General features: G+C 41.5%; 1 long non-coding RNA gene across 1 annotated transcript; it reads right to left on the bottom strand.

Moving 5' to 3' along the window:
- Positions 1–63049: 63049 nt before the first annotated feature.
- LOC120535192 lies at positions 63050–115150 on the bottom strand. Its single transcript, XR_005634867.1, has 3 exons — positions 115092–115150; positions 71959–72090; positions 63050–63443 (listed from the first exon to the last, which is right to left on the bottom strand). It is a non-coding gene; the product is annotated as an uncharacterized LOC120535192 (long non-coding RNA).
- Between the last annotated feature and the right edge of the window lie 29029 nt (positions 115151–144179).

Here is a 144179-nt window from a genome sequence, read left to right on the forward strand (position 1 = left end):
TTTTGGATTAACTAGAGGCTGTATAGAGAACAGTTTGAACAGCCAGTGAACACCGCATTGCAGTAGTCAATCCTACTAGAAATAAATGCATGAATTAATTTCTCAGAATCCTGTTTATTTAGAATGCATGCATGTAACTGTAACTCAGTGGTTCTCAACCTGTAGGCGGCCCCTAGGGGCTGGTAACAAAAAGGGGGGCGCGAAGATGTGAAAAAAAGAAAACAAATCAAAAATATGAAAAAAACTTCTGCTGAAACCAAAACAAATTAACTTAAACTACATTCTGATACTAGAACAATAAATATAGAGTTAGATAAATGTCGATAAAAGTTAAGTAGGTATAATAAAATATGCATCTACATTTCAAAAAAATGTTAGAGGGGTGGCGCGATTAAAACTGTTATGAAAACTCGGGTCGCAAATACTTAAAGGTTGAGAAATGCTACTGTAACTAAAGATAAAATCAAACCTGTTTGAATATGTTGAGGCGAGGTGTGAAATGGTTGGACTGAGCCACTGGGTATGTCACACTATGCAACTGACACTCAAGAGAGCCCACTGTGACTGCCTCTGACTCGCTAAGTTTATAAAAAAACAAAGTCTACAATTGAAAATCACTCGAAAATATTGTAGACCTTAAATTATATTGTAGACCTATGTGGCCTTAAAGCATGTTAGAGATAACCCCTGGTGAAACAGAATGAAATGTGTCTTTTTCAGCGCATGCAGAGACACCTTTTAGAATATGGTCCAAAGAGAACGACTCAGGCGGCGTTAGTAACTTTCTTAATGTTAGATGTTTATTGAAGTCTATTTTACATTAAGGCACTTATAATTTTAGGCTTCACTGTCAAAACATTGTAATTTGAAGCAGTTTTAAATCAATGTTCAGTGAACAACTTTGAATCATCTGCGTAACATTATTGAATACCGCCAATGATGCTGCCTCCTGTGATAATATGGAAACCTGAAATGATGTCTGGGAAGCCCAATGCCCTCCAGCCCATTCTATTGTAAATGTTTTCTGCAGTCCATGGATTCAATTATTCAACAAGCCATCGAGTTTATTAATGTGTGATTAAACATCTGTTTGTGAAACTAAGCTAAACCAGGAAATCTAAAGAATTAAGAAGTTTCTGCAATTGTGGAATCCAATCAAACAGAAAAAGAACAAATTCTTCTCTTATGAGAACAGAGAAATTGATAGAGAGGTAGCGTAGATGACGGGGGGGACACTTGTAAAATATTGATATTTAAAAAACCGATAAGTATTTGCTTTCTTACCGTAACACATTATACAAATATACCCAAGCAACTGCGTGTACTTACAGTAGGCTGGTACGTCTGTAAACCTGTACCTTCAGGTTACTTGGTCTTCGATTTTGGATATAGTTTGAATGAATGAATCGTATTCCTGAGGTGGCAATGATAGATTGGCCATCTAGCTCTGTGAACGGGATTACTTGTGTTCTGTTTTGTGCATTGTATTTATCACTTATTTTGACACCTATTGTATGGTCAACCTACCTGGAGGGGGGTCTCTCTCTTTGTCTGGTTTGCTTTTCCTAAGATATCTATCATTTTTTTCCTACAAGGTTTTTAGATTTTTGTTTTTTTGGTTTTTATTTGTCTTCTTAAGGAGATAAGGCTGGGGGTCTGTCAAAAACAAGGCCTGTTAAAGGGGCCTTATGTGATTTTGGGCTATACAAAAAATCAGTTTTTGCTGTTGTTTTTGATTCAGCTTGACAGTGGTAAAGGAGACTAGGCAGAATGGTTCTGAGCTTATGAAATATTTCTCAAACGGATATGGTGTTGTTCACTTGGCAGAAATAGTTAAGGGTTTTTGGCCTGACAAAGTTGTTTTGGAGTCACAGATCATGGATGATATTAACAAAGAAGAACAGAGGAGAATGATAAAGTGTGTGTGTGTGTGGGGGGGCATGATAGATAGATAAATAGACAGACAGACAAACAGATAGATAGAAAGTGAAGGGAACTATATAATAGATAGATAGATACAGTGCATCCGGAAAGTATTCACAGCGCATCACTTTTTCCACATTTTGTTATATTACAGCCTTATTCCAAAATGGATTAAATTCATTTTTTTCCTCAGAATTCTACACACAACACCCCATAATGACAACATGAAAAAAGTTTACTTGAGGTTTTTGCAGATTTATTAAAAATAAAAAAACTGAGAAATCACATGTACATAAGTATTCACAGCCTTTGCCATGAAGCTCCAAATTGAGCTCAGGTGTATCCTGGTTCCCCTGATCATCCTTGAGATGTTTCTGCAGCTTAATTGAAGTCCACCTGTGGTAAATTCAGTTGACTGGACATGATTTGGAAAGGCGCACACCTGTCTATAGAAGGTCCTACAGTTGACAGTTCATGTCGGAGCACAAACCAAGCATGAAGTCAAAGGAATTGTCTGTAGACCTCCGAGACAGGATTGTCTCGAGGCACAAATCTGGGGAAGGTTACAGAAAAATTTCTGCTGCTTTAAAGATCCCAATGAGCACAGTGGCCTCCATCATCCGTAAGTGGAAGAAGTTCGAAACCACCAGGACTTTTCCTAGAGCTGGCCAGTCATCTAAACTGAGCGATTGGGGGAGAAGGGCCTTAGTCAGGGAGGTGACCAAGAACCCAATGGTCACTCTGTCAGAGCTCCAGAGGTCGTCTGTGGAGATAAAAGAACCTTCCAGAAGGACAACCATCTCTGCAGCAATCCACCAATCAGGTCTGTATGGTAGAGTGGCCAGAGGGAAGCCACTCCTTAGTAAAAGGCAAATGGCAGCCCACCTGGAGTTTCTCAAAAGGCACCTGAAGGACTCTCAGACCATGAGAAACAAAATTCTCTGGTCTGATGAGACAAAGATTGAACTCTTTGGTGTGAATGCCAGGCATCACGTTTGGAGGAAACCAGGCACCGCTCATCACCAGGCCAATACCATCCCTACAGTGAAGCATGGTGGTGGCAGCATCATGCTGTGGGGATGTTTTTCAGTGTCAGGAACTTGGAGACTATTCAGGATAAAGGGAAAGATGACTGCAGCAATGTACAGAGACATCCTGGATGAAAACCTGCTCAAGAGCGCTCTTCACCTCAGACTGGGGCGATGGTTCATCTATCAGCAGGACAACGACCCTAAGCACACAGCCAAGATATCAAAGGAGTGGCTTCAGGATAACTCTTTGAATGTCCTTGAGTGGCCCAGCCAGAGCCCAGACTTGAATCCAATTGAACATCTCTGGAGAGATCTTAAAATGGCTGTGCAGCGACGCTTCCCATCCAACCTGATAGAGCTTGAGAGGTGCTGCAAAGAGGAATGGGCAAAACTGGCCAAGGATAGGTGTGCCAAGCTTGTGGCATCATATTCAAAAAGATTTGAGTCTGTAATTGCTACCAAAGGTGCATCGACAAAGTTTGAGCAAAGGCTGTGAATACTTATGTACATGTGATTTCTCAATTTTTTAATTTTTAATAAATTTGCAAAAAAAACTTTTTTCAAGTTGTCATTATGAGGTGTTGTGTGTAGAATTCTGAGGAAAAAAATGAATTTAATCCATTTTGGAATAAGACTGTAGCATAAAATGTGGAAAAAGTGATGTGCTGTGAATTCTTTCTGGATGCACTGTAGATAGATACTATATTCATTCCCTAATATTCTTCAGTTTGGAAAAGGGCAATTGAGAAAGACTGACATGGTAGGTTTTAGTTATAGTATGATTCAGTTTCCAACAGAGTGCTAACTGGGACTAGAGACAATGGTTTTGAGCATCTTTCATACAAACATAACACAATTCAGGTTTGTACAAGCCAACAAAATTAATGGAAAGGAGTTGGTTGATTTCATAATGGAAGAATACCTCTAGATACTTACTAAGTAATTCGGTTTGGCAGAGAGAAGTGGGGACTGGAGAAAGTGACATTAGCAGGGGTTGACCACCTTTTAGATCGACACTGTGTGATCAGCTTGGCACAGGGCACATATAACAGATGTAGGAGATTTCAGCTTGGAAAAATGCCTCTAGTTTAGTTACAGAATGAGTTGTCAGCAGGACAGAGAAAATTTAACATTGAGCACGATTGTTTTTTTGTGATTAAGCAGTTTTTGGACAAACATGGTGTGGCTTAGCGTCACATGGGCAGTAATTATTTAGCACCATGTCTTGGATTTCCACATGTCCCAATACTTCGAGTTGTGTTCCGTAATAGCTTGGCATGTACTGTAGCAGTAAGCATGCACTGGCACAATGATTTTGTTTTTTGGCTGTCACTATGATATAGCTTGATAATTGTGACTAGCATAATGGATCCTGACCTGGTGGTTTATTTTTTTGCCGTTGCTCAGTATTTGTCAGAGTACGGCTTAGAGTGGCTGGGAATGTTTCATGTTCATCTTGGGAGAAGGTGGTTTTGATTGTCACAGTGAGTTTTGAGTCTGGAACAACATGTGCTACACTCATAACAGTCTTGTTCAGCCTTGTACTGGGTTGCTAATTCTATCCCTTGAGTATCCCCTTGGCCACCCAAGTGGGCATAGGTAGCAGGTGATGCCCAGCTCTTATAAAGACAGTGTTTCTGAATTACCACCAATACTTAGATGTCTGACCTTTGAAAAATATATTTTTTAAATCTGCTGGATAATGATTTGCAGTTGAAAGCAGTTTTGCTGGGCAGAACGAAGAATCGAACTGATTATCTCCTTTGCGGAGTGAGCGTCTGCTTCTCTGTTCGCTGTCAAAGGAAATGTCATCGCAAAGAGGATGAAACAGATCCAAGCTGACAGGCTGTCTGCAGTGGGACAGCGCCTGCGCGGCTATTCTGGACGCCTGTACGCGGACCCTCAACTGTCCATCGCAGGCAGCCCAATTAGCGGAAATGTTACGCCATGCTCACTGCAGGCTTGATGGCCTCATTAAACATTAAAAATTCATGACATTTAACTCCTGCACCAGAAAAAAAAGAACAGCAATTCACTTTGGTGCAGCTTTTTATTTTCTTTTTCTTGACAAGAAAAACATTGTGTTCGCTGCTGCAATTAAGAAACCCCAAGCTTTGAACAAGTCGCTGGCCAGGTGGTAACAGTGAGGGAATGCCCAGGCTACTAGAGACACCAGCGTTTAATGCATGGTGTGGTGGGATAGCCTTCTATGTATTCTGGGCAGGCTGTCCGGGCTGCTGGTGAGAAAGCATTTAATAAAGGATATGCTGGTGGCCGGTGTGAAGTCCACTGAGCCTGTCCAGGTTACCTGAAACAAAAGCAGAAAATGCTGTGCACATCAGGGGTGCCCTGTGGGAATAAAGGCCACGTAAGAGACAGACCTGGCATCTACTTGGAGACTGGGTGGGATGGCCGCTGAGTCCTAAGTGTAGACTATTTAGGCACTTAGTAAAAGAATTATTTAATACAGAACATGCAGGAGTTCACAGGGGAAACTGTCCAGGCTACCAGATACACAAGCATTTAATAGAGGACATGGCAATGACAGCCAGATCTCCAATTCAGAGACTGACAAAACTTCTAGCACCATTGCCATTTAATAAAAAAAACATGCAGAAGACATTGATGTGCAAAACATGCAAAATGTAGACATGGAGTACACTGGAACAGATATGGGGTCTAAATGTAGTTTAGGACATGATACGAGTGAAGTTCACAGAGGACATAATCTAAGCTGCAAGAGACACAATCAATGAATGCAGAACATACCGTACACAGACCTGGTGTACACTAAATTAATGGATGCCATTTTAGGGACAAATCTGAGGTCCACTGTGAGATTGTTGAATCTACCAATAGAATAAGACTTTGATTCAAGACATGTACGAGAGTTCTGAAGATCACAAGAGAATCCATCCACACCACTAGAGATACAAGCATTTTATAATACAGAAAACACCACAGATAGGCCATGGGAATTCTCTTCTAATGCCTACCACTTCATTGGCAAACCTAAGGTGTATTGAGAAACATGTACAGGCTGTTAGTGAAACATACATTTAATGCAGAGCATGGGGTCGAGGGGGCTCTGAGGTAAACTGAGGGACCATTCAAGGTGTTAGAGACATAAGCATTTAACAGTAGGAAAAATGTTATAGGTCATTTCCACAGTGAAAGGGAAAGGAGATCATTCAGCTACAGAGCCTTCATCAGGTGTGCAACTGAAAATGAAAGAACAGATAATATAAATCAGAGGGGGAGAAAAGCAGGGGCAGATGAAAGGAGAAAAGGTGAGAGGAGTTGTGAAGAAACTGCCATTAGAGAAGATGTAGAAGTAAGAAACTTAAAAGTTAGTAAGACCTGCAGAAATACTGTATGTGATCCCAGGCTTTAGGTACGAGCTTAGCTTCTTCTATTTGTGTTTGAAAAGTATCTTTGAAGTCCTGTGAGAGAACCCAAACAGAGAGACTGATGTGGTTTTGATCAAGGGATGAGAAGTGTTCTACATTAGGCTTAGTGGGGTCTTTGATCGCATTGACTCAGACGTGCTCCCTGAAACAGCCTGCTGGCCATCTCTTTCTGTTTCCACCATTTACATGACCGGACACTACCTACAAGAAATACAACAGATAAAATTTTTAGATCAAATATCTTATCAATCTGCGGTGGACTGGTGCCCTGCCTGGGGTTTGTTTCCTGCCTTGCGCCCTGTGTTGGCTGGGATTGGCTCCAGCAGACACCCGTGACCCTGTAGTTAAGATATAGCGGGTTGGATAATGTCTTCTTCCTCCTCTGCAGATCACCAGAAGGAAAAACCACGTAAACCCCAGCCAGGTTCCACTTCTGCCTCCAGACCATGCCCCTGTACTGACCTCACTTCCTCCTGATCCCTGTTGGACCCTCTTCTTCTTTCCCACCCCCTATAAAGCCAGCCACTTTGCCTTTCCCAGTCAGTCCCATCTTGGACTCAGTCGTTTGAGACTACTCAGTGTTTCTCTTGTTTTTCAGCCAGTGTTAATAATATACAGGGTGGAACCCCTAACCTTTCCCTTCTCTGTTGTGGTCTTTACAGTGGTTACTTTCCCATGCTTTCTACACACATGTGCTGAAAGATTACAAAAGGCACCAAATATTGCTGCCAGAGTCCTGACAAAAATCAACAAACACATTACTGGGCAAGCCAGAAGTACCCCTGGGGACACTGCCCATGTTATTAGTGTTAGCCTTGCGCAGGAAAGGCTACCAAATTTAAAGGGATGACCAGTACAGAAGATGTAAACAAGCAGAAAGACTAAACCATAAACCAGTCCTATTGAACATCAATTCCCAAATACAAACCTAAAAGTCATAGCAAGAGAAATCAAAACCAAAAACTTTTCATAGCACAATTCACATATGCACTAAGGTAAGGTGACCATCCGTCCCCGTTTTCCGGGGACAGTCCCCTTTTTCGGACAACTGTCCCCACTCAGAAACATGTCCCCGTCTTGTCCCCGGTTTAAGATTTCGTCCCCGGTTTCAACTGGTTCACTTTTTTGAATGTATCTCATCACCACGATAATTTGAATTCGGTGCGCGTGCAGCATGCACGGTGTTTTGACGGAGGTTATGCTTTACCACATCCTGCAACTTTGGCGAGAAATCATGTGATAAGCTTTCGCTTTGTACTCTGTAGTGTTTAGAGTCCCTACTCATGATCTGTAGATTCTACACTCCTCTAAGCGCCATGTCTCCGGATTGTCCCAAAACATTCTGGTCCCCTTAACTAAGGTAGGTTTTTCTTTGATATCTGCAAACTGGAATAGTGATATGTCTAATATGATGGTTCATATAGTAGTGCATTGATAATGTCAAGCATGCAATTTCCATCATGATGGAACCACAACGACGATACATCAATACAACAAGGTGGTGCCCAGGAAAAAAAGCGAAACGGTGATGCAAAATAATTTCTAAGAACAATTTTTAGGATAAAAATAAATGCAAAAATCTGATTCAGCACTTCAAAAAACTAAAATGTGGTGTAACTGTTAATTAAAAATGGCTTAATAAACCATCCATCTTCTAAAGCCATGGCAGGGTTGCGGGGAAGCCACAACACATCCCAACAAGCATCAGCCATAAGGCAGGAACAGTCCCTGGATGAGGCACCAGCCCATCACAAACCCCACCTCACATAACCTGCATGTCTTTGGATTGTGGGAGGAAACCCAAACCTCTGGAGGAAATCAACATAGACAATGTGCAAGCTACATGTAAGGAACACCCAGGACTTGATCCATGGTCTCCTTATAGAGAGGCAGCAGCACTACCACTGCAACACCAAAGACTTAATAAAACACGCAAAAATATGCCAACAACAAAATCTTAACAATCTGAAACACAAGAATTTTATGCGGGGTATATTGTATTCAGACTTGTTTGCACTGGGCTAACAGATTCCATGTAAGAGGCAGTTTTGGGGTTTATTAATGGTCTGCCCAGAACCTTTAAAGAAGCAAGCAGTTTATACAAGCAGGAGAAAAAGAGAGAGAGAGAGAGAGAGAGAAAGAGTGAGAAAGAGTCCAGATGTCCACTGCAGAGACAGTCCTGAGAGTTGCTGGGGATCCTTCTGGGCTTCTGTACATGTAAGTGTTTAATACACAGCAAGACAGAGACAACCCTGAGGTCCACTGGGTAGACCGCCCAGCCTCTTGAAGCACAACTATGATGATGAAGGACAAACCAGAGACTGACTTGTGATCTTAATGCTCTGTGTTGGCACAAAAGGTTTATTAAGGACATGTTGGAAACAGCCCTTGGGTTGACTGAGCTAATTACTGACAATTCACAGACAGTGTGTAGATCTGCTGGGGCCTATCTAGATTATTAGAAGTTTAAGCATTTGATCCTGGACATCTTGGGGGACACTTATGATGTTTGTTGGGGAGGCTTTCTAGCAACAGAAGAGCGTTTAGTACCAACAGACAACCATGAAGTCCAATAAGTAGACTGTTCAGCTTTGTAAAGACTCATGAATTCAGTGAAGAACAAGCTGAAAACTGCCCTAGGAGTCCACTGAACTAAGGTAGGACAAATCATAGATAGATCAGGGATCCAGTGGTGGTTGTCTAGATTGCTAGAAACAGAAGCATTTTAACATATGACATTCTTATGATAGCTATGAAGTCTTCTCAGCAAACTGCCCTGTTTGGTAAAGTCATGAACATTTCATATAAGCAGATTTGGGCAACCTTTAGGTGAACAAAGGCAGAACCTAAAATAGATCATTTTGTGATCAGCCTCAAGGTCAACAGGTGAGATTATCCAGCTTGCTGGTGATGGACATTTTTAATGGAGATCTGTTTGGTGTCCTTGGAAGAACTGGAAAGACGAACATAGAAATGTAGACTGAACAGACTGTTAAAGACATAACAGAGCATACTAGAAAAACACAGACGAGAGTGGCCAAGTTGTGTTGTGCAGGGCATACTGGAAATACTTGTGAGGTCCACTGGTCTGCTGGAGATGCCTACTGTACTTTTTAAATGGGACATAATAAAGACACATTCAATTGGGTGTAATGAACAAGCCGGTACAGAAAATTTACATTTTACAAACTAATGCTTTAACAGATCTTTGGGAAGCAGAAGATCAATCACTACTTGTTTTGGTTCAATTGGCCAGATTCATGAATGGCATAATGAACCAGAATTGTTGAAATAAAATGCAAGAAGCACAAGCGGAATCACCACAGAACTCATCACTCCTGCTGTGGGATGAGCACAGATCAAAACAGCATGCATCAGGGCATCCTTGACAGCTAGCATAACACGTAGGTACCTAGTGTAGACCCACACAAAGCAGATGACCCGTTTGGGTGGCCCTCACCAGCAGAGACACATTAGACGAGCGCCTGCGGGGAGGAATAATCATTAATAACACCCTAGCGCGTGCAACAACTCCAAAGCAATTAGGTGAATGAAAGAAGATCCCTGCTGCTCTTCAGAAAGCAAGTATCTGTTACACTGATGGTAAGAAGCTACTGTCTGAGCAAGACAAATATCGCCATTGGCACCCTCCTGCAGTGCACCATGGGAAGCCAATCATTCACCTTTTAATTAGTGACCTCCACATCCACATGCGAGATGGAATCCCATTTTCACAATGCATGCCACACATCTTTACCAAGGCCTGAAAGAGTGTAAAATGCCCAGTAAGCACATTCCTCTCTTCATGGCTTTCAGTGAACATATTATCCACTTCAATCACTAAGTCGCAACACCTGATGTGCAGATCACCATTTTTAGTCACATGACTTCCGCATCTGGTTAGGGCTGGCTTCAGAGAAGCTATTGTCTTAGTCAGCCCTTCCATTGTAACACTCAATGAGCGTGATTTTTTGACACCATCTTTATCTGCACAAACATCTGTGTTCTGGAGTGCAGATGGGGTGTAGTTGCTTATCCCCCATCCTTATGCTATGTCCAAGGACGTCTAATGCCCCTGACTGTTTTACCTTTTGTGCATCCCCATTACCAAGATGCACTTTAGACATCCACCTTTACTGCCTTTATTATGGACTGGCTGTGCTTTTACTTGGAATATCATCTTGCCTTGTTTCCTGTTCACATCATCAGGTTATCACATTGCCCTTCCCAAATCTTCTACACAATTCATTAGGTATGCTTATGGTCCTCCATTCTGTTTAAAGTGTTCTGTTTACCTGTGAACCACTAGTTCACTACACCCAATGACCAGTTCACACTATTGATTATAATATTACAATGCTCAGTAAGAAGATGACACCCATCTATTTACCTTGCCACGTGGAGCTGCCTACTCATCACCTCCTGCTCATCAAGAGAATAAATCTCTTCACATACCAGACTGGAGCAAATCACTCTTTAGTCAGCATGTAAATCATTATATTCATCTTCAATATTTTTCTACAGATAGTACTTGGGGATCATGGGTCCATTAATATAAAGGGTGTTGGGAGACCTTTCTGGAAAGATCTCTTTGGGATGGAATAAAAATCACATTTTCCTAAAAACTACTTGTACCATGTTGACACAGTTCTGCTACCTCATGCATCCAGAACCTTGGGTTTAAATCCTGTACCTGTTTGTTGTCTGAGTAAAGTTTATATGGTCTCCTTTTCTCCTGTTTAAGTTTTCCTCCCACATCGCCAAAGGTGTGCTTGTCAGGTTGATTGAAGAGTCTAAATTAGCTTCTTGAGGACTGTTTATAAGTCATTTCTGTCATCCCTGTGATGAACATATATCTTTCCAGAGCTGCTAGGATAGACTCCAGCATCCCATGACCCTGAATCGGATTAAGCAAGTCAGACTGTGGATTGTCCTCCCCGATTGGGAGTCTGAATTACTGCCTCAAGATGAAGAATTTAAATGGGGCATAATGAAGACACTTTCGATTGGGTGTAATGAAAAGGCTGGTACAGAAAATATACATTTTACAGACTAATCAGAAAATGTTGGAACAGTAAGGAAAATGCAAGTTAAAAAAATGCAGTGATTCTTAAATTTATTTTGACGTTTATCTAATTACAGTCAGTATGAACCCAAGATATTTAATGTTTTGTCTGGTCAACTTCATTGGAATGCATTTCAGGCCTAGAATGCATTTCAGGCCTAGAATTTTAACAAATGAAATGAAGTTGACCAGACAGAACATGAAATATCTTGGGTTCATGCTGTCTGCAATTTCTGACTTGGGGTTGAACCACAGGGTCTTGTTTACATGTGAGGAGAGAAGGGATGGAGAGATCAACACATGAACAGGGGAGGTGAGCGCTGTGATTGCTATACTGATCCATAGTGGTAAAGAAGGAGATGAGTCAGAAGGCGAAGTTCTCGATTTACCATTCAATGTATGTCCCCACCCTCACCTATAGTCATGAGCTTTGGGTAATGACCACAAGAATAAGATTGTGGGCACAAGAGGCTGCAATGAGCTTTCTCCGTAAGGTGGCTGTAGACATAGGGTGAGAAGCACAGACATCTGGGAGAGGCCACTGACCATCCACTTCAAGAGGAGCCACTTGAGGGGGTTCAGGCACCTGATGGGAGGAGACCCTAGGAAAGAACCCAGTGCTCACTGGGAGGATTATATCTCCTAGATAGCCCAGGAATACCTTGGGACCCCACAGTATGATGTGGCAAGTGTGGCTGAGGAAAGGGACGCACTGCTAGGACTGTTGCCTCCATAACCTGGTTTTGGATAAGCAGAGGAAAATGAATTAAATAAAGTCATAGAATTGTATGTTATGTTTTTTTTTTTTACTTGATTAGTATTAAGTTCCTGTAGGGAAGGGCATCATGTCTTTGTCAGCAGCCTCCATTGATGTATATAGTGGGTCTGTGGGCAGGTGTCATCAACCTTTGATCATTTGTCCATTTGCATCAGAAGGTTAGTCTACAGACTAAATGAACTTTCTCATGACTTGACTGAGGTGTTCTGAGGTTAATCGTTCGGGATCTTCTTTTAGTTAAACGTGATTCTGATTGAACCCCAGCAGCTTTGCTGGCAATTGATTGATTTACTTACTGCTGTAACATCCAGCATGTGGGCTAATTCTCTTGGCCATTTTTGTGGGGCCAAATTTAGTATATGCACATGCAACTAAGAATACGCCTGCAGGTCTCTTCAATGATTTTTTGGACAGATCACCGGTAGTCGTTTTATACATGAAGGAAAAGCTGCCATATTAAGCAAGGGTGTGAGGATTTTTCCATTAATAGTCTGTACTTAGTTCTGTAAACTGGAATGGATTTTGGTCTGTGTTCCATAGTTGGATAGAAAATAGAGGCCTCCATCACAGAGAGAAGCATTACACCTGGCAGCAGCAGCATCGCGGACCACCGAACTGAAATGTGTCTTGAGGTCAAGGGGAGCAGCCAGTTATCTTTTTGTTCTTTTTTCCTATGTGTTCACTCTTTATTATACAAGCCCCAGATGAATAGATGAACAGATACCATTTTAAGACACTTACTGCTTTCTGGATGGACATAAATATTTCTCCCAATGGATGCTCTGGACATTTCTTCCTTTCGCTGCATTTTCTGCGGCGGTTGAAACACAGATATTCAGATTTTAAATAATAAAAAAAAAACAAATATTATTTTCTATTGAAGGTGCTGCTCAGCGCTGTCAGAATCGGGCTGATCGCCATGGTAACATCTCTGTCTATTCAGATTAGAACTAAATAATTCAGACTGGAGTCTCAATGGAGACCGGTGACCATGTGGAAATCCTATTATTTAGACTCTTCCTCAGAACAATAAACAATACAAGGCCGTCGCCGTTCTGTTGCCATGGCAACAAGGCTTCTGTTTTATTTCATCGGCACCTGAAAGTTCCTCGTTCCCTCCCACCCTGCGGGACGCCTCCCACTCATCTTCACCCCACACATGTCGACTCTGTGGTAACAATGGGTGTCACTCTTTAACCTGCATGCCAACAGGAGCCTTGCTTAGTGTTTGTTTCACAGATTTTGGCAACATGGACTGTCACCCCTGAAAGTTGCTGACTCACCTGGCTCATCATGGTGGGTCCTGGACTGTGTTGCCACATGTGGTCTTTTATTTTTTTTATTTTATGTCCTCTGTTAGTCTTTATCCTACGGCAAACATTTGCAAATCCTTTTTTTTTAGATTTCTTCCATTTGCCCTTTCATTTCTCCCATTCTAACATAATTTGTCTCACTGTTCCAGTTTCTTATATTCCATCCATCCATCCATTTTCTAATACAGCTCATCAGTTCCCTGTATTTGATCCTGATCTGTAAATGGGACTAGGACTCCATTTTGTATGCACGCGCACTACCAATCAGTTTGCACTACTGGTTTAATGCTACTGGTAATACTGCAGTTCAGACACTTGTACTGCCTGATATTTACTTGTGAAAAGTGTGTGCCTGTATGTACTGTATGTCTGTCTGATATTTATATTTTAATTTGAAATTATTGCATATTGATACTTATTGCTATTGCTTATTACTTCTGCTTTGTTTAGTGCTAGTATCTGCAGCCCCAAGTCATTGTACTATTGACTGCATTGTCACTTGATGATTCCACACCAGTACTTGAAGATACAGTTGTAAGCACTACTGTCTTATGGATTCCTCTTCCTGGCTTTGAACACTGTATCTATCTAACTGTTGTCTGTGAGGACTCTGTTCCTCCTCTCTCTGTCTGTGTGGGGTTTTTCTCTGGGTACTCTTGCCTTGCTCTGACATCACAAAGGTATGCAAATCCAAAATGGCTCTGTGTGAGTCGGCCAAATGTGATCTGAGTTGAACTGAGGAAATGTAATGTCTGCAGAGATGTAAGATCTGCACTCCCCTCCCTGCAGGTCACGTACACCAAGTGGTGTAGGAACAGAGCAACCAAAGTCATCAAGGCCTTCTCCCATGCCAGTAATGGGCTGCTAGAGAAATCAGACAAAAAGTTCCTCAGTCTTATGGCCAAAACAAAGAGGCTCAAGAGGAGCTTCTATCGTCAAACCATAAGGTCTACTCAGTCAGGTCATGAACCACAGCATCTTTTGAGGATTAGTTACCCACAGGTCTCATTTAATCACACTCCTGACAGACAGACTCAGGATACAAGCAACAATTTCCCCCGTTTCCCACCTGCTCAGCACAGTTTACAAGTACGATAAATAGCACCTTAACAAAGCACACAGCACTCGCTATTCTTCACTCTTCTTCTCTCTCTCTCTCTCTCCCTCTTTCTGCCTCCACTCCTCCTGACAAGCTTCGTCTCCCTTCCTCCTGACTCTGGACCCCAGAATAGTGAGGTGGCTCCTTTATAGAGCACCTGGAAATGCTCCAGTTGTCCCATGATCTTCTTCCAGCAGCAATTCTGGGTGTGGCAGAAGTGCTGCAACAGAGGGCTCAGCAGTTCCAGCAGCACCCCGGTGACACTCACAGAACACAACAGGGCTGTGCCAAACTCCAACTCCAACTGAAGCCCTGTGGGAGTCTGAGGCACCGCTACCACCCAGGGGGGCTGCCATCTGGCATTCATTATCTTGAATATGCTCTTTCCTTGCGTCCCTCCACTAGAGTCACCCTGGCTGGGTAAGAGCCCTGGCCATCGATCACTATATATATATATATATATATATATATATATATATTGTGGACGCTGGCCCGGACACAGACAGATGGACATCTTACGTTCACCCAACACACGTTTATTTATAATATTTACAAGTTTTTGTGCACTCACACACCCCAGTGCCTCCAGCACCGATCCCCCCAATGCCCTCTGCCTTTCTCCTGGCCGCCTGTAGTCCTCCCTCCAGCTCCGTCCTCTTCCACCCGACTTCTGCCGATGACTGGAGAGAGGCGGCCCCTTAAATGGGAACCCGGATGGGCTCCAGCTGCTTCCCGGCATTCCTCCGCCACGCCCTGTGTGGCGGAAGTGCCGGCTGCGCACCCGAAAGCCGTCCGGGTGTCCCCTGTCGTCTTCCCCCCAGCACTTCCTGGTGTGGCGGAAGTGCTGGGCTCCGGATATTCAGGCACTGGGGCGCCGCCTGGCGGTGGCCACGGGTCCTACAGGGCTGGGCTTCCAAGCCCTTCACCCGAGGCCCCCAACATAACCAGGGTGGACTCCCCCTCGCGGTCTGGAGGAGGCACAAGCCCTCCTCCGGTCCCTTGGGCATCCCGGCCGGGGACCACAATATATATATAATTATATATATATATATTCCATAAAATCACTGAAGATTAAGTAACTTTCTTCCCTTCCAGATGACCTCACTTACATCCTACCTTGATGACCTCACCCTACTTCCTGCCGCCTCAATATAAATTCTCAATATCACCATTTATCATTTGTATTTTGTTGTTTTACAACTTACAGACCGGTTTCAGTCTTTTTTTACCACTATCACTTGTCTTTTAACACCATATATATATATATATATATATATATATATATATATATATATATATATATATATATATATATATTTATATAATTCAACTAATGATTTTGCCTTGCACAATGGCTGTATGTATAATATGACATAATATTTTGTCATTTTGTAATTGTGTTTTTTTTCTCTTGCAGGTGCCTTTATCCAAGGTGACTTATAAGATTTGACAGACACAATTGGTTTAATTTGTATGTTTTCCAGTGGGAGCACAGGTGGTTGAAGTGAGTTGCTCAGGGTCACACAGTATTAGCAGCAGGATCTGGACCCAGAACTTCAGTGGTTGACGTCCAAGGCCCAGAGGGGTCTGGGTGGTCTCTTGGTCTGGAATCCCTACAGATTTTATTTTTTTTCTCCAGCCATCTGGAGTTTTTTTTTGTTTTTTCTGTCCACCCTGGCCATCGGACCTTACTTATTCTATGTTAATTAATGTTGACTTATTTTTATTTTCTATTTTGTCTTCTATTTTTCTATTCTTGATTTTGTAAAGCACTTTGAGCTACATTTTTTCTTGTATGAAAATGTGCTATATAAATAAATGTTGTTGTTGTTGTTAACTACTGCACCACACTGCCTGTCTACATAGACTACACCGTGTGTATTGTGTGGTATATTATTAGTTGATTTCCAGAGTTTAAGTTTCTTCTATATACACCATTAGGGGGCTCCGCTCCCTGCCTGCTTCGCTCGCCCACCCTTGTGTTTGGTTTACCGGATAAACAATACAATACAATTTATTTTTGTATAGCTCAAAATCACACAAGAAGTGTCGCAATGAGCTTTAACAGGCCCTGCCTCCTGACAGCCCCCCAGCCTTGACCCTCTAAGAAGACCAGAAAAAACTCCCTTGTAGGAAAAAAAATCGAAGAAACCTTGGGAAAGGCAGTTCAAAGAGAGACCCCTTTCCAGGTAGGTTAGGCGTGCAGTGGGTGTCAAAAAGAAGGGGGTCAATACAATACAGTACAATACAATACAGTATACAGAACAGAACAAATCCTCAATACAGTATAAAAATAAAAATTTTAGAAGTGCGGAGCAGAATTTAACAGTAGATGATATCACATAATATAATTTGGATTTGTTTATAGAGTCCTGGAGAGCTCATTCATCAAGCTGTTTCCCTCATTTGGCCATTCGACTACTGAAATAGCGCTAATCCAATGAAAGGACCCCTTTTTCCCACGATTCCTGCAATCCTCCATCAGGGATGACTTTACCTTAGGCAGGCAATATACAATTTAAAGAGACTGTTATTTTCTTGGGAATTGTTACATATGCATTATTTTCACTTTTATTTTAAAAAATTTTGTAAAAGCAATACTTGTCCTTTATTTCCGGCCCCGTGTGTGGTTAAATCTCTTTCTTGCTAGACGTATAATGCTGCTCGTGTTGTGAAGGGCGGGGTGGGCGCAGCTGAACGCATGCTAAGGATATGCCTTTGGATCATTTGCTGTGTTTTTGCTGCTTGCGAGTTGCCTCTTCTGCTTGTTGCATGTCATTGTTTAAAGAGCTGGGAGCACATGATGCTTGTCTAGCAAAAGTAATCCAACAACTGCTAGGTTAGATGTCTGTGGACTTGTTTTAAATGATGACTCACTGCCTGGTCTCACGTGACGTTGTAAAAACAATACTTGTCCTTTATTTCCGGCCCCGGGTGTGGTTAAATTCTTTCTTGCAGGACGTATAATGCTGTGTGTGTTGTCGGAGGGTGGAGCTGCTGTGGCGCTGCTCTTCGATCTTTTTAAAGCCTGTCCAGCCGCTGTCCTTTTTGCTACTTTGTGTCTCTGCTGCTCACGTTGTGATCGCTTCTCCATGATCATAAATATACACCTGACTGAATTATGTTTTCTTTGAAATTAAACTTGCCGTTGCTTTAAATGTTGTGGGTCCACAGATTGTCATAGCGTATCTTCCATTATTGTGTAAATCTACTTTTTGTGCGAAAATACTTTGTTTTCTGCTCTTTTCCTTTTATTTCTGACCTCGCTTTGACCTGCTATTTTTTCAATTACACCTGGTCCTGATGATTAATTTCCTTTTTTTTGCACTAATGCGATCTTTTATTCGTCGATGTTTCATTTATAACATATTGTCCATTATACACTTTATATGCACTGAGACACCTGTATCTGTGTGCGCTGCTTCCCTTTACATTACAGATTTTTTTTTTGCCCATTCTCTTTCGTCTCGCAGTTCTTTTATTTGTCTTTCGTGATCTTAACATGAAGATCACGTATCGTCTCCTAGTCATTCATTTCACAGGATTTTTTTTTATAATAGAGAGATGTTAGACATTAATTGAGCTTTCCTGTTTTTCTGTTTCTTATATTTTAACTGACTTTTGCATATCTGAGTAGAGAACCAGGTTAATATTGCACTGCACATTGTGCATTTATAACTGTATATATGACAAATAAAGAAATCTTGAGTTTTGAATCTTGGCAAGCGAATGGCCCTTTCTTGAGCTTGCAGTGGTGAGGCATGATGTTTCATTCACTGCCTGAAAAGATGACCCCATGTCTGCTGGCTTCTGAGGCCTAACTAGTGATGGTTAGATTATCCAGCTACTTCTGTATGGCTTCCTGTTTAGTACTATGGGCTTCCCTATGCTGAACTGAAGGCTGCTTATTTGCTCCCATGTCTAACAAGGGTTAAAATCAGAAAACATTGTGAGAAAAAAAAAACTCTTCTGTTATATTAAAGTGTAGAAAAATTTAAATGAAAGTCTGGGCCATCAACATGGAATAATAATAATAATAATAAATAATAATAATAATAATAATAATAATACTTTCCATTTACATAGCACTTCAACCATCACTAATGTGTCGTATCCATCTGGGCGATGCAACGGCAGCCATTTTGCACCAGTACTCTCATCACACATTAGCTGTTAGTTGAAGGGGTGAGAAATGGTTGGTCAATCAGAAAGCAGGGGATGATTAGGCCCATAATGACCAGGTCATGGTGGGAAATTTAGACATATATCAGGATATCAGGATACACCCTACACTTTGCAATGGACGCCCAGGGATCTTTTAAGACCAAGGAGAGTCAGGACCTCGATTTTACATCTTATCTGAAGGACAGAGACATTTTTCCAGCACAGTGTCCCCACCACTGAAATGGGGCATAGAAATTCACATTCAGACCGCAGGGTAAGTCATTGAATGATTGGAAAGATGACAGCCTTCAAAATGTTGTGTCCACCAATGGCCATTCTTGGTTACTTGCAACATTCTCATTCCCATCATCCTCTTTTTAACTTTTTAAACAGTGATCAATAACAAGAGGTCAAAGAAAGCCAGAGATTAAATACTTAAGTAAAACTGGCAAAAAAACAGTGCATTTGAAATGACCCCACAGGATAGTGAGAGACGTACCAAAGATTAGCCTGTCCTCCTGCCAAAGCTCTTCCTATTTTGTGTGGCTCTCTCTCTTGAATTATCCCCTGATGTTTGTCTATTGACTCCCTTGAGTCCAAAAAAGTCAATATCAAACTAAACATTGAGCTCTTCCTCGCCGACTTCTGACTGTGACATTCTGAGACTTCATTTTCTATCTGTGTCTTACCCTTGCTTTCCTGATGCTTTGATTGATTTAACTGTCTATGCCTTCTAATGCCTAGCAGTGATTCACTATTTCATTTGTTACAGTGGGTAAAATGGTGGCACTGTTGCTTTGCTTCTCCAGGGTTCAATTCAAGACTTTCTGTTTTGGGTTTGCTTACATGTTTTGTGTTTATGGTACAGATTGACAAGACTCTGAAATGGCCGGGTATGACAGACTCTTTATGCATGCATGTGTAGGCCTGGCTTCAGAGATGCCAACCCTCCCAATGTGTACCTCATAAAAAAGCTCTGATGTTGGGATGGGTTCCACTCAACATTTCATTACCTAAATGAATGTGGATTTATTATATACCAGTAACGGCGTACTGCACGATGACGTGCAGTGAATACACTTGACTTGAGCATTCCTAATTGTCATCCTCTTTCCCTGTACGTTTAGCATTCATTTGCTCAGAGGTTGATGCGCTTGCTGCTTCCTGAGCAGCTCTTCTTTTCTCCACTCTAGCAGCCCGCTGCTTCTCTTCTTTCGTCTGCATCTTTTTGCGTTAAAACTGATTAAGTTAGTTTTTGTGTTGCAATTACTTAGTACGTTTTCTTTAAATTTTCACTTAAGCTGGCACTTAAGTCTTCAATCTGCCTCAAGAATGATTAGCAAAGGTGGTAGGAAATGAGAACGGTGCCCATATGCATGCGCCGCATGGCCGCCCCTGCTGCGCGCTGTCAAGAGTTGATTCTACAATAAAATAAAAAGAGTAATAAAAATCATCTCCCCAAAAGCGGATAGTAGATGTCACGTAGTACATGTGTACCAAATGCCAAGTCAATAGGTGAAATGGTTTGCGAGCTACAGGTGATTTAAAATCCTGGACAGACAAACGAACAGCCACAGTAGCGTATTATATAAGAAGATTTATTATAATGGATGTGTATTTGCTACCAAACTCACTTGGTACCTTTGTGAGCCCATTCACAGAAACACCCACCCAGTAATAGTTAATGGCTCACTGGTGTCCTTAAATTTTGTCTTCATTGGAGTAATGGCTCTGACATGCCCAATAGTGGCCATATAAAGCTTTCACCAAAACACCGTGGTGACCTTTGAGAGTCAGTTCTTGGTGAGAGTCTTTACGGTTGTTCTTTCTGAGGCAATAGGCAAACTTGACAAATCTAAGCAGTGGGCGTGGAGCCCAGTGGGTATAGTGTGTTGGATCTCAGCTCTTGGTTTCTCTCTGGTTATGAAAGCAGGCAAAAGAATTATCAACTTGCACCCACTTCAGGAGCCTCAGGGAGTCAAAGTTGGAAAACTTTCAAGTCTGGGATAAGCCATGCTTTTAATGGCTGTCTGTGCTCCTCTGTGCCCACTTTCAGTTCATAGTTCTGTTGCGTTGAAGGGTGGACTGAGGCAGCACCGTGTGCAGAATGTCCCCAAGGGCCTGCTGCCACCGTGCCTACAAGTGACTGACAGCATCTGACCTCTGGCTGTCCATGAGGCAGGACTTCCACAGTCAGTGCCAGATCCTAGGGGTCCCTCTGTCACGGTATGTCAATGAGGGCTTGGTGCAGCTGTCAGTACTGCCCCCCCTCTGCTGAACCTTAGGCTGCCTCTCTGGGGCTCCTGCATGTCTGGTATCAGGGCAGAGGAAGAATAACTCCAAAAGACACCCTCTCATGACTCTTTTGCTAGGAGAAAAAATCCTGATCTGGCCTGCTTTTGGTATTGGTGGAGTCGAAAGTGGACAGGAACAGTGTTAACAGAGCCTTTACCCCTGCTGGGCTGCCCACTAGAGTTTTCATTGTAAGGCCCCTTCCAGATTGCAGGAGATCGCTACATCTAGAGTGCTATGCACTGAGCAGGCCAGTGGTAAATCAGAGACCTGTAATGTTCAAACACTGGATGCTGTATCTGTGATGTAGATGCAGTGACCACTCAGCACCATGCCACCCTATAATGTCCATCCATCCATTTTCTAACCCGCTGAATCTGAATACAGGGTCACGGTGGTCTGCTGGAGTCAAACCCAGCCAACACAGGGCACAAGGCAGGAACCAATCCTGGGCAGGGTGCCAACCCACCGCAGACCCTATAATGTACTGTATATAAATTAATAAACCAAAGGCATCCATTCTACCTGCTGTTTTTTTATTAATAGACTTGCATATACCAAAGGACTTGAACATCTTCATTGCCTCTGATGTAGAAGATACTTCTGGCACACCATGAACTTCAGCATATAAAAGGGCCAATTTGTTCTGAACATTGACTCATTAACAGACTGTAACATCTAGCACTTCAGAGTCGCTAATTAACTTGGTGTGACCAGCAAGGGGCACAACTGAGCCCCAAACACCAGACACAACTACACAACATAGTCATGGGTTCAAATAGAAAGGGCTACCTTTTCAGATAATATAGCAAAGTTTTAAGCTCTTTATCCTCCTCCACACCTCCCACATAGTTTCATCAACCTTCTGAGTCTGACCCCTGCATTGCATGACTGAAGCACTTCTGGGACAGGCAGAAGACCTTCAAAGAAGGGATAGTGCTCCCCTGCAGCTTCCCATGGTGGCACCCAAGAACCCCAATGGGGCTGTCCCACAGGACTACAATTCCCATCCATATAGGTGTCCTGAAAGTGAGATTCTGCCATCATGTGTACTTGGGAGTACTATGACACCAGGAAGCAGCCACTATCTGTACTTCAGAACAGACCTGCCTGCTGGGAAAGGTACAAGCACCTATCCCAGTTGTGTCATCCGTTCATCTCCGTCCTTCCATTCTGGTCTCCCTTACTGGTAAGGAACCAACTTCCATCTTATTTGGGATGACCATCCATCTCTGTCCTTCTATTTCAGCCTCCCTTCCATATAATGAAAAAGGTTTCATCCTGATTGGGATGGCGGAGTATCGAGCATGGCACTCACATTGTACAAACCTTATAATCAAACTATTTGGGGGTTTGGACACACAAGTGTATCTGAGTCCACATCTTGTAGTGTTTGTGATTTCAAAATTTGCACAGGGTAGGAAAAGAAACTGCACCTGAGATTGCCATGTGTGCTATTGTCCCCTGTACACACTTGGGGACTCAGGTACACTAGACATCTTGGACACAATAAGGGACTCCACACACTTACTAATATGGGCACTCAAGGGGCTCAATTACATTAAGAAACCTGAACATGTTTAGAGATTCAGATAAAGTAGTTATTTTGGACATACAGTACTTTGGTACACTAAGGGGCTAGGGTGCACAACAAGATTTAGATAGGGTAGGGGACTAGGGAATGCTAGGGCACTCAAACACACTTGGGTAAATATGTCTCATTAGTGGATCTGGACATATCATGGTACACACTCAGACACAATATGAGTAAGTTTAAGTAAGGGGAACACTAAGGAACTCAGAATACTGCTGGGCTAACATGCACCAAAGGACCCCTTGAGCACTCCAAAACACTAGATGGAAAATAACACAAACAGTAGTGGATACACCCAATAGCAGACACAAAAAGACCTGGGGCCTCAAAACCAGTTGGTGTAAAAAGGTAGACTGACAGACTTGAACAAATAGGAGGACATAGTACCAGCTAGTGAACTTGGACTAACAAGGAACTCAAGCAGGCTAAAGGTCTCAGATACACACCATACACACTGCTAAACTTACTGTAACTTAATCACCTCTGACGCTACTGTAGGAGACACAGGCAAGCCAGTAGACTCTGATACATTTTGTTGCATTTGATATGCTAGAGGAATCTGACACACCATGGACACATGCAAAATAATAGACACAGACCTCCTGGAGAACTCAAACAAACATGGTGACATACCAATGGATGGTGGCACAAAAGATAATGCCCACATTATTGAGGACTTAGATACATTTGTGGGTTTTGGCACAATACTGTACTGAAATACATGAGGGCACTATCCCTGTGACTTATGGTTAGAATAAGTCCAACATCATCCTTGCATGTCATTAAACACACCAATGGGGGATGGTGTCAGGAAAGGCATCCAGCTGTAAAAATGTGTGGTCCAATAATCTCTAAATTTGATAGCAATCTGCTGACCTGATTGAACCCAGACAATGGCTGTAAAACTGGCATATAAAGATAATTTGGACTCCATTATTTGGCATTTGGCAGACCAATGACCTTAGGTGAACTGTGGACATGGGTACACTAGAGATAAAGGCATGCTATTCTAGTCAGACTTACCCATGAACACAGGAATGGTTGGAATGCATTTCCTGAACAATTTATACCTGTACACCTGCATATTCATGCAATTAGCTGGTCATCCAATCATGTGTCAGCAGTGCAATGCATACAATTATGCATATACAGGTATGGAGCTTCAGGTAATGTACATCTTAAAGACCAAAATGGGGACAAAATGTAATCTCAGTGATTTCTACTGTGGCATGATTGTTGGTGCCAGAGAGGTCAGTTTGAGTGTTTCTGTAACTGCTGATCTCCTGGGATTTTTATGCACAACAGTTTGTAGAGTTCACTCAGAATAATGGGAAAGGCAAAAAACATCCAAGGAGTGGCAGTTCTGTGGACTGAAGCCTTGTTGATGAGACAGGTCAGAGGAGAATGGCCACAGTTGTTCAACCTGACAGAAAGGCTACAATAATTCAGATAATTATATTTCACAACTGTGCTGAATAGAAAGGCATGTCAGAATGTACAAAATGTCGAACCTTGAGGTGAATGGACTACAACATCAGAAGACCACTATGGGTTCCATTCCTGTCAGTCAAGTACAGAAAGATGAGGCTGCAGTGGCCACAGACTCACCAAAACTGGACAGCTGAGAACTGGAAAACATGTAGCCTGGTCTGATGAATCTCAAATTCCTCAAAGGCACACAGATGGTAGCATCAGAATTTTATGTGAACAATATGAATCCATTCACCCAACCTGCCTTGTGTCAACAGTCCAGACTCATGGTGGTGGTGTTGTAATGGTGTGTTGAATGTTTTCTTGGTAAACTTTGGACCCATCAATACCAATCAGTCATCACTTAAATGCCACGGCCTATTTGAGATTTTTTGCTGACCACATGCACCTGTTCCAGGCCATAATTTACCCATCTTCTAAGCTTCCAGCATGATAATGCACCATGTCACAAAGCAGCCGTTGTCTCAGACTGGCTTCGTGAATATGACAATGAGGTCAGTGTTTTTCAGGCACTAGATCTGAAACCAACAGAACACCTTTGGGATATGGTGGAAGAGGAGATTTGCAGAATTAATGTACAGCTGACAAATCTGAAGGAAGCGAATCAGGTCAACATGGACCATAATCCCTAGGGATTGTGGCCAACATCTTGTGGAATCCATGCCATGAACAACTGAGGCTGCATTGAGATGAAAAGGAAGCCCTACGCAGTATTAGTAGAGTGGTCCTAATAATTTATTTAGTGAGTATAGAACAGGGACATGCGGTCAGGGGAGGCAGGTGAGGCTTTTCATCATGAAAAGTAAAAAAACTAATAATGATAACATAGAATAAATGTGTCCACTGGTCTGTGCTATAAATTTGTTTTCTGTATGATTCCAATAGTTTTGATCATTTTTATAGCTAAAATTGCTGAATTTCCTGTTCAAATACAAAGGAGAAATGCAAGGTGCGGCAGAGACGAGCGCAATTGGCGCGTTCCTGTTGCTGTCTCTCTGTACGTTACCAATATAAAGTTTACAGACACATTTATTATACACTCAGAAAGTGTATAAGATATCAGAAAGTCAAGAGCACTGCAGCGATCCGTTTATTTTTATGTTTTGTTTCAACTGACTGCCAAAATGGAAGATTAAGACTTTTAAAACTAAGGGAAAATAAGAAGGACTTTTACAAGAAAGTGATGGAGAAGGATAGGCGCATGCACGTCATTTACAAATAAAGGTAAGGCCATAAATGGTCTTTATAAGAAAATGGGATCAGACTAAGGAAAAAACAATGAAATATTTAAAAACTAAATTTTTACCTTAAATAATTATTCTTTTTTTTCTTGTTATCCTTCCGTTGAACAGTCTGTATTAAAATTGATTAAAGCATCAGAATTAAAAGCTTTTAAAAGAAACTAAATATTGCAATAAAGGTCAAAATTGAAATCTGTACACCACTCTATACATGTATTTGTATTGAATGAGTATAAATTGTGAAATTGCAACAGCAAATTTAGAACACATGGAGGGTGCAGAGCAAATGCGCTCTCTCCGTTCTTTCTCACCAGTATAAATGTAACGTTCTTTCTTAGCCAAATATGTTCCTTACCTAGGTTTGTGTGTAAAGAATGCTGATGACATATGAAACATAACCAGTAGTCAATGTGCACGCTGCCAACTGAATAGTGAATAAGCTACTCTTTTGGGTTCATATATTTGTAACTCTGACTCTGAAGGAGTCCGTGCCTCACCAGCCATGAACATCACCACACGTCACTGTGGACTAAAAACCCACCAAGACACATGGGATGACTGGTACACACATCGTGTCTGAGACATACAGAGGGGTGCACACCTCACAGGAGGACTTGGATATACTAAAGGACTCAGACATGTTAAGGACTGGATGTACACCATGATCCTCACTTGCTGGCGGGCACAGATGCACTGGGAGACTCAGACAAACATGGGAACTCAAAGGGACAAAGAGTTTTCAGATATTCTAGTAGTCTCCAATACACAAAGGATGTCAGATACATCAGTGACACTTGATACCTCAGGGATAGAGATGAACACAGACACACTGCAGGGCCTCCTAAATAATCTTATAGATTTTGGAAATCACGCTTGTAGTCCTCGGGCATGCTCAATGTCTAACACTCCTCTTGAGAGTTCAGGCACTCTACAGTCTAAGACTATGGCTCAGTATGCGCGCTTGTGGCTACTAGGCTGGCCCCCAGCCACTTTTCTTTCTACATCTCATTATTTTGCTTGGTTTCTTCAGTCGATAAGTAATAATTTTTCACGTTACCAGAGATGCACAGTCCTGCCGAGACATAACAGCAAAGACAGATGTGGACGCATTGATCTGAGAATGTAATAAAAGGTATTAGCATTTCAGAGGGGACTGTCGACTCTCCTCTCCCCTGCAGCCACATCCCGGCGCTAGCACTCGGATACCCGGGGTTTCAAAAGGAGCGGACATTGAATGAAAAATGTAATTGAATTCACAAGAAGCGCACAGGCGGGTTCAGGGGGTCACTATCAGGTGACCTGGAATAAAATCCACAGAAGAACTGAGGCGCTTTGACCTGTGAGGGGAGGGGGGTTGGTTGTGCAGCTGGAGCACTTCTCTGAATGCCAATCAGACTCTTGGCACAGATGGACGAGGTGCCTAATAAATTTAAGGCTTTTAGAAAAAAAACTTCTTATCAATATTATTCTAAGTAAGTCTTCTGAATGGATATATTTTTTTATCCATAGCTCTGCATCCTTGTTATATCGGATACTGATTATGGTTTCTGACATTTGTACAAGAAAAGTTAAACCACCTAGAAAGAGAAAATGGATTTAATATTTGATACCAGGCCTACGTATGTTTTTACTGACCTGATATCACTGACTCATGACATCCATAATGACTGAGCCTGTCATCAAAGCATATCTAACATGACAAGACCTTTCCATTCTTTATCAAACCTGCTTAATTCTGTTCAGGACTGTGGAGTAATATGTCTAAGAGGTCCATCTACATGGCACTAGAATAAGCAGCAATGCTGACTGGATGACCAGTCTTTACCCCTTTGTGTAGAGTAGCTTTTTTATTAAAACATACTCACCCTTCCTATCACATTTTAAGCTCTCTTTTTGGAGAAGGGCTTGTTTTGGCACAAGCGAGGAATTAACTCTGGACAGGATGTTAGGCCATTGCTGGGTACGCATCTGCACTCATTCACCTAGGCCAGTGGAATTTTGTCAATTAATAATGGATGAACACCACATAAATACAGGGAGAACATACAAACCAAATACATCTGAGCTAGAAATTGAACCAGAGTCCAAGATATAACCACACTACTTTAACCACTGTGCTCCCAGGCAAACAATTTCTTCTTTCAGGGTTAATTTCATATTGGCCCTTTCATAGCTGGTTCAGTGTGAAGGTGCACGGCTGATGTGCTACTCCAACTGCATTTGTCCATTTAGTGGTCCACACGATAAGGATTCATTTTAAAATGTGATTGCATTAATAATAATAATAATAATAATAATAATAATAATAATAATAATAATAATAATAATAATAATAATAAAACATTTAATTTATAAAGTGCCTCTCCCATGCTCAAGACAGTTCACAGAGTCTCACAAAGAATAGCAGGGTACACGTAACAATAGATACAAACATATTCTGCATAGAACACTAAACAGATAAATACAGGATATACAGTACAAGTATTAAATGGAATAAAAAACAATAAACCAGAGTAAAATACTAAACTCGACACTAAAAGAAAAGCCTAAACAAATAGGATAACGTGATATAACACACACATAAATTATCCTGAGCATGTGGACAGAGTGGTAGAACTGAAAGAAGGGGCAGAGTGTCCAGTTAAGTTAAAAGACTTTCTGAACAGATTAGTTTTATGTTGCTTTCTAAACAAATGAATAGAGTCAGCTGATCCAATCACACTGAAATCACTTCTGGGTTACTGTCTCCTGGTCCCGCCCCTTTCTGGAGGTCATTCCAAAGTCTGGGCGCTATACAGCTGAAGGCCCTGTCACCCACAGAGTGCAGGTTAGTGTGGGGCACAACAAGATTACCAGAATCAGAGGACCTTAGTGGGTTATCAGGAGCATAGTGATGGAGAAGGTCACTGGTGTAGTCCAGTGCAATGTCATTTAAAGCTTTGTAGGTTATTAATGGAATATTATATTCAATCCTGTAAGACACAGGGAGCCAGTGAAGGTGACGCAGGATGGATGTGATGTGCTCACTGTTGCAGGTTCATGTTAGGACTCTTGCCGCAAAGTTCTGAATCAGCTGGAGATGTGATATAAGATTAGAAGTGGCACCTGCCAGTAAGGAGTTATAATTATCGATGCTGGATGTGATTAAAGTATGGACAAGTTTCTCAGCATTAGAAAAGGAGAGGAATGAGTGAACACGGGATATATTACGGAGGTGGAAGTATGAAAGATCCTTAATGTGGTTTATGTAGGTGGAATAAGAATGGGAGGAATCAAAAATGACACCAAGATTCTTTCCTTCCGTCCATTGAACCAATGTTCTGCTTATAAAAAAATGTTGAATAATAGCCTCTAAATTTCTAAAAGTGACAGGGCAACTGTTAATACTGAATTATTATTTTTTATGTGATTTTGGTTATTATGCAAATTTCTGCTCAGGATGAAACAGGCTTGAAAAATGGATGGATGGATTATTTAGTAGTTAGGTTTTGTGTATTTGTGACTTCAGTCCCCCTTCATTGTATTTTGTGGGTGGAATCCCAAGAGATAGGACCACCATGATGTCCCTGCTGCTGGGACCGGCCTCCACCTTTATCTTCAGATGACGGGGAAGGTCCCAGCAGAGATCACTGAGAAGTGTTATTCATTGTGTAAGTACATCTGGGCATTGCCTTTTTTGAGTATTTTTGGCTTAGTCTTTGAATTTCATTAATGGATATCTTTTTGGACTTTTTAGTATCGGGGTGGTTTTTAAAGTAAACCCTTTTTGCATTATTTTTGCCTCTTTTCCTGTATGGCCTTATTTTTTTTTATTTAAACAAAGTGTTTATTTTATGAAGATTCTTTGTTTACCTTGTCTCTAAAGCCAGAGATTTGATGGTTTATTCGCTTTCTTAAAGGGCATTTTGTGTATTTTGAACAGTTAAAGCATATTTTTGATTTTTAAAAGTATGACTCCCATTTTGGGTCTGTGTAAGCCCAAGCCTGCATTTTGAGTTTTGGGGTCAGGCTGCCAGAGGTGAGACTTATCTCTAGGAATGCGAATGGAGGCGTTGGCCTAGTTTGTGGGACTTTTTGGAGGCTTTTCACCCTGTTCACCATGTTTGCGTCACAACAAATACAAAGTATCAGTCAGGAGATTTGACTGCAGTTTACAGCTGTCCTACATATTTGTTTTAGCATTGTCTTTGATTTCCTTTCATTTATTGTGCTCATGTTTTTCGGCTAAAATATTACATGTTGATGAAAGTCATAAGGCATGATGTGAACTCATCATAGGTAACTTTTTGTGTGAAAGAAAGTGGGAGGCAGAGCTTGTTTGTTCTATTTTTGTGAGAGTGCCAGGAGTCTCCATCATTTTTCTGGCAAAGTAAAACATATGAGAAAAACGCAAATCTTTTCTTTTGATTTGTGGAAACATCCCAGAAGAGTTTATATGTGGTATTCCATTGTTTGAAATACACACAAGGGTTATCAAAACCAAAAGAAAACTTTTGAGACCTTGCTTTATAATTTTTTGTTTTGCTGAAGTCTAAGCCAGATTGAGAAAGTTGTACACCTAAAGACTTTTAACTCTTTTTACAGAGATTTTACCCACTGGGCAGCATGGTGTCAAAGACGTAATGCCTGCTGCCCCTTTTGTGTGACTCAAGCATCTGCTCTGTGTAAACTTTACACACTTGTTCGATATCTGTGAGTTCTAGTTATTAATTAATTAAATAATTGATGGCAAACATTGGTAGATACAGTCTGTATTTTCAAATTTTAAATTAATTTCATTTAATGTTTAACATCTTGATGGTGAGGTTAGCATGACACTATTTTGAGCTTTGCAAAAGTGTTCGTCACTGGTCATGTAATCCTTGGCAGACAAGTCATAATTGCTGTGACTATTTAAGATGGTGTTGCAGTACTTCTGGCATCCAAGTTTTTGGATATAAAATGAAATGTTTTTTGAACACTTCATTTTTTTCTTCTGGTGTTGGTTTATGTGTTGTCATATTTATTTCCCTGTGGGGTTTTGTTGTGCTTTGAATCTGATTCTTTAATTAGTTTTCAGTCTTGGAATTGTTTTAAGGGATGGACATATGTTTTGTCAACAAGCTAAAAAGTAAGCTTAGTGAGCACCAGGAGGGAGAAGTGAGACAGAAAAAGAGTACAAATAGGAAGTTCAAAGATTGTCATGTCAAGATGTGAGACAAAAAAATAATGAAAAGGTAAAGGTCAATACAACAAAATATCAAATGAGAAAAGTTTTAAGCAAAGGATGTAAAAGAGGGTTTTGAATCCACAACTAAGATAAGGAATTAACTGTTAGCTGACCTTTAAGCCTGTCGTGTCAATTATCTAAGGATCACAACACCTGGGGACATGCCCCTGGAAATGCGAGGTGCTGACCTAATGGCAGGTGTCCAAAATGGAGGTCAGCTATAGAATACAGGCAGCCAAAACAAACTAAAAACATTAAACAACTTGTACAGGAAACAATAGAATGAAGTAATGTCAGAAATGAAATCTATAGCTTCATCCATCCATCCATTATCCAATCCGCTATATCCTAACTACAGGGAAACAGGGGTCTGCTGGAGCCAATCCCTGCCAACACAGGGCGCAAGGCAGGAAACCAGCCCACCACAGGACACACACACACACACACACCAATTTAGAATCACCAATGCACCTAACCTGCATGTCTTTGGACTGTGGAAGGAAACTGGAGTACCCAGAGGAAACCCACGCAGACATGGTGAGAACATGCAAACTCAACACAGGAGGACCCGGGAAGCGAACCTGGGTCTCCTAATTGCAAGGCAGCAGTGCTACCCATCACACCACTGTGCCGCCCCACTACAGCTTCAAAAACCCTCAAAAAAATTGTAAGTGTTGTTATTTTTGTATTGTTGAATGATTATTTTTTCTATTTTCACGTAATGTCTGCAAGGGTGGATTTAGGTATGGGAAACCGACACTGAATTTCTGTTATGTCTGCCTATGATTTCATAATTGTGCCCTATGATGTTAAATGTGTAGCAGTTCTGCATACTTTGTGGGTGTGGCCCCAGGAGGCGGGGCCATGCTGACATCACTGCTGCTGGGTCCTCCTTCTGGTTTTACATTCAGTCTGAAAGAGAAGTTAAGCAGCAGAATATTAAGGTGGTTTTGGAGTTTGTGTGAGTATTGCATTTATTATTTTCCTATTGATATTTGTTTTGGGATTACTGTTACTAGATCACATATTGAGACTTTTTAGGCAAGTACTTTTGCCTTTTTTTGCTCCTCTAAGCATTTTTGTTTTCTATTCTATTTTTGGTAATAAACCTTTATTTATAAAGATTCTTCTGAAACCTTGTCTCTTTACAAGTCAGAGTTTAATGGTTGTTCTCTTCATTGTGAGACATTTTGATGTAATGTGGGATTCTTCTGTGTATTTCTGAACTTTCAAAACCAGCTTCCCATTTTGAAATAAGTCTCTTCTAGGCTGACAAGGACGATTCCTGGCCTGCTTTATGGTAACATTTGAGGCTTCAAACCTCTTTTGCCTTCTTTGTGACTTATTTTCACATCAGTAAGATCATACAAATATTTTTAAATAAGTACATAAAAGGTACAAATAGTAGTCCAATCAATTGACTTTTTGCCCTTCTGCTCTCTGGCAAGTGGTACCAAAGTATACAGTGCAGAAATGCCAGATTTCATAAAGTTTTGTCCCACAAGCTATTAGACTCTTGAGCAATGATCAGTTTTGTAATAATCTAGCAACACATTATGATATATAACTCATCTGTACAATATGTTGAGAATTGTCTGTTGTTTAATCTTGTTGGGTGTGGCTGAGTGAAGCCTTTTTGTTCTGCTGTGTATGATTTGGTTTGGTTCTCTGGATGCTCTGAATTTCCATCCACATCCCAAAGATATGTGTTATGTTGATGGCCAATTCCAAACCTGGTCTCCGTGAGTAGTGACTACAATGGACTTATGCCCTGTTCAGGGCTGATTTTTGCCTTGTGCCTGATGCTCCTGTGACCCTAAATAGAATAAAGCAAGTGTAAGAATGGTGTCATGTTGTCTGGCACTCAATTCCTAAATAAAATTGTAGTGACTAAAAATAACTTTTTTTGTTTATTTTCTGGTCTGCAAGATCATGACGGTGTCCAGTGACAAGTAAAAGCTTTCAAAGGTTTGCATAATGAGTAACGTCTTTACTGTCATGGTGTCCATTGAATGCTTGCTCTTGCTAACTTGAAATCTCGGCATTATGTGCATGCACCCTTTTGACAAGGTGTGCTGTATTAACACTGTCTTCATCAGGACAAATCCTGCCAAATTTGCCACTTGAGACTGTAATGTATTCATAGAGACCAGTTGTTCTCAAACGTTTTGGCCTGAGCATCCAGTTTTATCTATTTTGCCCGGGATTTGTTCCTGCCTTGTGCACTGTGCTGGCTGGGATTGGCTCCAGCAGACCCCGTGATCCTGTTTTAGGATATAGCAGATTGGAAAATGACTGACTGACTGTTCAGTGGTGTCTCATTATTTGCAGGAATTTTAATGTAAACTAGACAACACTTTGCTCTGAATTTCACACATTACGAAATAACAGCAAATACATATTCCACACTTAAATGCAGATGAAATATGTGTGGTACTCATTCATAAATAACTTGTCACCAGAGTATTTAATACTGAATCAAGTTTACTGTTCATTTGTTTTTTTAATTGGTAACCTGGGCTTGTCTGAGTTTCACAAGTTTGTCGAAATCAGGGGTAAATGGGGAGAGAGCAGAGAGGAACTAGTTTTAGTTTGCTGCTGGCTGAGTTGTCTAGAATTCTGGTGCACATGTCGATTGCACAAGGCCAGATAAACTGTTGCACAATGGTGTGCGCTTTCTTATACTTGGCAGTTTGATGGAAACAAGATGATACCCTGAGTGCCTGCTGGTCTATTGTCCAAACATGCCATAATTTGTGTTGTGAAGCCTCAATATTTTAATTTTTTCATTTAAAAAAGTTGAATGATTTATTTGTGTAAGTGGCTTGCTTTGTTTCAAAATTTGTCTTTATAGCTGAAGACTTCGTACTTTTGTTTGGTAGTAACACAGATAACAGCTGTGGCCCACTAAACTTCACAGTAAAAGTAAATCTATACCTTAGAAAATCTGTGTTCATGTTCTTTTAATGTTCCCGTTTGGTTCAGGGTTTTGGAGTGAATCTTGTGACTCCGTTGAGCCCTTCAGCAAGGCCCTTAACCTGCAGTTGTCTCGTCCTGAGTATGATGTTAATCTGCATCCTGCATTGCAAGCAGGTCCTCCAAACAGCAGGGAAAACTTGGAGGCTGGTGACAGGATTGGCACTCCAGCCATCATAAAAAAACTCAACTGTCCCAGTATGGTGCTGAGGTATCACCCGCTGCACTCGGGTCTCAATCCAGGTGGTTGTGCCTGTGGTGGGTCCCAACCACTCTCTCTCTCTCTTTTGTGAGGTTCATATGGAACTGGAAGAGCTCAGAGTAGGTGATGCTATGGGTTATTGGAGGAATATGTCCATGTTTGTTGGTTTCTTAGAGAAGCATGTGGACTGCGGTGTATATATGCATGTGGACTGTCATACGGTACCTCAACATTTTCAGTGTGAAGGAGCAAAATGTCCCTTAGACTGGGTGTAAAAATGAAGTCTGCAGTCAGCAGCTCCCAAAAACATTGAGACGATGGCTGATTTAATTTTATTTTTTTGGTTTAACTTAAGCTGAAGACCTATCATGGGCATCCAGTGGCTCACATTTGGGTCACAACTCATTGGTTGACAAACATTGATGTAAATTATGCACATTGCTGAAACATATTCATACCAACCAGACGTGATCTAATTGGTCAGATGTCTCATTTAAAATAAGTAAAACAAAGCAGGTGCCATGCTAGCCTGTGCCCCAGTGAGGCACCTTCACAAAGACTGCACATCTTGTCAAATCATGTGTGTAGACATGGCCATTTGTTTACCCTGCTGACCTCTGGCCATAGCCAGACTCAGGAACTGGCACCTGGGATTGGAGCTGGCAGCATGCCAGCAGAATGACACGCAAGATAAGCTTGAAGTGAAAAAAAAAAAGACGAAAGTCTGTTTTCCTGCTTTGATAGGGTATCGCTGGAAGAAGATAAAGAACGGGGGAGTTTTCAAGTGAGATGCAAGGTGACAAAATTTGCTCTGATGAATGTTGACAGGATGAATAAAATCGCTGCACGACTTGACGCAGGTCAGGAAACTACATTGTGTCCCCGAGCCGTGGTGACAGCCAGGTGACAAAGATTAATAGCCGAGTATTGAGTGAGCAGTGCGCACTTCCTTATCTTTGTCAAGTCAAGGCTCCGTCCGAGAGCAGCGACTGTTATTAGACGTATAATTGCAAAGACATTTAAAGGGTTTCCCCTTAAGGGAGCACAAAATCCAATAAAGCTTTCATAAAAGCACAGACGCTCCAGAGCACAACGGCGGCGCAGCTCCAGAACCTTGGAATAATGAGTGATTTATGAAGCCTCTCCGCGCTCCAGATCAGCTGTTTTATTACAGAAAAAAAATATATATCCAGCAAGCGTTTATATGGAGGAATCTGTAAGAACCCAATACCCCACCTTAACCCACGACAGCCTTCACTCTAGACTGCATGTGGGCAAGATGGTGGGGGTTGTTCTGAAGTGAACTTCACTTGTGTCTCAGTCACAAATCAGGATAATGGTAAAAAATAAAGACTGTGCTCTGGAGCATCACCCCATTCCAGTCAGTGCTTGAAGAATACAGAACCCAACTGGAAAGACAAATGGAGGACAGGACATATGAGGTGAGGGTTCAGAGGACAATTAGGTACAAGAACAAGCTAATAACACTCCCTCAGAGCCTTTCAGATTTGTGGACTTACTCTTGGATCTCCTTCACACAAACACAGCCTGATGCAGACACAGTCTGCACAGATCAAAGTTTTTACACCAACACCTGCTGAAAGTATGACCTCTATGATTCAGACTATGGAGGACAATGTTGTCCACTGACTCTCCATTACCTGCACAGTCTGATAAAGCCATGTCTCACTTGCACTCAGTCTACATGGAGTGTCACAGGAAGTATGTGAAAGAATTAAGTGAACAAAATGGACTGCAGTGGACACAGCTTTAGTGTCATTGTTTGTTCAGCCAAAGATGTTTGATGAGGGACACAATCTCTCTGATTCTTCTAGGAACAAAAATATAAAAAGATACTTGGGCAGGTATCTGTCTATATGTTATTATATAGCGCTTTCCCTATCTATCTATCTATCTATCTATCTATCTATCTATCTATCTATCTATCTATCTATCTATCTATCTATCTATCTATCTATCTATCTATCTATCTATCTATCTCAAGCACTTCCTTCCTGACCATGGTCTCACTGTGCCACAGTCAAAATCACAGGACAGAAGATATATACAGTATGTATGTACTGTATATAAAACAGGGATTGGCTGGCACAACCTGCCCATGACAGTTTTCTTTTAAGACAAATGTGATTTTATATGCTGAGAAAGGATCTGTTTTTCAAATGACACTTTTTTTTTTGTTGGATTCAAGCAGTACAGAGAGACATCTGAGATGGGGTGGCCTTAAGAGGACTGTGCCACACTGATACAGCCGCAGGCATCATAGCCTCATGTACACTGACCACAGAGGTGGCAATTGAACTGATTCACACAGAAGGAGGTAGACGGCCTTCAGTGGATTCTGCAAGAACGTAAGCCTTACCTGTGTAGTTTGTTGAGGACTAACTGCGTAGCAAGGTTCACAGGGGCCCGGGTGCAATCATCATTGAATGGGCCCCCAAACCTGCGTGCTTCGGAGGAGGGGCTCTCGTTGCTGAAATGCTTGAAGACAAGATAGACTGAGAAGGAAACCATTAAAAACGATGTTCGGAGAAAAATATAGTTTTGCTTTGTAAAGCGTGTGTCGGCGACTTGGCGTTATTGCCTAATAGTGTATATACACTGTACTCGTCTGTTGTCTCAGCCGGTACTATAGAACAATAAAAATAAAGGATTATCTATGTTTACATATCAAAATCACGACGGATAAAACTTTCAATACGGAATATAATGAGCATTTCAGCATTCCGTTCAATATTCGTCAGGGGCTCAGGCCTCACGGCAACGGCAAACGGGACAGACAGGGGCGCCGAAATACGAAATTGTCCCAATAATCCCATACAATACGGAAGTACGGAACGTCTATAATTATGTAAAAATCAGACAATTTTAATCTCTCATCTCTTTATATTTCGTCAATAAAAATTGTTATACAAACTTACATACACTGAATACCATTGTTATGATTATTATGATATCATAAATTAAGTACATGTAATACTAATACGTGACTGATAACCTGACAAGTGAGTTACCTGACACTGCACTGTCTGCACACATCAGAATTTTTGTTTTCTTGCTTTCTTTCTTGCAAATTCTGCTACAAGCTCATTGGTGTCCAATTTCATGGCTCGTCGACTTTCAATCGATAGCACGAAATGTAAGAATCCGTTAAGTAGGCTATTAACAGAATTGTACTTTCTGTGCAGAAAACCTGAATCTGACGCTCCAAAATACGTACGTTACGGTTACGCGTGCACTCACCTGCGGAAGTGAAATCTAAGAAGAAACAATAGGCTAAGCCGCCAAGTAGCTAGGCCTAAGAGCCTAAGATTCACTAATTTGGCAGTTGGCACACGGCATACGTGATTGCGCTGTTCGACATACGGCCATTTGATGTTGATCAATTCACTTACCTAACAGAACTGACTGAGAAATAGACGGAAGCAGGAAGCCATTCGTCGACGATTGTGGGAAGCTGCTTGCCTGCTTCATAACTAAGCTATAGCCTTTCAGAGAATGAAGTGAACATGTCGCTTTGTTTTTACCCGCCGCCGTCTGTACACAATGTGCCGCCCCACCCAGCCGAGTCAGACGGCGCTAATGAAAATAATGTAATTGTGAAAAAATGTAAAAATGCTGACTGACGGTGGCTAAAATCACTAAATACGGACATGTGAAAGTCCTTACTACAAAGTTACTTAAATTAATAAGCAATACGATAAGTCTAACTAATTTGACTGTGACTGATGGTCTGATGCCCTGATCACCTGATGAGAGCGCCGCAAAAAAAAAAAAAAAGAGGCCTGATGGGCCCTCCCAAGGCCCGGGGGGCCTGGGTGCATTGCACCCCTTGCCCCATTGTAGCTATGCCACTGTTGAGGACACAGCTGGTTTAATTCATGATGAAGAAAACCTTGAAGGGAAAGAATCACTTAGAGGACACAGCTACACTAAATCAGCCTTGTACATTTCGGGATTAAATCCTCACTCACACAGCCTGCTGAGGGCCTGGCTGAAGCGACTTACACAAAGGAACACCATGAGGAGAAGCACCTGTCGGAGGGCACAGATTCGCTAGTGCAGCCTCCTTAGGGAACACTCCTTGACCCCTCTGATTCATGCAGGAGAAGATACGGTTTAATTGTCTTGGCCTCACTTACACAGAATATGGAGGACACAATTTACCTCTTGTCATGTACGTGCACTTGGGAGGCAGCCTAAGGGCTCTTGAGATGGTAATTACCCGCCGAACCAAAGGTTGGCACTGTGAACTAATGTCTTCTCTCTTCCTCCCTCTTCAGAACGGAATATTGACAGCCATTCCAGTGCTGATGTCACTTCTGCTGTCTGCGCTCCTAGACCCTTCCCTTTCTGCCTGGATCCCATATAACCAGAAGGACTGCCATGTTTGAATTAGTTCTGCATTGAAATCCTTTCTGAAAAGATGTTATTGCAATCTTTGTGAAAAGATGATTTCTTTTTCGATTTATTTTCATTATATTGGATCATGGACATGCTGCAAACCTTTTTGTGTCTTCTTCTTGTTTAACATTCTTTTATACAGGAGAGTAATGTGCAGCATTGGGAGGGCTGATCTCTCTTGAATCCACCATTTCTGATGTCAAATCTTGCACTCAGTTTTTGCCTGTACAGAGTTTGCATATTCTTCCTGTGTCTTTCTCCAGATACTCTGATCTTCCATCTTCAATGGCAGTCTATTTAGGTTGAATGATGACTTCACATTGAACATGTGTGGGTGAGCATAACCGTAGAAGAGAAGTGTAACACTATATTCAGAAACAACCGCTAATATGACTAAACTCACATGTGTGAGTGAACCCTTTGATGGACTGGCACCCTGTCCAGTGCTGTTTACTGTTTTGGGCCCAGTGCTGCCAGAATAAACTATGGAGCCCGCAACCTTCAATTAGATTAAGGGATTTGAGAAAATTATGTTATACTGTGAGGAGACAAATGAGGACAAATGTGAGTAGAGGACACATCTTTATTGTATGAAATACCCTGTGGTAACCAGGGAGTCCCTTTAGTACTTCCCTGTTGACTTAACACTGAAATTTTACTCTGGTACTCTGGAATATACCATAGCACTGTGTGGTGCTTGCCAGCTCTGACCCGATAGAGTTTAGGTAGCTTGCTGTTGTTAGAAGGATGGCTCATTTTAGTCTCACTAGTTATGAAGATTGTGTGACTGTGGTAGATTTGTCCTTTCTATAGGCTCCCCTGCAGCTGGAGGTGAAGCTGCTCATTTGAAAATGGAATGGCAGCTCATACTGCTGACTCAGTGTTGATGTCATCCTGGGCTGACACAAGAATCATCTCCACAATAATTCAATAAATGAACTAGTTAGAATGCTTTCACTTAGGATTTGCAAATGTTAGGTAGACAACACTTCCGTCATACACAGATATGCAATCTGCAAAAGAAAGACACACCACTTTGTACTTCTGACCAAAATCATAGAAAGCAGCCACTTTTCATGAGATACAGTATATGTACTTGGATGTTGTGTGTGCAGAGCTAAATTGGTTTGAGAAAATTGATTTTTTGAAGTGGTGGTGAGTCCAGGGTTCACATCTTAGGAGCTCCCTGCATTAAGTTTGCATATTCCCCCAGTTTCCTCCCACTGTCCAAAGACATGGAGGTTAGGTGAATTGGTGATGCTAAATTGGCCCTAGTGTGTGTTTGTGTGTGTTCACCCTGTAACGGAGTGGCGTACTGTCCAAATGTTGTTCCTGCCTTGCACCTGATGATTGTTGACATAGGCTCCAGATGCCCCATAACCCTGCCCTAGACAAGGGGGGTTAAGAGAGATAGATAGATAGATAGATAGATAGATAGATAGATAGATAGATAGATAGATAGATAGATAGATAGATAGATAGATAGATAGATAGATAGATAGATACTTTATTAATCCCAAGGGGAAATTCATATAATCCAGCAGCATCATACTGATACAAAAAACAAAAAAACAATATTAAATTAAAGAGTAATAAAAATGCATGTAAAAACAGACAATAACTTTGAATAATGTTAGCATTTACTCCTCCGGGTGGAATTGAAGAGTCACATAGTGTGGGGGAGGAACGATCTCCTCAGTCTATCAGTGGAGCAGGACAGTGACAAAAGTCTGTCGCTGAAGCTGCTCCTCTGTCTGGAGATGACACTGTTTAGTGGATGCAGTGGATTCTTCATGATTGACAGGAGTTTGCTCAGCGCCCGTCGCTCTGCTGCAGATGTTAAACTGTCCAGCTTCATTCCTACAATAGAGCCTGCCTTCTTAACAAGTTTGTCCAGGTGTGAGACGTCCTTCTTCTTTATGCGGCCTCCCCAGCACACCACCGTGTAGAAGAGGGCGCTCGCCACAACCATCTGGTAGAACATCTGCAGCATCTTATTGCAGATGTTGAAGGACGCCAACCTTCTAAGAAAGTATAGTCGGCTCGGTCCTCTCTTGCACAGAGCATCAGTATTGGCAGTCCAGTCCAATTTGTCATCCAGCTGCACTCCCAGATATTTATAGGTTATTCTTACAAGGGTTTTGGGGGGTGGGGCACTGGTTTTATTTTAGTTTAGTGTTCTGTAGGTAAAAATATTCAGCGTCTTTTCCTAATGCAATTTTGTTTTCTATGGGCACTGTCATTTTGTCATGAGGTTGCCATAATACAGATGGAATCCCATTGTAACGAAATTCATGCGACCATAAAAATATATTGTTATAACAGAAATTTCATTATAATGAATATGCGTACGAAAATACGTATACTATTGTGACCGGGGTCGCCGGCAGTTCGTCATGTCTAACGGTAGTGGCTCTGTAGCGTTTGGAAAATATTAAACCAAGGGCAAAGCAATCGGTTGTCCTCTGCAGGAACAGGCTTATCACGTAACATTCTTGGCTCATGATCTTTAGAAAATTTAAAATCAGGCTTTGACCTGCTCTTCCTTTCCTGGTCTGCCACAGCTGTGATTCTGAACTGCTGGTGTTCTTCTAATCTGAATATGGGAGCTAAAGCAGGATGATTGGCCCCGTGTCACGGTTCCTATCTCTTGTGCTAGAGTACTTAAGTAACAGCTCATATTTTGAATGAAGTCTTGAGAATGTACCTGTCTTCTCTATACTGTAATAAAGTTCTTTTATTTTCTGTGGAAACCTGGACTCACCTTCCTGTCTCTCGTGCAACTCAGTGACGAAAGCTTGACAATGCCTGTATAAAAACAGCGCTTCTTAAACTACTACATTTTATTTGAAATTGAGACATGAGATGAAACTTTTTTTTCCATCAAAAACTGACAATGTTTCTCACTTGTGTTGTTAATTGCAAGTAAAACTTTAAGAAGCGCTATGAATCCTGAACAGTATGATATGCGCACATGTCACAACTACCTATGCGGATGCTCGGTGGAGCACTGACTCAGAATCCAGCTATACCTATTGTGGAAGATCAGCCTCGACACAGACAGATATGAACTCCAGATGTCGAAAAGCACACACGTTTTATTCCTGGGCACACAACACAACACAATTCTCAGCCCAACACAGCTCACAGTCCTTTAGACTTCCTTTTCTTTTGCTGCCTCTACTCCACCTCCTGTTGCAAGCTCGTCTACTGGAGGGAGGTGGCCTCTTTTATAACAACCCGGATGTGCTCCAGGTGCTCTGTGACAGTCTTCCGGCGGCACTTCCTGGTGTGAAGCACTCCGGGTGTCCCTGGAATTCCTTCCAGCAGCACCTCTAAGTTATGCGGAAGTGCTGCCATCCAGGGTTCTATAATCATCCAAGCGCCCCCTGGTGGTTGCCACGGGCCCAAACAGGGATGAGCTTCCCAGCTTCATTTCCATGGTCCCCATGCAGACCAGCGCGGCTGCCCTCTCGTGACCCAGGAGATCCATTGTCCCTCCCATGGACCTTCCAGGTGTCCTGGCTGAGTAGGGTCCCCAGCCGTCTGCCACATTGTATGATGTCGTGCCTACACTCTCACCGAGACTGCCCAAGAATGGAAATTTTGCAACATGCTCTCTCTTTCTTTGGTCTAACTTCTAAGTAAGAAACAGCCTGTTGCAGGATTTTTGAGACTTGGCGAAAGTATTGGTGAGGCATTAAGTATTTTCTGCATTTCATTATTATCTTCGATGGCCATTTTTGGTTGAAAAAACATTCATTATTCTGAAATTCACATTTTATTAAAATGAAATCCATTAAACAGGATGCATTCATTATTCTGAAAATTTAGTTATTTCGATATTTGCTATAACGGGATGAAGAATCAATTGGAAGAATGCAGTGTGTGACGCTAGCATTGTGCACTTCCTGCTCATCCTTCCTTTGATCATATACAAAGACTTTGCGTGTATGGTTTTTTCTCAGAGATTTCTACGTTAAAGACTCTCTTATGCTCTGCTTTTTAAAATTCATTTCTGATTTAGTGTTTTGGCTACATTGCTGAATTTGTTTCACCCTGCTGGTTATGAACTTTGCTCACTATATCAACTGTGCTTCATTTTCTGACCTCTAGACTCTCTGAAATTTCTATTTATACTCTTAAGCAGAACACTCACTAGTGCTGCCTGCAGAAGACTCAGCCAGGTGGGCACAGGAAACACACCGGCTAGGACTCAGCTGACATGACCCAACCAAGGAGGCACAGTGTCTCAGTTGCACAGCCAACAGAGAACACAATTGTACTAAATTACAGAGCAGAAAACAGCTTTGAGGAGACACTGCCTTCACAGGACTGAGCAGTCTTCATGTGCCTATATGTGGCTCTTACAGGACTCTGTGTAGTTGTGAACACAGCGGATGACAGTGCATAGGCGGTGTAGGCTTCAGAGGACATCAATTTGCTTAAAAATTCACAGAAGTTAAACTTACTGATTTCAAAGATGTTTGCAGATGAAGCCACCTCCTAACTGTCACATCCCATTGGGAACTAACACATCACTTATGTGGCTTTCCAGGAACACAGTTAAACTGACTTAAACACAGGAACCACCTTTAGAGAGCAGAGGTTAACTAAACACACCTGAAGGTGACTTGCTCCAATTAACACAGTCCATTAAGAACACAGACTCACTAAAACAGTCTGAGTGGCACATCATGGCGGTGGTGTAGTCTCTGTAACACAGAGTGCACAGAGGTCACCATTGAAATGATTCCTTAGACAAGACAACAGTGTTGAGAGAACTCGGCCTTCATGGAGTACTCAGAGTCTAACAGAAACATCTCTCTGTTGCCTTAGGCCTACTCCCATCTGGAGAAAAAGGGCAGGTGGGTGCGGATATTGTATTATGACATCTGTAGTGCATTTAACACCATTCACCCCAAGGTGCTGGGGAAGAAGCTCCGGTCAATGAGGGCTGTTGGTACCACTGCGTCCTGGATGATGGACTGCTTAACTGGTACACCACAGTTGGTGTGGCTTAAGAACTGTGTATGGTTGTGAGTAGCACGGTGTTTCCAAAAGGAACTGTACTACGTCCCTTTACTCTGTACATCTCTGACTTTAGATATAATAATGAATCATGTCACCTGCAGAAATTTCCCTCTGACACAGCCAAAGCTTGGTGTATTAGCATTGAGCATGAGAACGAATATAAGACACTAGTGGACTGAAACTGAATCACCTGTAGTATCATCAGCATCAGTAAGACAAAGGGATAATGGCAGACTTCAAGGGGATGAAGTCCTCTCTGGCCCCAGGTCTCATTAATCATAAAGATGTACAGTGGTGAGGACATAAAAGATCCTTGGGTGGCTTCTGAATGACAAGCATGACGGAGTACCAACAAATATCCTCATACAAGAAGTGGGCAGAGTGGTGGCTCTGAGGCTGAGGATCTGCACTGGTATCCCAAAGGTTGCCAGCTCGAATCCCTGTCACTGCCAAAAGAGATCCTACTCTGCTGGGCCCTTGAGCAAGGCCCTTAACCTGTAATTGCTCCAGGGGTGCTGTACAATGGCTGACCCTGCGCTCTAAACCCCAAGGGGTATGCGAAAATGAACAAATTCCTAATACAAGAAATTGTGTAAGGCGAAATGAAGAACAAAAAAAAGAAGGGTCAGAGCTGTCTCTGTGTTTTGCTGAGGCTGTCTGCTGTTTACCACCACTCTTACATGTTTTTTACCAGTCTGTACTGGCCAGTGTTTCCTATATGGTAGTGTGCTCGGGGAATTTCATTAGTGCAGGTGATGCCAACAGACAAAATAAACTGTTTTTAAAGGCTGGTTCAATCTGAAGTGTCAAGGCTGTATTCGCAGGAGGAAGTGCTAGAACAGACATCACTCAGGAAGCTGCTTAAAATCCTGGACCATGACTCTCACCCCCAGTATGAGGTTCTGTCTGAACAGAGGTGCACCTTCAGTAACTAGACTGAGACAACTGTGCTGCTCCAAGGAGTGCTGTGTGAGGTCATTTGTGCCCTCAGCCATCAGGCTTGATAATGAGTCACCCCTTGGCTGAGGTGGTCTTACTACCTGAGTGCTTAATGGTACTGAGCTGGTCTAGCAGACATGTTAACAGACAATGACACTATGTGCACTATACTGTGACAATCTACTGTGACAATGACTGAAATCCTGTTCTGTGAAATTGTAATTGATAAGTATATTAATTCTACACTTATTAAGTACTTTCATATTTACTTATAGATAATTTTTGTTATATATGTATATTTGCCAGCAGTAATAACACAAGCATCTAGGATCTAGGTTGCTGCTGTTTGAGGTGCTGGTGAGGCCATCAGGGTGCGCTTACCCTGTGGTCTGTGTGTGATTCCCAATGCCCCAGTAAAGTGATGGGGTTACTGTGCTGTAAAATGACAGCATCCTTTAGATGAGACGCGAAACTGAAGTCCTGACTCTCTGTGGTCTTTAAAAATCCCAAGGAATCCTTTATAAAGAGCAGGGTGTATTCTGATGTTCTGGCTAAATATCCCCCAGTCATGTAATCATTCTGCCCCCCTAATAATCCTCTTTCTCTCGCACTCCTTAACAAGTTAATAGATAATGTATGGTGAGTGTGCAATGTGGAAGCTGCACATTGGTGGTAATTGAAGTGGCTCCCCTCTAACTATGTAAAGCGCTTTGAGTAGTGTAAATAATGTAAATTATTATTACTATTATATTAATATTTGCACCTTGTTAAGATACCAAAGACCAATATAATTCTTCCATCCATCTATCCATTATTCAACCCGCTATATCCCAACTACAATGTCATGGGGTCTGCTGGAGCCAATCCCAGCCAACACAGGGCACAAGGCAGGAAACAAACCCTGGGCAGGGCGCCAGCCCACCGCAGAATATAATTCTTGCTATATGTATATTTTCACCTTTTTATGTCTGCTACTGTAACACTGAAATTTCCTGCAAGATTAATAAGTTTCTATCTATCTATCTATCTATCTATCTATCTATCTATCTATCTATCTATCTATCTATCTATCTATCTATCTATCTATCTTAAGCACTTCCATCGTGGCCATGGTCTCACTGAGCCACAGTCAAAGTCACAGGACAGAAGATATACAGTATATGTATGTCTCTCTATTATAAAAAACAATCTTGGAAGGAGACGAGACGTGATTTTCTCAGAGAGACACTTTCACGTCCCATGTGATGAGATGTTATGCCAAGAGATTTAACCACGTCCGGGGCCGGAAATAAAAGACAAAGAGTAGATGAGAAAGTAGAACGTTGTAAAGAATTCAAAAACAATACACATACAGAGCAGGTTAGAGATAATGGAAGTACGAAAATTCAAAAGTCTCAAAAAGAGGATAGTAAAAATCGCATTAGCACAAACAAACGGAAATTATTACTCGGTAAAATAACGGAAGAGCGAAAAGAGATTGAATATATTGTTTGGATTTAAACTTTAAGTAGGAGACTTGAAGATCGTCTAGTTCGTGTTGTTATCAGGAAAAAGTAGTGTTTCTTCCCAATGAAGAGGCGTTAATTAAAAGATTTGTTGTTTGGTGAAAGTGAAATCCCATGAGAGAAAATTTCAAGACCCGTGAGACAAGAACTTAAGCAAAGAGATTTGGAAAAGTCCTGCCCATACAACCCCACACATGGTTCAATAATTTCTCATTTGTGTTAATGCTATTGTTAGACACAGGTCATGTAGAGAGAAAGAAACGATATTCACTCACGGACAGTTATACATTGTGTTGTCACGATGTAATTCCAAACATGGAATCAAAATTCAATGCAATATTGACAAAAAGGTAAAAGCGAAAAGAGAGCGAATATATGGACATAGGTGATATGACAGAAGTATGTAGATATTGTTTGTCTTTAAACTTTAAGTCGGAGACTTGTAGATCGTCTAATTCATGTTGCCATCAGGGAAAAGTAGTGTTTCTTCCCAATGAAGAGGTCCATCTGCGAGAATGAAAAGTTTTATTGTTTGGTGAAGGTGAAATCCACATACGTGAGCAACAGAAACGTGAAGTTGCTGTCACGTAGTGCTGCCCATCAAGGGGGGTAGGGGGTTGGTGAGCGAAGCGAGCAGGGGGCGGAGCCCCTAGTACTGTAATTCATTAATCATTAGTTAAGGAGACACAACCTTTGGTGGACACTTAAAAAGGGCAGTAAGGCCTCAAATATGGGGGATAGAGTTTACATGGTTTCTGTGCAGCTTCACAACAACAACCTCTGATCTCAGTGACTAACATAGAAGACATAACCTCACTTGCACAACATACAGAAAGCACAGGTAAAATGGCATAAACTCAAGAAATGATATCAAAAAACTTTCAGAGAATCCGACTTTACTAAAAGAGGTGAAAGATGACCAATGTCACTGACACAGTTCACTGAGGATGCAGGCTTATAAAAGCACCCTGCCCTTGGCACAGCTGGAGTAGCCCAGCCTGCATTTTAAATCATTCCTATACCTTTGTGAAACCATAACCTTCAGAATAGTCACCATAACTGGCATAACCTGAAGCAGAGATAATTTCATTGGCGCCAAGTCGATCAGAAGCAACTTATAAAGGCCACATTTAAATTGATTCCCATACAAGAACGCCACACGGAGAAGACAAAGTGTTCAAAGAGCACAGTTTTGCCAGCTCAATCTGCAGGTGGCATAGATCATTGGCACAGCCTGCAGGGGCTCAGTGCCACAACAGAAGCAGCCTGCGAAGGACACAGACACACAGAGATCTGCCTGTGATGTGTACAGCCACCGCGGTGAGACAGTTGCAGTAGATCCTGGTTGAGGCTGTCAGTCATGAAGCTTCATAATGGCAGGAGGAACCAAATAAGTGACAAGCTCCCCGTGAGATTCCTACCGACTGTGTCTCTTCATTTAAAGTTATAAATAAACGTCAGGTAGTGTGAGTGACAGACTGATATCAGGCAGATGATATTAAACATTCGGGGAGGTGGAGGCCAGTGACAAGAGGCCACCCAGAACAGTTGCATTTGTACCGAGAACTTACAAAACAACAGTGGCTGCTGTATTTATAGAGCCCCTCAGAGTGTGACTTCTGTTTCACTGCCTTGATTATGAATAACACAGAAAGGCACATGAACATGTAGGTACAGGAACATAAGGGCACACACATACCCATTACATGCTATATCGTGAAGACTGGTGCATCCTGAGATTTAACCTCTTTGAGGGTAGCACAGTGACACAGCAGTTAGCTCTGCTGGTGCACAATTCCTTATTGGTGTGCTTTCGGTGTTGAGTTCAGGTCATATGTGCTTCCTCAGTGAAAAGAAGTTGCCTTCAACAGTGTGAATTTATATTGACCTCTTGCTCGGCATCGATCCGGTGATTTGAATATTGATGACAGTGTCTTTTTGCTTTTCCTTGCAGTTTTGTGCCTTGTGTGGACATTTACCCTCTTAAATTATCCCCACTGTGCTCTCTCTGTCACAGCGCACAGTTTCTGGACTTGATAATGCCTGCCTGCAGCTCATCTGGGATTTACTGTGTTAAGTACACCCAGATGGCAATAAAATGACACAGAGTCCTCAGAGTGTCAGTGCCCAGAAGTGTACTCCGAGTCCCTATATACCCTCTGAAGGAAGGAGCTGGCCCTGTGTGCCTATCAGCAGAATTAGGAGACAATTGAATTAGGAGGTATGCAAGTGCAGCAGAGCGACGTACTTAATTGAATTGTCTGTGCCGTGTCTCTTCTGGCCAGCACGAGGTGAGACGCTGCAGCTCATTAAAGTCACTTAATGCTCTCTAATTCTCTGAGCAGAAGGCCTGCACACAAAGGTCGCAAAGCACAAAGCCATGCATCTTCTTTCAGGGTTCACCTTGTGCTTGCTGCTCTTCCAAGGTCACTGCATTTTTGGACGTCCTGCACTCCTTGGTGTACAGCAAACATATTTATGTGTGAAAGAGAAAGGAGGGAGAAGGGAAGAAAGAAAGGCTTTGAGAAACTGTCCAGTCTGTGTAGAGCATGGCTCTGCTGTCCACTAGGAGGACTTTATTATTCAATTTTCCATGTGATGCACTTTCCTCTTCAATCTAGCCTGAGGTTGGGCCTTCATCTATTTGGGTGTATGGAAAAGAGAAAATGAGTGAATGTGTATGAAAAGTAGAGAGCCTGCTCTTAATGTGTGTGAGTTTGTGTGTCACATGAGCGATTGGGCATACATGTAAGTGTGTGTGAGCATGTGCGCCACGTGCGGAATTAAATATCGAGTGTGAGTGTACTACTTGTTTCTATTACATGTAAGTGTGGTTATGACCGTGTGTGAATGTGAGTGGGATGTCTGTGCACATTATGTAGAAATTATGGGAGATCAAGGCGGGCCGTGTCAGAAGTACACTCTTAAAAATTACAGGTGCCAATGTGGTTCTTCAGAGAGATGCCATTTTTGGTTCCCCCAAGAACCATCAATATCATGGTCCCAGAAAGCACCTTTATTTATTTAGATCCCTGACAGGTTCTACTAATAACCTTTAACAGATCTGTGAGATATTCATGTTTTCATGAGTTAAACAGGACTCTTGCTGCATACACTCACACAGGCAAAGAGCTGTTCATATCCTGCTAGGGAGCCTACAACACATTAAAGATTTCTGTTTTGTCCTCATATTAGGAACCTTCTAAAAGGTGCAAAGAACCAATTTAAATTGCTAAGAACCCTTCCTAGAATTAAATGGTTCTTCATGAAGCAGTGGATCTTAAAGGAACCACACAACCTAGTAAAATTCCACTATAGAACTGTTATTTTTAGGAATGTATGAAGCACCATGATCGAGCACCATGCCCTTCAAGCTTGCTTTGCCCCCATTATTTAACAGTACAGTAAGCATTGTGAAGCAGCAGACCTGGATGAGAAAGGCCAAGCCCATTCCTGACATGTGCATACCTCAGAGTGTGACATATGCAAGGAATGGTTATTTGTGCCCATTATGTGTTGTGACAGATAGAGGGCGCTGTCGTCCCCTTGAACCCTCAGACTAGACGCCAGACACCAGATAAAAGTCCAACTATAATTTTTATTTAGACAAGTACGTGCACAAAGTACCCTCCACTCCACAATACTCATATAATACTCCACAGTTACAATTCTCAATAAATCCTCCACTCCCAGACGCGTTGCCACCCTGCCACCCAGCTCAGCTCAGTGTCTGAGATCTCCCACAGTCCTTTTATAGTCCGTTACCCGGAAGTACTTCTGAACCAGCAGTCCACGTGACTTCCTAGCACTTCCGGGTCAAATGAAAACTCCACTTCTTCAACCCGGAAGCACGTCATTCCCTTTGTCCATGTGACTAGGATGCACTTCCTGGGTTGTAGGCAAAATACTCGTTGCTCCTCCCTGTAGCGCCTTCTAGCGGCCCCTGTGGTATCCAGCAGGGCTGTGGATAAAAACTCTATTGCCCATAATTCCCTGCTGGCATTCGGGGCACCTCCATGCTGCAGGGAGGGCTCCACCTGGCGGCCTAGGGGTACTGGCCAGGATGAATGGCTGGCCATAGTCCACAGTGTATCATATGTAGATGTGTGCGCATTTATGCCACGTGTTTCAGTTTGCAACATGTGTGTATATAAATGTGCATTCAGGTGTGCATTTCATGTTGCGTCACATGTACCATAATCATATGTGACATATTCAAGGGTGTTCACATTATGTCTGTGTCGTGCATGTGTGTTTGTGTGTGCATGAATGCCATTTGATAGAATGTGTGTATATCAGCAAATGTCTGCAATGCCGAAGGGCAAATTGAAGGAGTAAGAACAAAGCGGAGGTCATAACCAGGGGCACAAGAGATCAAAGTGACTAAAACAGAGGTGGTGCCCAAATTCATGGTCAAAAATTGAGGAAAGAGAGAGATAAAAAAAAAACAGAAATCATAATCAAATGCTGATCATGAAATAACTTTTTTATTGTTGTTTTTAGAAATCTGCAAACTCGGATAATTAAGTGGCACCAGGAAGCAAACTTTATAGCCCATAATAAATGTTAGCAATCACAAACAACCAGTAAACAAAGTACACAAACTAGCAATTCCAATGTAAAAACAAAATTGCATCAAGGAAGAATGCAAATAAATTACAAATACTTTAAAAGAACTCTAAAACAGAAAACTAATACAAGAAAATGCGTCATTGATATAAAAAATGCACACAGGTAATTAAATCCTAAGCAGAAAAATACGAAGCATGTCTGTATGTATCGTGTCTGTTTGTGCATTAGTGTGTAACCTGTGAAAGCCTGGGTGGTTTAAACACATTATGTGAGTCACATGTAAATGTCTGCTATGTGTTTTAAAATGTGTGTCATGCATGTTGCATGTGTGAGAGTACTTGAATGTTGGATGTGTGTTTCTGAGTGTTTCATTATTGTTAATCATATGTATATGTATATTTGTGTACATGTGAGACTAATTCAGTGTGTGTCATGTGTTGCTTCTGTGTCTGCTTTGTATGCTCATAGCATACATGCAGTGTGATGTAAGCATATGTGTCAATGTTGTCTTTCAGCAACACTAAAATAGCAAAATGGTGAGTAGGCCTCAAAATAAACCAAAGTCAGACAAGGACTACACTAGGCCTAGGTCTCAAGAGCAGGCCTCACTCCAGGCAGCCCATCCCAAACTCAAATGGCAGGGTTTATAGCTAGAAAAGTAGAAAAGGTTTGACTAAGAAAGGCAATTCAATACAAAGAAGCTCAGTCTGCAATCTAGACACAGTATCAAGAAAAAGTGCAAAAAATAAACTTAGACCAGAAGTTCAAACAATATTTACAATAAAGATCCACACTCTACTGCACTCAATGACTCTCTGTGGGACCTAAGCACGTATTTAGTGTGGGGGCCAACCTTCAGCTGTGATGTCATGGTGGACCCACCCCAGGCCACAGAACACAAGGGATATAACTATACAAAATAAATGAATGCTAAATAACATTTAAACAAAACAATGTTGAACACAACAATTATAAAATGACAAAAACACACAAAAAAAATTAAAAATTAAAAAAAGAATTATCCAAAAAAGGAAAACAAACATAAGCCAGGGATCAGAGCCTGGCAAAAGCATAACTGTCTGCCATTTTGTGACATTTGCAAGTGTTTAGCTTGTGTTCAAGTCACATTTACAAGCATGTTCGTGTTATGTATTGGAGTCTTCAGAAAAGATTGGGTGTGTGGCCTCCAAAAATAAGCTAGGAGGCATTGCCAGACCTTAACTAATCTGCCCAGAAGAAGCTCACCTTAAATCAGCCAGTTCCTTACTACTACTTGCTAGCTTCAGTCACAACAGACACCAAAAATGGGGAGCTGTGGAAAGCCAGCTACTGGACACAGACAGATAGACACCATATGTCCAAAACACACATGTTTTATTGCTTGTAATAGCAACACCACAATGCCTTAATCGGCCAACTCAGTCCCTTCATCCTCTTTCTCTTTGAATCCTTCTGCCGCCTCTACTCCTCTCCTCACAAGCTCCGTCTTCCTCCTCCCTACTCCGGCTCATGACTTGAGTGAGGCGGCCCCTTTTATCTATACCCGGACGTGTTCCAAGTGCCCCCGATGAACTTCCTGCGGCACTTCCTGTTGTGGCGGAAGTGCCGCATGAGCATCCGGAAGCACTCCGGGTGTCTCTAGTAATACTTCCGCCAGCACCTCCAGCATCTCCTCACTCTTCTGGGCGCCCCCTGGCAGTGGCCATGGGCCCCTATAGGGTTGAGATTCCAAGCTCCATTCCCATGGCCCCCATACCAACCAGGGCGGCTGCCCTCTTGTGGTCCGGGGGAGGTACAGTCCCTCTCCCGGTCCTTCCAGGTGTCCCGGCTGGGCACAGTCCCCAGCCGCCCGCCACACAAGACAGCTTGAAATGTCCACTAAATTACCAAAATAAATAAAAAGGGCAATAAGGAATCAAAGATTTGTCAAGAACTGAAAAATACAGGAAAATACTCAACAGAGCAGAAAGAGACTAAAGGGCTATCCTACAGTAAACAAGCCCAAAGACACTATCCAGAAATCAGAATCCTTAACTAGAACTGAGGTGGTCGCAAGAAACAGTAAATCCCACAAAAATATTAATACTCACAGAAATTCCACAAAAATGAAATGATCTCCTGCTCCTGAGACTTCTTAGCTGACTTGCAGTAAAGAGCCAGAGGGAAGGGCACGAACGGTGATGTCAGAGTGGCCCCGCCTCCTGGGGCTCAACCCACAAAGAACAGAGGTATATTTAAAAAGATGGTACATAATAATAGACATAATGGAAAATATATAAAAATATGACACACAATAAGTAGAAAACAGGACAAATTACAATAAAATACATAAACATACATTAATACATAACACAGTAGTTCTTGACCTTTTTGACCTGGGGACAGTGTCATTTATTTCTTTTCAGTGTTGACCCTTTATTAATAGTACTTTTAATGGCCCAGAATGGCAAACATTAATAAATAGCAGTAAATACATATTCAACATTTAAACAGTGTACATAAATGATTAAATATGCATGATACTCATCCAAAGTTAATTCAACACACGAGTGTGTAACAATGCGTCCATTTGTCTTTTTAATAGAAAACCTGTACTTCTCTGAAAATTGTCGAAATCAGGGATGAGTGAAGAGGGTACAGTGATGAAATGGTTTAGTTGCTGGCAGCTGACTCATCTAGAATTTTGGTGCACAAGACAAGCTGTCCTGCAGTTTTGTGTGTTGTCTTAAATTTGGCAGCTCCATGTGCCCAGGCTGCCTGCTGGCCTGTTACACAAACACACTAGAAGGCTTTTTGTGAAGTGTCAGGATTTTCTTTTTCAAAAGTGGAATGATTCACTTCTTTAAGTAGCATGCTTTGTTTCCAAATGTCCTTATAGTTGAAGACTTCATGGTTTTGTTTGGTAGTACCTTAATGCAGGTAATGCACAATAACTATTGCTCACCACTCAACATTGTCAAAGTACATCAATACCTCAAAACATAACAATCCTGTTTGGTTCAAATTTTGGTGATAAATCTTCTGAGGTTGATATGGAATTGTAAGAGTTCAGAGTAAGTGAATTTCCCCTTGGGATTAATAAAGTATCTATCTATCTATCTATCTATCTATCTATCTATCTATCTATCTATCTATCTATCTATCTATCTATCTATCTATCTATCTATCTATCTATCTATCTATCTATCTATCTATCTATCTATCTATCTATCTATCTATCTATCTATATATTGCCTTACAGATCTATCTATCTATCTATCTATCTATCTATCTATCTATCTATCTATCTATCCTATCTATCTATCTATCTATCTATCTATCTATCTATCATATAGTGCCTTATCATTATCTATCTATCTATCTATCTATCTATCTATCTATCTATCTATCTATCTATCATATAGTGCCTTACAGATCTATCTATCTATCTATCTATCTATCTATCTATCTATCTATCTATCTATCTATCTATCTATCTATCTATCTATCTATCTATCTATCTATCTATCTATCTATCTATCTATCTATCATATAGTGCCTTATCTATCTATCTATCTATCTATCTATCTATAGTGCCTATCTATCTATCTATCTATCTATCTATCTATCCTTTCTGTCTGTGGAATCTCTGTCTGTCGATTACTCTGGTCTGGGTGGGCGTGGTTGTTGGTCGCAGGTTCGCTCCGTTCGTTTGGGTATCTGTGAGTATTTCTCGTTTTCTTTTTCTAACTTTCTTTACTATTAGTTTTATGTATAAAGATTTTTTTACTGATTTGCCATTTATTTGAAAGTATATAGTTTATTGTCAGTGGTTGTTGTAATAGTCGGACGCTGCGGCTCGCCATGGCGCGTCCCGAGCAAAGCCTCCAGGGCTTAACCCGCGAAATTTTGAAAATCTTTCAAGGAAAAATGGAATTAAAGTGGTTGTGGACCCGATGGTTTCTGTTGAGGCGTGTGTTATTGAGGTAGCGAAAAGAGTTGGCTGTAAGAATGTGAAGTCAGCATCCCGAATGAACAAAACTATTGTAGTTTTCTAAGCGACGAAGCTATGGTGCATACTATAGTGCAGGAAGGCCTGGTGATAAACGGCTCGCTAGTCCCGGTTCTGCCTTTATCGACTCCTGCTAAACGAGTTATTATTTCAAATGTTCCACCATTTTTGAAAAATGAGGCTTTATTAAATGAACTTCGTAGATATGGTGAAGTCATATCTGATGTGGTTATGATACCGCTTGGCTGCCGCTCACCGGATTTAAAGCATGTCGTGTCTTTCCGGAGACAGGTGTACATGATACTAAATAACTCGCGTGAGGAGCTTGATGTGGCCTTGAAATTTAAAGTAGAGGGTTACGAATATATAGTTTTTATCACTACGGAACAAATGAAATGCTTTAAGTGTGGTCAGACAGGGCACAAAGCGAGTCAGTGTAAGCGGGTGAGATGACGGAGAGCTCGGATATGCGGGACCGTCTGGTGTGCACAGAGAGCCCGTGATAGAACTTCGGACAACGAAGAGAATGAGTCGGTGATCAGTGATTCGGAAATGGAGGATCTGAGTTACGATTCAGATGAAGCGGCTGAAGATCAGAGTGAAATTACTGTAGTTCAAAGTATCACAGCTGGCCGGGACATGAAGCAGGGAGCTGGAAGTGTCCAGCGGAGAGCCTGCGTTAGGAAAAAACCTGAGGGCTGAAATGATCACAGGCGCAGCGGCTAATGCCGGGCAGATTAGTAAAAGTAATGGGAACAAGAAGGCTGAAGTCAGCCATGAAGAGGAGGAGATGGTGGCTAAGGTGATACCAGGGGTCGAATATTATAAAGATGACCCTGCAGCGCTTCTCCAAAAAACACCCACCGAGAGTATTGCCGCTCTAGAGACGTGCCCAAGAGATGCGCCTTCTCAAGGGGCGGAGAAGAGCGCTGGCTGTGCAGGCATTGACTGAAGAAACAACGCATGAGACGGGGCCGATGGAGAAATGCTGTTGAAGACAGTAACGATGAACACGGTTATGTTAAGCCGGTAACCAGAAAAGAAAAGAACAAATAACCAGTGGTGGGCGCGCCAAGAAGAGCACTAAGACTGAAAGTGCAGAGGCCGCCGCTAGTGATCAGCAGCAGACAGACGGCACTGAAATCAAAGCGAGAGAGGAAGGAGGGGAGGACGGCAATGAATCTGACCCGTCGATAAGAGTTGATCTGTCATCTCACTCGAGCTTACACGAGGCTTACAGCACAGAAAGCATTTTGCGCTTTTAGAGTTTTAGAAGGGAAGCGGGGGTCAGTATAGTCGAACACTTTCCTGATCTCCATCAGTTTCTGAGCTCGGAAACAAGTGCGGCGCGGGCTGCTGAATTAGGTATGACCTCCAAAGAGAGTCCGATTAAAGAATATCATAAGCAAAGTGAAACGTTCACTAGAAGCACAATCATGATGGCAGTTTTAATGCGATTACCCGTTTCTTTGGTTAATGTAGTGTTGTTGACCGCCACCTTATTTTCTTTTAAAATGCCTGTCTATTCCCTGTGCTCTTTCAATATAAACGGCTGCAGAGATCTAGTAAAAAGAACGGCGCTATTTGAGCACTTAGCGCAAAAAAGAATTAACGTGGTTTTCCTTCAAGAGACCCATACTGACGAGGCTAATCAGTCTGACTGGCACAGAGAGTGGCCAGGGCTGGCACATCTTAGTCATGGCTCAAATCTCAGTGCAGGAGTCGCGATCTTATTTTCTAAGAGTTTTGTACCTGACAGTGTTGTTTGTACTGAGTTAATCCAGGGGAGGCTGCTGAAGGTAGAAGCGCAGCTGGGAGAGAAGAAGTGGGTGTTCATTAACGTATGCCCCCCAAATGTAGGGATTGAGAGAACTCACTGCTTCTCAGTTTTAAATGATGTCCTGGGGACATGTGACAATGATGAGCTGGTGTTTGTTGGGGGCGACTTTAACTGCACAGAAAATGCGCAGCTGGACAGGAATGGGCTAGAACCGCACCCGGGGTCCGTCCAATCACTGAGGTCTGTGGTCACCAATAATAATCTCCTTGATATTTGGAGGGATTTTTATCCGGGGGTCCGGCAGTATACGTGGGTGAAGAGCTCAGCTGGGCTGCTGTCTATGGCTCGACTTGACAGAATTTACATCCAGAAAAATCACAGGAACCTCATAGCTAACTGCTCCATTCTTCCAACTAGTTTATCTGATCACTGTCTTGTTTCCCTTCAAATCTCTTTTCTCTCTGCTCCTTCTGTTAAATCCTACTGGCACTTTAATAATAATCTACTGAAAGACCCCCACTTCATCAACTGTTTCAAATACTTCTGGACACAATGGAGATACAAAAAGAAGACCTTCTCTTCACTGAGGCAATGGTGGGATTGCTCAAAAACTGAGATACGCGTATTGTGCCAACAATACACCGAGCACACCACCAGGGATGTGAATGCGGCCATTTCTGAACTGGAGAAGGATATTGAGGAACTTCATTCAGTTTTATGTAATAACTTTGACGGCATTTTGAGTCCCTCAAAACTAAGAAACAATTATTGATGGACCTTATAGACAAGAGAGTCAACGGCGCCTCGTCCGCTCGAGAATGCAGTCGCTCACCCAGATGGACGCTCCTACGCAATTTTTTTTTAAACTGGAAAAAACAATTGGCCAAAGTAAGACCATCAACTGTTTAAAAAATGACAAAGGTCAAAACCTGCTGGAGCCTGAAGCCCTTCGATCCTGGGCACACCAATTTTACCAGCGACTGTTTTCTGCAGACATTGAAGAGGTACATTTAGAGTCGTCAGTTTTTCTCCAGGACTTACCTCAGGTTCTAGATGGAGAGAAAGACTTCATGGAAACTACGATCTCTCTAGATGAGTTGACCACAGCGTTGAATGGGCTGAACATTGGGAAGTCCCCAGGAATTGACGGTTTGCCTGTTGAGTTTTTAAAGCTTTTGGTGTCACCTTGGCTGATCTGGCAGAGGTTTTCTGTGAAAGTCTGCGAGTGGGTGAACTGCCCCTTTCCTGTCGCAGGGCGGTTATCACACTACTCCCAAAGAAAGGAGACCTCACGGAGCTAAAGAACTGGCGCCCAGTAAGCCTGCTGTGTGCGGATTACAAAATCTTCTCCAAGGCCCTGGCTAACCGGTTAGGAAGAGTCATGGCGAGTATCGTGAACCCCGAGCAGACATACTGTGTCCCCAGCAGGTGTATTCTGGACAACATCTTCCTGGTTCGGGATGTGATTGATGCTGCCAGGCTCTTTGGGTTTGATGCTGGTCTTTTATCACTGGATCAGGAGAAGGCGTTTGACAGGGTGGACCACAATTACCTTTTAGCAGTGCTGAAGGCCTTTGGCTTTGGACCTTCATTCATTAAACACATTGGACTTTTATATCACAACGTTTTTAGTGTCGTGAAACTCAATGGAACACTAACCGCCCCGTTCAAGGTCACCAGAGGGATACGTCAGGGTTGCTCTCTGTCCGGTATGCTCTTCTCGCTCTCCATCGAGCCGCTACTACAACAAATTCGCATCCGCCTTCAAGGTCTGAACATCCCTCAGTGCCCGAATTTACAGCTCAAGGTGGTCGCGTATGCTGATGATTTAACCGTGTTCATCTGTCATCCTGGAGACATCACGGAGCTGAAACATTGCCTGGATGAATTTGAAAAACTGTCATCGGCAAAAATTAACTGGGACAAAAGTACCGCATTTTTAATTGGCAACTGGAGGGATGGAGACCCACCGGGCCTACCTGGTGGCCTTAAGTGGAACAGAAGAGTCTTCAGATACCTGGGGTGTTTTAGGACAAGGAGGAGTAGCTGAAGAAAACTGGGCAGACTGGGCGGAAAAAGTTCAAGCCAGACTGAAGAAATGGAAGTATCTTCAAAAGGAGATCTCCTGTCGAGGCAGGGTCCTCATTATTAATAACTTAATAGCCTCCATGTTCTGGCATAAGTTACAGTGTATAGACCCTCCAATATCGGTCATCAAGAACATCCAGGCAATACTTTTAGATTTCTTTTGGGATGGCCTGCATTGGGTAAAGCGCAGTGTCCTGTATCTGCCTGTAGAAGAGGGCGGTCAGGGACTCATTGACTTGGTGAGCAAGATGGAGGCCTTTAGGTTACAGGCATTACATCGGCTCTTATACGCCCTGAGCACCTACCATGGAGACAGCTGGCCTTTACCTTATTTCGTGGGGTAAGGAATTTAAATTTTGCTGAACATTATTTTTTATTACATTCTGCCAACGTTGTTGGGTCTGACCTGCCGAATTTTATAAATCTGCACTTCAGGTTTGGCACAGAAAGTTCAGAAGGACCAGGCTAAATCTGGAAAGTGTTTTTGGTTCTTGGAAGAACCTTTAGTCTGGAATCCTCTTTTAGATTGTTCGTTATTATTTTCTGACTCATTCGTATCAATTCTTTTAAACAAAAGAATTTTAAAAATAAGACATTTATTTAATACAAATATGAGGTGCTGGCACACCCCTGCCCACCTAGCGACAGTCCTGGGGATCAGATCAGTGCGCTTGGTTGACATTTTTCTTAGTCAAGTACAAACAGCACTGCGGAGGTCAGGAGCGAGTTCACTGTGTGACGAGTACTTCACAGGTGAGGGACACCAGAAGCAGAGATGACATCACCCACCATCATTGTAAGACCACACGTCACTGACCACACTGACAGACCTGGACACCTTCTCAGATTTGGGACTCTGGTCGAGAAAGACTTTGAACTGTTTAACAAAAAAGAACTTTATAAACTGTGTGTCAAAGTGACATTTTATAACCAACTGAAAGGGTTGCCAGATACTTTGTGGAGGAAAGAACTGCAGGTCTCAGAGAACATAACACCTTCATGGAGAGCTTTTATAAACTCCCGTTACAGAAAAGACTTGGGGATCTGCAGTGGAGGATAATGCACTCGGCCTTGGCCACAAACTCATTTCTGAATATAATTAACGCTTCAGAGACTGACCAGTGCCCGTTCTGTGACACAAGGGAGACCATCTTTCATATGTTCATTCACTGTGAACGGCTGAGGCCTTTGTTTATTTTCTTGGATTTAATTCTTAGTGGTTTTGGTTTTGGTCTCTCAAAAATTAACTTTATCTTTGGTATTAACTATAATCAAAAAAATAGGAATAAGTCTGTTCTTGGGAATTTCCTCTTAGGACAGGCCAAGTTGGCAATCCTAAAAACAAGGAGGAATAAAGAGAAAAACCTCATGGGGACCGACGCTCTGCTGCTGTTCAAAGTTTTAATTAAAAGTCGACTAAAACTCAATTCATGTACCATAAACTAACAAACAATTTAGAAATGTTCAGCGACATGTGGGGGACACAACAGGTACTGTGTGCTGTGGAGGGGGGCGAACTGGTGATCAACTGGGAATGAAAAGCATTGGTGGGCTTCAACAATATGCTTTAATTAATGTGCGGAGTAGGAGGAGTGTAAAGGAGGATTAGTGGTGGTCTTTGTATTATAATGAATTGTTAATTTTTGATTATATTATATATGCGGAGTAGGAGGAGTGTAAAGGGGGATCAGTGGTGGTCTTTGTATTATAATGAATTGTTAATTTTTTATTTATGTGCGGAGTAGGAGGAGTGTAAAGGGGGAGTAGTGGTAGTATTTGTATTAAAATGAATTGTTAATTTATTTTTATATTATTTATGTGCGGAGTAGGAGGAGTGTAAAGGGGGGGCAGTGGTGGTCTTTGTATCATAATGAACTGTCAATTGTTTTGATTTTCTTATTAATGTGAGTAGAAGGAGTGTAAAGGGGGAGTAGTGGTAGTTGTCTGATATTTACTTTTTGTTAATCTTGAATATTGGGGCTGTTTATCTTATGACTGTGTATATTGTTAATGTTCATAATAAAGGTCATTTTAAAATTATCTATCTATCTATCTATCTATCTATCTATCTATCTATCTATCTATCTATCTATCTATCTATCTATCTATCTATCTATCTATCTATCTAATAGTGCCTTTCACATCTATCTATCTTTCTATCTATCTATCTATCTGATCCTACTGGGCATTTGAGGAACATGTCCAAAGTGTGTTGTATATAACAGGTTGTCATTTGCTCATAACTGGACATATAGCAGGCGTGTCAATCCCTAAATATAGAGGAGGAAAACATCATTTTGACATACGTACACATGGGAGGCAACTAGAAGAACAAAAAGAAGTAATTCCATGTCAAGCCAGGGGGTGGCGGGATGCAGTAAACCCCACTCTATTATTCCTGCAGACCACACAAAGGAAATTCTGCCTGGACCAGATGACGTCACTTCCTGCTCCGGCCCCGGTGATGTCACTTCTGCCAACCTGCATTAAAGGCCAGATGACTTCTGCTTGTAAACTCCATTCAGTTTTGGACTCAAACTGTACACACTGTACTACCAATTTTCACTTCTTTGCAGCCTTTTTCAAGTATACGCTTGGCTGCCTCAAACCTTTTTCCTGTGTCAAAGAGTTTCCTTTCACACCCCTGAAAACATTTAAGCGATGCCCAATTTAAATTGTATTTTTTAAATTTAAGCTAAGTCCCGTTTAAAACATTCTGTGACCTACATTTGGGCTGTGACTCCCACATTTTGATAAACACTGACATGTCAGTCTTTGTTAACTGTATCTCAGTGTGTCTTGTTTGTTTGTGTGTCATGTTGGCATCATGCTGTCCTTCTTGTCCCTTTCATTGCTGCTGTCTGGTGGCTACCATGGTGGTCACACATGAACTCCTTTTCCATTATCAACTTGCTGCCCTCTATGTTCCTTTTCTTTAGGATATCCATCTTTGGTTTGTTCTGATCGTATTTTTGTTTGTCCCTTGACTGCCAGCTGCCACCTACCTGTGGATCCACTTCAAATCATGCTACTGATGGCTTTTGTCTGATATTTTGTCCATTTTTAGTACAAACTTTCTCAAAGTAACCGAAGGCTCACCTGAAGGCAAAAAGACCACATTTCATAGGGCAGAGCTAAGCGTATACCTGAGCAAGCAGTGAGTGTGTCACCAGTATAAATGTGTGTGAAGCCATTTTATAAAAGTGTCCATTCCAGGCTGTCTCTTCCAGCTTCCACAGGGTTGCTCTCAGCCTTCTAGTTGTGCTATTGTTTTAACATTTTTAATATCGTTCATTTAGCTGGAGTGTGAGCGAGGCTGGATCCTCTGACAGCAATCCCAGCAGCCCATGCTTGTCAGAAAGAGCGACGTCAAGTTAAAATGTTTTCCGAGCGTCAGATTGAAGCAGGCTGTATTTAATTCAAGAAGCAGCAGACAGCCGCACAGAATAACAAAAAGCAAATGCTGACGGAGAAAGGTAAAGGCGGCCGGAGGTCATTGGCTCAAGTAAAGGTGAGCTTTGAGGTCCCTCTTTTATTTCAAGTCGGGGTCAGGGCATCAAAGCTGCAGAAAATGAGGAATCCTTGCAGCTTCACAGTGCTAGAATTGGTTTCCTATACTGCAGTTCAATTAACGTCTAAAGTCATTGGTCATTGGGCTCATTCAGGCACCCAACAGTTGGGTAATGGTGGGCTGGCTGCAGGTGCACTGAGATCCTTTGGCCTTGGCTGCTGGGCCTGGTCTGAGGCTTCAGCTTTTGTAATCCACATCCTGGTAAAAATGGGTAGATAGGGATGTTAGGAAGAACTGCAGGTGATGACACAATACTGTATGTGAAGCAGGTAGTCTGGCCTGGTGGTTGAGACAATGGACTGTGCTGCATACGAATAATGGTTCGGTGTCCACCACTCACCCATTAAGAGAGAAGGAGCATGTCCCTTAATTTTAAAATACAGAAACAAATGTATGTGTGCAAAACAATTTGGTATTGTAATATTCACTGCACAAACATGTTATGGCTTAGTGGCTGCCCATTCCTTTCCTAACATGGGCTGCCATTGAAGACATGTAGAAACAAGGGCTTTGTCTACTGTGTGTGGAGCAGGTGCTGCTGCATAGTGGCAGAGGCTTTGGGCTGTAGCTCACATAAATGAGGCGTTGCACTACTAATTACCCTTAGTCAATCACTTGACCCACCAGAAATTCAATTGTACACTCACAAAAATAATCACACTCTTTATGGAGAGCAGGCAGGATGACCTAGTGGCTGAAGATGTTGTTCAATCTCCACCTTTAATTTGCTGTATGACCCCAAGTGAATCACTTGACCTGCCAGGAATCATTCATACATTCATAAAAGTATTCATTATCTAAACAAAGCATGCAGTGAGGCTAACTCACAAGGGAGATGGTTCAACAACCACCACTAACTCACAAGGTGACTGTAAGGGCCCCACTTAATCTACTTTGGCTTTCATTTGATGCCAATGGTTAATTTCCAAGTTATTTACCTGCCCATGTTGAAGACACCTTAGATACTGGACTCAAAGATTGAAAGATTCTGTTGTCATATTTGACAGCCCAACAGAGACTTATAGTGGAGAATGCCCAGAAGGGGGTGGCAGCAGCCAGTTGTTCTTCAGGACTCTGAATGTGTGTGACTCTGTCTTTGACTTTGTATGTTATAACTCACTGCTGACCCCAGTCCCTGTACAAGGTTTTTTTTTTTGCTTGTGACTGCAGTTTTTGTGTTCCTCTCCTCCATTTTCAACTGGCCTTAGCTCAATGACAATGTTAACAGGCAGATATTATTAGAATCCTTTAATGTTATTCAGTTTCGAACTGCTTTGTGTGACTGTGTGTTTAAATGAATCTGTATGTTTATGCGTATTGTGATATAGAAATAAATCGAAGAATACACAATAAAGGTTTGGGTAATAGCGCAATATAGTATAATGTCCGTGCATTTGGACAAAAAGATAATAATAAGAGGATCAAAATAAGACAATTGACAACAGATTGTGGAATACGTGGCATTTTTATAGAGAAAATGGAGGCAGGAAATGAGATAGGTAGGAAATTACATCAGATGTACAGAAGAGACGTCATCAAAAGAGGACCGGAGATGATGTTATTGTGGTGCATCAGGCTTGATGTCATCTTGGTGCACCGGGGTTGATATCGTCTTGGAGTGCCGAGGTTGACGTCATCACAGGGAAGTTGGAAGCAACATCGTCGATGGGAAGTGGAGACGGGAGTAATGCAGGATAGTTGTTGCGAATAAACGAAAATACAGGAGGTGGGTTATTGTTTGTCTTCTTTGGTTCTGTTGATAGAGAAAGAGAGGCATTAGTAACCACAATCGACCCCCTATCCCTTGTAGTATTGCTCACCTTTAGGCTTGATAGCTTCTTCCTAAGCACTCATGTGTGACAGTATACATTATGTAATTAGGAATTGGTGAAATTTGTAATTGCATTTTACCTGTTATAGCACTGCACTAAGTGAAGAATGCTACACAAAAATAAGCTAAAATTAATTGCATTTTAATTCATATAAACAATTAGAGCAATCTATATGAGAACAGGTGATTCAGGCCAAAAAAGCTTGCCTGTCCTATTCACTTCATTCCTCCAAAATTACATTGTCAAGTTTTGAAGGTTTCTAAAGTCCTTCTGTCAACCACAGTACTTTGTAACAATGGCACTCAGACTCGCAGGTTACAAGTTACACACTCCACTTGTGTTGGAGCGAAGTCCAGACTCGGCCACATCAAACCGTACTTACGACTTACCCCTTCATCCCCTCCACTCAAGCTCCCCAGTCGATGGTAAAAACAAACAAGCTGGACACAGATAAAAGGTTCAGTAGGTAAAAAATGAATATATTGGAAAAACAATGAAATATAACACAGAGAAATCCCTGGATGCAGGGGACTGGGCAGTCTAATGGTCTGGAATCCCTACAGATTTTATTTTTTTCTCCAGCCGTCTGAAGTTTTTTTGTTTTTTCTGTCCACCCTGGCCATTGAACCTTACTCTCATTCTATGTTAATTAATGTTGACTTATTTTTATTTTCTTACTGTGTCTTTTATTTTTCTATTCTTCATTACGTAAAGCACTTTGAGCTACTTTTTGTATGAAAATATGCTATATAAATAAATGTTGTTATTGTTGTTGTTGTATTCCCCAAACCCGATGCGAGTGCAAAAATATACAGAATTAGAGAAAAGAGAAGAAAAAATGACACGGCGACCTCCCTTGTCCTCCTCTTGTCTTAACCAGAAAATGGGCATAATTTACAAAATGACACAAACATTTATATACACAAAAAAAGTCCAATGAAAGCACAGCAACTGTGGAGATAAGAAATGGATGAAAGCGGGCCTAGTCCCAAATAATAAAAATGATAGAAAACCCGAATTCAAACAATGCGATTTCGAAGTATGACTCGACACAGTCTCACTGATGACTCCCCTTTAGCAGTCCGTCAACCCTGGGAAATGGATGATGAAAAAGTCGACCTCACTCCCGTGTATAACCGGGTAAGCAGTGATGACCCGTGGATGCTTTCAATGAAAGAATAGCAGTGCTCGGTATAGTGGATCACAGCTATCTTATGCTTCCTTTCTTCTTCCTCCTTCTTCCTCTTTTGTGAATGTGCGGTCTTTGTTTAGGTCAGACAAACACAACACTTGCAGACATTGAGCAATCATGATTGATATTTTATGTAGTGGCGCTACAACTTCGTAACTTATTCTATGTGTCTGTTGTTCTCTGTGTGAAGAAAAACTTACTAATGTTTGTATGAAATTTACCTTTAATAAATTTCTCTAATAGAGAGTGGAAGATTAGGGTTAGGGTTCCAATGAGGAAATGCATAAGGCACCTTGCTGGGCAGATAGAATGGTTTAAAGTCCTGGAGATAGGCAGGCTCACTGGGCAGCCAGTGTTTTTTATTTGTTTTGTTTTTTCCACTAATCTGATGTGTTCTACTTCCTCTTGTTTTCCCCTTGTAAGTTCCACATGGTATGGACGGGCATTCTGACCAGAACAGGGGATGGTTTCTTACCCAGATGATAGGCTCCTAAAGGACAGATAGACATCCCAGCCAAGGGAGCGAAAAGTGTCAGACCTGTGAAGATCTTCTCAGGGAGCATGGATGGACATCCCGATCAGGAAAAAAGATTCATTACCCAGGCAGGAAGCCCCAGGCAGAGGCACAGGCGTCCTGACCAGAGATATTTCTAGGATGAAAAGTGAAAGACAGGGAAGAACTGCCTCTGGGTGGTGTTTATTCCCCCCAGTTGCTAGATGGCAGTGGCCCTCAATACCGACGCCTATTCGGAAACCAGCAGGGAATGCCGGGAACTGTAGTCCAGCAGCACAACCCTGCTGGGGCTCGTGGGTGCCTCAAGAGGGCACTGCATGGAGATATACTCCCTTCTATATGGTACTTCCATGTGGCCCTGGCACTGGATGTACTCCCACATCCTCAATAAAAGGGACCGCACACCCTTGTCCAGGCGAGTCGGAGCTGGGAGGAAAGAAGACTACACTCGAATGGAGGAGAGCAGTGTGCTGGAGAGAGGAGAGGTGACTTGGAGGAGAGATAACTGTGTTTTTATGCTTTATTTGAGCCCAGGACTATCTTTGTCTATCATGTTTCCCCAATACTGATTTACACAGTGACCATGAGTGACTCACTTAACCTGCCAGAACTTCAAGTGTAAAAATGTACAAACAATTCTGTCATATTGTGAGTGTAAAGAGCCTATGGCTGCTATTCATTATGGTAAGGCACAATTAAATAATGCTAAAAAAAGGAAATTTACTCACAACATGTTGGTGGCAAGACAAAGGATGTTATGTTATCTGTATTTTAGGAGTGGGCCTTCAAAAATGCAACTAGGAAGTGAAGGAAAAGACGAGCAACACCCTGGACAGAGGGCAGAGCAAAATGACTCATTTGATAGAATGGAAAGGTATTTTGTCTTTCTATTCTGAAACCATCTTCTTGCAGGTTTAGGTGCATGAGGGAGGCTGTTTGATTGTTTCAATATTTTTTTCAAATATTTTTTTCAATAAATAAACTGACTGGAACTTATCTGTTAATATTTGTCAGCCTTTTGCTGATTCCCACTCTGCAACTCCTCAAGTCATGTATAGAAAGGAAGAGCAGGGAGTGTGTAGTCGCCACATTGACTGGTCAGCCTGAAGCTCATCACAGTCTATATATGTAGGGGGAGGTAATCTTGAACCCCTGTTTTCAGTCTTACCCCCACACATGCTTTTCTTTCATTGCTGGTTGAGAAGGCTCACTGGACTTTCACTGAAGGGCCCAAGGTCAGAAAGGTAAGTGCTGAATGGTGGTGCTCATTAGAATGCACTTTTCTGGGTGCCGCATCATTATCAGATGAGAACGGAGCGATACGAGAGAGACAGAGGAGCTTAATGAGACTTCAGAGCTGCTCGCTGAGTGTAGGGGGTGGAGAGATTTCATGAAAGAGCCGTCACAGCCGTGCCGGCCTGGGAACAGGGAGAGTGAGAGGATGGGAGGAATGTCAACACCAAACAGTGCTCACTTGCTGCTGTCAGCCGCCAACAAGAACTTTAATTGCACCTCCGCCAGGGTGACATTTGCTGCCAGAGTGAAGGAGGACCTGGAGAGAAGTGAAGCTGGACGGGCATCGATAAGAAGATCACGCAAATACTGGATCAGACTAAGAGCAGGGCTTCTCTGAACTAACCATATATGTTGAACTTAATGTTAGCCCTTTAATGTTAGAGGCAAAATGCAGTAGGGTAAGAGAAACTGAACCATCTCAAAATCAGGGAGCTCTAATACACTTGTGGGTACTAAGAGTGCCTTGTGCCAGCCTTCAACACGTGTTAGTAGTGGTGCTGGGCTTAACAGCAGTAAGATGTAAATGATGGTAGGTGAGTCTATAGTGGGTTTGAGGGAATCACAGTCCTAGGCTTTGTACAGAGATTGATGGCAAGGAAACATCATATATAAACCAGTTCAGGGATGTGGAGAGGTGAATCAGAGCCTATTCCAGCAACACTGGGTGGAAGACAGGAAGCAGTCCTGGACAGGAAACCAATCCATTGCAGTGGTCACTCAAATACACCCACAATAACACTGGGCCAGTTTAAAATGAAAGATTAACCTAAACAGTATGTCCATGAGAAAAAAAAATGTGAATGTGGAAAGAAGGTGCAGACACCAAGAAGACATCAACCAGGTGCAGGATCTGTGAAGAAGGAGCACTTGCCACTGTGCCACTCTCAGGAAACGATTTGGAAAGATGAAATATTTAAGTTGTAGCACAGGGAGTCATTGTGCCAGGTTTGTATGTGAATCAGAGTTCATGCTGAGATTACTAGGAGACAACGTGCTAAACTTCATTTAGAACAACGGCTACTGCTGAGATTACTGGAAGTCATTATACCAAACATTTGTGCATGAATATTGTCCTATAGTGCTGGGGTTAGTGTTCTGTAGTGGGAGTGAATCCATGGGCTTCTGGGTAAGTCATAGTCACTGTTCCAGATTTCAATGAAAACTACAAGGCGTAGGGGAGAGTGGGGTAAGTTGAGCCAGTGGTTCAACTTACCCCAAGGCATCTGGCTCACTTTACCCCACAGCCACCACTTTGGAAAAAAGTTACCTAGCTTAGCAATTCAAGCTAACCTTTAGCTAAATGGTTCACATGGTTAAATATGCTAGTAAATCATCAACATGTATGGTATTAATTTTTAGGTCTGGATAAATTAGCCTTCATGTTACAGTCAAAATAACTGAAATGCAAAAAATTTACTTTGACAAAGGCAAAAACAGGTTTATGTGAATAGAGCATACTTACCACACTACCACAAGCTTCTTTCAATCACAGGGGCAGCAAAATGGAGGGTGCTTTCAAAATTTATGGTCACATGACAACAAATCTGCACTATTGCCTAGATACAGTAGGTGGGTCAACTTACTCACTGGCTCAACTTACCCCACTCTCCCCTACTGGCATCAGTGGCAGACAGTGTCCCAGGCCTCTATGAGAGTCAGTCTATATTGTGATGACTGCCACTCACAATTTCAAATTCTTGAGTGAGGCAAATAAAATGTTAGGGTATATCATAAAAACTGTTGTAATATAAACTACAAGATACATTTAGCCTACATAATGCACTAAAGAGACGACATTTGGAATATTGTGTGCAGTTCTGGTTACCATACACAGAAAAGACATAGCCGCACTGGAAGCTGTGTATGGGAGAGAAACCAGGTGCCTTCTAGGAGTTAAGGACATGTCCTACTGTGACAGATTCCTCCAATTAAACCTGTTTAGTTTCAAGCAGAGGAGACAGTGTGGGGACCTCATCCTGACCTTCCAAACTATCAAAGGCATCGATAAAGAAGATCCAGCAGAATTCATTCAGTTTAATGGCACAATCACATGCTCGAGGACACCAGTGAAGATTAAGGGGGAGTGCAATTAAAACTGAAGCCAGGAAGCACTCCTTTACCCAAAGAGCTTTGGGACCTATACTAAACTAAACGAGTAATGAGGTTGAAGCGAAAAACTGACAACCATTTAGAAGTATCTGGTTGAGAAACCATTAGCTGTACAAGCAGGCCTGATGGACTGAATGGTCCCCTCTTTTCTGTCAATTTTCTTATGTTCTTTTGAGTTGGTGGCCATACTTGTGCTGTTGGGTCTCATAATTTTGGATTTAAAGGTTTGTTTGTAACTTAATTCAATATTTCAAAGACAATGGCGACAATGATATTAATGGTATTTATTAATTCAGGAGACTGGCTGAGCAAGTTACTTTACTTTTATCACTGGGAGTCACTACTAAAGATTTCAGTATGACCTTACATGGATTTTTAAGAGTGATTGTGTGAAGATTTTGTGTGTGCTAGAAGTTGTAATGGAATTTATTGGAAATTCCGCATTTCTTAAAAGTTGAACTGAGATGACTGGGAGTTGCTGTGCAGGGCTTCTGTGTGAATCAGACCTACATTAAATTTATTTCAAGTTAATATACTAATCAATGAAAATTCACAGGTTTCTGTGTGAAGGAATTCTGGGATTTTTGAGTAACTTAGTGGTTATGCAGGGATCATTAAGGATTAATAAGATTTTTGTGCTTTCAGAGTGGGTACTGGGACTAATGATGGTGACTGTTTCAGACCTTTCAGTAAATTGGTGGCAAGAGTGGGATAAACGGAAATGTTTATTTCATATTTGTGGGTGAGTCAATGGCTATTACTGGGGTGTCACAAGAACGAGACATAAACAGATAAAGGTTTGGGGCAGCCACCCATATAATATGGTATCCTGGCTGCAAAGTCGTTTTTTATCCAACTAAGTACAGAACGAGACTGAGGGAAAAGGGAAAAGGGCAGGCTTTTAAAGGGGAAGACAGGAAGTGAGGTCATAAGGATCGGGCACGTGTTCTTCATTCATTGGATCAAGCCCGGACATGACGTCAGAGGGGCCGGAGCTGGTAAGGTCTACTTCCATTGGCTCGGTCCCGGAAGTGATGTCAGGAGAGCCAGGTGGAATCTCCCGGGAATGGCCTACAGGAAAGGGAGAAAAAGAGTCAGTGCACTCCGCCTCATCCCGGCATGCCTCAGAACTGCCTTCACTCAAGCCCTTTAGCTGCCTCCCATGCGCACGTGTGTGACAAGAGTTACTGATAGCTATTATTCCAAAATTCAGAGTTTGCAGTATAGTTATTAGAAGTCCCTATTTGTCAAACATCCACATTGTTGTGGGTGCAAAGGCAAATGTGTCCAGCTCTCAGTAAGTGGTTGTTGAAAATAGTGATATGGTGGTCCCCCACAGAAGTGCATATTTTATTTTATTCTCTTCAGTAATTAGCGCCTTCCTTTGTGCACTCCTTTGTTAAGAGGCCTATACATTTTTTTTAATTCTTGAGGGTGATTGTATGAAATGACTTACTTTAAGCAATGAGCCAGAGAGGGAAGTTTGAACCTTTTTACCTTTTATTTCAAGACCAGCTCCTTAAGCACAAGAACACATTGCCTGTCCCTAGGGTATTCGTTCCATGATGTGATAAAAAGTATAATTATACAGATACAGGAACTCCGTGTCCAAATTCGATAAGAACTCGGTTTGAAGACTTTGGTCATTACTGCATTGACCCCTAACCCTCTCTTCCTAATTTGTCCTGGTTTCGATGATTAGGACATCAGAAGCTTTGACGTCTCCCCTCTGGCAGCAGATTTTGTACTAGATGTGCTGGGCTCACTTGCCGCCTGCCACTCACCAGTGGGGAGGCTGCTTGGGAAACAGATCCCATATAATTGTCTATTGACTCTGTTAAAGACCCTCACTGAGTGCAAAATAAAAGTCTTCATTTCCCGATTACAGAGCTCTTCGGTGTCTGTCATCGGTAATGAGTTACATTGCATTTGGGTCTGGAGCATAAAAAGTAGGGCGGCAGACAGATCCATAGGAAGGAGCCATAGAGAGGGAGTCAGCCAGAACAGAGTAATGAAGCAGAAAGCAGCAACAACATGTATCCAGGTTTGTGCTGGACTCTGGGGAGCTGAGGCAAATGCACACAAGGAGGGTTTTCACTGGACAAGAGTAGCAAAAAACATCCCTCAGACATGAAAGACCTGTACCTAGAGGGAATTTGTACTGGACACAGGCAGGACAAGGCACAACACAGACGAGGCATATCTGGGACAGTTTTATTGGACCGGGGGGGACGAAACACTCCCAAGACATGAGAGATTTGGGCTAAGATATGTGGGTGAGTGTTTTTGAGGATGGGTACTCGACTGGATGAGAAAGGGGGGCTCAAGATACCCTCAGACAAGATACAGTAGATATCCACATGAAGTAGTTGTGCTGAGACCATCTGGAGGGAAAACACATCTTGGACAAATCAAACCTGCACTGGGGCATTTGCTGCAGCCCAGGAGTGAAACATATTCCTCTGACATGACAGGCCCGTACTCAGAGGGAGCTTGTACTGGCTCCAGTAAAGATAAGACACAACGCAGACAAGGTGGATCTATACCTGGAATAGTTTAATTGGACGCACTGAGGCTCAGAAACTCCCAGACAAGACTGAATTGTCTGTGGGGGACTTCTACTGAACCTCTGAATCAAAAAAGATTCCCAAAACATGACAGAAGTTTGTAGAACAACCGAAAAGGGCACAGCTCAGATAAGATCTGTTTCTGGAATTGCTCTGTTGACCCCAAGGAGCTCAGAGCTGCCTCATTGATAAAGATCATCCTGTAGACTTTGTCCTTAAGCTTGACTCAAATAAGACATTATGACTCAAAGAGACTGTGTTTGACTTGTTCAGGAACCAACCACTTATTCATATTCACCCACTTTCACACCACATTACATAACTCATAGAGTTGCGCAGTGCCCATGCCAGCTGGACCGGCACAAGGCAGAAAGCTGCCCTGACAGGGAGGCAGTCCACTGATGGGCACATTCATACTGTAGATTCGCTCACATACTCACATTCAGGGACCATTTCACACATTAGCTTAACACGGACCTTTGAAGTCAGACTACTTCACTTTTCACATTTTGTTTCTCACAGACTTATGCCAAAATCATTTTAACTTATTTTTTTTCCCAAACAACTCTCCATATCACAGAACAGCAAATTGGAAATCAGACATTTCAGAAATTTTTGCAAATTTACTAAAAATAAAAAGTTGAAACATCCCATTGACACAAGTCTTCAGACCCATTACTCAAAACTTAATTGACACTCCTATGACAGTGATTACAGCTCAGAGTCTTCTTGGATTTGACTGAACAAGCTTCACACACCTTGGATTTGGGCATTTTCTGTCATTGTTCTCTGCAGATCCTCTTAAGCTCTGGCAGGTTGGATGGAGACCGTTAATGGACAGCTATTTTCAGGTCTCTCTGGACGTGTTTGATTGGGCTCAAGTCTGGTCTCTGGATACAATACAATACAATACAATTTATTTTTTGTATAGCCCAAAATCACACAAGACATGCCGCAATGGGCTTTAACAGGCCCTGCCTCTCGACAGCCCCCCAGCCTTGACTCTCTAAGAAGACAAGGAAAAACTCCCAAAAAAAATCCTTGTAGGGAACAAATGGAAGAAAGCTTGTGAAAGGCTGGTCAAGGAGACACCCCTTTCCAGGTAGGTTGGGCGGGCTGTGGGTGTCAAAAAGAAGGGGGTCAATACAATACAATACAATACAATACACAGAACAGAACAAATCCTCAATACAGTATAAAAATACAAATTTTAGAAGTACGGAGTAGAATTTAACAATAGATGATATCACATAATATGATTTGGATTTGTTTATAGAGTCCTGGAGAGCTCATTCATCAAGCTGTTTCTCTCATTTGGACATTCGACTGCTGAAATAGCGCTAATCTGATGAAAGGACCCCTCTACCCCACGATTCCTGCGATCCTCCATCAGGGATGACTTTACCTTTGGCAGGCAAAACAACTTGGCAGGTGGGCCGTGGCACCAAGTGTCACATTTGGGTACCGAGAAGAGAAACAGAATAGGTGAGGGTCAGTAACAACTTATAACTATTGTGTTACTTATGTTTTAGTGCTAATGACTAACAACAGAGATGCTAAACTGAAGTAGTGAGTCTTCAGCCGGGATTTAAAAGCTGAGACTGAAGGGACACCTCTTATAGTAGCAGGCAGAGCATTCCACAGTTTAGGGGCCCTTTAACTAAATGGGCCACTCAAGGACATTCACAGAGTTGTCTGTAATCCACTCCTGTGATGTCCTTATTTTTGGCCTTGGGTCGTTGTCCTGTTAGAAGGTAAACCTTTGGCCCAGTCTGAAGTCCAGAGTACTTTGAAGCAGGGTTTTTATTAAGGATATCTCTGCTCTGTGCTCCCTTCAGCTTTCCCCTGACCCTGACTAGACTCCCAGTCCCTGACAACCCCAAAGCAGGACGCTGACACCACCATGCTTCACTGTTGGAATGATGTTACAGAGGTGATGAGCGACACCTGGTTTCCTTCAGACATGATGCCTAGAATTGAGGCTAGGCAGTTCAATCTTCAGAACTTTTATGTAGAATGTTATTTCATCAAAAAAGAAAATCTTGCTTCTCACGAGTCCTATAGATGCCTTTTTGCAAACTCAAAGCGAACTTTCATGAGTCTATTACAGGCTCAACAGGCTTCTGTCTGGCCACTCTGCCATCAAGCCCAGACTGGTGAAGGGTTGTATTGATGGTTGTCCTTCTGGAAGTTTCTCCCATCTACACCCAGGCTCAGTAGAGCTGGAATTCTCTGCAAACATAACCTACCCGAGAGGCTTGTACTAGATGTGGTCAATTCAGCAATTCATGTATGCAGCAGAGCCATGCAATTCTGGAGGTTCAAGCCCCGCTTATGTAAGCCAGCCATTTATCTGAGAGGCTTATGCTAGCTTTGATGACAAGTGTGTATGCATTAACAACCTTTAAATAAAACAGATACTCTGGGAAGAGGGGCTCAGCTCACACACCTCTCATACACTGGAGTGTTAAGGACTGATTTCAACAACAGATGATTCACCCTGCACTACAGAGTGATCATTTTATTAATTAAAAGGCCATGCTTTATATGTACAGGAGGCCCTCATGATTTTTATAATTTCCAACGCGGTTTAGGAGGTTAGATCTTTTAACTTCAGCCTTCACAGTTAATTCAAGCCAGAAGAATGTTTTTAAAATCATTGACCTTGTTATTTCCAAAGATTTTAACTTCAGTGGATGTGTATTGATTGGACTGGGCACTTTGAAAATATATGCATGTGTTTAATTTTAGTTAGTGTGCAATCATTTTTGTTGTACTTTGGTCACAAGCATCTTTCAGTGAATTTATACCTTGGTAGTAAAGGAGAAAGTGTGCATGTATAAAGAACCCATTTTTCTGTATTACTTTTTATGATAAGGGACAATGGTTTCCTACATTACATCTGTTGTGCTTTTTACTTTGTTCCAAAAAACTCCAGGACTTGCAAGGTGAGGAATACAATACCAATCCCAATACCAATCAGGAGAACCTGACCCTATGGAACCTAACCAGTCTGGAATACAAAGGCAAAGGCTGTCTGTCCTCCAGCTGGATCATCATGATGGCTTGGCCCCTGGGATTCAGTATACTGTAAAGGAGACAAAGCACATATAAAAGAAAACATAAACATAAAACACACACATATATAAATATATATATAATTATGGGGGGAATTATTTATTATTTTAACCCTCTATTAAAAAAACGGAAAATTTAAATAATTGATTTTAGTAATTTATTGGACAAATTTGAAATTATTAGATGGATATTTCAGAACAGATTTATAGACTTTTTTATTGAAATTAAATAAAATAATAAAATAATAATAAATTAATAAAATTTGATTTTTACAATTGGTAGGATGGGTGGGGATATATATATATATATATATATATATATATATATATATATATATATATATATATATATATATATATATATATATATATGTACATACCTATATATATATAAAATCCATTGTCCGTCTTCCTGTCTGCTTTTCACGAGAGAACTACTTAACGGATTTAGATCAGGGTTTTTTCTGTAATTTGCTTGAACATTTTGTGACTTCTCTCATCGTGCTAAGTATCATAGCTCGCTTGCAGGAGTGATTTATTTGCGCTAATCTGAGACAGACAGTGGGCCGAGGGGAGGTGGAAGCGTAACGGCAGAAAAGGAGAGCCCTCCTCACTCACGTGCCAGCCTCTGTTCGAGTCGGTCTACCTGTCACCAGGTTTTGGAGCCTACCATGCCTCCGCTTACCTGTTTGTTTATTGACTGTTAAAGTTTGCCTTGTTTTACTACTACGCGGGTGGAGCCGCGGGGGACAGCTAGTACTAAATAATTAGCAAACAAAACAATACTCAAAACGTAAAATACCTAAGAAAAGACATAATCAGTGACATGGAAAACCTGAATTAGAGTAAGCTGCCCGCATTTGTAGGTATTCATAAGAAATACAGTGATTTACGTTTTGAAATAGACAGGCAGACAGAAAGAAATATGTCTTTTTACATAATCTCTTTAAATAAATAAATAAATAATAAATAAGTTTCTAAATAAGTAAGTAAATAAATATACACATACACTTTGGTCTAAAAATGTAAAAAGAAACAAAAGCAATAAAATTGAAAAGAAAGAAAAGAAAACTTCTGACTTGGCTGTCACAATCCCAGTGAGTTGGTTTAAAAGAGCCCCTGTAGCGTTTCTCAACATACTTCTGCTGAATGATTAGTCAGCTGAAAGTCCTCAGTGTTATTGTGCCTAAGATAGGATGTGCAATGTTGTTCATAATACCTTCCAGAGGGTCTAGAGTGTGTCCCATAACTGAGCCAACCCTTTTAGTTAGTTTGTTGATTTGGAGGGCCTCTCTTGAAGTGATGTTACCAGCCCAGCACACCACAGTGTAGACAATCACACTGGCCATCACAGAGTTATAGATGATGTGAAGTAGAAGTACAGTAATCCCTCGCTATATCGCGCTTTGACTTTCGCGGCTTCACTCTATCGCGGATTTTAAATGTAAGCACATCTAAATATATATCACAGATTTTTCGCTGGTTCGCCGCTTTCTGCAGACAATGGGTCTTTTAATTTAGGTTACATGCTTCCTCAGTTTGTTTGCCCAGTTGATTTCATACAAGGGACGCTATTGGCGGATGGCTTAGAAGCTACGCAATCAGAGCATGTATTACATATTAACTAAAACTCCTCAATGATATACGATATGCTTCCCACCCGGTGCGTGATTGTTTGCTTCTCTCTATCTCTCTGCCTGACGGAGGAAGTGTGAGCAGAGGGGCTGTTTGCCTAGAGGACACGGACGCTCCTCTACAAAATGCCGCATTATCGCGGTGCTTCTGTATACTTAAAAGCACGTATTGATTTTTTGATTGTTTGCTTTTCTTAGCGAGTGCTCTCTCTGACATTCTCTGCTCCTGATGGCGCTCCTTTGAAGATAAGATATGTTTGCATTCTTTTAATTGTGAGAAAGAACTGTCATCTCTGTCTTGTAATGGAGCACAGCTTAAACGTTTGACTAAAGGGTGTTATTTCATGTCTAGAGGGCTCTAATAATGTTAACAGGGTGGGAGAGTTTATAAGGGCTTAAAATATATAAAAATAACCATACAAACATATGGTTTCTACTTCGCGGATTTTCACCTATCGCGGGGGGTTCTGGAACGCAACCCCCGCGATCGAGGAGGGATTACTGTACATAATAAATCCATCCATTATCCAACCCGCTATATCCTAACTACAGGGTCATGGGGGTCTGCTGGAGCCAATCCCAGCCAAAACAGGGCGCAAGGCAGGAAACAAACCCTGGGCAGGGTGCAGGCACCCACACACTAAGCACACATTAGGGACAATTTAGAATAAATAACTAAATAAATAAGAGTTACTGCTAATATTTAATATATTAAATTGTGTGCTTTAATTTAATTCTTAAAGTTTAAATATTGTTGATTGTAAATGAAATGTGTCATTTTCATCTTCTGTTAGAGGTCCATAGAGGTCTAGATCCCTAGTAAAGGATCAAAATAATAAGTGACCTTGAAATTGTCTAAAATGACACCCCCCGTGCTTATGTTTGAAATTTGCCAATCTTAACCTTCTGGGAGTGTCTGTAGAGGACTAGGACCACCAGTAAAGAATCAGATATCAAGAATATTATCAAATTTATGATCAGCATTGGGGGTGGTTGATGTGGCCTGCACAACTTCAAGTCCTTCTGATCATTTCTGCTGAAGACAGATATTGGTTTGCTCTTTATCAATAAGATTGCCATTTCCTGCACAGAATGTAGTCCAAAAAGGTCTAAAAACAAGAGTCTTTTCAGATCTATAGGGCCAAATATAGGAGGAACCTCCAAAAAGCTGAACATCAAGAGGAGTCTAATGGTATAAAATGTGTGGGGGTTTCCTTATATGGGTGAGTCAGGAGGCACTGGACAAAGGACACTGAAGGGATTTCAAAATGTTCATTAGTAATTTTTACTTAAAAAATAATAATATTTAGAGAAAAATCAAAAGGATCAGAAAAATTAAGCCACACTTAAGCCAGGAAAGGATTAAGCATGACAGATATACTTTAAAAAACCATTGCCCCTTATCATAAAAACTAATACAGAAAAGTGGGTCCTTCGTACATGGCACCTTCTCCTTTACTGCCAAAGTATAATTCACTGAAAGATGACTGTGACCAAGATATAATAAAAATGACTGCTCCCTAATTAACGTGTATATTTGTGACGCAGTATTCATGTTGTGATTTAATGACTAATTGACCTTTGAAGTGTTATTGCTCTGTTTAGCTATTTATTTCTGCAGTGTTATTCTACCCCGTACTGTGTTGTAGCTGTGTGTTTCTGCATCAGAGGGATGATCAGCCAATGTTTTACATAGTACTGTAATTTTACAAAGACAATAAACTGAATTAAATGGACTCACATTACTACAAGTGGTCTCCAAGAATGGGACTGGATCTGCTTCTGTCTTTGATTTTTCCTGTTAAAACTAATTGTGGACCAGCCCAGAGATGCTGCTAACTGGAGTTTTTGTTTTCCTCTCCTCCATTGTTACCTGTCCCTAGTTTATCAATTAATGGGCAGATACTATTAAAATTCATTTATGTAAATCACTTTGAAATGTTTATCTTTTACAGTTTGTTAAACATATCTGTATCATTATGTGGTTAGCAACTTTTCAAATGGCAATTGCATTTCAAGTGTGAACTTGGTACAGCGTTCTATGCCTGCACTCAGTGAAGAGTGCTATACAAGTATAAAGTGATTTGAATTACACCACTGATGATGACACACTAATTTATTTCAGGGTCAATTTGTGTGCTCATCCACACAGGGCCAATTTAGAAGCGTCAATCAAGCTAACCTGCATATCTTTGAGTTGTGGCAGAAAAGGCAGAGTTCAGTTAGAAAAGCACAAGCAGACAAGAGGAGAACGTGCAGACTCCACACTGACTGACTAAGTGGGAGAGCTTCAAACTTAGAATGCCTGTTGCATGAGGTAGCAGTGCAAATCATAGTGTCACCTTAATTCATTTTAATTATTTTTTTACAAATTAAGCAAATGTAGATTATGCGGTATGGAGGACTGCCGGCTTCCCATGCCAGTCCGCACCCCCAGGCCACCATGAGGAGCTCTCCCGACAGCAGGATTGTGCCCCGAGTTCTAGCAGGGCCTTATGGACTATGTAGTGTTTTTACACAGCCCTGCTGGATACCTTGGGGACCACCGGGAGTCGCTGTAGGGGGGCTCATGGGCTCTTGTGTGCCCTATAACCCGGGAGTACGCCACGGTCATGTGACAGGAAGGAACGACGTGCTCCCGGGTTGAAGTAAAGGACTGATTGCCCTGACCCGGAAGGAATAAGGAACTGTGGACTGTTGGGACAGGAACACCTCCGGGTCAGGGGCTATAAAAGGACGGTGCCTCAGTCCAGACACTGAGCTGTGCTGGGAGGTAGAGGAGGAAGTGTCTGGGCGAGGAGGAGTGGATAGTGTTTTGAGAGTAAAGTGGTTTATTGTGTGAGTTTATGAGTAGTGTGAAAGGTGCTTGGTGCACTGTAGAAAAAATAAAAAGTATTGGACTTTTACCTGGTGTTTGGAGTCATCCCTGAGGGTTCAAGGGAGCACTAGCGCCCCCTACTGCCACAGCGGCAATGTTTAAACAAATGGAGTTTAAGAGGAGACATGTTTAAAATTATGAAGGGAATTAGTGCTGTGGATCGAGACTGTTATTTTAGAATGAGTTCATCAAGAACGCGGGGACGCAGTTGGAAATTTATTAAGAGTAAATTTTACTGAAATGTTGGAAAGTTTAATTTCACACAGAGAACCACGGAAACATGGAATAAGTTACCATGTAGTGTGGTGGAGAGGAGTTCTTTAGGAACATTCAGAACTCCACTTGATGTTATTTTGGAGGAATTAGGTGGAAAGGATTGGCGAGCTTTGTTGAGCTGAGTGGCCTGTTCTTGTCTAGTTTTTTTAATGTTCTAATTAATATCAATTTGATTACAGTTTTCAAGAGCTATTTGATATCTGTCTCTAACAATATTTGGTGCCACTACCTCAAAACTCCAGAGACCTGTGCTAAAATCTAGTTTTTCTCAAAGATACTCCACTTTCATCCTACATCCGACCGACGTGCCTGTTATATTACAGTATAAACAATGGCACCTGTAAGCTATCATTGTATGAGTGAGCGCTGGGGATGAGTGTATGTGACGAGTGATGGACTGATGTCTCATTCAGTGTGGATCAGTGTGACCCTGAACTTGTCTCATAGGGTAAATGGACTGACGAAAAGTTTATATCTGCAAATGACATGCAGTAAATAAAAGATACACTTTCTGCATTTATTCTACAACACGAACGACATAAAAATGTGTATGGAGTGATCTCCAGAAAAACTACATTTAGGTTTGGAGGCTTGTACTATTTGCTTGAAAACCTTCTTTTCAAGAGCTGTAATGCTGATATAGCTTTTGAATCAGTCATAATGCTGCAGGCCTAACTGCTCCATAATCGGTAATCATTACAGCCATGTCTATTATTATCTCTACAGTCCTCAAGGGGAATGCCTCCCCCAACTAAGTCAAAATACTCAGCTAAAGATTATTTTAGTACCTGTCCAAGTACTACGTTAGGTGAAACCAGTGGTTTTAAGGCCTGCTCCTCAAGTGCCCTTGTGGCTTGTGGCTTTCTTTCTATCAATTTATTTTTCGGGTAGTCTGCAGCGGTTAAGTGCACTTCTGCTTAATTCAATGTCTTAGCTCTACTCTCAGTATAAAGAGGGTTTGCGTCACAGCTTGTTGTGCAACTCACTCATTCAATGTTTTTCATTATTTAATTTGTATATTTAACCTTCATAGTATTTCATACAACAGAACTATTTTGATTTTGTCTAACTGTATAGCACCAGGTCAAAGCTGTTTGAAATTGTCCAGGTCTTTTGGATACTCTTACCGCTCATAACCACATTCAGGATTACTGTGGAGAGCAGAAACATGTTGTATGTGGTTTGAAGATGCAAGACATTCAATGTACTCCCTGCACATGACAGCATACCTCATCTGAACTTGGAAAAAAATGCAGAATTATAAAGGGCATCTTCTCCATCAGCTATACCCACACTTTTTAAAAATTATCATGTCCTAAAATTTTAACTTGACAGAAAAAGCTTCCCCTCTACAAACCTGATCATCCCCAAATCCTAATATGTGTTCTGTTTACTTAACTATGCAGGATAAGGACACTGTTACCTTCACTAGACAACCCTGGATCAATCTTGTTCAACTTCCACATTACCAGAGTAAAGTCAATAAGTGGGCTGCATTTCCTGAGATGGGGTTAACCCCCTTCATTTTAATTGTGAGTCCCAGCTTTTTTTACCTGAGTATCTGATCATCCCTATACACTCACCTAAAGGATTATTAGGAACACCTGTTCAATTTCTCATTAATGCAATTATCTAATCAACCAATCACATGGCAGTTGCTTCAGTGCATTTAGGGGTGTGGTCCTGGTCAAGACAATCTCCTGAACTCCAAACTGAATGTCAGAATGGGAAAGAAAGGTGATTTAAGCAATTTTGAGCATGGCATGGTTGTTGGTGCCAGACGGGCCTGAGTATTTCACAATCTGCTCAGTTACTGGGATTTTCACGCACAACCATTTCTAGGGTTTACAAAGAATGGTGTGAAAAGGGAAAAACATCCAGTATGCGTCAGTCCTGTGGGCGAAAATGCCTTGTTGATGCTAGAGGTCAGAGGAGAATGGGCGACTGATTCAAGCTGATAGAAGAGCAACTTTGACTGAAATAACCACTCGTTACAACCGAGGTATGCAGCAAAGCATTTGTGAAGCCACAACACGCACAACCTTGAGGCGGATGGGCTACAACAGCAGAAGACCCCACCGGGTACCACTCATCTCCACTACAAATAGGAAAAAGAGGCTACAATTTGCACGAGCTCACCAAAATTGGACAGTTGAAGACTGGAAAAATGTTGCCTGGTCTGATGAGTCTCGATTTCTGTTGAGACATTCAAATGGTAGTCAGAATTTGGCATAAACAGAATGAGAACATGGATCCATCATGCCTTGTTACCACTGTGCAGGCTGGTGGTGGTGGTGTAATGGTGTGGGGATGTTTTCTTGGCACACTTTAGGCCCCTTAGTGCCAATTGGGCATCGTTTAAATGCCACGGGCTACCTGAGCATTGTTTCTGACCATGTCCATCCCTTCATGACCACCATGTACCCTTCCTCTGATGGCTACTTCCAGCAGGATAATGCACCATGTCACAAAGCTCGAATCATTTCAAATTGGTTTCTTGAACATGACAATGAGTTCACTGTACTAAAATGGCGCCCACAGTCACCAGATCTCAACCCAATAGAGCATCTTTGGGATGTGGTGGAACGGGAGCTTCATGCCCTGGATGTGCATCCCACAAATCTCCATCAACTGCAAGATGCTATCCTATCAATATGGGCCAACATTTCTAAAGAATGCTTTCAGCACCTTGTTGAATCAATGGCACGTAGAATTAAGGCAGTTCTGAAGGCGAAAGGAGGTCAAACACCGTATTAGTATGGTGTTCCTAATAATCCTTTAGGTGAGTGTATATATAAAGGAGAGCTGGGATCCGAGAGACTGTGTTTGTGTGTTTGTGGAGGGATGGAGGGTTAAGGCAGGTGGGGGAGTCACGTGATCATCTCCCCTACCATTCACCTCATTTCATTCACTTCAATTTGCTCCGAGCTGAGCTCCACTGCTGACGCGGTCTTGCCGTTCTTTTTCCTTAGTGTTTAGTCCTTTCTCCTTTACTGATTTACTGTTTAGTACACGCGGTACTTACACAGACACTCATAAAAGGGGAGATGACTCAGTGCAGGAAATGGGTATTGAAACTACCTTGGAAGACATGCAATCAACGAGGCGATTAAACACATCTCAAGACAGGTCTTCTACTTTGGAAAAAAAGCGCTATCCTGCCAAAACCAGGCGATTAAACGAATCTCAAGAAAAAAGGACTTCTACATTGGAAAAAAACGATTGGCTGCCAAAATTAGGCGGTTAAATGAATCTAAAGAAGACAGGATTTCTAGATTGGAAAAAGCAAGAACAGCTGCCCAAACCAGGTGGTTAAACGAATTTCAAGAGGAAAGGACTTCTAGATTGGAAAAAGCACGATCGGCTGCCGAAACTAGGCAGTGAAACGAATCTCAAAAGGAAAGGACGTCTAGATTGCAAAAGGCATAATCGGCTGACAAAACCAGGTGGTTAAATGGATCTCAAGAACAAAGGACTTCTAGGTTTGAAAAAAAAAACAATTGGCTGCCAAAACCAAGCGATTCAACGAATCCCAAGAACAAAGGACTTCAAAACAAGTCCGAAGTAAGTACATAATTATTCCGACTGCAGCGAAGCGCACAAGGTCTGCTAGTTACACTATAAAGGATCAGGCCATGCATGTGAGCCTTTCAGGTTTACTTAAAAAGTGACTCCTACCAGCAGAAAATGAGCTCAGCTCCTTTGCACTGTGAACCACAGCACAAACGATTATAAGAAAATTGACGAACGAGAGGAGGTCATTGAGTCCTCATTTGTTGAGCTAACAGATAATGTCTCATGCAGATATTTCTCAAAGGTTGTCAAACTTTCTGCTTCAACTACATACCTCGCTAGTTTGTTTCTGATTCCAGCAAGTCTTTGCCCCTTTGTTTTTTTCTCCAGCTGTCTGGAGTTTTTTTTTTTCTGTCCTCCCTGGCCATCAGACCTTACTTTTTTTCTATGTTAATTAGTATTGCCTAATTTTATTTTAAAATGTTGTCTTTTTTCTCTTTCTTCATCCTGTAAAGCACTTTGAGCTACATCATTTGTATGAATATGTGCTATAGAAATAAATGTTATAAAAAAAAAGTGAACCTCCCCTGTATTATGACTGGCGCTCTTTATTAATTTTTATTCACATTTCTGAGGAGTTCGTGAGACTTCTTGATAGCTATTCTAGGGGTTCTGGGGTCAAAGAATTTCATAAAAATATTCATTTAATTGTTTCTTAATGCCTAATGAAGTTGAAATTTCTTAACTTGTTATCACGGCACCATTTTGAATATTGACGGGTGGCGCGTTGACCATTGAATGAGCGTACTCACGTGAGGTCATTGGTGCAACTATATATATATATATATATATATATATATATATATATATATATATATATATATATATATTTTTACCGGGACGCCCAGGAGGACCGGAGGAGGGCTTGTGCCTCCTCCAGACCGCGAGGGGGCATCCACCCTGGTTATGTTGGGGGCCTCGGGTAAAGGGCTTGGAAGCCCAGCCCTGTAGGGACCTGTGGCCACCGCCAGGCGGCGCCCCAGTGCCTGAATATCCCGGGAGCCCAGCACTTCCGCCACACCAGGAAGTGCTGGGGGGAAGACGACAGGGGACACCCAGACGGCTTCCGGGTGCACAGCCGGCACCTCCACCACACTGGGGCATGGCTACGGAGGAATGCCAGGAAGCAGCTGGAGCCCATCCGGGTTCCCATTTAAGGGGCCGCCTCCCTCCAGTCATTGGCAGAAGTCGGGTGGATGAGGACGGAGCTGGAGGGAGGACTAGAGGCAGCCAGGAGAAAGGCAGTGGAACTGTGTGGCCTAGACTTTGTGGAATCGGTGCTGGAGGCACTGGGGTTGAGAGTGCACGTAATTTGTAAATAATAAGTGTAAATAAACAGTGTGTGGTGGAGCCAACGATGTCCGTCTGTCTTTGTCCGGGCCAGCGTTCACAATATATATATGTGCCGTTTTGGTGTCTGTGTTTGGATAGTTCGCTTTTTGGTATTTTCGTTCTCAGTTTTCTGACTTATTTTCTGGCTTACAATTCTGATTCTTGCCACACGTTTCTGGCTTGGTGAAAGATCAGTTCATCTTTTTTGTTTTGACCCCAGTACATACTCTGTTTTGGTTCTCATTTCATTCTCTAATTCCAGTATAAAAAGTCATCCTACTTCAGAAGAATACCCTGAATTTCCAGTGGTATCCTTGAGCACATGATTCAACATTACATTGAAAGAATTACGTTGGATCTCCTTTATCGATACCTTTGAAGATTTTGAAGACTTGAATTAGGTCTCCACACAATTTCCTCTGCTCAGGACGGAACAAGTTTAATTCTCTGAATCTGTCAGAAGTGGACATGTCCTTATGTCCTGGGATGCACCTGGTTGACCTCCTCTACACAGCTTCAAGTGCAAGAACCAGGAATAGTTTGGATTGCTACAGGAAGAGGTGCTTGTGTGGCCAGCAGGGGGTGCTTACCCTGTGGTCTGTATGTGTGGACCTCAATACCTCAATACAGTGATGGGGAGAAGGTGGTGTAAAACTGGCACAGCCCTTTGGATGAGACGTAAAACCAAGGTTCTGACTTTCTATGGTCATAAAAGATCCCTAGGCATGCTTTGAAAAGAGTACGGTGTATGCTAATCTCCATCACAGCCTTGTCCATTCTGGCCCCCCTAACCATCTACTCTCATGTATTGGCTGAACTATTTTTCTCTGGTAGCAAGAATGGCTGCCGTTGCATCATCCAGGTGGGTGCTACACCATCTATGTAAAGTACTTTGAGTAACATAAAAAGCACTACAGTATATAAATTTAATCAATTATTAAAATTATTATTAATTATAGATAACATATCCATTGTTAGCAGAGTTTCATTTTGCCTTGTAAAAGTTGATGGAGGCCATTGCAAGAGCTGGGCCTCATACTACACAAATCTCTATAGTGCTAAAGACCAAGTCCCACTCCAGTAGCTGGAATCCATCTTCTGTAAAACAAAGATATGTGACTTATATTAGGACTGAGTCTCATTCTAACAGTCTATAGTTGAGCTTGTCAATATTAAGACCGGACTACTGCCTTGTATAATGAAAAAATTACAGGTCTGAGACAAAAACTGAGACCTGAGACATGATGGTATGGCTGCTGATGGGTCCCATAAGGAATGGAGCTTAACCTCTATCACTGGGAAGGAAAAGATTATGACTTTTGACCAAGGCCTTTGAACAATTCAGTTTACAGGATCGGACCCAGCTCTCGATGTGATTACAATCGGTTTTAACTCAGTAGAATAAGGTACAAGTCCTGGTATGAGCCATACAACTCTCTTTATTGAGGATGGGAATTACTACCTGAAATGAGCCTCTTCTTCTGTAAAAAAAAAAAAAATCCATGCATCTCCTTATTTTCACCTGAGTTAACTGTCCTCTGTTCTTGATACTGGCATCATCATTCTTAATTTTATCTAGGGAAGATGAATCCCAGTTCCAGTTCCATCCAAAAGATGGGTCATACCTCTTAAGTGGGGAATCTGAATTTTGAGCTAGGATGGATCAGTCCTTATTGTTTTTTGGTTCATAGGTTTAATTAGACATAGCCCCAGCTGCTGAATTGGCATCTAAACATTTATCTGTACAGTGCAGGCTGCAGGTGAAGATATGGACCCTTAAAGAACTGTCTGAAGTTCATAATATACAGTAGATATAACTAGATGGGGCAGATCCCAGCTAATAAAATGGGCCTCTGTGTCTTCCACTATACAGCATGGATCCTGTCTCTTGAAGTTAGAATCTGTTTTAATCCTTCTTTCAAAAGGCGCCTTAAAAATAGAAACCTTTCACCTTCAAATGAAGTCAATTGGGACATCAATTTGAAGGGGTTTATGTGACTACCAAGTCACTTAATGGGCCATCAATTAACCAAGGAGCCCCCTTATGGCTAGAAAAACTTAAAATGTCAAATTTACCAGACGTTGGAGAGGGACCAAACCAATTGGAGTTAGGGGTCTATGGTGGCAAGCATGAATGATCCCCTCAAAGAAAACAATACTATGATAGGGAAGGAAAACCAGAGAAAGACCTTCAGGTAGGAAATGCATGAAAAAAATCCACAACTTCATTAACCTCTTCTTCTGAGAAAAATTGTGTGTATAAAGCAACCAGCTTGGCAAAAACCCGGCTGCTCAAATGTGCTATCCCGAGTCTGCAGCCAGAATTTTTTTCCTTGCTGGCCGGGTTAAATTAGAACAGAGCTCTTTGGCTGTACTTTTTCAAGGCCCGCATCGTTACTGCCTGATTCAGGCCTTTTTCTGGAACACTTTCTTCGGGCCTAGGTTGAACCCATCCATGATACAGGTTCCTGGGATAAACAAGGGTTAGGTAAAATTTCCCCTTTTAAACCCCGTGACAGGTAAATCCAGGGAAGCCAGTAATGGCTTGCCGCTTGATCTAAATTTACAGACCAAGAAGGAACAGATTGCAAAGTGTCCTGCTGCAAGTACCCTTTGGACACAAAGTTCAACAAATCCCATTGCGTAAAGCCTACCCACCTGTGGAAGTAATTTATCATGAAACACTTTCTGCGAGGATCCCTCTAGGCAAACACTCTCTTTCTGTATTTTTGCCCCAAATTTCATTAAAATTAAGGTTTGTTGGATACCCAGTTGAGTCCTAACTTAGGAAATGACCAATTGCTAAAAACCCCCCCAAATTGTCATCTTAGCGGTAACAAGGATCCTCGGTAGGGTTTAAACTTTTAATTAAAAAAACCCCAACTGAATCCTGCCCAGTTAAAAGGGATTTTATTAATGGTGATATGGACATTGAGTATGGTACCACAGATTCAGCCCTTTTTTGGGCAGGGGTCTCCATTATACGGGAAGTCTTTCTTTCCCGAATTCCAACCCAAAATTTTTTTTCCTTAATGCACAATGGAACCTGTGAACTAATGCCTTCAAGGATAATCCTCCACTTACAACTGGACTGGCTCCATCCTAAGAATTGGTTATGTCTGTGAATTAATAAAGTTGGCCTCCAGTGCCTTTTAAGTCCGGAACAGGGTTTCCAGATCGTCACTCATTTCTGCATATGGCCTTCATGTCAATATAAACAAGTTTTCCTTAAAGTGTCCCTTCCAACAACCTACTGTAACCGCCTTACCAGTGAGCGTTACTATAAGATAAAAAAAAGAAAATTTACAGGTATCCCTGAACTCAATTACCTTTTATACGTTTCAATTCTACTTTCTGTATCATCTTACAAATTCAAATCTGAACATCTAGACAAATTTTTTATTATTCTACAATTAAAGGGGAAATACTCTTTATGTTTTTGCTTATTTAAATTTTTTACGCATAAAACTAACCCCAATCTAATGACACCCTTTTTTTATGGGTTTAAATTTTACTACAGGTAGTTAGAGTCAGTTCCAATTGCCAAGGAGACGGGGCTCTTTCTCATGACACAATATTAAAACATGTCTTTACTCTGTCAAAAGTCCCTTTTAAATCTTGAATCAGGTTGGTCCCACTTCTATTTCCCGCCATCCCTTCCTCTTTTAAAACTCTCTAGGGCCCGATTCTCCCCGCTACAAGTGCATGCAGGCAAACCCTGAATTGTTCCAGTCCATCACAGGCTCACAAATGGCTAATACTGTAAGCAATTCCTTAACTAATCTTGACATTAAACAGCATAGAAGAAGTCTGAACAAGAAATACAACCCAAAGGGGATGGGTCCACCTTGCTTTTTTGTCAAGGCCCAATGGTTGGGGGTAAAGTGCTACCCCTTCCATCCATACGCCTTCCTAACCAAACCACCAAGTATGATCTCAAACCTGCAGAAAGAATTTTTGGATACAAGCGCATAAATAAAGGAACCAACACAAATCCAATTAAAATCGTGGAAAGCCTTTGCTGGCAGATCAGGCCAAGATAAAAAGCATACAGACCCAAATTTTATAATTAATACTAAAAGGCATTTCCCCCGGACGGGTGATATAAAGAGACAAAAAGGCTTATATGCAATCAGACTTTAAACCCCCCCAACCAAATGGTAAAAGGTTCCCAAATTCCCGAAACCGACCCTATTTAAAACCCAACCAAGAAAACAATTCAAATTCACCATTTAAAATTTAATTCCCCTTTTAAATGGGAAATACTTAGGAATGATTATGCTGGGTTAAACATTTTTAGTGTATCCCATGGGCTATGACCCCTTCCAAATGGTTAAAACAAATGTTACAGTCTTAAAACCATTCCGATTCTGACGCGGATCTGCCATAGGAAAGTTTACACGCCTTATAACTGTGAAAATGAAACCGTTGTACAATTTCCGATGGTGCAGGATTATAATGACGCTGGAGACACTCAACTATGTCCTTATATGGAACAGCGCTTGGTGGAGTGGGGGCCAACAGCGAGCGCAAGGTGGAGTATGTTGCGGCTCCACACACGCTTAGTAAAATTGATCTCTTCTTCTCTGGATTATCGATGTCATTTGCGTGAAAAAGCACTCAAGCCTCTCTGCGTATTCTTCCCACACCCCGGTCTCAGCATTGAATTCGTCGATACGACCCAACGTGGCCATTGTGAAAAAGCAGTAACCAACACAGTTAATAATACCAAAACTTCGTCACCGTCTTGTCTGTTTTTCGATTCAGGGCTTCTTCTCCTCCTCTCGTCGCCAATATAATATCTATTGACAACACACAGGCGTGGATAGTGATTCTTAATATAGTATTTTAATAACTGTAAAATTGTGTCAGTTTCTCATTAGGTTCTCTTGTACCACGAAAAGACCAGAATGCCTTTTTTAAGAACTTCCTTTTTCCTTCGAAAATCCCACCCACTAACATTCTACAGGAAGTTACCAACAACACGAATATCAATCAACATCCATATAAATTGAACTTGTTACCGAACATACAATACACAACAGAGGCCATTGCAAGAGCTGGGCCTCATACTACACAAATCTCTATAGTGCTAAAGACCGAGTCCCACTCCAGTAGCTGGAATCCATCTTCTGTAAAACAAAGATATGTGACTTATATTAGGACTGAGTCTCATTCTAACAGTCTATAGTTGAGCTTGTCAATATTAAGACCGGACTACTGCCTTGTATAATGAAATAATTACAGGTCTGAGACAAAAACTTAGACCTGAGACATGATGGTATGGCTGCTGATGGGTCCCATAAGGAATGGAGCTTAACCTCTATCACTGGGAAGGAAAAGATTATGACTTTTGACCAAGGCCTTTGAACAATTCAGTTTACAGGATCGGACCCAGCTCTCGATGTGATTACAATCGGTTTTAACTCAGTAGAATAAGGCACAAGTCCTGGTATGAGCCATACAACTCTCTTTATTGAGGATGGGAATTACTACCTGAAATGAGCCTCTTCTTCTGTAAAAAAAGAAAAAAATTCCATGCATCTCCTTATTTTCACCTGAGTTAACTGTCCTCTGTTCTTAATACTGGCATCATCATTCTTAATTTTATCTAGGGAAGATGAATCCCAGTTCCAGTTCCATCCAAAAGATGGGTCATACCTCTTAAGTGGGGAATCTGAATTTTGAGCTAGGATGGATCAGTCCTTATTGTTTTTTTGGTTCTCAGGTTTAATTAGACATAGCCCTAGCTCCTGAATTGGCATCTAAACATTTATCTGTACAGCGCAGGCTGCAGGTGAAGATGTGGACCCTTAAAGAACTGTCTGAAGTTCATAATATACAGTAGATTTAACTAGATGGGGCAGATCCCAGCTAATAAAATGGGCCTTCCACTATACAGCATGGATCCTGTCTCTTGAAGTTAGAATCTGTTTCTTTAAGGACCTTCTAAAGCCGGACAATGACACACGTCGGTCTCTGGCCTCTTGCTGCCAGCCTGTCACACAGCATTCTCGCTCCTCTATTCACACACTTGAAGTTGATTGATCGGAGGCCTCTGCATGGTTCCTCACATTGATGTGTGGGCTCCCGGGGGGCTGCAGATGTGTAATAAAGACTTTCCAGTACTGAGGGCTTCTGGAAGGCTTAACTCTTTCAGTGACAAATGTGTGATCAACAGTTTTGCAAAGAATAAAAGAGAGTGGATGCCACATCCTGAAAGAAGAAAAATGATCCAGTCAGGGGGTCGGCACATCAAGTTTGAAGGGTGGTGATGTGAGCTACAAAGTCACACTTAATGGTCCATGACAAATTAACCAAGAGGCCACTTTTAGTGAGCTGAGATGTAAATACTGTCAAATGCATCAGGACTCACTCAGAGATGTGGCCAGAGAGAGACCTAAAACAAATGATGGAGTCTGTAGGGGCTGACTTGAGAGATACGTGGCATAATATGATGCCCACATCAAAGAAAAGGCAGGTCTCTATGCATTAGGGAGAAGGGAGGACCAGAGAATATGAGCCTTCAGGTAAGAAATAAGTCAGCCAGAGAAACATCCACAGCTTCATGATCCCTCTGCTCTTAGCATTCTGAAGAAAGAGCTTGCTCGTGTATATTAGCAACACACGGTTATGGCCCTAGAGGCAAACGCACTGCTCAAATGTTGCCCATCCCAGTAGTCTGCAGACTGAATTCTTATTTTTTCTGCTTTGCTAGAGCGTCTTGTATAATATGTGATTGGTCACAGATGCTTGTTGACTGTACTCCTCCTTCTGAAATGCCCGACTTAATCAGTTACTGCCTGGACCTTCCAGGCAGGACTCCATGGCAGGACTGTACTTGTCCTTCCCAAGCCTTAGTCTGAAACTCCCATTCACATGGATAGCCACTGGGTGTCCTCTGGGGATGGAAATCTAATTGGGCTTCATGATAGAGATGTCCGTCTCTTTTTTAAATCCTCAGTGACACGGACAGTACTCCAGGTAAAGCAGTAATGTGCTTTGCCTGCTTGATCCTAACTCTCTTGAACAGACTAACGAAAGGGAACTAGCAGTCTGCCACAAGTGTCCTGCCTGCAATGTACCTGACTGTCTGTGTCATCTACCAGAAGTTTTTCAATCAAATCCCATTTGCGATAAAGCTTACTGCCCACACCTGTTTGTGTGAATGTGTGTATAATCACATGAGACACTTTCTGCAGAGGACTCCGATGCTCTGAGCAGCACACATCTCTCTTGCTGGGTTGTTTTTATTGGCAAAATTACAAACAATAAGTGGCTTGTAGGTTGTTGGATACCACAGTTTTGAGGAATGCTGACAGCTTAGGACTGAACCATATTTGTGGTCCAATGTCAGGTCCAAATGTCATCTGTGGTCAGTAACAGGTATGCTTGCTCACCGGTCCAGTGTAAGTTTAAGCTTTTATAATATAAAAAAACAACACCGTCTGAATTCCTGCTTGAGGATATTAAAGGCACTCCTGGATTAGCTGGGCATAGTGGACCATTGGTTAGTATTGGTGCCTTACAGATTCAGCGTCCTGTGTTTGATTCATGGGACTCCCATTGTGTAGTCGGTGAGGAGTTCTCTCCATGATTTCAACCCAGAATTGAGCATTTTCGGTTAATGCACAAATGGGTCCTGTCACAGACTGTTGCCTTGCCAAGGGAAAATCCCTGCCTTGCACTTGGGTCAGCTGGGACTGGCTCTGTCCATCCATGACCCAGAATTGGATTAGTGTCCTGTGAAATTAACAGTTTACAGGACCGCTGCCAGTGCAGCTTTTTTAGAGTCCAAGGTAACAGGCAGTTTCCACTTAAGATACTGACCATCTTTTCTCACGCCGATGGCCTCTTCCATGAGATCAACATAGAAACAAGTTTCCTTAAAGTGTGCTTCACAAACAAATGCCTAGTCTGTTTTACGCACTCAGCCTATACCCAAGTGAAGAGCGCTATACAGTATAAAGATAAACCAAAGAGAATTGAACTAAATTGTCTGTGACAAGTCTCTAATTACCTATTGATTGAAATAACCAGTTTCAATTCTGCTATTCTGTGCCATCACTGACCAAATTCAAATCTGAAACATCTAGACAAAAGATTTGTTTAATGTAGTACACAATATAGGAAACATCATCTATAGTTTTTAATGACCTGATATTAATTTATTATGCAGCACCTAAAAACTAATCTCAATCTGTAATGACACCTGTTTTGTATTGGTAGAGTAATGTTACTACAGGGTGATTAGAGATCATGGTCGTCAATTGAAGCCGAGAGAGAGAGAGAGAGAGACGGAGCTCTTCTCATAGAAACTGACAACACTATACACAGAGCAGTGTCATTTATGTTCTGTTTTGCCAAAAGTCCTTTTTATGTCTGTGGGAATAACCAGGTTGGCATCCAAACAATTCCTATGTCTCAGCCATCCTTTGGTTCACATCTACTTTACCCAGACCACTGACTCAGGGGACGCTGGAGCTTCTCCCAGCTAGCATAAGGTGCAATGCAGGGACAAACCCTGGATAGTATGCCAGTCCATCACAGGCTAAACACAACATAGGGCTAATTTACCGTTGCCAGTTCACCTGAACTACATGTCTTTGGACAGTGGTAGGAAACCAGACCATCCAGAGGGAAGCCCATGCAGACATAGGGTAAACATGCCAGCCCACAAAAAGAGGATCAGGGATACAAACTCTGGTCTCTTTATTTTGCTCAAGGGCCCAATGGAGTAGGGCGGGGTAGAAGTGCTACCACTGTGCCACCATACTGCCCACATAACCTAACCCAACCAAACCTAACATAATGTAACATAACAGCACTAAATACATAATGGAACAGAACAGAATGTAATGTAATATAACAGAACAGAACATAAATAATTGAAACAAAACTGCTAAATCCAGATCAAGATCGTGGAGGGGGGAGAGAGGAGCCTTTGCTGGCAGCATCAGGCACAAGACTGAACCAAGCCATCACAGAGCCCAGAATTTATATATATAATTCACTAAGGCAAGACAACCATGGAAGCACGCCGGAAGCGGCGTGGATTCACTAAGCCGCCGACAAGTAAGACACCTATGGCGAACGCGGGATGGAGCCACGCCCACCAACTCCAAGACCATTGGATACGACGACAACTCGCAGAGCCACGCCCACCAACTCGCACGTGACAACACAGAAAAACCGGCGTCATTTATATTCACCACTTTGAATTTTCATTCCGCCACTTTGACTGTTCATAGAGGCATGTTTTTGCGGAGGTGAATCGCCATATGCAGCGTGTAAAACAGTTTGCGAGTGGTATCCCATGGGATCCTTAAAATGATCCTTTACAACTGAGGTTAAAACACAATGAAGTAAGCAGTCTTTAAAAACCGTGTTTTCGGTTACGACGCACGATCGCGTGCACCATAGCAAACTGTTTTACACGCTACATACAGCAATTCGCATCCGCGACAAACATGCGTCTTCTTAGATGCTCCTGCAGGAACACAAAAGACGTTTCCCTGCCCACCAACACTCCTTTTTCACCGGCTTGCGTCTACCCTCGCTCTTTAGGCATGCACACTGCCTGCCCATTTGCCCAGAGGCAAAAACTCACCAACCACCCAGTTAGTCCCTTTCGTCTGTGCTAGGAGTCCACATGCACGTCTGAGCCACGTTGACTTTTCATTATTCTTTTCGGTTTCGACACCCGACCACGTCCACTGTGAAAAACCATGCGAAGGGAACAACGAAGCCCCACCTCACTACTACCGTGGTCGGGTGCCTTGGTGGATTATATATAGAAAAGCAGCCACAACCGCACAGAGCAATGAAAAGTCTACATGAGTCACAGGTGCATCTGGACTGTGCAAAGACGACAACGACTCAAATGCCTAGTTGGAGGTGGGCACATGAGCAGGCAGTGCATACTCAACGCGAAATTCAGTCATGGACGATTGTGTGTCGGTTTGTTCCGTGCATTGTTATAATGTTGTTTTTCTTGCTGATTTATTACATTACTGATTTTTCAAATGTTAATTTTCTCCCTGTGCTCAAAAATCATTAAAAAACCGGCCTGATTATGTGGCGTATGGTACGCCGCGGGTTGGCTAGTGTGTAATAATGCGTCTGTAATAACAAACACATACAGCGTCTAATGACTAGTCTTGGTATTTACCCTGTAATACAAATTAAGAATTATGAGAAATTCTTTATCCAAATTCTAAATTATTAATCTGTTATATACAGATAACCAGTCAATAATCTGTGGTTCATCTTGAACTGTAACCAATCTGATGTACAGAGTCAGTTATGGTTTGTCTGTAATGAGCTCTGAATAGTCTGTGATGACCAGAGCATGACCTGCTACATACATTATATCTTCATTATATCTCCAATGAAAAAGCAATAATTTGCTGTCAAGTTGGCAATGCCTAGTCTCTAATGTAACGTGTATTTGTTGGCAGCACTGAGTGATCTGTTATATACTGTTGTAATGACCAGTCACTAATCTGCTGTAGCCCATAGCTGTGTTTTTTTAAACTGAAGTGCACTTCAGGGGTTGGTGTTCATAAATGAAAATCCATTTCACTTTTCACATTTCCCTCACATAGTTTTAAAATAAACATAACTGAAAATGAAAGTAGTCCTACATCAATGTAGTTATAAACTAGTACTGAAATTCTCAGCCAGCTGTCTGGGAATTGGGCCTTAAAGAGGACACTAACACTTACAGCCATACCAGCCTGAATGTGTCCAGTCTCTTCTGATTCTGGAAGCTAAGCGGACTCGGGCTCAGTTGATACTTGGCTATATCCACACTACCATGTTCTCAGTCCTCCTGCAGCAGGTCTCTCCTGCTGTCTTCCTCATCCAATCTTGTTTACCTATTCCATGTCCAACATCCATGCCAATACATGCTCGCAGGGTCCAGAGTCATAGCTCCATCTCAGTTCGAGACTGCCCAGGAAAGATAGGCCAAGACTAATGGATTTTTGCGAATCAGTGCCTAGTAACAAGTGACTAACATCTTATTCACCCTGACACAAGCGGTTTGCAAAGTGTCTCTTGCTCTCTCCAGCTCTGTTTCAGGTTCGGTGCACGAATGTAACAATATTCTTAGTTTTAGTGAAGTTGCTTGCTGTATCATCATTTTCAGTTTTAGAAATTGGCAAACTAGTGCAGAATATACCAAGAGGAGGACGAAAGATAAATGTTAGCAATTTCTAATAATATAATGCATCGTACATATCACTTTAGTGTTACTAATACAGTATTAATCAACAGCAGAAAGCTTCTAGATTTGCTGATGTTTGGCAAACTTTGTCCTTTCTTAAGAAATAAATACAGGAACAGACAACCCATGAGGTAGGCTCAGCATTTACATTGACATCTGTGAGTTATTTTTCTACTTTGTTTAGACCTTAAATTTTATGTAACTTGTGAATTACTTTTCCCCTGCTTTTAATCTAGATTCAGATATAACTGTATACTTTTTATAAATGTAAAAATTGAAAGGTGCTGTGATTATTAGTCCCAAAAACAGAAAAACGAGTGTTAGGCCTACTAAAAGGACCATAAAGGCAGGTCCTTAATTTAACCAGCCTGCCCAAGGAGACTCACCCAAAATCCAGCTATCTTCAAAAGTGCTAACTGCAGGCTTTCAGCCTATCAGGCTCCAAAACTGGGAGGCTGACAAAATAATTAGAGAGCTCTCAAAATATAGCAAAAATCCCAGCAGAAGAAGGATAACCAATAACCTTCAACTTGTTCAAAAAAGGCAAACAAGAATGTTTTTTTTAATAATAGGGATTTATTAGTAAAAATAGAAAAGTACAAGCACAGTACTCAAAAGAGCAAAAACAGGCAAAAGGGAATTGCCTAAAAGACAATCCCAAGTAAAAAAGTCCCAACCTAGAAATCCAGAAAATGGTAACCAAAAATTAAAGCAAATAAAAGAATCACAATACTCACAAAACTCCATCACACTAACATGCTCTCCTGATTTTAGTTTCTTCAGCTCTGGCCTTAAATAGCCTGAGCGAGAGCTCAAACTGAGTGATGTCTGAGTAGCTCCGCCTCTTGGGGCTCCACCCACATAACACAGGGAACATCCTGACATGTAAAGGCACAGTGAATTTTTAACCAAATAACAGAAAACAATATACTGTACAAATAAGACAAATAATTGTTCATAATTAACACAAACAATAAAACATCCATCCATCCATTATCCAACCCACCATATCCTAACTACAGGGTCACGGGGGTCAGCTGGAGCCAATCCTAGCCAACACAAGGCACAAGGCAGGAAACAAACCATGGGCAGGGCGTCAACCCACCGCAGGCAATAAAACACTTACTGTAAATTCACCTAAATATACAACAAAAGGCCTTTTTTATTCCATATTAAATCACAATACTGTTTTTTTATTAATGATAATTCTATTAAAAAGGAATTGGACATATACATAGAAAATGACAAAAGCAGACCCAGTCAAAAAAAAAACCTCTTAATAATTCCTTATTCAGTGCTTAACAATACAAGATAAAAATGGTGGTACTTAAACACATTTCATTTCCTGTAGGTGGTATGACAAGAAAGAAAGGTTGAGTATATTTGAGTATATTTGCCTGCTGGTGGTGGTCGGAAGGATTGGTGGCGCCAGTGTTCGGCAGCCTCACTTCTGTCAGTGTGCCCCAGGGCAGCTGTGGCTACATAGTAGCTTATCATCACCAGTATGTGTGTGTGAATGGGTGAATGACTGTTGTGTTGTAAAGCAGGGGTTCTTGAACTCTAGTTAGGCGCTATATCAAATACAGGCCATTTACCATTTTTACATATTAGTCAATAATCTGCAATAGTTAAGCATTTGCTTTGAAAAACTGGTCTGCTATTGTCCGAAATCATGCTGTGGGACTGTGGTTAGCAGAAACCAAGATCCAGGATCATGACCAGCTTTGCAGAATTGGATTTACATTAGTGAGGGGTCCTAACCAGGTTGTATAACATTTTGGGAAACCTTGGCTTAAAAATATTTGGCAACCACTGGCCTATGGAGTCTGAAATGATGGCACTGCAATCATCTTTAAATAAGGTTTAAATAAGGTTTATAATCTGATGCACATTGTAATAACCACTAGATAGACTCTTTGTTTTCAAGGGGAAATTTGTTTTTTACATAAGCTCTTTAAATAAATAAACAAACTAACAAATAAATAAATAAATATACACACACTATGGTCTGAACGCACACCAGAATGACTAAAAAGCAAAAAATGAAAAAGGAAAAACCTTCTGACTTGGCAGTCCCAGTCCCAGTGATGCACTATACTGGTGTATTGTTGTTGATATAAAGGAGCCCCCATAGCGTTTCTTGGCCCACTTCTGCTGAATAATTTGTTGGCTGTTAGTGCGTCACAGAGAGGATGTATCAAATTGTTAATAATGGCACTCAGTTTTGTTTTCAGTCTGTCCTCTACTACGGCTTCCAGGGGTCCTGAGTGTGTCCTGTAACTGAGCTTACCCTTATAATTACAGCTTGTTAATTCGGTGGGCCTCTCTTGAAGTGATGTTACCAGCCCAGCACACCACAGCATAGAAGATCTCCCTGGCCATCACAGAGAAGATGTGAAGGATGTCACTTCTCACATTAAATGAATGCAGACTCCTAAGGAAGAGGAGACTGCTCTGCCATTTCTTATAAAGTTCCTCTGTGTTATAAGACCAGTCCAACTTGTCAGTGATATACAGTAGACCCCCAAGTACTTGTAGGAATGCAGCACCTCTGCATCAACTCCCTGAATAGTGACTGGACATAGAGGCTTTTCTTTCTAATGTAATAAGTGGTAAACAACTTTTAGTAAACACCCTATGGTCAAATGTATAGCCTGTAATGTCCAATCACTACTTGTAGCTGTATTGAACAATCTGCAATCGGTTTTAAACAATCTTAAGTGTCTAATGTATAGTACCTATAGCCTCAAGTCTACTTTATGCCATATGATCTCTGTAATGACCTGACTGTTTTATGTCATGCAGGATTTGTAATGACCAGGTCAGGTCCTAATCTACTGTATACAGTATGTCTATATTGCAAAAAGGCGCTATAAAAGCGCCCGACCCGACACAGACTGGACATGGAGGCACACATAAAATAAAACAATTATTTATTTTTCTTCAGCTGGAGGGCATGTCTTCCTCGTGTCCCCCAGCCACAGCACAGTCCCAAACCACCAAATAAACACCAACACACTCTTCTTTTCCACCATCACTCCTCCGTCAAGCTTTGTCCTCCTCCTCCCAACTCTGGCCATTGAGTGGTGGTTGCTGGGCCCTTTTATAATCCACCCGGAAGTGCTCCAGGTGGTTAATTGCTGAGTTCTGGGTATGGTGAATATGCAGCCCATATGGGCTCAGGAGTCCCAGCTGCAGCAACCCCTGGTGGTACCTGCGGGACACAACAGGGCTGCACACAACTTCAATTCCCATGGAGCCCTGCGGGAAACCGAGGCACTGATGCAACCCAGGGGGGCGGCCATCTAGGGTCCAGGGCTCCTCCCCCTGAATATACAGTGAAGGCGCGTACCGGCCAGGCATGAACCCCGACCTTCTGCCATAATATCCATAAAGCACAGTCTCTGTTTCTTTGTTCTTTACGCATGGTGTTATTTTTCAAACCACAGACCACAAACTTAAATACAGATCTTTCTCACCATTACGTGAGGTGTTTGACATCAGACTTCATCATTTCCACAAACACCATCCTGGAGGGACTCAGGGATGGCAAGAAATACTGCACTGTGATCTCTCAATGCCATAGAGTTTTCAGATTTCTGAGCTTGATTCCTGTCCATTATATTTAATTTTTTCTTCATACAAGCATTTTCCTCAATGTCTCCACTTAATGTCCATTTGCTTAAACTGAAAAGGGTCAGCTTTTTTATTTTTTTTAATTTATTTTTTAAATTACAATTCTTTTATTGTCATCACTGCTCCTGGTGGGAGCCATATAATCACCATCACAACCTGCCTGATGCTGTTACTCTGTGCCCCCTGGATGTACACAAGTCTGGTTTTTGACCTAAAACTTTCAGCTTTGCCATCTCCTCGTGGGTAGGATGGGCATCTCGGTTCAGAGTGAGACGTTTTTTAGAACATTAGAACAATCTACATGAGAACAGGCCATTCATCCCAACAAAGCTCGCCAGTCCAATCCAATTAAGTCTTCTTTCAAAATAACATCATGTCAAGATTTGGAAGTCTCTAAAGTCTTACTGTCTACCACACTACTTGGTCACTTATTCCATGTGTCTATGTTCCTTATGTGAAGAAAAACTTCCAAATGTGTGTGCAAAGTTTACCCTTAATGAGTTCCCAACTGTGTCCCTGTGTTCTTGATGAACTGGACTAATTCTCTTCATGATTTTAAAAACTTCAGACAGGTATCCTCTTATCTTCTTTATCTTAAACTGTAAAGGCTCGGCTCTTTTAATCTTTCCTCATAATTCATCCCCTGTAGCCCTGGAATCAGCCTAGTCGCTCTTCTCTGGACATTTTCTTGTGTTGTTATGTCCTTTTTTAGTCTGGAGACCAAAGCTGCACCCAGTACTCAAGATGAGGCCTCACCAGTGGGTTTTAAAGAATGAGCAGAACCTCCTTGGCCTTGTTACTTCACACATCAGGGCACTATATAACCTGACATTCTGTTAGCCTTCTTAATGGCTTCTGAACACTGTCTGGAAGTTGGTAGTTGTGAGTCCACTATGACTCCTAACTCCTGCTAATAAGGTGTAATATCGATTTTCAAACCTCACATTATATTTTCGAACCTAACATTGAACCTAACGTTGCTTGTGATTCTGCAGCTTTCTCAAATCTCATAACGAATTGGGACCACCATTTTTATTTAGTCTAAACACTGGAAAGTTTGGAAATAACACCTGGGCAAGTCCAGGAAGCACAGCTACAGTTTCAAAATAGCAAGTACTGTGAAATATTACAGTAGCATCATGTATAGTGTAATTTCTGGCTATTATATTTATCTTCTTTCTTTAATCAAAATTTTCCTTGCTGTTTTTTTGTCACTCCCCAGGAGTCTCCAGAGTTATTTAATTTATACCACATTTAAATATAATATTTTTGATCTGCTAAACACTTCTCTTCACAGCCAGTTTCTTCTCTGTGTTTTTGTTTTCTGCTGTTCATAATGAGCAGTCCCAGAGATGATGTATGCCTTTTTTAATGACCAATGTCAAGTCTGCGGTATTCTGCTTGTAATGCCTAGCTTCCTACAGTCAGATGTAAGTCTTTCATAATAAGCATTATGTAATTTGTTATATTGCCAATAATTAGCAGACCATGTAATCTTATACTATATAGTGTCTGATCTATCACAGCCATTCTCCAACCTGCTGTAATGTGTACTCTGCTGCCTGCCCTAAATCATTTGTAAAGGCATTCTAATTTATCTGCCATCTTTACAGAGCTCTGTCTGTAATTCATTGCCTGGTCCTCTGTAAATGATTGGTAATTATTTGTTTGTACTCGGATCTAAATCAAATCGCCCATTATATCTAGACTATAATCACCTGGACATCAATGATGAGTGTCCCTCTGAGGTCTGAACCTCATTGTGTACAACATCTCCTGTTCCTACTCTTGCATCTTTCCCTGCAAAGAAAGCTGCAGGCCCCCCTGTGGCTCCTTTAGCCAGAGGACCCTATGATGTCATTCATTACATGACATAAGTTTGGAAGGTCTGCCTTCTGTTAGAAATAGAAGTGATGTTGATGTTCAGTGCTGTTGAATGACATTCATTTTTTTATTAGGATTCTTTGCCTGGTATTTTGTAAAACCCATATACGAGTGTCATTATTTTTTATTATTAGATTTAATTGCAGCATCTTTTGTAGGACATGTGTGAGAAACATTTCAAATCACCAAACCGAATAAGGTAAGTTTCAAAGCAACCAAATGGTGGCGTCCATAACTAAAGAACATGGCATTGTGGCATGATGGTAAAATTATTTAACTTTTTTCAGGAACGTTTCTAGATGAAAGCCAGGATCAATCAAATAGACATATTTTTTGTGTGTAAAACTTCAGGATCTCTAAAAATAATGAAAAAACACCTGCCCTAGCACTCATATGGACCTATACTTGAATTCTACTTTCACAGTACTGGTTCGCTCTCTCTCTCTCTCTGTTCTCTGAGGGTTTGTCCTGAGACTTTCCCCTTTCATTTCCCACCTGTTATGGGTCACCAAGGGTTTATTGGCTGGTGTATGAGTACTTTCTGTTTTATTGTTTTTGTATTATTGTATATCATGTCTTCATGCGATGTCTTTCAGGCAGGCTTATTATTTGTTATTTGTGAACTAAGTCTCTAGTAATTTATTTGTTTCTTGATATTTTTGCTTCTGTTTTTTGGATTACTCTCCCTGAATTATGTATTACTAGTAACGGCACACTGCATGATAACGTGCAGTGAATCCACTTGACTTGACATTCCTAGTTCTCATCCTCTTTCTCTGTATGTTTATCATTCGTTGGCTCAGAGGTTGATGCGCTTGCTGCTTCCTGAGCAGCTCTTCTTTTCTCTACCCTGGCGGCCCACTTCTTCTCTTCTTTCGCTGGCATCTTTTCGCGTTAAAACCGATTAAGTCAGTGTTTGTGTTGCAATTACTTAGTATGCTTTCTTTCATTTTTTACTTAAGCTGGCAGTTAAGTCTTCAATCTGCCTGAAGAATGATTTAAGATATGAAGAGATAAGGGAAGTGACAGCGAATGAGAACGGCGTCCGTACACATGTGTCTGCCGAGAGTTGATTCTACAGTCAGTCTTTGTCCAACCCACTATATCCTAACATAGAGTCACGGGGGTCTGCTGGAGCCAATTCCAGCCAACACGGGGCGCAAGGCAGGAACAAATCCCGGGCAGGGCACACACACACACACACACACACTCCAAGCAGACACTAGGGACAATGCACCTAACCTGCATGTCTTTGGACTGTGGGAGGAAACCAGAGCACCTGGAGGAAACCCACAGAGAAACGGGGAGAACATGCAAACTCCACGCAGGGAGGACCTGGGAAGTGAACCCGGGTCTCCTTACAGTGAGGCAGCAGTGCTACTACTGCACCACCGTGCCACCCCCAGTTGATTCTAAAATAAAATAAAATAAAAATAAAAAGAGGAATAACCTTGGAGGTCAATCATCACCCCCAAGAGCGTATAGTAGACGTCACGTTGTATATGTGCACCACATTTCAGGTCAATCGGCCAAATGGTTTACAAGCTACAGGTGATTTAAAATCCTGGACAGACAAATGAACAGCCATGATAGCGTATTATATATAAAGATATCCTGGCTAAATTACCCACTGGGGCTCACAGGAGAGAAGACAAAAGAACACAATTTTAACTCTATGGTTTTATGCTTGATTTTAACATTCCTTTTCATCAATCGATTTATTTATTGACTAGCTGTGCTACCCGTCTAAGAAGGCCTTAAATCTAAATAATCAATGTAGACCTCAGTATATTCAGTGTACCATTTATTGTAATGTATTTTGTAATGCATGTAGCAATAAAATAGATTGCATTTTTCATTCAAACAGATGTCTCTGTAAGCAGGATTTTTACAAATCCTATATCAAATTTGTAATCTTCTTCTTCTTTTTTTCGGCTGCTCCCATTAGGGGTTGCCACAGTGGATCATCTTCTTCCATATCTTTCTGTCCTCTGCATCTTGTTCTGTCACACCCATCACCTGCATGTCCTCTCTCACCACATCCATTAACCTTCTCTTAGGCCTTCTTCTTTTTCTCTTGCCTGGCAGCTCTATCCTTAGCATCCTTCTCCCAATATACACAGCATGTCTCCTCTGCACATGTCCAAACCAACACAATCTTGCCTCTCTGACTTTGTCTCCCAACCGTCCATCTTGAGCTGACTCTCTAATGTATTCAGTTCTAATCCTGTTAATCCTCGTCACACCCAATGCAAATCTTAGCATCTTTAACTCTGCCACCTCCAGCTCAGTCTCCTGCTTTCTGGTCAGTGCCACCGTCTCCAACCCATATAACATAGCTGGTCTCACTACCGTCCTGTAGACCTTCTCTTTCACTCTTGCTGATATCCGTCTGTCACAAATCACTCCTGACACTCTTCTCCACCCATTCCACCTGCCTGCACTCTCTTTTTCACTTCTCTTCCACAATCCCCATTACTCTGTACTGTTGATCCCAAGTATTTAAACTGCTATATCACATTTTTAATAATAATAATGATTAATTACATTTATGCAGTGCTTTTCTTGCTGCTCAAAGCAATTTACATAGAGAGTGGGGAGCCACTTCAACCACTGCCAATGTGTAGCACCCACCTAGATGTTTTGACAGCAGCCATTATTGCACCAGTGTGCTCAACATGCATTAGCTATAAGGTGGAGAAAGTGTGACGGAGATAGACAATCAGAGACTAGGGATGGATAATTATGGGGGGCAGAATAGACAAGGCCACGATGAGCAAATTAACCAGGACATTGGGATAAAATATACTCTTTTCAAAAGATGCCAAGGGCTCTTTTATTACAACAGAGAATTAGGACTTTGATTTTACATCTAATCGTAAGAAGGAAGAGGACATTGGGAGCATGAGCTGATAGTGTGTTGTTGCACCCACCACACAAAGAAGCACCTGGATTGGGACCTGAGTGCAGCGGGTGATGCCTCAGCACCACACAGGAACAGGATGGCTCCATTTAGAGCACAGTTTCCCTATCACTGCACTGGGGCATTGGGATCCACACACAGACCACGGGAGAAGCACCCCCTAATGACCTTGCCTATGCCTCTTCCAGCAGCAACCCTAGCTTTTCACAGATGCTCTCTCATCCAAGTACTGGCCGAGCATGCTTAGCTTGAGTTAGATGACCTTTTCTTAAGCACAGGTTGCATGGCTTTGGTAATACAATGGATTGGATTTTTCATTCAAACAGATGGCTCATCACAAACATTAGCACTGCTTTTTCAAATCCCAAATCAAAATGTTGTAATTCATGTAGTAATAAAAAGCATCATATTTTTCATTCCAACAGATGTTACACTGCGATGGGCTGGCGCCCTGCCCGGGGTTTGTTTCCTGCCTTGCGCCCTGTGTTGGCTGGGATTGGCTCCAGCAGATCCCCGTGACCCTGTAGTTAGGATATAGCGGGTTGAATAATGGATGGGATGGATAATGGATGGATGGATGGACGGATGTTACATCACAAACATTAGCACTGCTTTTAAGAATCCCAGTACCACATTTATATATAACAGAGACATAGCAACTAGATGGACACAGAGAAGCACTTGTCTTTTAATTAAAGTTGATTTATTCTCCCATCATGAGCACTGGGTTTTATGGATTATTTATTAGATTCTATGGATGCTGCTTTGTTAGATTGTTGTGAATAAACTGCACTAAGCAATTTTTGGCACCATTCTTGTTGTTTTGTGTCCTCATTGCATTAGTCCATCCTCGGTACAGGAAGATGCCAAGGCAGTGTGCACCCAGGGCATCACAAAAGCACTATATAAATTTAATTAATTAATCAATTATTATTATTATTGTTATTAGAGCTTTCTAGGGTGGCACAGTGGCAAAGTAATTAGCCCTAATGACTCATAGGGTTCAAATTCCAGGTTGGTAATCATCTGAGTGGAGTTTGCACATTTGCTCCATCCAGAGTTGATTACTACCTTGCAGCCAAAGTTTGCCTCACTGTAACTCTTAAATTAGATTAAACAGGATCAGGAAATGGATATATCGAAGGAACTGTCATTTGTACTCAAAAGTTGCCACTTTTGACTTTCCCCAATGATTTCCTGAAACAAAAATTCCTGATGCTATTACCTTGACTCGAAAGGTCTGTATCAAATAGGAGGAATGGGCATAACGTAGTAAGTGCCTACGCATTGTTTGGCGAGTGATCAAAAGAGAAATCTACTGATAAAAAGTCCTTGATTGCTATCTAACAAATGGTTTTTAATAGATAACTCTACTACAACCAATGATGTAAAACACACTGATGGCTGCATAAACCTATTTTGTACCTAAAAGGTGACATCTCCTTGCAAAATATACTGTAAAGCTTTTTGGTGCTGGGGTTGGGCCAAAGTCGCACTCTTGTACAGCAACCAATTACTTACACATTATTGTGAACTAGAGAATTCCTAAACATAATAAGTCCAAAAATACTCAAAAGGGAAAATCTATCAAACCCTGGGCAAATGTAGACTCTTTATAAATAAAATATTTATTTTTATCAAAAATGTTCTATAATCTGCGGTGGGCTGGCAACCTGCCTGGAGTTTGTTTCCTGCCTTGCACCCCGTGTTGGCTGGGATTGGCTCCAGCAGACTCCCGTGATCCTGTAGTTAGGATATAGCGGTTTGGATAATGGAAGGTTGGATGGATGTTCTATAATGTAATTAAGCTCCAAGGAGCACAAGTGATGAAGGGGCAATCCAGAGACAAATAAGTGTCAATACACAATTCAGTAGGAGATAGAGCAAAAGATCCACAAAATCCAGAAAATTCACAAGAAACTGCAAAATAAAAGAAATTCTCAAAAAAAGCTCTCACCAATGCCAGTGCAATCAATGAACCGCAAGGGACTGTGGGTTTTCCTCAATCTTTATGGGGCAATTCCTTGACGGTGATTGGCAGGTGGCCCCACCTCTTGAGGAATTATCCATAAAACACATAATGCATCCCTCCTAATCCGCTAACAGATGTGTTTGGTGGACTTCAAGATGGGCTTAAAGTGGAGAAGGACAAACAAACTGCAATGGCCTTTACTGCACTATTGGCACGCAGACTTATCTTGCTCAACTGGAAGAATCCTAACTCTCCCCTTTTGAGTCAGTGGATAACTGATGTGTTATATTATTTGAAACTGGAAAAAATCAAATTCTCACTTAAAGGATCTGTGCAGAAATTTTTCAAAACCTGGCAGGATCTAATCAATAATATTTTAGAATAAGCTTTTAAAGCACTGAGGAAGCAGATTCTCTCCCCATTTCCTTTTTTTTCCTTTTTCTTCTCCATTTATCTATATTCACTTATTAATTTATCTATTTACTTATTTTTACTAGGTTTAAGTTGTATCCTGCTGTCCATGCTCTCTTTATCAGGGCTGGGGGTTGATTTGTTTTCAATTCTATTCTTGTAAAATTGATCTATTTTTATGGAATGTTGTATGATTTCAATAAAATCAATAAAATTATATAAAAAAAAAAACATGATGAATTGAAAAAATTACTTAGACATGAAGAAACTAAATGACTGGCAATGTTAACATAAACAATGAGCAAAACGGATATAAAAGAGAGATTTGAACTCCAGCTAGGCAGGAAACCCTGGCTAAAACATAACACACATGTCACCTTGTTCTACTGACATTACTACAATATCTTGGGATTTTATGCACTTTGTACCTAATGTTTTATTCTCTTATGGTTTTTACTTTTCTTGTAGTGTACCTTGATGTCTTACAATTATGAACTAGTTCTGACTATTGTATGTGGTTTAGTGTTTCATGGCTTGCTCTTAATGTGCAAACACCTTGGATGAAACCAACAGCATACAAAATACATGTGAATGTAAAATACAAGTACCCTCCACCCGCCTCTTAATGCTGCCCCCTAGAGTAAAACTCTGCCACCTGCAACACAAGCCAGTGACAGATAAGCTGCTCCACCCTTTGCTAGCAGAATTCACCACTGCGGGTCAAATTTATTCGACATTTTAGTTTCCTGCGTAAGACTGACTACAGCTCCACATGTTCAGGTAACTTTGCACCTAATTTAAAATTTTGAGCAGGTCAAGAGATGCACCCGCAGCTCTGGGGAGATGTCACTATCACTCAGAGCTGAACAAATAAGACAAATGGAAAAACAGAAATGAACATGAAAAATATTATTAGACACGCACTGCAGAAAAATGGGTCATTGCACTGATCAGATAGCTCCCCTGAGCAAACAGCAATCAGGGCTGGCATGAGAACTGGCAGTGAAGAAGCTGTGTCTCTCTTCTTGAGTCCAGGTGGCCACTTCCCAAAACTCTACTCCTAAACTAAGCAGCTGTTTATATGGTAACTGTCTATAGCTGGAACCATTGTGAACCAGGCATGCTCATTCTAGATCAGGAAATCACTCCTAATGCCTCTTGATATTGTGTTTTATCATGGGTTTCTCCTATTCTGACTAGTTAACCCATGAAAGACACTATACTAGACTCTTGGGTCTGTGCCAATGTGTGGACAAGAAATGCCCTGTTACACCTGCCAGCCTTCCCACCCAATACTCACCACAGTACTCTGCATTTCTTACCCTTGGGAACCTCCAGTAATGGTTTGCACACTTCTGGGGCTTCAGCTTTCAGTTAACATCCTTCTTTCAACTCACCCAGTTGACAACTACTATGAGAGCTGCACAAAGGGGTCCCTTTCTATTACTAAAGGGACAGAATTAGATAAGAAGTTAACCCCCAACCCCTCAGCTCAGTCAACTCATCAGTGAACACACAGGCAGGCCGCAGTAAAGCTTCATGGTCTGTATTCACTTGCTATAATATTCAATTTCAGATAAACCATCCATTATCCAACCCGCTATGTCGTAACTACAGGGTCACAGGGGTCTGCCGGAGCCAATCCCAGGGCACAAGGCAGGAATCAAACCCCGGGCAGGGCGCCAGCCCACTGCAGGGAACACACAGCCACACACCAAGCACAATTTAGGATCACCAATGCGCCTAACCTGCATGTCTTTGGAGTGTGGGAGGAAACCCACGCAGACACGGGGAGAACATGCAGACTCCACGAACGGAGGACCCGGGAAGTGAACTCAGGTCTCCTAACTGCGAGGTAGCCACGCTACCACTGTGCCACCATGCCGCCCTCAGATAAACCATCAAATACATAATACAGAATAAAAACATACAATCTGGGAATTTCAGTTCCTAGTAAAATCAGGAGCAAGGCAAGCGTCATTCCTATTCTAGTTTTATAGACTTTTGCACTATGCCATGATGAGGTGCTTGAGATCATGGGGACATGGCTGTTTAGCACCTTAAGAGTGGGAAAGTCAGTCAGTCAGTCATTTTCCAACCTGCTATATCCTAACTCAGGGTCATGGGGGTCTGCTGGAGCCAATCCCAGCCAACACAGGGCGCAAGGCAGGAAACAAACCTCGGGCAGGGCATCAGAGCACCGTAGTTTTATTATTATTATTATTATCAATCCATCTTCTAACCCGCTGAATCCGAACACAGGGTCACGGGGGTCTGCTGGAGCCAATCCCAGCCAACACAGGGCACAAGGCAGGAAACAAACCCTGGGCAGGGTGCCAGACCACCGCAGTTTTATTATTATTATTATTGTTATTATTAATATTATAATTATTATTATTATATGATGAGCTTAAAACATTGTCAACTCTCATAAAGTGCCTATCATACTTGACAGAAGAGGCTGGCAGTGGACAGGTACCCTAATTCAGCATGTCACATAGGTCAGAAGCAGCTTCTGGGCCCATCAAGTTTGGGTGGCAGCCTTGACCCCGTGCATTTTATTTCTGCATAAACACTATTTTCACAATTGTAATTTTTCGCACAGTACAGATGCAAACACTCTCATCCAGACACCAGCACAAACCATTCCAATGAGTAAAACATAAAATACACCATTATGAGACCAGGTAGCCTGACCAAAAAAACAAAATAAACTGTCAAGACAGGCCTAAAGCCTGTTACAAGATTAAAAGTCCTATTCCCCATAAACATTTTTGATTAGCATATCTACCAAATACACTCACCTAAAGGATTATTAGGACCACCATACTAATACGGTGTTTGACCCCCTTTTCGCCTTCAGAACTGCCTTAATTCTACATGGCATTGATTCAACAAGGTGCTGAAAGCATTCTTTAGAAATGTTGGCCCATATTGATAGGATAGCATCTTGCAGTTGATGGAGATTTGTGGGATGCACATCCAGGGCACGAAGCTCCCGTTCCACCACATCCCAAAGATGCTCTATTGGGTTGAGATCTGGTGACTGTGGGGGCCATTTTAGTACAGTGAACTCATTGTCATGTTCAAGAAACCAATTTGAAATGATTCGAGCTTTGTGACATGGTGCATTATCCTGCTGGAAGTAGCCATCAGAGGATGGGTACATGGTGGTCATGAAGGGATGGACATGGTCAGAAACAATGCTCAGGTAGCCCGTGGCATTTAAACGATGCCCAATTGGCACTAAGGGGCCTAAAGTGTGCCAAGAAAACATCCCCCACACCATTACACCACCACCACCAGCCTGCACAGTGGTAACAAGGCATGATGGATCCATGTTCTCATACTGTTTACGCCAAATTCTGACTCTACCATTTGAATGTCTCAACAGAAATCGAGACTCATCAGACCAGGCAACATTTTTCCAGTCTTCAACTGTCCAATTTTGGTGAGCTCGTGCAAATTGTAGCCTCTTTTTTGTATTTGTAGTGGAGATGAGTGGTACCCGGTGGGGTCTTCTGCTGTTGTAGCCCATCCGCCTCAAGGTTGTGCGTGTTATGGCTTCACAAATGCTTTGCTGCATACCTCGGTTGTAACGAGTGGTTATTTCAGTCAAAGTTGCTCTTCTATCAGCTTGAATCAGTCGGCCCATTCTCCTCTGACCTCTAGCATCAACAAGGCATTTTCGCCCACAGGACTGCCGCATACTGGATGTTTTCCCTTTTCACACCATTCTTTGTAAACCCTAGAAATGGTTGTGTGTGAAAATCCCAGTAACTGAGCAGATTGTGAAATACTCAGACCGGCCCGTCTGGCACCAACAACCATGCCACGCTCAAAATTGCTTAAATCACCTTTCTTTCCCATTCTGACATTCAGTTTGGAGTTCAGGAGATTGTCTTGACCAGGACCACACCCCTAAATGCATTGAAGCAACTGCCATGTGATTGGTTGATTAGATAATTGCATTAATGAGAAATTGAACAGGTGTTCCTAATAATCCTTTAGGTGAGTGTATACTTGCAGATAAGTTCCCCTAAGGATAAGTTGGGACTTGATTTCGCTGTATAATTTCTGGTATTTTATAATGTTGGTCATATAATTCGAATGCAGAAAACTCAAGCTATTGGTCCAAGAGATTATGCTATGCTAAAACCCACTTGAGAGAGTAACCACGGAGCGCACGACCTTTTGTTTCTGTGTATTGTGCCTACATGACCACACAGTCATAACCAAACTATTCCAAAGTGATGTTTACACTGCTTTGTGCTTTTTGCATCTCACACCCTCATACACCTTTATCGTAAGAGCATCCCTTATCTACGATGGAGCGTTCGATCAGAAGAAAATATGAAGCTGGTTTTAAATTAAAGGTCGTTGAAGTAGCGAAAGAAATTGGTAACTGCGCTGCTGCAACAAAATTCAGTGCATCTGAGAAACTGGTGCGAGATTGGAGGAGGCAAGAAGAAGTAAAAAAAAATGTAAGAGTCACATTTTTGAACGGGAGTACGAAGTCGAAGTCTGATTTTATGATCAATTTTTTGGGTTTCAAGATCCGAGTTATACGTGTGTATATACGGTATGTTTTGTCTGTTATGTTATACAGTCGGCCTGCCTTATCTGCGGGTTTGGCATCGACAGTTTTGTCCAACTGTGGTTTGAAATTATTAAAAAATTTCCACAATATTCTCAAAAAAGAACATTTGACATTCCTGTGTGCAGACCTGCCCACTAAATATGCACAAGAAACAACATACGCAGGCTGATGCTGCTGAGACAGAGCGAACCCAAGGCCAGCCAACCTGCACTCATGCTGCATCAGGCCTTGTGTTCGCTTCATGCACGCAGCTGTCTTTATGCTTTTGTACGAGTCCTGCGTTTTTTGCATAGCAACCTGGGGGAGGGAGGTCCTGCAACCATATACCTGTGGACAAGACTAGCTGACATGTCTTCATTTTTTTTAAATAACGTGAGCATCACCATTTTCTGAATTTTCCTTATGGATGTCACCATGCTGTGTACTGCTGTGATGGCCAGTTATATGGTTGTGGACAACTCCTGCAAAAGGACAATGCTTGGTAAGGACCAAGAAAGGAAGTTGTCTGTAGGACTAAAACAAAAGAATGGTCATTTAAATGGGCAGAAGCTTAAAATGGGAAGTCTGAAGAGGATCAATCACCAAAACGCAACAGTTAGAACAAAATTAGTGTGGCGTTGTGGTTAAGGTTTTGTGTATCAAACATTGAGGTTGTGAGTTCAGACCCTGCTGCTAATAGTGTGTGACCTTAAGCAAGTCACTTGACTTGTCTCTCAAATGTGGTTAATTGTCTTGGTTAATGGCGTCAGCCAAATAATAAGAAAATACAAAATTAAAGGTTGAAAAACAGTGCTGAGTTCAAAGCCAACATTAAACCTATCACTAGGGCTTCCTTATAACTAAAGACTTTAGAAGTTCTGGAATATTCACTGAGGATAAATCTACCGTACCTTATTTACATCAGCAGAATCTCTAACATGACTGAACTAAGAATGGGAATGTGATGCCACACAGCAAAAATGACATTAAGGAACAGCAAAAATCAGCATCTTTAAGACAAAAACTAACGTCAGAAATCAAATCTCTACATATAAAAAATTCACTGTAAAGAGATAAGACGAGATAAGTTAAAGGGTTGGGCTTCGAAGGTAGTGGCCTGGTTTAATGGCTTCTTGAAATTAAAAGGTGTTAAAAAAAAGATTGGTGCAGTTATTTATTCAAATGCTTAACAGTTTGAAAATCATAACTAGAAAGAGGTAATAATCCTTTGTTCTTCCTTAAATCCACAAACTTGACCACCAAATATGGAATATTATGTGTGATAAAATTCAATGCAATCCAAAAGGTTAACTACATTTCAATGTAATGAGTTTGCATGCGGTGTATTTAACTTTAGCACATTTTTATTGTGTCAAAATTAAAAGCATATAAAACAAATGAAAAGTTGCTTTTAAAAATGCAACATGCAACACAAAATCATATTGCATTTTAATTAATGTCGATAGATTGTGTGTCATAGCTACAATCAATGCAAACATATTGCATTTTGCATAGCGGCTGCTCTGAGTGTATTGCATTTCCATTGAAGGCCATCCTAAAAATAAAGTAATAAAGTAATCAAATGACCAATCAGCATCAAAAGATGGGGCAAGAGGTGTGAACAGTTGGGATCAGACAGCACTAAAGATGGTGAACGGGGAGTTGAACAGGCAGGGGATCCATCATCTCATTGAACAGGTGGAAGCTGGCCATCATGATTTAGGGTGAACTTTGATGTTTTGTAGCCTTTTCCTTTTAGAGAAGCCATATTGTGTACCCATTTCAGGGTCCAGTGTTTCTAGGGGCATGGCCTCCAGGGTTGTGACCTTCACTTTATCAGCCTTTTACTCTGAGCTTTATCCAATCTGTGGATAAAATCCTTATTTTTAAATTGACTTCTTATGTGCTAACTTTTCTTGCCTTACCTGGTTCAACGTATTACATGCTTTTTGACTTGGTTTCGGTTGCTTCAGTTTATTTTTGTTTTTCTTTTGTTTTGCCTTTTACTCACATCTCCCAGTTTTCTCAAGAAATGAGTTAATTATTTTCCTGCTGAGTCAGGACACTGGCAATTGTAAATGAAGATTTTGCTCTCTTCTGTGTCAACTGATTACCAGAACGACCAATGTAATAGCAGCAGCAACAGGAGAAGAATTTCCAGCTGCTACAGTTACATTCTTAGAACACATTCCAGAACTAATGTCCCAAAGATCTGCAGCCAGTGCCAGGCTTAGACATAAGCTAAACAAGCAATCTGCAGGGGCCTCATGAAGTTTTGGAATATTTTAGCAATTTTTTTATGGCTTTTTAAATTTTATATGGATTTTTCTGTTTACTGTAGTAATTCAGTACATTCTTTAATTTAAAAACAATTAGTATTTTTCTTTGCACCCTTCCCGACCACAACCTATCAGCTATAGATTCATCAAAAGTTTTGATCTACAGTTTTCAATAGATCTCGATGTTTTAGGGTCCCCTGATACAGAAAACATCGATATCTCAATAATGGGTGTGTGTCTGTGTTGTCACAGTTTCTTGAGGTTGGTCTACAGCTAAAATGGCTGGACAGAAAAATACCAAACTCGAAACGTAAGTCTGTTATGAGATGACGATGTGCTGATTAGTTTTAAGCCAACTCGTGCAAGAGAAAGTGGCACTCTAGAGCAGGGGTGCCCAACTCCAGTCCAGGAGGGCCACAGTGGCTGCAGATTTTCATTCTAACCCTTTTCTTAATTAGTGACCTGCTTTTGCTGCTAATCAACTTCTTTTGAATTCATTTTATTTGACTTGCTTTTGAAGACTCGGACCCCTTGTTTCTTTTTCCTTAATTAGCAGCCAAACAATAACGACATACAAAATGAGCCAAAAAAGGACCAGCAAACTGTGACCATCATACACTATATGAACATAAAGAAAGGTGAAGGTCTCAGGAATGCTGATCTTCTCTTAGAAAGAGAAAATCCACATTTTCAGAAATGTCTGCTATTAAACAATGAGAACAGCAACAAGCCATGGAATTAAAGAAAGGGTTTAATTAAGAACAAGAATCAGTGCCTCATTAAGCAGCTGGTTGGAGTTTGAGGCTCTGACTTAATTGGTCTTCTGCTGGCTCACTCACTTCACATTTCACTTCTATTTGGGTGCCATTGAAGGAAAGAAATGAAGCAATTCAGAGGAACGATGAAGAAATTCGGGGAATATTTCTTAAAAACCAAGTCAATTAAAATGAATTCACACAAAGTTAATTATCAACAAAAACAGATCACTAATTAAGAAAAGGGTTAGAAAGAAAACCTGCAGCCACTGTGACCCTCCAGGACTGGAGTTGGGCACCCCTGCTCTAGAGGAACCCTGAAATACTGTAATTCTGCAATTAATTAGGAATTCTTCTTGTCAATTACCTATTTTATGATCAGATAGATCAGCATCAGAGTGGTAAGTAATTATTGAAACGTTTTAGAACAGTTTTGGGTAACTTGGTTCCGAGGGCCCAAAGCCTACTGACACTCACATCCAAATTTTTCAGTTTTACTCAGTTTAGCCTTGTTAATTTTTTTATGTTTTGATTTTTCCTGCAATGTCATTTTGTTTTTCTATGGGTGCCGTCATTTTGGTGAACCATTCATGTGATGCTTGGGGGTGTGTTCCAGAATTTGCATCATGTGATGTCATTTACATGACCATATATAAGTTGACACAGTGGAAACTCTCTGAAAGTCTTTTTAATAGCATGCAGACAGTATAGATTTCTGGTAAATGAACTGGCAGTTTTGGTGCTGACTATGTCTTACATGTTCTGGTTTTGAAGAAGGATTGGCTTTATTTATTGGTTTTGACTTGAAATGTTTCTTTTGTTTCATCTTCTGACCCATCATTCTCTGCCCAGTTGACCTGCCACTTTTCTACCTCTAGACAGTGCAAAAACTTGGATCATTTAAATTACAGGTAACTTTATGAGTAGAAGATCATTCTCTTTGGCTAAGCGAATGCACCAGTTGTATTTCAAAACTCCATGAATGATCCAACCCACTATATTCTAACACAGGGTCACGGGGTCCATGAATGATATTTTCAGGAATTTATTGGGAGTTAACATATAAGTTTATATTGATGCCACACAAACATTTATGATAATGGCATGAATTATGTATGTGAGGTTTCACAAAGACTTTCAGAGAGTAACCGCAAGCCTAGGCAGTGCATCACTTGCTGCATCAGCTTATTTAAAGTTGTGCCAATGACATTATGTGATGCAATGGGAAGTTGCATCATGAAACAGTAGCCAAAATGGAAAAATTGATTATTATGGCCAAATTAAGGCCTGAGTTGTGAGGCAGCAGTGCTAACCATTGTGCCACTCTGCCTCCATGAGATAAAATAAATAGAATTAAATATTATAACATTAAAATATCTTGCAGACAGTGCCAAACAAGAAACACGACTTCACTGAGGTTTGACCCTCACAGATTTGATAGCAGGTACTTACCTGTCTTGAACCAAAAAGTCCCTGGTGCTTTTGTTTCCTCACTGCCGCTGCTACCAAATAAGTGCAACACTAAACTGTGTAGGTTCTTCACTCCTTTACTTTTTCAACTGCACAGCACTGGTTCCTGCCTTGTGCCCTGTGTTGGCTGGGATTGGCTCCAGCAGACCCCGTGACCCTGTATTCGGATTCAGCGGGTTAGTAAATGGATGGATGGATGGATAAACTGTGTAAAATACTATTAAAGGGCTAGGCTCACATATTACAGTACATGAAGGTCACATACAAGTCTAAACAGAAAGAGAGCATTACCTTTAAGACACAAATTCACCAACACATTCAGCTCCATTTTCCTTCTGCTTGTGTGGTAAATGTGTTCTCAAGTTTTCTTCTAATTATTAGCCTACTACTAGGATCAGCGTTATACACTCCGGTGGTTGTCCCATCCAACACTGGCTGCTACAGCTCTGTGCTTTCACACTGGCTTCACATAGCATCATGGGGTGCTGGCCTATTACTGTCTTTATTTACTTACTTATTTTTTATTTATTAATCCATTTATACTACAGTATGGTTCTTTACCTGTCATGCACTTGTGCTTTGTTTAAGTATATTTTACACTGTGGTCCTGTATGCGGCAATACTTTGTATGGATGTTATAACTTGACTTGACCTGGGAAAAAAAACAGTTTCTCCAAGCTGACCGCATGGTGAATTTCCAGGCAAATATTTAACGAGCAGCATGTTTGCTGCACAAACACTTTGGCAAATTTTGTGAATCAGCCCACTAACTCCTAACTACAGGGTCACAGGGGTCTGCTGGAGCCAACCCCAGCCAACACAGGGCACAAGGCAGGAAACAAACCCCGGGCAGGGCGCCAGCCCACACACCAAGCACACACTAGGGGTCGCCAATGAACCTAACCTGCATGTCTTTGGAGTTTGGGAGGAAACCGGAGCACCCGGAGGAAACCCATGCAGACACGGGGAGAACATGCAAACTCCACGCAGGGAGGACCTGAGAAGCAAACCCGGGTCTCCTAACTGCGAGGAAGCCGGCGCTACCCACTGCACCACCCCATATTTTCATTTACAAAACTCTTTAAAGCTACTTTTGTAACAACACATTTTTTTAATCCGGTCTATAACCAAGTGACTTTGTCAAGTTTCTGAGATTTGCTGTGATCAGATTTATGTTTGTATCAATATATGGAGGAAACAGTAGCTGGTTAATAACACTTATTGGAGAATAACAGGACACTGTAAAATGTGTCTATTACTCTTTTACTATTATGTAACAAAACTTTAACATACATTTCTTTGAGTTTTCATAACACTTACACAGCATCACTAAAGTGTTTCTTCATCTCAGCAATGTACCCTTCTAACAAAACTTCCCTTTGGAATGTTCTGAGATGACTTAACTGAGACACGTTTATCTTGATATTACATATTTTGTATAAGATCTGTGAATCCTTCCTATTAACAAATCATTTCATCGTATTGACATATATTTATATCATGTCAATACTTCACACAGCACAATGATGAATAACCCATCTAATGATGGTTTGTAAGTGTTATGAAGACCAGAAGAAGCCTTTGCTAAGCCCTTGTTACATAAAAGTAAATGAGTAATAGACACATTTTTGCAGTACCCAAATTAAAGTGTTACCTAAAAGTCTTTAATGAATCACTCAAATTAAGTCCAAATTCCAATGACATAAACTCTTGATGCTTTACATTTGTCCTAATTTTAAGCCTACCATTATGAAATCTATCCATCCATTCATTATTCAACCCACTATATCCTAACTACAGGGCCGCAGGGGGTCTGCTGGAGCCAATCCCAGGGCACAAGGCAGGAAACAAACCTGAGGCAGGGCGCCAGCCCACTACAGGGCGCACACACACACCAGGCACACACTAGGGACAATTTAGAATTGCCAATGCACCTAACCTGCATGTTTTTGGACTGTAGGAGGAAACCCATGCAGACACGGGGAGAACATGCAAACTCCATACAGGGAGGACCTGGGAAGCAAACTCAGGTCTCCTAACTGCAAGGCAGCAGCACTACCCACTGCGCCACCATGCCCATTATAAAATCTAACTTCTAGGAAATAAAGTTTGTTTTTATAGGAAAGCCAGGGCAGTCCATCTGTTGTCACATCAGCTTAAATGCCAATGCAGTGCTGGCGTCACATGACTGGCAGTGGGCAACATTGTTAATCAACAATGATTAGAGTCATAAAACAGCGTCATTTGCGAACCAACATTGAATATCGAAAATAGTAATGCAATGATGATAACAATCATACAGAAAAACAAAAGCAACTCCTGCCAAACTTGCATGGCAGATTTTATATGAGGAAAACCATAACGTTCTGGGTAGAAGTTTGTAATATTTACTGTTAATTACTGTAGATGGTTTTGTTTTTAGCACATAGATTAAAAAATATTTTTGGCTTTGACCTTTGCAAGAATTATTGACTGCAGTTCTGTTTCATCCCTTTGATTTACTTCCATCTTCTGGTTATTTTTCAGCTCTTAAACCATATGAAGAGCAGCAACTACTTAGAGAGGAAAGCAAATACCAGGGTTAGGGAATGCTGTGTTTGAAAAAGCAGTCCTCCCGGAGAGTTTGAAAATTTACAATGGCAGAGATCAAGTATGGAGTTTGTTTTAAGGGTTTACCTGGAGAAAAGTCAAAGTCATTTGCAAATGTTGATACACTAAATATTAAATTGATGACCAAAGTTAAAGGGGCTACAATAGATAGATTAGATAGATAGATAGATAGATAGATAGATAGATAGATAGATAGATAGATAGATAGATAGATAGATTTTTAATTTGTCTTTAGTCATTGCTACCCTACCCTGTTTTTAATGTCTCTTTTAAAATTTATTATATATGTGTGAGACTATAATAATTGTCTAGCCCCTTGTAAGCTGCAGATTACTTTTGACTACCATGACAATTATATACTTTATATGCTATTTTCAAATATGGGTTGAAAATTCTGAAATGGTTTCTAGTGCATATCGGGTTTCACAAGTAATAACTCAGTGAATCACATTGTGAAAAGCAGTGGTATGCTGTAGTATTTTTGCGGTTTGTTTGACATCTAACGATAGCATTGTGGAATAATGGTCAATGTTGCTTCTGTTTCATAGCTCAAGATTCTGAAGCTTAGGCTTAGGTATGAACACCTTCTGTATGAAATTTGCACCTTCACCCTGTGTTGTTCTGCATTTAGTGCCACTTTGTAGATATATATAGGAGACACAAATAAGATAAAGATTTCAGGCACCTTGGAGGCTAACCCCATATAATTGATGGGAAAAAAGAAAGGCAAAATAATTTTCAATATTTTGTTCTTATTCAGGCAGTAGTCAACATCAAGACTGACTAAAGATGGCGGCGACATTCCTTAACAAGCATCCAAACTGGAAGTGGCAGGGGCCAAGGGATAGTGAGCCAGAAGTGACGTAATTGGGACTGCTATTTGTCTGATCAACAGGAAAGAAAGGAGTAGAAGCATTAGGCAACAGTGCCAACCCTCGACTCGGGGTGGAATTACAATCAGACAAACCTTTAACTTGTTAAGCGCTTGTGTGTGACAATAGACAGAACTTCAATTGTCCCCAGGGGGAAATTTGTTTTTTTACAGAAGCTCTTTAAATTTATAAATACATCCATCCATCCATCCATTTTCTAACCCGCTGAATAACAGGGTCACGGGGGTCTGCTGGAGCCAATCCCAGCCAACACAGGGCACAAGGCAGGAACCAATCCAGGGCAGGGCAGTAAATAAATACATAAACAGGTAAATAAATATACACACACACACAATGTTCTGAACACACACCATAATGACTGAAAAGGAAGAAGATTTAAGAAGAAAGAAGCAGCAAAACAGCTAGAGCAGGCCTTGCTTACAGAGCTTGTGGTCCCATCCCTTTGGAATGCAATATCGCTGATGGAGATGCCTTTGAATTCTTTTAATTTTCAGGAAGCCATGACTAGGGTCACATTTGCTGTGTGTCTTTAAAAGAGTCCATTATTGTTTCTTCAGGTTTCAGAATAAACTGTGCTAAAAAAAACACTTTTCTGAGAGCTATTGGTTCAACTCTGACCCAATTAAGTAACAAGTTATTATACCCATTGTTGGTCATGTGATACAGATGTCATGTGACATCTTACTTCATCATACTCCATCTATTTAAGATAGCAGCTTCTGGAATCCTACATTCGGGATGTTTCTAAAAACATTTAAAATCTTTGGTGAGGGCTATATTTCTTCTAGTTTGGTTCAGACCTTTACTGCTTTTAGTTTTTGGCCCCCTGATTTCCTAATCTCTGCAAGTATTTTAGACTCAGGTCTTTTGCTCTTCTTCATCTCCTGGTTATAAAAATATCATCTCTGTGTGTTGGGCACCATGCTTTTCAAGGCATTTCATAACCATAAAGATATAAATACTCATAAATGTTAAAAAAAAATAGTGTTCAGAACTAATTTTCAGCATGTTTATGGGGATAAGGAATTCAAGCTGAGAAAAAGGGGCAAGATGATGGAAAAAGAGAAGGCAGGAAAGGAAGGAGCTGATAGGACATTAATAAAGGAGTCTAAACAAGAGATGATGTGTGAAAAGACCAGGATATTCCAAGTGAAGGAGGGCCTGTAAGAAGTAAGGATGTAAGCGGAGCCTGAAGAGAGAGTATTAAAGAAATGGGATGACAAGCAAGGGGCCTTGAAGACAGTATCAGGGAAGCCATGATGGCTGTTAGAAATGGACCTTGAGAATGAAATGTCACCACACAATAGAACAAAATTCTAATCCTTTAGATGAATGCACCAATGATGCCAAATGCTAATCACTAGTCAAAGGAGAAAGCATTATGTCATAAACAGGATAGGCTAGACAATAATCACAGAGCTTTGTCTTAACAATCTGCAATCTCGGATGCCAGCAGCCACACAGCACAGGCTTGTAAAGCATCGTGTAGACCAGTGCTTCTCAAGTTCAATCCTGAGGCCCTCAAAGGCTGCTAATTTTTGTTCCAACCTTACCTTTTACCTTAATCGGTCATTTTGTTTAATTCGCATGAGGTTTACATTTACAGAGTCCCCTACTATCTGAACGTAGATTGCTTCTATAAAACTTTTTGTGAGCTGAAATGGCGTAAAGCCATGAAGTAATTATCATTAATTTATATGGAAAAAAGCTTTGAGGATTCCCAGACCCAAAAAATAACTGACAAAATCTTACCAAATAACACATTATCACACACGTGAGTAGGAGGCAACTAAAGGGCTTGAGTAATTGTAATACCACATCAGACTAGGAGGCAGCAGGGTGCGCTGACTGTCTTTCTCAGTTCCTTGCAGACAATTCCTGGGAAATCTCATCAAGTTCTGGCGCCCTTGACGATGTCACTTTCAGTTTTGGCACCTTTGATGACACCACTTCCGATCCTGACGACATCACTTCTGGTTCCGGGCCTAATGACGTCACTTCCTCTACGGACATTTAAAGCTGCCATCTTGTTTCCAGTCAAACAGATATGCTTTGGATTCAGTCTAGTGAACATCTCTGTTCAATTATTTAAAACTTTTTCAGCCAGGATATAATATACAGATGGCTGCCCAAAACCTTTATAACTAGATAGCCGACACCCGCATACGACGGTGTAAGAATAGGAACGGAAATCGGTGCATTGCTTTTGTGAACCATTTGTGTTAAGAAATAACCCAATGATAGGAACAGGCAGTTACAGGATCCCGGAATAGAGATGACATTGTACAAAAACCCATCAACAGAGAAGATACTGTCGTTCATTTTATAACAAAGGCTTAGGAAACAATTGTCGCAGTATAACGAAAATAGCAAGGTGTATGGGAGGCTGCAGGCAGTGTGGGGAAGGGTTTGGAAGAGGACGAATAGGAATCGAGAAATGCCGTGTCGGCTGCGTGTGGGCAGGACCAGTTTTGAAGAGGAAGGAATGTGGTAGTCCAAAAGATGAATAGGAATCAAGAAAAGCGGCTAGGGGGTATATGGGAGGCTGCAGGCAGTGTGGGGAAGGGTTTGGAAGAGGACGAATAGGATTTGCGAAATGCCATGTCGGCTGCGTTTAAAGTAGAAGCAGGATGAACCAGAAGAGAAATATATATAAGAGATGTCTGGAGTGGATTCTTTATCACAACATAAATCATAACATAACACTAACTTATAGTATAACCAGGAATAACATGATAAATAAACAGCCTAATTAATGCAAACATAATGTATTTACAGCATAGTTCCAATAAAATGAATCGGAAAGACAACAAGCACACTGGAAAGCTGAGAAGCGGTGGTGGTGATGATGGTGTGTCAGGCTGAGTTGTAAGAAGCTGGAATGGTGGGAGAGAGATGAAGATTTTCATCTATTAACATCTCATCATTGTCTGAATCCACTAAAGTCTACAGCTTCTTCTATGTCTGCCTGCCTAGATGTTGAAGTGGAGGTTCGTGCTGATGTGCCTGATGTGGAAGGCATTAAATATGACAGTATACTTGACAGTTTGGCCTCAAACAGTTTTCTATCATACAGTTCTTTGTAGGCTCACAAAATATTCTGCAAACCTGTTCTAAACCCACATGCCATTTCAAAATTAAAGTCATACTTTTCTGTAATCATTGTAGCACTGTCAATAGTAGTGAAAATCTCACACAAGTGCTTCATGTTCAGTTTCTGGACAACTTCGTTTTCAGGTGGCTTCCTATTGAATTTGGTTTCGGTTTCCTTTTGCACTTGTGTCATCTCTTCATCTGTCAATTCTTGGCCATGGGATGCCAAAACCTCTTCAAAATCATCTTTGTCAGCTTCTACAAAATAGATCAAAATACCATAAAGTACAGATGCTCAGAAATGCAGTTCAATGCTATGGCAGATTGATGCTGAGATGCTGAATGTGCTTCTGGGGAAAGAGCTTGGCGCACACCCTGAACAGCGAGAATGCCACCAAAGCCCACTCTCACTGCCTGACTCCTTTTGTTTTTATAAATATGAAAAATCCTCTTAGATTAGCAAAAACCGGTGCTGTTTGTAAGTCTTTTGCACAAGTGAAGTGGTGTGAAGTGAAATTTTGAAAAGCAGTGCATACCTGTATAAGAAAGATTTGTATTTTTGCTGTATCTTTCAATGCTTAACTCTGTTTTGTCATTTTCTTTTTAATTTGCTTTTGCCATGGAGTTTGCTCACCTAATTATACTAAACTAATGGCAATTAGTGGTGAACACAACAGACAAATGACAGTGCAAACAACACTGGATGCTAAAGGGCAGCCGCTACTTCACTGTTATCCACTTGGGTGGTTATTAGGAAATAATAGCTTGAATAACCAGAACAGAAAAAAATGTAAAAAAGCAAAAAATAATACCTTCTTGCCTTTCTAACACACATTCTTACTTCATTCTGCCAATATTCAGCATATCCAGTTTGGAACCTTTGGGCTGAACAAAAAACAAAAAGAATATAAACTGGGAATTAACCATTTACTTAATTAACACAGGAGTTTGAGATGAAACCAACCTCCAGTACTGAACCTGAGAATAAAGTGTGACTTCTGAACAATGGATCATTTTGTCTTGGGTATGAAGCCACAAAATTCCATTGACATCTGGCATTTTTAAAAACTGGAAAAAATAATGAAAAACATGCTGTCATGCATGGGCGTCGGAGGACTCCTCTAAGGGCTACACAAAAAGCTACACAATAACCTGCCAAGACGAGGGGTGGGGGACTACCACTGACTTTGTCCTGTTGCTCTTCTTCCTTTAAAGCTCCGAGAAGCAGCCCTGTAAGGGCACTAAACCCCGCCCCTTTTGAAAGTTGCGCTGTGAAGGAAGCACCGGCAAAGAGAAAGGCGTCTTTTGCTGGGAGACCGGAATGGGTCGCACGTCGGAGCACGTGTCTCTCGAAAAGATTTCTTACAAGAAAGAAATCCCTAATCGGGATAACGCATCGGCGCTATTTTTGTTACTTTTGTTTATTTTGCTTGTTCCGTCGCGCGACGATTAAAAGGGATGGCCCAGTTGGTGTCCCAACATTTCGACTGTTTCCAGTCTGTGCTTCCACCGCCCGACCACAATACAAATCAGCACATCTAATGGAAGAGAAAAATAAATTTGAAATCCTTGATATTCAAAACTTCAGCACCATACTGTAATAATTATACTGTACATTATGATATAATTGCAGCGTTCACCTAATCCAAGTGCTGACGGATTCTTGCTCTTTACATTGATCTTTTAGGTAGCTTTTCCGAAAGGGATGGGTCGCTGTTTACACTCTGGTTGGAATTCTTTTGTGGCTTTGACATGCTTGAAATTGTTATAGGATCCCCTGCAGTTGGTTCTGACGCTGCTCATTCCTATGGTGGAATGCCAATTCATTCTGTTGATGACAAAATTATAATACATTTATAATACTATTTGAATCTAATGAAAACCAGAAAAAAAGAGTGTTATACTAGAGATGACGCATTAGCAAAAATTAAATGAGTAAGACCAGAAAAAAGACATACAGTATGTGAAGAAGCCTATAGGTAAAAAACAGATATTTAAAAATTATTGATGTCAAGGCCAACACATTAAATGAAAGTGGAGGTCAAAAAGATCAAAATCCTTAATGATTTAATAATGAGAATTTCATAGCAAAGAGCTGTATTAGCTGCAGTCTCAGATGAGGAAATGTTTTCAACACTGACCTTCTAAATCCAGTGCATCAATGAGCATTCTTGATCTCAGAGACCTCATCCCTGACATCTGGGGGTACAAAGAAAATGGGGCTGCTGGGACAAAGCAGATGAGGCAGTGGATTTAAAAAGTAGGACACAAGAGGCGGCAGAAAAATTGATGGTTGGCTCTTGTGTTTTGTTAGTACAGTATATCACTTTCACAACTGCAGCAGACGCATTAATTTGAATCCCAATTCCCAATAACCTAAAGATTACAGGTTTTATGGATTTGTGATCTGTGTCCTGCGCATGGCTTGTTTGTGGAGTTTCTTCTGGTTTGAGAGTCGTCATCTGTCCATTACAAATTATTATTGGACATTCATTATCACAGTAGGACAAACTTTACACCCCTCTCAGGAGGTTGTTCACTGGGGACATTTCATTCACTCATTCATTGCATTTGTGAAGCTGAACTGTGTTTGTGATTGTTAATTATTTAGCGTATATTGTCTTGTGTGCTATTAGGAGGGACTTTTTATAAACAGGTTTATATACATTTAGGTCAGTCATCACCATTAGGCTTTATTCAGGTGGGTTCCTGCATTGTGTGTTATTTATTTTATTATTCACATTCATTGTTTATTTAATACATTCTTTTTTGAATTTACTTTAACAACAGTGTTTTTGTGTCAGTGCGGTGAGTGTGTGCAGTCAGAGTCAAGGTTGGGTGTGTCCCAAATAAAAAAAATAAATCACATCATTGACAGTACGAATGGGACCCCCCTGTGCTGCTATAACATTAAGGTAAAGAAAAACTCTGGTTAGGGAGAGGTCCATGATGGACTAAGGGGGCAGGAAGTGCTGAGATGGGACTTAGACATCTCAGATGACACACAGGGACACAATACAGTGAATTTTATTCCTGACATGGAATTTACTCAAAGTAACACAATTTTAAATATTTATAAAGTATATTATTAAATAAAAAAACTGTTCTGCTCTTTCTGATCCTACATTATGGAACTGCTAACAGCTCAGCCTAAGCACCCTGAATGGCATTAGTCTACTGGGTGATTGTGGTATCTGGCTTCACCTTCTCTTTATAGTCTTATTTCTGATTTTTTTAAAGATTATTTTTTACTTGATGAACTCTTTGTGATATTCGAAATCAAACAAGTTTGACACGTTGGCACAACATACTAGGTGAAGCTGAATATTCCCTGTTGTCACCTGCGTATTTCTCTTGAAATTTGTCACAAACATTTTAACTCTGGGTATTCAGTTATGTACTGAATCTAGTAAACAGTCAGCAGTTTAAGATTTAATAATAATAATAATAATAATAATAATAATAATAATAATCTCTCTATTACATTAAAAAGGTTTTCCGTTGTGTCCACATTATTCAGCCTTGACCACTCCCCTCCACACCGCTCGACCAATCATTACTCCTACTGTGCACATCATCTCTTCGGGCCACCCTGCGACACTCTCAGTGCTAACTCGCCCTTCAACACAGTCGGTTATAATGGCAAGGCAGAAAAGCAAATTATCTATTCAAAAACGTCAAATTTTAGATTGTGATAGAAAAAGAGCGTCAAGAGCTGATAATGAATGTCGAATAAAGAAAATTAACAAAAAAGAGCTGCAAATAATAAAAATCAAGAACAAAGAGAATCGTCCTATAAATGAAAAGAGAAATACCCTGAACAATATGTGTTTATAGAATATAAGTTATAGGATAAAGTAATTAATAATATTGTTTCTGATGAGGTGTTAATGTAATTTAATTTTAAATTTACCTTTTCTTACATTTCCCATTTTTACTTTTACTTTTTACTATGTTTTATTATTCATTGGTATTTAAAATGGAGAGTTGTAGTGAAATACTCAAGTAACTGATTTTCTATCTAGTTTAACTAAAGACCAAACCTTCTTCTTCCCATGCCTGCATACTCTTAAATATACCATCTCTTTAAATACAATCACTTTCTTTAACCGAGGAGCGCCGTGACACCCTTCAAGCGACTCAGTGTCCGCCCCCAGGAACTGGTGAGTGAAGTGAGCAGGGGGCAGAGCCCCCTAATAATAATAATAATAATAATAATAATAAGTTACTATAGCGCTTTTCTAACTAGTCAAAGTATTTACATAGTCAATGGGTAGCCACTTTAACCACCACCAATGTGCAGCACTCACCTGACAGCCATTCTTGCACCAGTGTGTTCACTATACATTAGCTATTATATGTTGAAGGGGTCTGTGGTAGGCTGGTGCTCTGTCTGGGGTTTGTTTCCTGCCTTGCTCCCTGTGTTGGCTGGGATCAGCTCCAGCAGACCCCCGTGACCCTGTAATTAGGATATAGCGGGTTGGATAATGGATGGATGGATGTTGAAGGGGTGGGGGATAGTTAGCCAGTAAGGGACAAGGAACCTCAGTTCTCATCTTCCTCTGATAACAGCAGCAGTTCATTGCCCACTGTCTTGACACATAAACAATCAAAGCAATATTGGGACCAGTTTTGAAGATACAGCACTGATGTCATCCAGGAAGAGACGGGTCCTGAGCACTGATGTCTCCTGTAAGGCCAGGGCTACACGTTGGCACCTAGGTCTTATATTAGCATTAAAGGGGCATGTCATCATAACAGATTAGGGGGTTAGAATGGATAAGACCATTATGGGTAATTTAACCAGAACATCAGCGCATATCCTATACATTTTGAAAGATGCCCAATGATCTTTAATGACCACAGACAGTCAGGATCTCCTTTTAAAAATCTCACATTTTTGCACATCACTTTACTGGGGCACTGGGATCCACACAAAGAGCACTGGGTAAACTGGCCCCCCGCCAGTCTCACCACCACCTCTGCCAGCAGCAACTCAAGCTTTTCCTAGATGGTCTCCCATCCATGTACTGGCCAGGCACTAAACACGCTTAACTTCTGATGGTTGACCTGTTCTAAAGTGCAGGTGGAATGGCTGCTGCATGTTGGCATTTGGGCCAGACCCATCAGTTTCTTCATTCACATCACACTCAGCAATTCACGAGAATGAGAAATATAAAAACTGGTCCAATTTCGGATTTTGCTGAGGAAACTGTCAGTGTTAGACAACGGGGGTGTTAGAATGCCGGAAAAGAGCAGTGGTCCATTACGGCAGGAGGCACAACAAGCATTTTAATTCACTCAGAGTATGGCATTCTCGTTTTAAACAAATTTATAACGATTCCTGTAGATTTAGTTCATTAATCTCTATGACAACCTGACAAGAATCAATAGCAGCTCTGACAACAAAAGGGTGAAATATTTTAATAAGAAAAGGAGAAGGGTGACGTGAGAGGGCATGTCACTCAGCTCTAACATCACAGATGAAGACACATATTCCTTAGTTGTGACACCACCACCACCTTTGATGTCATGGCCGAGACATGTCATAATTTGTGAAAGTTATCAATGAGGAGGTGTGTCACTCAGCAGGAATGTCATCACTTGGAAGGCATGTCACTCAATTTTGACAATACCAGTGGACATTTCTGTCACTCATTATAAATGCCACCAGCTTGGCTTTGTGTCACTCAGCTCTTATAATAAAATACAAAGGAGTGACCATCATCATATGTGTCTTCAGCAGGTGCTGTGTCAATAAATTCTGACATTACCAGTGGTGGGGAAGCTTGTCACTCAGCTCTGATCTCATAAATCAGGATGATAACCTGTCATCCTAAATGACATAATTAAAAAGGCGTGTCATTTATCACAAATGTCACCAGTTTGGAAATGTGTCACTCAGCTCTGTCATTACAAGTCATCATAAATGTTTATATTGAACATGTGTGTCACCCAGTCTAAATGTCACCTTTGGGGAGGTGTATCACACAGAGGTCTGTTGTTACAGATGAGGTGGGGTGTCACTGTAGAGGAGGTTGGGACTCTAAAAGTCACCTGTAGGGAGTTGCGTTATTAATCATAAAAGTTACCAGCAAGGAGGTGTGCAGTGAAGTTACGAGTGAGCAGGAGACACATCACACATCCCTGATGTCACCAATGAGGAAGAACCTCAGTTTTCCTCTTTTTCTGATAAGAGCAGCAGTTGATTGCCCAGTGACTTGTGACAGAAACATTGAAAGCCATTATGTGATCAGCTTTGAAGATACAGCATGGATAACATCCAGGAGGAGATGGGTCCTAATCTATTATGTCTCCTGCAAGGCCAGGGTTACTCACTGGCACCAAGGTCTTACCTTAGCAGTAAAGGGGCATGTCATCATAACAGGCTATTAGGTATATGCCATCACCAGCCATTAATGGCACTGGAAGGCAATTCGGGACTGGTGTGAGACCAGCACACACAGTGGAGCTCTGGTTTCATGAGAGATGGACTCTGATGAGTTTACTGCCTGATTTATTCATGAGCTCTGCTGCAGTTTTACAAATGACTTTAATTTGCAGCTGAGACCCGGGTGGCCTCGCTGCTGCGCCACACTCCTGAGTAATTACCCATTCCTACAGTCCCTGACAGCCTATCATCCTCCTCCTCCTCCTCCTCCTCACCGCTCCTCAGTATTGGCCATCAGCAGCAAAAAAGTTTCATGTCCAGAAGAAGTTCTGTAAAGTCCCATAATGAAACCCAAACAAATGAAACAAAAAAGTGTTTGTGTAAAACACATTAGAATACAGCAAAGTCCTATGAGTTTTCATGTATCATGGTCCATGATGGAGCTTCTGACCCAGTCCTAACAACATTCCAAGTTCTCTTTGCCCATGCTCCCAGTGGAGTCCTCATCCCTACCAGATACCACAGTCTCATTATTGAACCATCTCTAATACTCCAGCCACCCACCCCCATTAAATATGTTAGTCTCCCAGTGCAGCCGCCTATTCCAGTAGTTTTCCAAATGAGCTTCACACCTCTGTCAGTCTACCCAATGAAAGCCCGGCTGACAACATTCACTCATTGGAATCTACAGTAGATACCAGTAGACCAATGAAAGTCCTAATTCATTTATCTGTAAATAAACTCCTCCCAGTTTCCCAATTAAGGCGCCCAATATTTCCTGATGAAACAACAGTTGCCTGCTGCAGTCACTAATCCTGGACCATATCTCCCTCAGTTCTGACATACTTTTCCTAAGATGGTTCAATACCCTCTCCACCTGTGTCCAAGTGCATCCTTGCATCTCTCAATCCAGACTCCAGGCTGTCACTGGACATTTCAGATTGTCAAACCAGACATCAATCTTTCAGAGGAGTGCTAGTTATCCCAGTTAAGACATCCATTATATTCCCAGGCTTTGGACTTCGAACCCTGAGGTTTTGGGTTTAAATCCGTGTGACCATGAGCAAGTCACTTTTTGTATCTGTGCTCCAAACAAAAAAAGAAGCAACAAAATAAATGTAACCAATTATGTCTCAGATTTGTAAGTTACCTTGAATAAAGGTGTCAGCCAAAGAAGTAAATGTAATGTACAGTATGTGTGTCTTAGTGGCCCCAATGGATCATGCAACTCTCTCTCACAATTCATATTAATTTTCCAGTAGGACTGGACCGTGTATCTGCCTGTGGGGGATGCCAACCAGGATCCCGAGCAGTTTCGTCGTGTGGTTGGTGTGACAACACGCTGTACAATTGCATGCTCCCCAACCTGATCTGACCTGCAGCTCTCAGCTCTTCTCAGCCTGGACTTTATTGTCCCAGTGAATTCCCCTGATATCTCATTCCTGACTTCAGTCTCCATTTATAACCATCGGTTCTCACATAGACATCAGTCCCCCAATGCAGCCCCATCATATTTCTGATGCATTTATATTAATATCTTGCACTCTACTCTACAATTATTCACATTGTTTTCTACAGTTGGTTGCCATTTTACTGTATTTTGAACATGAGCGGTGGCCATTTCCAGTCATGTGACTTGCCTGACATGGTATGGGATGTGTGACCACTAGAGGGTTCCAGAGACTACCCAACCCCAAGCACTACCTCACAGACACACATCCCATTAAAATAAAGATGTTTTATTTGCAGCTACCATCTAGAAAGGTACCAGCAGTGCAAAAAACACAAATCCTTCCATGCTATCTTGTTTCTTTCTTCTCCTCCTCACCACCAAGGTGAGCTTTGTTCACTTCCACCTGACTCTGATTTGCCTGGATGAGGTTGAGCGGCTTCATGGTCTGATGGAAGCACTTCCGGGTCAAACAAAAGTCCCATAAAGCAGGGATGAGGAATTCTTGTAGCAGCCCCGGGAGGCCACCACTGAACCCCACAAGGCTGTTCCTTACGACTATGGTATCCAGCAGTGTACCTTGTGGGTACCTGCAGAGGTACAACCACCCAAGAAAGTTGCATCCTATTGTGTCGGGGGAGCCTGTAGTCCTGCCGAGTTTCCTCCACCTGCCCTTCACTGTTTTTGGTCCAACCCAGCTGGAACTCTGGTGTACCCACACTGACATCTTCTGCCTGTCTTCTGGGTGAAATAAGTCAATCTTTGTGCTATTTCTTATGGTGGCATAGGGCTGGCATCCCTTCCTCTTAAGGAACTATGCTCCATCCACATGTCATCATTGCTGCAGGTATTAAATATGATGATGTCATAATGCAGTAGTCAATATCCCAGCATAAGAAAATTCAAAAACTCTACTTGTGTCTTTTTCCATTAGGGATATTTTGCTTTGAACTTTGACTTTTGACTTTTGCCTAACATTTAGATTTTTTTTAATGAAACTCTTTGATTTTCTGGTTTTGAACCTCTGTTTGTCCATTGATATGATTAGTGCCACACAAATATCACAATGGTGTGAGGCCTCTAAAAGATCCAGTGTTGTGATTGGAATTTCCTCCTAAACCAAATAGGTGAGGCCTCCAAACTTTAGCCAAGAAGTAAGCCAAGATCTTCACAGCTCTGTCCATTAGAGGCTTACCTCGTCCAGTCAGGCCCTAAATACTAACTGCCAGCCTCAGATAGAGCAGTCCCAAAAATGGAGAGCTGGCAAAACAACTATAGATAACACAAAAATAAAGTAAAAGCTCCACAAAGCTTAATCACAAAAAGGGCAACAAAGAATCTTTATTAAATAAGTGATTTATTACAAAAAAGGTAAATAATATACAAGAGCTCAAAAAAGGAACAAAAACAGAGTTGCCTAAAATACAATCCTCAGCTAACAATTCCCATTATGATATCCAGAAATCATAAACCAAAAACTGAGCAGATTAATCTCAAAAAGCCAGTAAATCTAGAGAATAACATGAACATAAGGAGGAGAACTCACCAATACCAAGCTCATAAAATGTACCACAAGGGACTGCAAATCCCATGAGCCTTTATAGGGCTGGGAGCAGTCCATCAATGGAGATCGACAAGTGGCCCCACCTCTTGGGGAACCACCCACAAAACACAAGAGACATGTTGGAATATGCATCCACACATAGAAACCAAACAATACACAAAACTGATAAAAATACATGATTATACAAATACCTTATCACACCATTTTCTGAACCCATTTAATCTGGATCAGGGTCTGGGGGATGGAGCCTAATCCAGCAAGCATATGACAAATGGCTGTAACAGGGAGCAAGGGTCCAGTCCATTGCAGGCTATTCACTCCCACAGACCACACCCACACTTGGGCCAGTTTAGCATCGCCAATCCACTGCATGTCTTTAGATTTTTGAGAGAAAACTGGAGAACCCTGATGAAACCCATACAGACATGGGGAGAACATGCAAACTCCAAGCAAAATTACAGCTGCGGACCCTGGTCTCTTTACTGTGAGGCAGTATGCAACTAATAAACACAAATAACAACATCAACATCAACAGTAATAATCAAGGGACCAAAAATGAGCAAAAGGAGCATAAAAAACAAATTTAAATGTAAATATGCCTTTGCTAGTTTAACCATAAAAGGCCTCACCCACGGCCACCTGAACCCAAACTCTACTGGTCTGCTTTGGATCACAATTTTAAAAGTTCAAAAAATATCTTTGAATGTCCCAAACTACACAAAAATGCCCCAACAAGGGAGCTGAACAAAGAGAAACCTCTGGCTTGAGAAACATGGCCAATACAATCTTTTTATATTTGAATTAAACAAAAGAAGAACGAACAACATCAAGGCAAAAATGCAAAGTTTCCCAAATACATTCAGCTACAGCAACAGATCTTAATCTGCAGTCCAATAATCAAAATCCAAAGAATGAAGCAAACTGTCCACTACATTAGAAAATCAATACTCACAAAGAATAGCACTCTCCACTGTCCAGCCTCCCAATATAAAGGCTGAGGGTGGTCCTTCAGGGGTGACATCAGGGTGGCTCTGCCCCCTGGGGTTCCACCCACAAAACACAAAGAGCACAAGAGAACATAGAAACACAAGACATAGATACTAAATAATAAAACAGAGCACTATTAACAAAAAATGCATAAATACAATAAACTCATGAAAAATAAAGCTTTACTGCAAACAAAGAAAATGCAAAAACAGGAAAATCTACTGTACATGAGACAGAGAAATTATTCAGGCTGATACACAGTATTTTTTTTTCCTCTACTTTGCTGGTTTTCCTTTTCATGATTGTTTTTTAAGTCAGGCATAATAGCCCCCAATACACTCAGTTAAGCCTCCAGTTTTTCCATAATGCAATTTCTAACATCCCTAAATCAGAAAGCTCTAACATGAGGGATGCAGTGCAGCCAAACATCTAAGGGGCTTAATTCAAATACTGGACCTCCACTGCACACTCACGCTATAAACCTGAGTGAGCTGCTTCACCTGCCTTTGACATCAATTGTATACCATGTGTTCTAAAGGTAGAGTGATTTATGTACAGTGCACCTTACTTTAACTATGAAAGGCACTATATAGATATAGGAATTTCCCCATGGGATTAATACAGTTTATCTAGTTTAATCTAATTAAATAACAGTTGATAAACTGATGTCATTGGAAAGCCAAGCCAGGTACCCCATTATGAAACCAAAGATACCAGGCAGGTCCGGAGGTAAGGGGTAGCAGTGTATGAAATTTCTCCAGTTCTTCATTACAGGTCACAGATTTATCATTTGAATGCACAGCTCTTAGGACCACCGATCAGTCCAGTGGACCAGCTGTATGTGCCTGAATTGTGCCCTCAATTACTTGGCCTGACTCACGAGACTGTGTCTGACTCATGCCTGGCTCCTCACCCAGCCAGTACAGCACACAGCAGCTGGACCATATTAATTGGCATGATAATGTCACTAGATGACACTACACTCAGGAAGAGGCATGAGTAAGGGGGCACTGCCCAGAGCATTGGCACACCATTCAGACTAGACTGATGGGAAAGCTTGACATTTTGGAGAAGCCAAAGCTGCTGAGGCAGGCTTCAGTGGGCCGTGATACAAATATACATTCAAACACGGAGACACTCATGCATACATTTATGTTCACAAGAAGTCAGCTGCTTATACACATACAGTATCCACAAGCATGCAAATACACAAGTGTGCCCAGCCACACCCTGGCCCGTCTGAGACAAAAGCGAGAGAGACAAGCACAGTAGCTAAACACTGACACACAATTCCATTCAAACCAATGTAATTTTTGTATAGTGCCCTTCACTGAGTGCTATGGTTTACATATAGAATGCAAAATCTTTAAAATGATCTAATGCACACATAAAAATATATGAGTTTGAAAGTCATGGTGGCTCTAAAATCTGTACTAACCCCTACTCTCTCTTCTGTTTCTTTTTTCCGGTGTCTTGCGCCACCACCATCTACTCAAAGCACTGTGATGTTCCAACAGTGATGGATTAAAAGCCAGAAGTCTGCACGACCATCATCATCAAGAGCGTCTGTGAGAACCCTAAATACAAAGAGGACTGTTTCATTTATGTCAGGTAGAATGCCCAGAGGGGACTGGGCGGTCTCGTGGCCTGGAACCCCTACAGATTTTATTTTTTTTCTCCAGCCGTCTAGAGTTTTTTGTTTTTTCCCTGTCCATTGAGCCTTAATCTTTTTCTATGTTAAGTAATGTTGCCTTATTTTAATTTCTTATTTTGTCTTTTATTTTTCTTCATTATGTGAAGCACTTTGAGCTACTTTTTTTGTATGAAAATATTCTTTAAAAATAAATGTTGCTGTGGCTGCCTGGTGGGATCTGGGTCCCTGGGCTCTGTTGGGTCCTCGGCGGGGTGGGTCGCCCTTGGGTCCCGGGCTGCTGGGTTCCGGGCCCGGCCGACTCGAGGGTGAGCGGCTGCGGGCGGGCCTGGGGGTTTGCCGTTGATATCTCCCGGGACTCTCCCGGCTGCTGTTTGTGGCCCCCCGGGGTGATACTCTGCGCCTCTTGAGGGGGGGTTGGGGCTTCTCTGGTGACGGCCTCCCTGGGGTCTCCGCGCTCTGGGGTGACCTCTGGATCTCTGGGCTTGGAACTCCCTCCATCTTCCGCACGTTTTTGGGGGCAGGTCTGTGGCCCTTGACACTCACTATTGGACGCTCCTATAGAGAAACCTTACACATACAAGCGTGCGTACGCACACAGGTGCTCACTTGGTGCTTTCATAAGTATGACTTGGACGTCTTCAGCACATGACCTAAGGCTGTGGTTGGCCCTAAATGCCTTAGTAATAATTACTGTGTGATTGTCACCAAACATTTTTACTTTTATATATCTTCATGTAGCTGATGCAGCAATGTTTTTGTCTTGTGGTTTCCCCCTCTCTTTCTGCAGGTCTAGAAGTGGATTCTGGTTCATTTATTGTTTATTCTATATGAAAACCCCCCCTTCCCTCTTTACCTCCATCTCCTCCTTTTCTCTCCTCTTTTTCTTTCACTTTTGTCTCCGTGTCCGGTTCGAATCTTAAAAACATCTGAAAATATTTCTAATAAAGTTTTGGTATCGGGCGTGACGTCAGCAGAAGCTGTAACGCTCCACCTGAGAGAAAAACTGTAAGGCTAGTCGCCAGCATTCAGACATTAATTCTGATTGCTTCACAGCCGAACAGGACACGGTAAAAAAAATAAATAAATAAATAAGTAAATGTTGTTGTTGTTGTTGTTTAAAGCAAAAGGATCTTAGCAATATACACTCATTGACCAAATTCTTAGGACCGCTACACTAATACTGAGTGGGGCCTCCTTTTGCTCTCAACACAGCCCCAGCTCTACATGGCAAGGATTCCATAAGATGTTGGAAACATTCCTTTGAGATTTAAATCCATGTTGACATAATTGCATCACCCAGTTGCTGCAGATTTGTCAGCTGCACATTCATGCTGTGAATCTCCCATTCCATCACATCCCAAAGGTGGTCTAATGGATTCAGATCTGGTGATGGAAAAGGCCACTGAAGAACACTGAACTCATTGTCATGTTCATGAAGCCATTTTGAGGTGACGTCTGCTTAGCAACGTGGTGCATTATTGTGCTAGAAGTAGTCGTTAGAAAATGGATAGATTGTGGCCATTTAGGGATGCACATGGTCATCAACAATACTCAGATAGGCTGTGGCATTCAAGTGATTACTGATTGGTATTAACAGGCCCAGAAAACATTCCTTACACCTTTACACCACCACCACCAGCCTGAGGTTGTGTGCATGGATATATTGTGATGCTGGCACCAAATGCTGACCCTACCATTTGTGTGCCTCAGGAGAGATTGAGATTCATCAGACCAGGCCATGTTTTTCCAGTCCTCACTTGTCCAAATTTGGTGAGCCTGTGCCCACTGCAGCCTCAGCTGTTTGTTCTTGGCTGACAGAAGTGGAACTCGGCTATTGCTATTGTAACCCATCCACCTCAAGGCTCAACGTATAGTGCACTCTGAGATGTTCTTCTGCTCACCATAGTTGTACAGAGTGGTTATCTAAGTAACGGTAGCCTTTCTGTCAGCTCAAACCAGTCTTGCCATTTCCTCTGGCCTCTCTCATCAACACGACATTTCAGACCTCAGATCTGCAGCTCACTGGATGTCTTTTTGTTTTTCACTCCATTCTGAGTAAACTCCAGATCCTTAGTTACAAAAATATTCATACCAGCCCAGCCGGCACCAACAAAACTGCGGTCACAATCATTTTCACCCTTGTGGTATTTGATATGAACATTAACTGAAGGTCCTGATCTGTATTTTCATGATTTTGTGCGTTGTACTGCTGCCATATGATTAGCTGATTAGATAATTACAAGGATAAGCAGGCGTACAGTTGTTCCTAATCTTTTACTCATTACATTTAAGTTTTTTAATATTATCATTGAGCTAGATCCTGCTAACAATGGAGTAGAAGGAACACCAAAAACTCCAGTCAGCAGCAACCATCTCCAGGGTTGGTCCACAGTTGGTTCTAATGCTAAGTCAAATGACGAAGTCACACACAGTCACAGTTCTGGGCTAATCCTAACCCTGGGCATTCTACAGTAATATTGAATTTTTATGCATACAACAACAAATTTACATGTGCCTAAAATGGAAGCATGAAATGTGTGTACACAAAATGTAAAGTGCACACTCACACATGCATTAATACAGGGTGACACAGAAAAATGGGAACTTTTGAAAAACCCAATAAAAACAGAAGAAATCCAACAAAAAAAAAGTATTGACAGCAATTGAACCACTACAACTCGCCTTTTAAGAGACAGTAATCCAAATTATCAATTTCTGAAAATTACGTCCTGCAGATGGCGTCCTCCTGTACGTATGCATTCTTCCAATCTGCTGTTGAGGTTCCCCATTGATCGCTGCAACATCTCAGCTGTGATACCACGAATTTCGTCTTTGTTTCAATTCATTCAGGGTCCTTGGCCGAGTCGTGTAGACCCAACTCTTAAGGTAGCCCCACAAGAAAAAATCACAAACGGACAAATCCGGTGATCTTGAGGGCCAGGGAATGTCACCGAATCTTGAGATGACACGGTTACCGAACAATTCTCGCACAGCTGCCATTGATTGCCTTGCAATTGATTACTAAATTACTAAATGGCAAGATTGTTTACAGCTCAAGGTCCCTGTTCCGCAGTGCTGCCAACTGTACATGGCTGCCACTACGCATTTCAAAAGTTCCCGTTTTTCTGTGTCACCCGTGTACAAACAGTACATGTCTGGCAACATGTCAGTCCCAGTGAACAGCAATGTGTGCCTGAATGGATGCCACAGAGGAAAATCATATGCAGGAATAGGTGCCAAGCAGGCAGTGTGGCGCAGCCGTTAAGGAGTTGACCTTCAGACCCTGAGGTTGTTTATGAGTTCAGATCACTCTACTGACACTGTGTGACCATAAGCAAGTCACTTCAATTGGAAAAACAAAAGAAAAGTAACCAGTTGTATCTCAAATATGGTATAGTAGGTTGCCTTGGATAAAGTCATCAGCCAAATATGTAAAAGTAAATGCCAGGGCGTAAGGACATGTAGGAGTGGTTGTCAGTGTGTTGCATCTACGGCTTATAATTTACAAAACGCATATACATGCACTTCCACTGCTGTGCTCACTGACACATATGGACACACAAAGCCCACATGAGCATTCTGCACAGTTGCTCTTGCAAGCAGAAACACAAATGTACAAGTGTGCCCATCAGCATACTGCTGTTTGCATGTCCAATCCAGACTTAGGTTTGTACATATGAAGGGGGCTGCGCAAACACAAGGGATCACACTGTTCCCCTGGCCTCATCACCTCTCGTGTTTACCACTCAGCATATTCAAATACATACACATGATGCTCACCAGGGTACACCCTGCACACACACTTATAAACATTTAGGACTGGCACAAACTCACTCAGGACACCACTGCGCCAGCTACTCTTAAGCTGCTATGGCCTTGGCTATCTAATAACAACAAGGCCTTGTGCTGTCATGTGAACGGTGTGAGCCACTGGGACGGGTGACGACGTGCTTGTGGACATATTGCTGTCACACCTCTTTACACATCCAGATCTCAGACCAATGAGACGCGGGGAAAAAAAGAGCTTGAGACGCTTGGCTCACCGTGGGCCTTTGGGCTCTCTCTGGGGAATCTGTTCTTGACTTAAATGAGGCCATTTATCGCAATTTGCAAACCAGTAACATGGGAGCAGGATGCAGGCACAGCGGAAGCTCATCATTTCTCTTTTGTCAGTAGCAGACCACTTTGCTGGTGTTTTTTGTTTGATGTTTTTTCATAGGCCTCAGAAGCCTTCTTCTGAACTTCACATTTTGGCTTCTAAATCAGCTTAATCCAACAGTTGCCAAATGGCTGAATTTGAGGCTTTGCTGTTGGGCACTTTAATAAAAGGGTGACTCTCAGTGAGGACACTGCTCCAGACATATGGGCAGCTAGAAGAACAAGGGGCTGATGGCAAAGAAATGCTTAGTCTGTATATTTTCCTGAGCTGGACACAGAATTGGGTGCCAGGGAGCAAGGGGGCATACACTGTAAAGTGTGTGCCAAGGAGTAGGCAACCATGTGGGAGTATGTGGCCAGGGATTAAACATATGCCAATGAAGAGGAGTGGGTGCTGAACTTGGTACTAGAGATATGGTACATACACATAAATGGGCGACATGCCTGACTTTGTGCCAGAGATAAAAGTTTCACGCAGGAATGGATCTTAAGTATGGATGCCAGGGAGTAGAGATGCCTGTAGAACTGTAAACCAGCGATCAAAGACTTAATCATAAATGGTGAACTAGAGTGCATGACTACATTTATGCAAGAAAACAAAGATACACCATGTCCAGCAGGGAGCGCTAAATTCTTGATTTAATGCTAGGATTGCACTGTGGAAAGTTTGTTCCACTTACAGTGTCACCTCAAAGCCACAACTGTAACAAAATAAACAGATCAACCACACAAATCCGTCATGCGAAAAATAATAATTTTATATTTAGCTAGTATTAAAAAATCATTCAGCATAGAAATCCACAAAAAGGCTTTGTTGGGAGACCCACGATAAGACTTGACTGAGATGAATGCAGTTACTCCTTCTGTGGTTTTCTCCAAATGCTGTAGGAGTGTGAAGATGTCTGGAGGCTGAACGGTGTTGTATTTACAGACAACATTGTAAGTCCAAACATTAATTAATGAATTAAATTAATAATTATATAGTCCTTTTCTATCCTACTGAAAGTGTTTTACATAGACAGTGAGGAGCCATTTCCACCGCACCATGTGTAGCATCTGACTTGAATGATGCAACAGCACATCTCTCGCAGTCATTAAGATAGATACTTTATTAATCGCAAGGGGAAATTCACATACTCCAGCAGCAGCATACTGATAAAGAACAATATTAAATTAAAGAGTGATAAAAATGAAAGTATAACAGACAAACAATAACTTTGTATAATATTAACGTTTACCCCCCAACCCCCGGGATGGAATTGAAGAGTCGCATAGTGAGGGGGAGGAACGATCTCCTCAGTCTGTCAGTGGAGCAGGACAGTGACAACAGTCTGTCATTGAAGGTGGTCCTTTGTCTGGCGATGATCCTGTTCAGTGGATGCAGTGGATTTTCCATTAATGACAGGAGCCTGCTCAGCGCCCGTCGCTCTCCCACGGATGTCAAACTGTCCAGCTCTGTGCTTACAATAGAGCCTGCCTTCCTCACCAGTTTGTCCAGGCGTGAGGCATCCTTCTTCTTTATGCTGCCTCCCCAGCACACCACCGCGTAGAAGAGGGCACTCGCCACAACCGTCTGATAGAACATCTGCAGCATCTTATTGCAGATGTTGAAGGACACCAGTCTTCTAAGGAAGTATAGTCGGCTCTGACCTTTCTTACACAGAGCATCAGTATTGGCAGTCCAGTCCAGTTTATCATCCAGCTGCACTCCCAGGTATTTATAGGTCTGCACCCTCTGCACACAGTCACCTCTGATGATCATGGGGTCCATGAGGGGCCTGGTCTTCCTAAAATCCACCACCAGCTCCTTGGTTTTGCTGGTGTTTAGTTGTAAGTGGTTTGAGTCGCACCATTTAACAAAGTCCTTGATTAGCTTCCTGTACTCCTCCTCCTGCCCACTCCTGATGCAGCCCACAATAGCAGTGTCATCAGCGAACTTTTGCACGTGGCAGGACTCCAAGTCATATTGGAAGTCTGATGTATATAGATCGAACAGGACCGGAGAAAGTACAGTCCCCTGCGGCGCTCCTGTGTTGCTGACCACAATGTCAGACCTGCAGTTCCCAAGACGCACATATTGAGGTCTGTCTGTAAGATAGTCCATGATCCATGCTACCAGGTGTGAATCTACTCCCATCTCAGTCAGCTTGTCCCTAAGGAGTAGAGTTTGGATGGTGTTGAAGGCGCTAGAGAAGTCCAGAAACATAATTCTTACAGCACTACTGCCTCTGTCTAGGTGGGAGAGGGATCGGTGTAGCATATAGATGATGGCATCTTCCGCTCCCACCTTCTCCTGGTATGCGAACTGCAGAGGGTCGAGGGCGTGGCGGACCTGTGGTCTCAGGTGGTGAAGCAGCAGCCACTCCATGGTCTTCATCACATGTGACGTCAGAGCAACAGACCGGAAGTTGTTCAACTCACTAGGACGTGAAGTGGTTAAGTGGTGAAGAGGTGAGAGAGACAGTAAGCCAATAAGAGACAGGGACTGATTAGAGAACCAGAATGACCAGGCTTGGGGTGGGCAATTTACTCAGGACATTAGGAAACACCCTAAAACTTTCAAAAGATGCCCAAGGATCTTTTATGACCACAGGGAGTTCCTGCAGAACTGTACACCAGGGATCAAAGACATGCAGTTAGGCCCATAAATATTTGGACAGTGACATGATGTTCATAATTTTGGCTCTGTACACTACCACAATGGATTTGAAATGAAGAAATCATTATTTAATTGAAGTGTAGACTTTCAACTTTAATTCTCAGGAGTTTTAACAAAAATAGTTGTGTGAGCCGTTTAGGAAAGAGAGCAATTTTTATACATGGTCCTTCTATTTTCAGGGGCCCCAAAAATATTGGACAAACAAACATAATCATGAATATAATGATAATTTTTAATATTTGGTTGAAATTCCTTTGCAGTCTATGACTGCCTGGAGTCTGGAATCCATGGCCTTGTCCAAGTGCTGGGTTTCCACTCTAGTGATGGCTTTACCTTTACTGCAGCTGTCTTCAGGTACTGCTTATTCATTAGACTTTTTACCTTCAGTTGTCCAATTGGGTTGAGGTCAGCTGATTAGCTTGGTCATTGAAGAAAATTCCACTAGTTTGTGTTGAAAAGCACTTGCTGTTTGCTGTCACAGTATATTTTGGCTCATTGTTCATCTGTAATGTGAATCGTTGCCCGGTCTGTTTTGCAGCATTTGGCTGAAATTGAGCAGACAGTACAGCCCTGAAGACTTCGGAAATCATCCTGCTACTCCTGCCAACAGTCTTATCATCAATAAACACCAGTGACCCACTTCCATTGGCAGTCACACATGCCCATGTCATAAAACAGCCCCCACCATGATTCACAGATGATGTGGTATGCGTCAAATTATGAGCCATTCCTTCCATTCTCCATACTCTTGTCTATTCATCATTCTGGTACGTATTGTCAATTTTGGGTCACAAACTGGTACAGGAGAGTTCAGCAGGTTTTCCAAGGACTAGAAACTTTTTGATGTCCTGCCAATTATAAACACAAGTCTCTTACAGAGGTGACCCAGCCTCACAAGAAACAGCTGTCAAGCTTGATGCATTGGCCCCAAATCCTGCTCAAAAAAACACAAAGTCTTCTTCATTTCTTCATGTCTTCTTCTATTTTAATACTGTATATATAAATGATTTAGATAGGAATATAAGTAACAAGCTGGTCACGTTTGCAGGTGATACCAAGATAGATGGAGTAGCAGATGATTTGGAATCTGTTATATCATTACAGAAGGACTTGGATAGCATACAGGCTTGGGCAGATTTGTGGAAGATAAAATTAAATGTCAGTAAATGTAAAGTATTACACATAGGAAGTAAAAATGTTAGGTTTGAATACTCAATGGGCGGTTGGAAAATCGAGAGAACACCTTATGAGAAGGATTTAGGGGTCATAGTGGACTCTAAGCTATCGACTTCCCGACAGTGTTCAGAAGCCATTAAGAAGGCAAACAGAATGTTAGGTTATATAGCACGATGTGTGGAGTACAAGTCACGGGAGGTTCTGCTCAACTTTATAACACACTGGGGAGGGCTCATCTTGAGTTCTGTGTGCAGTTTTGGTCTCCAGGCTACAAAAAGGACATAGCAGTGCTAGAAAAGGTACAGAGAAAAGCGACTAGGCTGATTCCAGGGCTACAGGGGATGAATTATGAGAAAAGATTAAAGGGGCTGAGCCTTTACAGTTTAAGATAAAGAAGATTAAGAGATGACATGATTGAAGTCTTTAAAATTATGAAGGGAATTAGTACAGTGGATCGAGACTGTTATTTTAAAATTAGTTCATCAAGAACACGGGGACACATGTGGAAACGTGGTTTGATCTTTTAAATGCTTGTAGCCCCGCGTGAAAAGCACATTGCGTGGCAAGCCAGCAAGCCATACTGAGATGTATACGTGATATCATTTTCATGATGATAGGAGTTAAAGCACGTTATTAAACATGGGAACACAGTGGCGCAGTGATTGTGCGCGACCTTCGATGAAATACTTTATTACAGCAGTACTGGCTCTTTCAAACGTACTAACCTTCAATTCCTGTCCTTCCTTTTCTTTCTCCAAATACCCAATCGCCACACAATCAGCTCTGTAATAGACGTTAAGCCATCTGTAAGCTTACAATGACGATTCTTCAAAACTTTTAAGGAATACTGAAATATTTTTGTAGTACATGTTTAATTATTCTATCCTTCACGCTAGTCCCAGTGAAGCATACAGTGCGAGGCAGGAACAATCCGTGAACAGAGTGCCAGATCCTTGCTAGCTTAGCAACACCGTGTCCTTTAATTATTAACAATATAGATTATATAAATAAAGTTTAAGTTTTATCTGTATAATATAATACGCGTAAACATATTTTGCTGCATTTCATCATATGTAAATAAGCGCTTTATAAAGTGGCTCGGGTTGTGCAATATTATAACTGTATTGCAAGTTTACAGTGAGGTAATTGTACTTATAAGTACAAACAGTTCTACAAGGAGCAGTTGATGGACTGATTGCGTTTAGAACTCTTGGGATGAAACTGTTTCTGAACCACAAGGTCCATGCAGGAAAGGTTTTGAAGCGTTTGCCATATGAGAAGCAGTTCAAATAGGAAGCATGGCTGAGGCAGCATGTGCTTGATGTTGTATACTGATAATTCTCTTTCCGTTCAGCTGCTCTGAGTGGTGCAGTGAGAGTAATATGGAAAAAGATGATCCGCTATGGCAACCTCTAACGGGAGTAGCTGGAAGAAGAAGAAGAATATGCAGTGAGAGTAACAACACTAAAGCAGCTATGGTATTTAGAATAGTTTGACCATCATGTGGACCATTATATTGTTACAGGTTAATTACAATCAGATGCATTAAACTAATAAACAATATGCGGTTAATTTCAGTGTATCTATAACGCCGCGTCAGGGATGTGGATCTGAAAAAGAGAGATAAACCACACAGGAACAGTAGCATTGCTTTGACGCTGGGTGCCGCCAGTCTGCAAAACCGAGCAGAGAACTTGCGTACAACAGGGTATGAGCTACCATGGAAATATGCGTGGCTTTACACCAAGTTTAGGTTTTATACATCGCGATCTGAACGTGGAAATGTTCTTACACAACATTTCTGTGCGTACGCACCGTTTATACATGAGGCCCCTGGTGTTTCTGCATTCTCTCTGATGGGTTTTGTTTTGTTTTCTCTGCCTATTGATAGCCTGTTTTTACTTTCATGGACAGCTCTGTAGACGTCACATTGAGAGTTCACAGTGACAGCTTCCAGATGCAAGTTTTACACAGGAAATCGACTCCAGACCTTCTACCTGATAAATAGTGAATGAAATAATGACGGACCTGCTCACAACTGGCTATGGAAGAGCTTGTCAGTCAATTGTTTAAATACTTTTGAGTTCCTGAAAATGGGGGGACCATGTCTGTCATTCCTAAACAGCTCACCCAATATTTAAATTAAACCCCTTGAATTAAAGCTGAAAGTCTACACTTCAAACGATGATGATTTCTTCATTTCAGATCCATTGTAGTGGTGTACAGAGCCAAAATTATGAAAATTGTGTCACTTTCCAAATACGTATGAATATGTCTGTATACTCCTAAATGGATGGTGGAGAGCAAGAGTGCATGGCTGAGTTTGTACCAGAGAACAATGATGCACTGTAGTTCAATGTCGTGGAGAGACTGCATACTTGGGTTTATGGCAGGAAACCAAGGCACATGCAGGAAAGGGTTCTATAAAGCATGGA

This window comes from Polypterus senegalus, chromosome 9, assembly GCF_016835505.1.
Source record: "Polypterus senegalus isolate Bchr_013 chromosome 9, ASM1683550v1, whole genome shotgun sequence".
Taxonomy (NCBI): domain Eukaryota; kingdom Metazoa; phylum Chordata; class Cladistia; order Polypteriformes; family Polypteridae; genus Polypterus; species Polypterus senegalus.